Source organism: Lissotriton vulgaris, chromosome 2_1 (genome assembly GCF_964263255.1).
Source record: "Lissotriton vulgaris chromosome 2_1, aLisVul1.2, whole genome shotgun sequence".
Lineage (NCBI taxonomy): Eukaryota > Metazoa > Chordata > Amphibia > Caudata > Salamandridae > Lissotriton > Lissotriton vulgaris.
Genome location: NC_141687.1, coordinates 1,615,553,115 through 1,615,697,293, shown reverse-complemented (window position 1 = coordinate 1,615,697,293; position 144,179 = coordinate 1,615,553,115).

The window sequence follows — 144,179 nt, the reverse complement described above, 5'->3', positions numbered from 1 at the left end:
TATCGAGCAGCACTAAAAAGGCTGCTCTTCCATGGTCGGCTCGCGTCCTAAGGTCGTCTAGTACAGTCACCAGCGCTGATTCCGTCCCATGTGCCGGTCTAAACCCGAATTGGACTTCATCCAAACAGGACCCAGTCTCCAGGTATTTAGACAGATGTTTTGTGACCCACTTTTCCAGAATCGTTATTGGAAACGGGAGCAGGGAGATGGGTCGATAGTTTGCAGGACTAGCCGGGTCCAAGGTGGGCTTTTTAAGAAGAGGGGATACCACGGCAAGTTTCCAGCGGTCTGGTACCCGTGCTGAGACCAGGGACTTATCACAAATGGCAAACAGTGGGGGGAAGAGTTCTTCCCGGAAGAGCTTCCAATGTTTATGCGGTAGTGGGTCCAAAGGTGATCCCGACGACACACTGTTGGCCAGAGAGCAGACTTCCTCGAAATTTGGAGAAGGGAAACAGTCCATCCTGGCAGTGCTGGAGGTGAAGTCTATGGTGGACCCGGAGTGCGTTTCCGTACCACTCTGAGGATTGCCGCCACATGTTACGCCAAGATTATTCAGAATGGCTGCGATTTTATCCTCAAAAGCCTGTGCCAGTGAATCGCACAGAGACTGAGATGCGGTGATGGTATTAATCGCACTGGCAGGGCATGACAGATCCTTCACGATCTTAAATAAGGTCTGTGATTTGTTTACTGCCACCCGCAAAGACTCTTCCAAAAACCTGGCCTTCGCACATTTAATCTGTGCTTTATAGATGGACAGGGCCTGTTAGTAAAGGTCCCGATCTGAGTCCAGGTATTTCTTTCTCCATGTGCGCTCGGCCCGCTTGCATTGGAGTTTAAGTTGAAACAACTCCTCGGAAAACCATGGCATAGCCGGAGTGGGCCTGTTTCTTATTTTCCGTAAAGGGGCCAAAGAGTCAAGAGAGGATACAATCCGTTGGCTAAGCCTTTCGTAGCTCAGGTCTACGTTTTCCTCTAAAGTGAAGCCCTCAGAGAGTAATGAGGGTAGAGGGGACTGGCTCAAGAGTTTAGACCATTGTCTGGTACTTTTGACCCCACCTGAGTTCCTATTTCTCCCCTGCCCCGCCTTGGGCGTGAGAGAGAAAAGGACCAACGCATGGTCCGTCCAGCACTGGGGCAGGATATTTCGAACAGTTACATGCTCTGGGTCTGCAAAAACAAGGTCCAGTATATGGCCCTTTTGGTGGGTCTGAGTAAGGACCCACTGCTGCAGCTGAATACTCCGACAGGTCTGGGTCAGATCTGTCAGTTCAGTATCTCCAGAACCACCCAGCCAGAGATTAAAATCACCTAATACCATTAGCCTTGAATGCGAGGCGGATAGATCAAGGATTAACTCAATCAGCCCAGTCACAGGCGATAAAGGGCTAGATGGAGGTCTGTAACAAAGTAGACCGGTAAATAAAGCGCCCCCCTGTCCATTTAGAGAGAAGGCAAGTAATTCATGGCCAGGAATGGTCTTGATGTCGATCAGGGAAAGATCAATAGACTCTCTAAATATTAGTCCTATTCCACCCCCTCTAGCACCGATTCGGGGGATGTGCCTGATTTTGTATCCCGAGGAGCAGGCCAAGCCCAGCTCTACTGCACAGTCCGTGCTAGTCCATGTCTCCGTCATGAGTAAGATATCTAACTCATGGTGTTCAATCATGAAGGCAATCTCTCCATGATGTGAGCACAGCGACCTAACGTTCAGAAGGCCACAACTAAAGGAATCTGTCTGTTTTCCAAGAGATGCAGCTGGTCCCCTAGACGGGGGGCTGGTGTTAAAGCATAAAAGTTCATCACGAGTGTAGATAATAGTGTCTCGGGAAAGAGATCCAGAAGTACCGGCCCCCGGCGCTTCCGTTGCGCGAACGGGTGCAAACGGGCTTACCTCTGGCGCACCTCCAGCGCCCCTACGGCGCACCCGCTGCGCACCTGTCTAGCAGCCATCCTAAATGGCCGGCAAGGATATCACGTGGGTCCTGGCAGGGCGAGTGGCTCTCCCTCACCCAAGATGGCGCTCCGTGAGGAAAACCTTCTCCCCACTCCAAAATGGCGCTCTAAACCGGCGCGATGCTTATGTAGTGCCCCCGAGTCCCTTCTACCCCACAAAGTGTGGGTGTGCAACAGTTAAATGTGGGTAAGAGCTCCCTAAAATTCCCTCTAAGCGGCGCAGGCAAAGTAAAGTAAAAAACGCGATCGCTCGGCGCAAAGCAAGAGTTAACTATTTTTTAAAAGGTTAAAATGCAGGAGGAGCGTTTTACACGCAGCGCAAATACAAGATATTCAAAGTCAGTCTAAGCGAGGTAGGAGGTCCTACTTTTATTACCTCCTCCTCCAATGCGTGGGTCCTGGCAGGGCGAGTGGCTCTCCCTCACCCAAGATGGCGCTCCATGAGGAAAAGAAACACCCAAAAGAGCAGACCAGGTCTTTGGAATGGTGTGTCGCTAAGTCAAGAAACTGTGAAACAATGAGATGTGTGTGTGAGCGAATGCTGTCAAAGACATAGGCTTGAACAAATCCCATCAGCCCACCTTGATGGCGGAGTTAACGTCATGTGGGAGTTGCTGATCATTCAGTGCCACAACCGGCAATGTATTACCGGTGCGGGAGTGAATGTCAGTGATCTTTTAGCCATCTTGTCTGTGCCAAAAATGGAGTTTAATGGAAGTGCAGTGCTCTGGTAAAGGTGAAAATAAAATTGACTACATAGACTTGAAGAAACGTCCAAAAGAAAGTCAGTGTGTCAAAGGTTAAAAACACGCTAAGTAGTTGGACTACATTATGGCGCTATGTAGAGTGGTCGACATGTTTCAGCTATCGGGGCATTGCCCCAGCTTTCTTCAGGACCTTAGATGTAGACAAAGCTACTGCAAAATGAAATTAATGTGTAAAGTGACACATTACAATAAATGTACTGAAAAAAGTTACATATCTACCAGGAGTGTATCGCGGTTGGACGCCCACTGGAAAGAAAGAAGAGTATCTTCTTCCTAGAAAACAAGAATGTTTCACAATAACACTAAGTAATACACACAACCGTGAAGGTACACAGAGACTATATTAACAAACACACCTGCATGAATAGTTTGCATTCAGCATTATACAAAAAGCATATTAGCTTAATCAACTGGAGGCATTTCCTCACAGTGATACTCACCCAGCTTTGTGTGGGTGAAGACCTCACCTCACCCGGCAACCGCTCGGGGGTATGAGGCCACGCTCTGTCGTGTGGAAAAAGGACACTGTAAGTACACAGCTCAGCAGTGCTCACTCAAATTAATCCACACATTACCCCAACAGACGTGTGTTAGAGACCCACTGTCACACCATATACTAGCCCACATACAAACCACCATTGAACACTTTTGAAAGCACACTGGCTACGATCTTGATATTTGTCCAGGGAACCAGCAATGATACTAATATGTGCCAGTAGGCAACTCTTATCTGGTTCCTGGAAAACTATTTCAAAACATAATATATTAACATAAGTAGGGGGTCCTGCTAAGTGCCATCAGGATGGCTAACTTGGGCACCTTTAAACTAAATCTGACAGGATAGTGGCGCTGCCAGGGATCCCTCTCATCCTGTCTGTTCAGACAAAGATTGTACCGATCCATTATAAAGCAGGAAGTACCTAATTCGGGGAAGAGAAATCGACCTACAGGTTACTGACCTGTCCGTCGGTGCCTCCGGTATTCGACCAAACGGAAGTGGAGGTGTGTGACAAACCGAGCTTCACCCTTAAATAACTACTTACAATTGGATAATGAGGTATGCTGGGCGTATACCCCGAGCAATCAGGATGCACAGATTCCGGATGGAGGCGCGTCCTGAGACGCCGCTCCTTCGCGCATGCGCGGTACTTGGGAGCCGTCATGCCAATGTGTATTATAGCAGCGCAAGTCGCCATTTCTTTACAATCAAAGGGGAGACAGAGAAGTAGTGAAACATTCCATATCACTCGTGTAACACGGTGTAGTGCGGGCTGCATTTCTCCATGAGGAAAATCTTCTCCCCACTCCAAAATGGCGCTCTAAACCGGCACGATGCTTATGCAGTGCCCCCGAGTCCCTACTACCCCACAAAGTGTGGGTGTGCAACAGTTAAATGTGGGTAAGAGCTCCCTAAAATTCCCTCTAAGCGGCGCAGGCAAAGTAAAGTAAAAAACGCGATCGCTCGGCGCAAAGCAAGAGTTAACTATTTTTTAAAAGGTTAAAATGCAGGAGGAGCGTTTTACATGCAGCGCAAATACAAGATATTCAAAGGATGTAATTTGCCATCTATTGCATCTCGTTGAGAGAGAACACCTCCTAAAGCTACTTGTTAAGCATCCGCTTCGACAAAAAATGGCAAGTCAGGATCAGGATGTTTCAGAATTGGGGCTGAAGTGAACTTTTGTTTCAGGAGTTGAAAGGCGTGAGCCGCCTCATCAGACCAAAGAAATCGTTGCCCTTTCCGCAACAAGGTGGTTATTGGGACCGCAATGTCTGCAAAATTTGAAATAAACCTCCTATAAAAATTGGCGAAACCCAGAAATTTCTGAACATCCTTCACAGATGATGGTTTTGGCCCATCAGTTATAGCACTAATTTTCTTTTCACTCATAATTATTCCTTGAGGTCACAGGCAGTATCATAAAAAGTCCACTTTCCTGACAATAAAAGTAATTATTTCTAATTTAGCAAAGAGATGGTTTTCTTTTAACTTTGATAATACTGCACAAACATGTTGGGTATGTTGTTCCGGGTTCTTAGAGTAAATGAGGATGTCGTCTATGTATACTATGACACAAACGTCCAGTGATTCGTATAGGACCTCATTTATAAAGAATTGAAAGGCCGCAGGGGAATTACACAACCCAAAGGGCATTACTGTGTACTCAAATAGACCAAACTTTGTCTTGAAAGCTGTCTTCCACTCATCCCCCTCTTTTCTTCGGACCAGGTGGTAAGCTCCCCGCAGATCTAGTTTAGTGTATACAGTAGAATGTCTTAATTGATCCAACAACACAGGTATTAGAGGAAGATGATATTTATTTTTTATTGTAGCCTTATTTAGTCCTCTATAGTCGATACACGCGCGCAGAGATTTATCCGGCTTCGGGATAAAAAAAAGTGGAGATGACACCAGAGATTTGGAATGTCGGATGAACCCAGACTGTAGTAGATCATCTAGGTAGGTTCTTAAATATTTGGTCTCTTCGTCAGTCAAAGTATATACTCTATTATTAGGTAAAGGGGCCCCTGCGATGAGATCTATACGGCAGTCATATGACCGATGTGGGGGTAACACACTAGCATTTACTGGATCAAAAACGTCTTTAAAGTCAGAATATTCAGGAGGGAGACTTGGTTCGTCTTGTGTAACACTAGCACAGTGTATTACTGAGCTCTGTCCTGTACCTGCTTCTTGATAGCAATTGGTTCTACAGAATGAGGAATCCAAAGTAACTATTCTGTTCACCCAATCAATTTTTGGGTTCTGAGGTGTTAACCAGGGTATCCCGAGAATCAAGCCAAAATTAGGGGTATCTATCAGATCAAAGCTAATCATCTCTGTGTGCCCGTTTTGACAGACCATGACAAGGGGACTTTGTTTTGTGATTAATCCAGAGGTCAATTCTGACCCATCCACTGCACATACTGCTTCTGGACAAGGCTTTAGGCAAATAGGAAGACCTAATGTGTTAGCTAACTTATTATCCACAACATTTCCTGTTGCTCCTGAGTCCATTAGGACAGGGAGAGAATGTCTAACTTGGGTAGTAACAATTAAAAAGATCTGAATTATGAAATGTCTAGGTATGTGCGGTACCATGAAGGCTGCAGAATTAGAGGTTTGATTAAGATGTTTTCTCGAACAAGTAACCTCCCCCCTTGTCGAGCTTAATCGTTTCCCGACTCAGTTGAGGAGATAGAGGAAACAGTACCCTTTCGTGAAGTTTTAGGTTTTACTGGACATTCTCTGGCAAAATGTCCTGCCTTGCCACAATATAAACATAATTGAAGTTTTCTCCTTCTTTCTTTTTCCTCTGACGTGAGTGGACCTCTGAGTGTCCCTATTTGCATAGGCTCAGGGAGTTTATTATCTGTGTCTTTCTTCTCATGTCTAATAAAAGTTAACCGCAATTCCAGTTTGGATTTATCTCCCTTTCTTTCTCCTAGTCTGTGTTCCAATTTCGCGACTAAATCTACAAAGTCAGAATAGTCTTCTGGCAAATCAACGATATGAGCCAGCGCTTCTTTTAACTTGTCTCTCAAACCTTTATAAAAAAGGGAGACACGCTTTTCTTCTGGCCAACGTGTCTCGGTGAGTAAACGATTAAAACTAGTGAGATAGGTCAATAAATCCTTGTTACCTTGTTTAAGATTTAAAAGCTCATTATCACTTCCCTGCATAAAAGTGTGTTTTGTAAAAAGGCTGGTCATAGTACTTTTAAATTGATTCCAATTATGGAGGATGGGATCATCTCTATCCACGAAAGCAATTGACCAATTGGCTGCTGTACCGCCCAAATAAGACAAGACGAATGCCACTTTCGTAGCATCAGTAGGGAACTGTTGTGGTTTACAAACGAAGTGTAATTGACATAGATTGATAAAAACATGGAATTTGTTACTATCTCCATGAAAACGTTCAGGTGCTGCTAAAGGCACAGCATTAGGACCATTAACAGTAACCTCAACTGGGGGGGTGGGGGGGGGGAGTTGCATGTTTTGCTCACGTCCCTGTCTCTGAGGAGGTTTTTAACAAAGGCGTAAAAGCTGTGTTCCACTGAGATTCCCTGGGTTTATACCTGATTAAATCCTGTTTTAAAAAGGTATTTTCCAACTTTAATTTCTCTATTTCCTCTTGTATATGTTGCAAGATGCCAGACACTGATTCATTATGGGCCAAGTCCTCGTTTAGGGCCTGCGCCATATCCGTGGCGTCAATGCCCTCTGTTTCTTCCCCGGCATTCATCGTCCAACAGAAATCAATATTTTAAAGGCTTTTGCTTCTGTCAAAGCCCATCTCACCTGAGTTTCTGTTCAGTTCTGATGGAGGTTGAAGACAGTCCAACCCCACCCTGAAACTGCTTGTTCCAGCACACTAGTTTAAAAAAGTGCACTAAGAACCAGAAGCTCAAGGGAAGGGGGAAGTGGATAAAATAAAAAAGAGAGACAACACCGTTCTTGCGTTTCCACTGTAGAAGAGCTGCTAAAATCTGCTGCCCTCTCTGACTTCGGTAGAAACTGGTGCCTAATGAAACATAAACAAAGAACAGATACGTGCAACCTATCCCTAAATGTGTTCCTGACTAAACCTTTATCTCATTAGAAATTCTATACTAAAAGTACCTCTTGGATCCTGGTCTCAAGCTTCCAGGTTTGGAATGTGTTACTGTTCTTTCTATTACTGTAAAACTTCTGTAAAATCAAACGAATATCATTATCAGAATTACCAACGTCTAACATTCACCTTAATATAACTAAAGCCTAAATTCTTAATAGCAAACTCACTTTTCACACATTTCCAGACTTTTTATAAAACAAATACTGTACTTTTACATCAAAATACAGCAGGTATTTTGTGCAAGTCCTTGATTTACTGTTTGCCTTGCTGTCAATAGTTTCCTCTGTTCGATTCTTAAAAAAGTTCCATGTAAAACAATGTTTATTTCACAAAGTTCCACAAAGTATTCTTGTAACAAAGGGTTTGAACCACAAAGTTCGTGGGAGATATCTTGTTCCAAATTGTCTTTACATGACTCCAGAAATCGCCGATAAAGTTCTTTCAGGTAATAAAAGTTTCGCACTTACTTGTTGCTGAAAAGGAATACTGATCAGTCTAACCTTGACCTCTTTCTCTTTTGCAGGTCGATTGCAGTGGACAGAAAAAGGGCTGAGGCAAGAAGTAGCCAGAAACCAGATGAAGGAAGAGCCAGAAGCCGCGCCTGTTGAAGTCAATGAAGGTCTGGAGAGAGCAGGAGTGCCAGCGCCGAAGGATCTGTTCTCAGGTAAGTGGGAGGTAGACAAGCACAAGCACTGGGTGATGCTCAGGGGCTGCCTTTTATAGACAGGGCTGGGTGTGGTTCGAAGAGCTGGGTGTGGTTCGAAGAGCTGGGTGTGGTTCAAAGAACTGGGTGTGGTTCTCACAAGCAGGTGTGCAGAGCTTCAGTTAATATGCTAATGAGTTGAAGTAACACATGGCATAGGGAGGAGTGTTCTAAATAAGCCTTAGTAAAAGCAAGGTCCAATGTTTTCTAAATAAGCCTTGGTAAAAGCAAGGTCCAATGTGCAAACAAGACAGCAATGTCCAAACTTGTGAATACATTGAGCAACATACACAGAAGTCTTAGGGAGGAGGCAAAGGCTCAGGCCCTGGCAACCCTGCACCGCCTATATGACGTGGGTGATAAGTCTGGGCGTTTTTTGGCATGGCTCAGCAAGAAAGAGAGAGATGCACGATGGGTTGAGACAGTGAGAGATGGCCAAGGAGGGTGAGCCAGAACAGATGACCAGATAGCCAAAGCGTTTGCAGACTATTATGGGAACTTTTACGAGGCCAGGCCATTAGGATCAAAGGACGATGCCATGCAATATATGGCACATATCGACCTTCCGGTCTTAGGAAATGATGAGCAATGGAACATAGAGGCGGACATCTCCTTAGAAGAGGTTAGGGAGGCTATTACCAAACTCCGGGCGGGGAAGGCGTCAGGCCCTAATGGCTTCCCAGCTTTTTTTTTTTTTAAATTGCGGATCTTCTGACCCGCCATTTATTAGGCCTGTTTGTGGACGCTGAGACCGAGGGAACCTTCCCACTAGACCTCCTCCAGGCTACGATCATCCCGATCTTTAAAGAAGGGAAACCACCCAATGAGTGTTCCTAATACCGCCCCATTTCCCTCCTTAATGTAGAGGCAAAACTCTTTGCTACGATACTGGCCCTCCGCCTTCGGCGGGTGATCTCAGGACTGGTCCATCTGGATCAAACAGGGTTTCTCCCTGAAAGGGCGACTCTGTACAACGTGAGGAGAACACATAATTGGCTCATGGAGGTGAGCAAAAGAAAGAGTCCACACTGGTTCCTCTCCCTCGATGCCGAGAAGGCTTTTGACGCGGTACATTGGCCGTTCCTGGAAGGTGTGTTGGAACGCTTCGGATTTGGTCCCAAGTTCAGGAATAAGGTTAGCCTGCTGTACACCGACCCTAGGGCGAGAGTGCGAGTCAATGGTACATTGTCTGGAGTCTTTCCTACATGGATGGGCACCAGGCAGGCATGCCCCCTGTCTCCACTGCTGTTCGCCCTCTCTATAGAGATAATGGCATGCGCGATCCGGCAAAATGAGAATATCCGGGGGTTTGGAATAGGGACGTCGGACGCATCCACGGAAAAACTTTCCCTATACGCGGATGATGTCCTACTGTATATAACTGCACCGGAGACAACAGTATCGGCACTCTTCTCTGAACTTGAGTGCTATGGGGCGCATGCGGGCTACCAGATCAACTGGCAGAAATCGGTGCTATATGATCCCCAGAGCCAGAATGAGGGACCTATGCTCCCAGACAGGCTTCAAACGACCAGGGAGGGATTTCCGTACCTCGGGGTGCTCATAACGACAGATAAAGTACTCTCCTTTGAGAGGAATATTCGACGGGTGCTAAGCAACCTTATGGAAGACGCAGCGCGATGGAAGCTGCTGCCCCTGACGCTCCTGGGCCTGGCGGCAATGTTTAAAATGATTACGCTTCCACAATTCCTTTACGCCTTCCAAAATGAATACTTTCCGATGCGAGCTAAGGTGTTCACGGACATACACGCGGAACTCCGGACCTTCTTATGGTTGGGAAAGCGGCCCAGGGTGGCGTTATCGACGCTACAAAGACACCAATATAATGGGGGTATCTCCCTACCAGATCTGGAGGCCTACTTTTGGGCAGAACACCTAGTTGCTATAAATGAATGGCTGCACGCCGCAGCAGCCCACCCCACCTTCACACTAGAGAGGCATACCATCCCACACTATCTATACGGGGGTAAGGGGAGGGCCAGACTGCTGCCGGCTACGAGATTCACGCTAGGGATGTGGACGAAGGCCACGAAAGCAATAGGATGGGAACATAGACTAACAAAACAAACCCCACTATGGAAATGCGCCTGGCTAACGGAAATTAATAAATTAAAGGGATTCAAGAGTTGGGACGCCATTGGCATGTCGACCCTGGGGGATGTAATGAAGCGAGGGGTGCTGCAGTCATTTCCTTCACTGCGCAAGAAATATGGGCTACAACACACACAATATTTTAAATACATGCAATTACAACACGCCTGGAAGGCAGAGGGGGCTTTGGCAGAGGCGCTTTGAGAATATGCCCCTTAGAGGGACGCCTCCTACAAGAAAGGATTATTGGTAAGGCAGTATCCCTTACATATAAAACAATAATGAATAACAGGCCAGACCGACTGGGGAACTAAGGACAACATGGGAGCGAGAGGTGGGCAACATGGATGAAGTTGACTGGGGTGTGGTCCTGATGCACCCAAGAGAGGTGGCAGTCAAATACCGCCTCCGGTTGATACAATTTAATGTCCTCCATAGAACCTATTATGATAGAGCGCGCCTACACAGGATTGGAAAAATAACGGACCCGGGGTGCTTGAGATGTGTCACTGGCAAAGGGGACTTTTACCATACCATATGGTCCTGCCCAAATATCCAATTATTCTGGGGGGCGGTACTGGCGGAGCTGGGGGAAGTACTGGAGACCACCATACCGGTAGACCCCAAGATCGCACTACTGGGAATGACAATTGATGTAGATCTGGCTAGACCATTACTGATTTTCCTGGAGCTGGCCCTAGTGGTGGCCAAGAGAGAAGTGGCACGGAAATAGGGGGCGCCAGATACTCCTCAACTAGAAGAATAGAGAAGAGGGTATTGACCTCTACATGGCCGCAGAGAGGGTGACATATAAGGCAAGGGGGTTTCCCAATAAATTTGGCAGGGTTTGGGGCAAGTGGAGGCGCTATCATGGACTGGATGGAGGAGTCTGAGATATATGGGGGGTATGAACACGCACTCCCTGAGGAGCAGATCAGGGTGGAGGAGCTGAGGCTATCATGTGCAGAGATCTGGGGAGAAGGGCTACCTGCACTATTGAACATTGTGACATATGTTACTGATCCGGGGGAGGGAGATGTGGACGGGGGGGGGTGGGGAATTATGTGTGCTGCTCGACATTGACATGCTGGATATTTACTTGTATGATGATAAAACCTAATAAACATGTTATTAAAAAAAACACAATGGTTTAATCTTTGCCTATTCAATCTGTTAACGCTGTCAAAAGCAGAGTTCAGGTCCATAAAGACCAAATGAATAGACTTATGCATGGCACTAGTATATTTAACAACTGGTAGATATAAATTAGACATATGTGAAGGAAGTGGCCCATTTAAGGTCATTCACGACCACCTCTCAGCCTTCCATACCAAATGAAGAGTCGGTCAGACAGTTGAGAATACAAACCAATATCTGTTTATTCAAATACACTCAGGTGGATCCCCGTTTTCCCAGTCACTAGGAGTGCTGCAGAGGGACTGACATCAGCAAGCATAAAGAAACATTATGTACTTTTCAGAACCAACGAAGGCACGCCCAAAATTGATTTTTCCAAGCAGATGCTGCAAAACAGTGAAGTACAAAAAATTGAGTTTCGATTCTGAGGCCGGGCACACACTAGCTACTATCCAAGGTAGTTCTGCCTGTGCAAGCCCCTAGACAAGTGGGAGAAGGCCTTTATCTAGAGGGAAATGTATGCACTAATATGAACAGTGTATTCATTAGCAAAGCAAAACCTGGCCCTGGAGAAACATAACCTAACAGAGGCCTTTTCTCAGAAATAGCGTTATATAAGTTTCGTTTATAACACAAAATGGTGCCGGCATAGAAAATGGCGCCGCAAATGCTAACATACATAGAACAATGCGCAAACGTGAATTTTCTATTCTAACAGACCCTCCTTTTAGCATGAGCTACACATTTTCGAATAATAGCAAAGAGCACATAAATCAATAAGATCATTGGTGACCTTTTTAGGAACACTCCATACTTTCAGCATCAGCAAGAGAGACCCTAAGGAGGGAAGACGTTTCTAAGATGCCCTCTTCTATCTGCATGAGGTCATCAATTTCATTCTGGATCATAATTGCAGCATTGGTGTCATAAATCTATATTTTCCTCTTAGGAGTGAGAAGAGTGGTGCAATAAGAACAACAGAAGGGAAGGCATTGAACCAAAACACAACAAGAGACCAAAATCACGATGACATAAATCACCTTTTCATAGATCCAACCCCAGCTGCCAAAAATGGACCAACTCCAGTTCCCACTTTCCATTCCTTTAACATTTTCCAGGATGTCTGAAATGTGTTGGGTGATATTATTTTCCATATTTATGATCCAGACTACACACTGGTCCCTCACTACTGCGCACACATCACCACTCATAGCTAGGATGAAATCAACTGCATATCTAGTCTCCTCTGAATAGTTCGCATACTTTCCAATTGAGTGGTGATGTCATTCAAAGCTGCTACTGTGGAGTTGGACAATATTTGTAGCTTAAATCCAAAATATTCTCTAGCTCCCTCGCCCCTGGCCATAGCATTTCCACCAAATGTAATTATGGAGGAAAGAATATATCCAAAAGTAATACCATTGCTATAATTATTGACTTCGAGATCTGTCATTCCAGTCAATGTCCTTTTAACCCATCTTACTTTAGGGTTTGCGTGTTTGCAAGGCACACCCAAAGTCAGAACCATCCCAAGTGCCACATCCTGTGTACCATTATGGACATTCAAGTAAGTCCCATTAGACAAAAAGAAAAATCCAGGGTGTGCATAAATCGGTCTATCATAATCCACAGCAGAATACCTGGAATTCCTCCCAAAGGTACTAGGGTCCTTTGGATCTACCAAAGAGTACATTCCCTTACGCAATACTATCCCTGAACAATTGACATACAATATGAGGTTAGTAAAATTGAGAATTGGACAACAAGCAGGGTAATAACCAGCTTCTCAGGGAACTGTCAACTCTTTATACTGGTAACCCACCAGAGTTACATTCTATTTTTCCATATATAAGTTATCACAATAAGTGTTGTTATCACACCCTGGATAACCCATGCTGTGTGGCTTTCTGTGATATTGACAAAGACCTGAATAGCCAAACCCAAATACTCCTTGCACTTCTACGAAGTCAAGGGGTTGAGTATAGGTATAATTGACAAATGACAATAGATATGCTGTTCATAGACTTGTGACAGATTCAGTGGGGTAACACACAGTCCTTTCTCCAAAGAACCTCTTGTGTGTATCTAGAAATACATTGCTTGGGGCGGTCCTTTTCTTTCAGACTTGGGGAACAACCTTATCCTTACCATGTAAAGGTACACTTTGATCATTTTCCAGAACCCAATATACACCACACAGCATGATCAACAACAAAATTACAAGGTCAATACATGTTAACTTTTGTTAAGCAAGAGAAATATATGAGTTCCTAGTGTCCCTCAGAGCCTCACTGGTACAGGCTCCTACTGTCCATCAATAACATTGGCGCTTTTGAACCCCGGCGGTGGAGCTTGCTCTGCCCTAAGCTCGTATCCCAGGATAATATACCCCCAAGAGATACTTCGATTTATCCTGTACAATGTTCAATCAGTGCACAAAACTATTATCACCCTACACTAACTCCATTGGTACTATAGCAAAGTACACCCTGACTTACACAGTCCATCTCTGACTAATCTTTCTTTTCTTTTGGTGCACTGTCCCTCAGCTGAAGGCGCAAATTGTACCTAGTGACTCCAGGCACAAAGGGGTCAACAAATAGGGGCTCCTGGATAGCTTGTTTTTCCGGAGGAACAGCTGCATTCAGCACATAATCATTTTCCTTTTCTGTTTGCATCCAGGTTTTTTGGCATCACAGAAGAGGACAAACCGAGGCACTGTCTCACACTTCCATCCTTCATCCACTAGTCATTGTGCAAGGGCAAAGGAATCCTGCAACAATGAGTCGCATGAATCACGTTCTTGCGGCCAGGGGCTTTCACTGCAGTACGAGTTACTAGCAGGACCTGCTCCGGCCCCCTCCAATGTGGCTTCAAACTTTTCTTCCACTGAAAATTTCTATTTAAGATAAAGTCACCAGGCTGAATCTCATTGCGTGCGAGGCAGGGAATCCTGGACTTATTGGGGAATAGAACTTAAACTTTAGAACGTAAACTTTCGGTTAACTGGCCAAGATAGCCAATCAATAACGGGTACTCAAAAGAAAAATGCTGAGAACGCAGGACACCCCAGATATTTGCCAGGTATCCCAAACATGAACTCCTAGGGTAACAATCCTGTCCTAGAATTTTGGTTGATTAAAGAGCTAACGGTAGAGCATCTGGCCGATTTAACCCTGTCTCCTGAATGTTTGCCAGTTTGAGCTTAAGAGTACCATTGTACCAAACCTGCTGACTGTGGATGACTGGCAGCATGGAACATTTGCTTTATATGTGAACCATCACTAATCAATTGAGTCACTTTTGCATTAAAATGACTTCCATTATCACTCCAGATCAAACGGGGCAAGCTGAAACGAGGAAAGAACTCCTTCAGGAGTACCTTTGCAGTCGTAATGGCTGTATTGTCTTTAGTGGGATAAGCCTCAATCCATTTACTTGATGCACAGACAACCACCAAAACATACTTCAAATTATTGCATCTCTCTAACTCAATGTAGTCCATCTGAAGTACCTCAAAAGGAAAAGTGGGTGGTGCAAAATTACCAGGCAGTGTAGGGGTACCCTTTCCAGGATTGTGCATTATGCATACCATACAGTACTTAATTAAATGTGCAGCTGTCTTCGGAATATTGTCATTCTGCCATACAGGGTCTAATAACTTGCAAATACCCTTCGTGCTAATATGGGCTGGGCCATGGGCCATCATGACTACAGGAAGAACATATAGATCGGGCAACATCCATCTCTGCTTTCCTGACTTGTCAATCCAACATACCTCATTGTTCAATTGTGCTGTACTTTCCTGCCACACTGCTAACTTTTCTATTGTGGCTCTCTTTTTATCTCTTTTACATTCTCAAGTGTGTCTTCAAACATGACAATTTCAGGCACCCACCTAGCCGGGCCTGCTACAAACATTCTTTTCATCTTTGTCGGGCTGTTTCCTTAGCTGTCTGATCTGAAAAATCATTTCCCCTACTGACATTATCAGTGACCTTCGCTGGGCGCTACACTTCACTATGGCCAATTTCTTAGGGCGTGTCAAAGCAGACAAAAGCCGCAATATAGGTGCCATGGGAAGTAAGGAACCCTCTCTCAGCCCAGATGCCCAAACCTATGCGCGACCCCAATGGCATACTAGCTGTCAGTATAAATATTGACAACCAGTCCCTCACGTAATTCGCAAGCTCGATTAAGGGCAGCAAGCTCAGCAGCATAAGCCGACTGATAAGGGACTTGTGATGTCTCTACTACTGTGCGCAGGGTGGTAATAGCATAAGCAACAGTTGTCATGCCATCTGGTAATTTGAAACAAGAGCCATCGACATATAGTTACTCTTGTGGTTCGGATAAGGGAACTTCAGTCAAATCTACCGTCCTTTCATCTCTTCTTCCATCCAAAAGATACAGTCATGTTTGTCGATTTCATCACTCTCAGAAGGGAGGGGTAGTAACATGACTGGATTTAAAGTAGCAGATCTTTTGATCGTGATAGCGAACAATGTCAATTCATAGCCAGTAAGGCATGCAGTAGTGACGTGCTGTGTCTTTGTCTTATTCAGAAGGGTATCCATAGCATAGGGTACCATGACTGTGAGGTCAGTATCAAGTAGAAGTCCAGCCGATTGTCTGATCGAAGTGGCCACGGCCGTGACAGCCCTTAGACAACTCAGAAGGGCTCTCGTGACTTGATCAAGGACAGCAGAGGAATAAGCGCACAACCGTTGCTTATCTTCAAATTTTTGTGTTAGGACAGAAAGCGCGCAACCAGCCATCTCATGGATGTACAACACAAACGGTTTGTTATAATTAGGGGTGCCAACTACTGGAGCCGAACAAAGCACAGTTTTCAATTTCTCAAAAGACTGCTGACATTCAGGCGTTGAAAGGCAAAGGCTCATGCACATCTTTTGTTATTCGTGCAAGCAAGGATTTAATTAATAGGGAATAATTTGGTATCCACTGCTAACAGTAGGAAGTGATACCTATAAAAGCGTGCACATCTTTCTGAGTCTGTGGAACGGGCATGTAAACAATGGTACTGATGCGCTACGGGGTCAACCTCCTTCTCTTCTTCGACAGTAGGGACCTAAATAGGTGACCTCCTGTCGACAATACTGAAATTTAAAGAGAGAAACCTCATGTCCATGATGAGCCAAATGTAACAACAATTTAACAGTGCTATCTTTACAATTTTGCTCTGTATCAGAAGCAATAAGGAGATTGTCCACATACTGCACCAATACATTACCTGCGGAAAGCCAAAGGGAATCCAACTGACTCTTTAAAGCCTGACTGTAAATACTTGGACTCTCAGTATAGCCCTGAGGAGCACGACAGAATCTAAAGCTTCTGCCAGCTAGTGTACACCCAAACAAGTACCTGCTATCTGGATTAATAGGAATACAAAAAATGCATTTTCAAATTAATGACAGAAAAGAATTTAGCAGTGGAAGGAATCATCATCAAAAGTGTAGTAATATCTGGGACCATTGGAAACTGCCAAACCACTATTTTGTTAACTTTCCGCAAATCAATCACAAAACGATAAACATCTTCATGACCATCAAGGGATCCGGAGGGTGTCCGTTTAAGAATCGGAAGAATGGAACTATTATAAATATCGGTCAGCGCTGGGGCACCCCATTTCCGGGGCAGGTGTACGCTATATAAAACCGCATAACATAACGTCTCTTGAAGCATTCCTTTCTTAATCAAATACTGGATAATTTGCAATAGAGCTCGCTCTCCTGCCTGTGGGATTTTATATTGAGGGATACAAGGCAGAATAGCATTGTCTTTGACCTGTATCAAAACCGAGGGTATGTGCAACAGCCCTACGTCTGTGTCACGTGTCGCCCACAAAGTGGGTGGCAAATCAGCAAATTCAACAGGAAGAGGCACATCCTTAGACAAATACTGTTTAACACCTACTACATCTGGGCAAAAATGGTGAATCCACAGTGAAAGGACCAATAGTCAATGCAAGGGGTGTTGAAATGAGCACACAACAGGTACATCAGAAAAACCTACCGAAATATTATTATGGCCAGAAGAGGCACCCCAGTGACCAATGTTCCCTCTAATTTTTTCCCTCTGTGGGCGGCAGTGTAGGGTCTATGTGCGCTGCAAGGAAGACTATGTGCGCCAGGAACCAGACCGGACGTAGGGGAGCAGCGCCAAATATCACTCTAAACCTTTGCTTAAAAAAGGGAAAAAACTGCATTTCCGCACATACAGCGCCACGTTAAGGGTCTTAAGGCAGGTTTGCAAGTTGGATACATACACCATGACATGAATTGGTTACACAGGCAAGTACACTTCGGGTTTAGAAAAGCACAAGACTCCCAACAGTGGTACCATCATAAGATTTTACTGCTGTAGGTATAATGTTACTTGTTGTATTATATATCTCTATGCAGAAACAGAATAAAAGCTATACAAAAGGGGATGATGGGCGGAGCATTTGAGCAAATCAAACATGACCCCCAGTCAACTGATCTGGGTTTAATCCATCACCACTCTTTAGTTCACTCCGCTACCCCAGTTCAGACATGGCCATATGCAAATCAGTCTGACCCTGTGCCTCAAGGGAACAGTCCAGCCCGAACTGCCAAGCCATGTCTTTCCTGGACCAGAAACAAGCATCCTGGGACCGGTTTCGGGTTCATAACCCTTATCAGCCTGGCTATCTTGAATCCAGTGGCAAAGTGAGCAAGGGACCATCAAAATCCCCATCCCCAACCGAGAGAGGAACGAGAAATTCACACATCTCTGATGAAAAGCACTATTGCACAATCAATGGGGTGAAAAAATGCAACACCACAAGACCTCGGAGCTCATGTATTTCTTGTGTCAGGCAGAGAAGGCAACATTTCATAGCCCTGGTCCTCACGAACACATGTACTGTGTACTTGCTGGAGCGAGACTCCTGCACCGCAAATAAAGCACAGTCCGAGTGAGCCATCAAGGAAAAAGCAGGCGTCGCTGATAAGATGCAAGAAAACTAGCACAATGTATTTCAGTTATGCCAAGCAATAGGTAGAAATTACGGTGCATAACAGGGGTGACCTTCACAGTTAAGTCAGGTAGCAGATCCTGCCCCCCAAAAACAACATACAGTATGTGACAGGTTAGACACAAGTACAGTGATTCAGAGGTATGTAAGACAGCATTAAACTGTAACACTGGGAGCAGAGTCACAGTTGTATTAGGCATCTTTTACAGTGGCATTTGGTTGCATGAACGGTATGTGATAGGTCAACCACATGTACAGTGCATCACAGTGACTTTAGACTGGAGGACCTTAAACAGTAAGCGTGTGACACTGTTTTATCAGTCATAAGGTACAGTGGCTGTCCATTGTATAAGTCAGCTTGCATAGTGTACGGCACAGCTATGTAGATCTACATGCACAGTATCTGTTGTGATTATGTCAGACCACATACACGGTATGAGCTTACAATATACAAGTCAGAGGCAGTATGCATTAAAGGTATGCCTGGATTTTTACCAAAAACACCACGCATCTCATTTGTGTCCGGATCTAGAATTATAGCATGAGCAAAATAAGTAACCAAATATTCATAGTGATAGATGAGCTGAATATGCTACATCCACGTATACGAAAAAATAATACGTTGTACTATACCAATGTTTTTCTAACAGTTGGTGAGAACACAGTTGCTAGTCTGAAATATGCCAGACTACAGACTGTTCTGAGCAATAGTTACGTCAAGGCTACTGAAGAAAAGACCCTAACACATAATGTAATACATTATTACACTGGCAACTCAAAATGGTGTATTTGATAAAACCTCTCAAGATAATTATCATCCTCAAACCTTTATCCTCAGGTTCTACCACCTTCTAAACCCAATGCATTTTCACGTTTCACTCATGTCTCTCTCCCCGCAACCCTAACTTTCACCAGTCTCTACAATCTTTGTCCCCAGCCCCTGATCTAGTGTCTCTTGCCTGAGCTCTAACTCTCGCTTGGCATAACCCCACGTTCAGCTTTGTCACCATTCTCCGCTTCTTTCATGCTGCCCGGCATCCCTCTTTCCTTTCATGCCTAGTAACTCATCTGCCTTGCACACTTCTCGCCTCTGCCCCGCCCATGCACTCCGCATATATTTCTCTTTAGCTCTTACCATTACCATTACTTCTCCCAGACTCTCTTCTATTCCTGGTCATGCTCTCTTTCCTCTGCTCACTCCCACCTAAATGCTGCCTCTTACTTTTCTCTGCCACTTCAATTCCAAACCTTCTTCATCTCTCCAATCATCCAGCCATTCATTTTCACTTTTTAATGCTGTGGGGGTAGAGCATGTCCTCTTTCACTTTTCCTTGCTTTCACCCTAACAACCCTCGGAACTTTTTCACGCTTTCACCCTCGGCTTCGATACACCCGTTCCGGTTCTCTGTCCCCTGCTTGCTTTGTCTGACTTACACAAATGAAAGGCAGCAAGTCTACAAGCACGACGTCGTTGTAGACATGCTGCCTTTCATTTGTCAATAGGGCACAACACTGAACAGCAGGGCAGAATTTGTGCCTTTGTTAAACTAATCATGTTAATCGCAGCGCTTGACGGGCGCCGCGATTAACATGATTACTTTCAAAAGGGGACACAATTTTACCGTTTTCGCGCCGCACGCATTTTAAAAGCGGCGGCGCGAAGGTCCTGAGTTGCCAGTGCGCGCTTTGTAATTTACAATGCGCGCTCTAGGCGATAGATGTGCGCGCCCGCGCATCCGCGCAGCTTGGAGGGAACAGTGCCAGTGACCATGTTTTGAGAAACAGAACTTTTTGTTGCACCTGTGTCCACCAAAAATTCCTTAGTCGAACCTTGAAGTTCCATTGTTACATAAGGACCATGCTGGTCTACAGGTATCGGAACTGGGCCCCCACTCTGTCCCTGGTTGTCCTAGCTGTAAGACTTTCCCGTCACTTCTTCCATATCATAGTCATAATGGCAGTAGAGTCCATCACAAGGGTCATCAAAGTAATTATTATTAGAACAACCCTGTGAGGCTGCAGCGTTTTGAACCCTATCAGCCCCACCAGCTCCACGACCCAGTCCATGAGAACCTCGTCCTCTAGGGACGCCACCTTCAGCAAAAGCATGGGACACTTGCTCTGCGAGTGACCCTTCTCCTTACTTTATGCACACTGATTTGGCCCCAAAGGTGTAGTATTCGGCTACCTACTAGTATGTGGAAGCTGTTGGGCAGGACTACTACCTCCTCTATTGTTTCCTCGAGTCTAAACGCTTGCTGCAACAACACCGTCGTTTTTAAATCGTTATTCTTCTTTTCTTTTTTTTCTTTCTCTTTTTGATCACAATGGTCATAGTATTGAGCCATATTCAAAATAACGGGGGAAGAAGTGGTCCAGGTACTCTCAGATGCCTTCAAATGAGTCACAATTTTAGGAAGTAGGTTAGCAATATGGTCCTGTGTATGAACCTGTCTCCAAATATCAACCGGAATTAGAAGACCAAAGAACAGTTCAATATGAGCAAGAGTGTTTACAGTAGGATAGGCAGCTTCAGTCAGTTCTTTATAATAAGCAGTCTGATTTGTCCTAAGATCGGGCAAATGAACTTTAAGGGACAGAACCTCACTGCTTTTCCACGGAGTATAAACCCACTGTTCTTGGAAACGGGCCTCTACACCCAGTCAAGTAACATTACCTCACTGATCCGTTAAATCTGGTATTGCTGGGTGATATATAGGATGAACCTCTCATATCGGAAACTGGGATACTACGGTAGGACCGTTCTCATGCAACCTGCCCCTATAGGCAACCAACCTAGTAATATTCCCAAAAACTTGGACTGGGTCCAAACCACTGGCATACATGCGATCTCGAATATCGAATAACATTTGTGGCACATCATCCCCAAAATGCTGCTGCCAAAGGTCAATCAACATAGAGGACATATGTTTAAGAGCATGCTGCTGTACAAAAGGCTCATAATCTTTCATTACATCCCAAAAATCCTCTACACTGTAAATGGGATTAGGACCCCACTGCGCAGCCCGATTAGCTAATACCTTCTTCTCCTTATCCTCCACCGCTGACCGTACCAAAGGGCCCAGACTCTCACAAAATGTTGGCAAATCTCTATCTTTAAATCTACGTGTCAGCTTCTCAGCACCCAATAATGCTGAGAAATGAACCATTAAAGATGGAGAAACAGCAGATGTACCATGCAGAACCGTCGCATGCGGGTGCGTCGCAGGAGAAAGAGCTGGAGACAGGGATGCCGAGACAATAGGTGTGTAGGGGTGCTAGCATCACAGGTGCCACAGACGGCGAAGACACAGAAGGCGGAGGAGGTGTCAAAGCCATGGGCATCAAAACTACAGCAGTAAATACAGAAACAGTGAGAATAGCTGTAACAGGCGGCTGTGACTGCACAGGGACAGTGGGATACATCCTTTGCAGGGCATATGGGGGTGGGGGGCGGGTGTCTAACAATTCTTCCACAAAAGTATCAGTTTCCTTCTGAGCCAAATACGATTTATCAACATGCAATCAAAATCTCATATCTCACATTCAACTCCCTTTTCCTGTTTTTCTCTATCATATGCTACAGCTTTCTGAGTCAGAGTCTGCATTTTCCCTTTCCATGCCTCTTCCTCTGTCTTCAATCGTCTCTGCCTAGCTGCTTTCTGCCATGTTCTGAGAGAATCAAACATGGACTGTCTACTCCGTCTCTGAACAACTGTTCCTGTAAAGACCCAATCTTTTGTTCATCGAAAGTGCCAGTCAATGCCAACTGCAACTCAGCATTGTCCCTCGTATATTTGTGCCATAATGTACTAAACATAATAGGGCCAAGACCATGCTTTACATACATATTAAAATTTGGAGTGCCTTCCGGAGGCACCAACTGAGCTTCTTCCAATCGAGCATCTGCAGAACAGCGACAGCACAAAGAAAACAGTTTACTGATCCCAGGCATTCATAAAAGAAAACAAGTTCAAGGAATTGCAAAAGCTTTTCTCACAAAGACGATCCTCAAACCGGACCAAATGCAAACTGTGGCAAATGAAAGATGCAGAGTCCACTTGGTAAGTTAAGATCCTTTATTGCAGGTTCCTTCCAGGTTAGATAGACAGATCAAGATTGTAAGGAAAACCCCACCGGGAGCCAGCTGTTAGCAGCTCAGCCTGAGATGACCAACTGCCACAGTAAGTAAGAGACAGACACTGTGAGCTAGAGGGACACCCAGGCATTCTATGATGTCACAGATAACATAGTACAGTCTAGCCAGAGAAGAACAGTGGAGAGGACATTTACTACACATCCTTTTCCCTTATGGAGTAAAAGCAGAATAAAGGAATAATCGGCAATAATACCTTAAATGCAACAATCATCAGGGAAGTACACAATTGAGATGAACGAAAAGTAAAAATGTACAACATGAGATGACGTTAGCATGAGGTATCATTAGCAGAGAAAAGAACACAGAAAACATCATTATGTCACAATATGCCTCATCCCCTTCCCTGAACGAAACAGCAAGGTTTCGAAAAAAAACAAGTTAGCAGTTGACACTCAAAACCTCCCCACACATGGGTACACCACAGGGTAAACACCCTAGAAACAAAAATGAGTGTAAACTGGGAGAGACACAATAGGGGTAAGACTCACTTAAGATAACCCAAGAGAGCAAACCACTTTGACAAAAATTCACCAAAGAAAAAAAAAACCTACCCCTGATAAAGATGTGCTGACACTAAACTTATGATAGATTTACAGCTCAAAATCTTACCAAAATGAAGCCCTGGCCAGTAGCTGCAAGAAGGTAGACTTCAATAGGAAAATAGTGCACAAACAATCTCCACCAAAAACGGGACAGCGCAGAGTGTGGAGAATGGAATACTCGCAAACACTCAACCTCCCCAGTTAAGGGTACACCGCAGGACACTAATCCTGGGAATAAAAATGGGCATTGACTACCCAGAAAGACTCAATCTCCCCTGAAAAGGGTACACCGCAGGGTAAGGAAAACAACCCTGGGACGCAAGATGGGGGTGGACTACCCGCAAATAAACAACCTCCCCTGAAAAGGGTACACCGCAGGGTAAGGAAAATAACCCTGGGACGCAAGATGGGCGTGGACTACCCGCAAATAAACAACCTACCCAGAAAGGGTACAAAATGGGCATGGACTACCCACTAAGACACCACCTCCCCTGAAAAGGGTACACCACAGGACGCTAAACCTGGGAATAAAAATGGGCATGGACTACCTATAGGAGAGTAGGGTCTGCAATCCTATGATCACCCAGATTTTTTGCTTTTGTTTCACTGGTTTACGACTTTCTCTGGCTGTGGGCCTGCCAATCAGACCCACAGCCTAGCTGTTCTCTCACTAAATTGACATGTGTACCTTAGGTGCATTATCCAATTGGTACTGGGCCACCTTATCAGACCCTGTAACTCAGGGCATAGGTGTACCCAGGGCCTATCAGGGGCTGAAACATGTATTATGCCACCCCTGGCTGGCCATCTAAATCTGACACAACTGGCTGCACGACAGCTGGGGCAAGGTGGTGTAATCACCCCTTGCTTTAGATATAGTATACCTATATCTAACCCTAAAAATGGACACACAGATTCCTATCAGTCACTCCTATGGCAGGCCTTGACAATCCTGAAGGCAGAGTGCTTGGAATCGTGTGAGATGGTGCTCTGGCATGAGCTGAGCCCATTTGCAGCTTGCGGAACCAAGTCCTAATAGCTGTTCCATGGTAACGCGTACCATATACTCTTAAGTGCATTATAATCCTCGCGGTTAAATGCTATCTTTGGTATCGCTTTATCAAAACATGTCGAGTAAGGTGTCATACGAATTGGAATACTAACCCCTCGCCAATTCTGGCGACGGGGTTAGCATTCCACCCTTCTAGAGGGACACGACATGTATGTAACTGTGAACCCCGGTTAAAGTTAACTCAAGCCTCAGCATCACAAAATGGATGCTGCCACCACAGACACGAGTCTGACCCCCTGCAGCTGGGAGTCCTTCCAGCGAGGGGAGCTTGGACAAAGGGTTTCCTGTCAGGGGCGGTGCTAGCACCATCCCAGACAGGGTTTTGTGTATCCTGGGTAGGCAGGGCTTTACAGGAAGGTGACTGCAAGTGGCACCCCGGTGCTCACTACACATCTGCCGGCTAGAACCAGTTCCAGGGGCACACCAGCCCCTGGCCTGGGGAAAGTCCGGCATGGGAGAGGGGTGTAACCACCCCCCTTCCTGGTCCCACCCCTAGGGCAGGACCTAGTCGCGAACCCACCCCTTTCTTTAGGATAAAGGCAGGAGCGGGGACCCTTCCAAATTAGATCATCTTTGAATCAAGAAACTACTTTCCACGAAAGGCACTCTCGACTCTTCTCAAGATTTCTCCCTTGTGACTAAGGAGTAGTCACCCTGCATCCGCAGGCCCATCTAAGAACTCTGCGGTTTGCTGCACGTCCTTCCTCAGGAATCCGACCGACCAGCTCGACGAGACCCGGCTTCCCTGACACCTCTGACCACTACCTACCTCTACAGCTAAGCTGAGAACCGTAGGTGCGACGAGACCTCGAGGGACCGGCCATCATCAGAACTGCACGACCGCCGAGGGATCCTCTGGTGAGTGCTTTGGGGTCCGAGAAGCCCCGACCCTGAGCAGCTCCAGCACCGAAGTCCAGCCCCCCAGCATCTCCTTGATCTGCGTGGGGCCCTTCTGCTTTTTGCTGCTCACCGCGTTGTCTGGCTACTAGCCCACTGACTTGTGGCCTTCCCGACGATGACCGACGACATCACCACTGCTAGTCTGGTTGCTCCAGACTGGCCCTTGCTCCCTTCCAAAAGAGGAGCACCCCGGACCCTCCTGGTCCACTCCAGACGCCATTTTAGGTCCACCGCGTGGGCTTGAATTTGCCAAGACTTGTTGCCCCAATCCTGGGTCCAGCGACGTCGACAGCAGCAACCATCGTGGGACAGCTCGCACCTCCATCTTGGTCGCCGACAACGCCTCCTGGTCCGTGAGACTGCAGAGCCCAGCGTCGCCCACTCACCTGGTCGAGGTGACTACCATCCGGTGCCCTCCTGGTGCCATCTGATCACTGGCTAGTGGTCAAGAACTTGGTCCCCTCTGCTTTCAGGTGTCATCCATCTTCGATCCAGGCTTGGATCACTTCGAACAATCTTCACTGGTCGCCTGCCAGCAACTCTTTCTTCAGGCTCCTGGTTCGTCAACGAGGATTCCCAACGTCTTTTCAGACCTATGCAGCCGCAGCCCCTGGGCTAGGTAACTTCAGTATTTCGGTGCCCCAGCATAGCCTAACTATCCAAGGGTCCAGATCCACTGTCGTTTTCAACCTACCTTATCGGGTTCGCCCGAGAACACTAACTTTGCTTTTACTAGCCTCCATAGACTTTGTCCCGCATCCCGCGTGAGAGTGCACACTCTGCACCCGAGTCCCCTAGGCCTCCTACTAGTAATCTGAAGGTTCAGTAACGTAGTCCTAGCGATTCCAAAGCCTATTAGTCCAGTACTTACCTGCTAGTAATTTCGCATTCCACTTCCATAGTATATGGTTTTTCGTGCCCCTCGGGCATTTGTGTAAATTGTGCAACTTAAAGTATTTTCGTAAGAGTTTTGTTGTGTGCTTAGTACCCTGTCCTCATAAAGAGTACAGGGCTGTTGTGAGCGAAATAAATACACTGGTTATTTTCATAACACTTGTGTGGTGTCCTTTCACTTGGTGTTCAAGGGGTATATGTGATGGTATAACAGCTGGCTTAACACGCCCTCTAGAGTTTAGCCCGAAGACTGCTCGTATCCATGCTACTAGGATAGCTGGTCTATAAGGTTGACTTACAACCAATCATCAATAAGGGTTGTTTGGACTGATACAAAGTGCTCACTAGAATAGTGAACATTATATATCAGGCCAACTTCTCACATTGGTGGCAGCGGTGGGATTTGAGCTTGCTGTTGTTTTACCACACGTATCCTAAGAATATCTTGTGAAAGATCACATAAGTACTCCAGGTACATATAACTTAGCTTAGAATACTCTGAGTTCTACTGAACCAGCTGTTGTAGCTCCTCAAGGCTTAGCACACCTTGGCTACAACTCTTAGCAAGGGATCAGTAGGCAAACAAACAGTGTAGGTAGGTGCATCACTTACACCACACTAGAAACAGCATGTCTGACAAAGGAGGAAACTCGAAGTCTCCCCTTGTGTCAGTGGACCCTCCACAGGTCACTTCCAGATATGCTGCTCTTAGCTTCCAGGAGATGAGACAAGTGTGTACCTCCAGGAAGCTAAAACAGGGGTCTAACCCCACAATCCCATTCCCGATTGGTCTCTTAGAGACTTATGATGCCAGGAGGGCTGGTAACCCAGACCCTTCTAATCCAGATGGGACAATGCCTCCCCTAGAGGGAACCTCAGGTGACCCTGACCTTATCCATCTCTCTGCAGAAGGCGAAGAGAAGTAGTTAGCCAGCTAACTAAGGCCAACTTAAGCAGGCATGAGAATGGTACTAGGAGACCCCTGGGGCCCCTCTCAGGCCAGCTTAACATTGGGAATGGACGAGTTAGGTCTCTATCCAGAGGCTCTAACAGATCCATTCGAACCAATGGCTCTCAGACCTCTTCTCATAGAGGGATGTCTTCCCCTAAGAGAAGGGAGCACAAAGCTAAGATGAGGGAAGCCAATCTGAGGATTGAAAGGGAGGAACTTGCCCTGGCCAAAGAGAGGCTTGCCTTTGCTAGAGAGCAAATGTTAAGTGGACTAGATTCCACTGGTGGCAGCATTCCCCCAAGGGAAAACAGGAGTTTAGATACTAGGCACCTGAGTAAGATAGTGCCCCCCTTTAAACAAGGGGATGATATCCACAAATGGATAACTGCTTTGGAGAGGGCTTGCACTGTACAGTGTGTCCCCCAGAGTCAATGGGCAGCTATCTTGTGGCTCTCTTTTGAAGGTAAAGGTAGAGACAAGCTCCTCACTACTAGAGCTGAGGATGCTAATGATTACCAAGTCCTGAAAAATACACTGATAGATGGGCTTGGCCTAACCACTGAGCAGTACAGGTTGCTGTTCAGGGATACCCAGAAAACTCAGTCTCGGGATTGGCCTGACTTTGTAGATTGTGCCACTAAGGCTTTGAAGGGCTGGTTGCTGGGCAGTAAGGTTACTGATTACACAGGATTGTATAATCTGATCATGAGGGAACAGATTTTAAACAATTGTCAGAACCAGTTGTTGCATCAGCATCTTGTTGACTCAGATCTGACCTCTCCCCAAGAATTGGGAAAGAAGGCAGACAGATGGGTCAGAACAAGAGTTAAGCAGAACCAGGGCCAGAACCAGGGTGGTCAGAAGAAAGCAGACCAGAAGTGTAAAGATACTAAAGGTGAACAAAATGACCAGAAGTCTTCGACAGGTCCCCAACAATCCAAAGAGGGTGGGGGTCAGGCTTCCCAGAAGAAGAAGACTCAAGAAGGCCAGTCAAAAAGGTGGTGCCAGTACTGTAAAAGTAAAACTCACTGGTTTAGTGAGTGCACCAAGAAAGGAGGGCAGACTCCTGCTACTGCAGCCCCTAAGGCACCTGTGCCCCCTAGTACAGCCAGCAGTAGTAGTGCACCTCCCAAGGGACTAGTTGGGTTAACCTTGGGTTCTGAGGGGTATGACAACTTAGTTGGCACACTCACTCAGGCTGTCATTGTCTGTACAGGGGATGTGGATATATCCCCTGATGTCAGTCCCAATACTTTGGGCAAATACAGACAGACACATTTTATCAATGGCAAAATGGCTCAGGCCTATAGGAACACTTGTGCCAGTGTCACAATGGTGACACCTAACTTTGTGGACCCTGGACAGATCATGCCAGGTACAGATTTCCTGGTGACCAATGCAAGCAATGTCACTACCAGTCATAGTATGGCAATTGTTGCTTTCTCCTGGGGAGGGGTAATTGGCCAAAAGAAGGTTGTAGTTAGTTCAGACCTCCCAGTGGATTGTTTGTTGGGCAATGATTTGGAGTCGTCACAATGGTCAGAAGTGGAACATAGGACTCACATGGAAATGTTAGGCTTGCCAGCACATGTGCTTGCTGTGACTAGGTCACAGGCCAGAAGATGCCCCACTGAACAGGTGCTGGATCCTGGAACAATGGACCAGCCACCTTCCAAGAATAAGAGCAGTAGGGTTAAGGCATTGCCTTCCCCCATGCCCCAGGTTGAGGATCAAGTCTCAGAGGAGGCTGACCTACAGGAATTGAGGGAAACTGAGCCTAAAGAATTTGAACTTGATCAAGTTGAATTTCTGGGCTCAGGGGGACCCTCAAGAGAAGACCTGGGGAAGGAACAGTTAGACTGCCCTTCCCTTGAACCCCTCAGACAGCAGGCTGCTGCTGAGGCTGATGGGAACGCCACAGATACCCACAAGGTGTACTGGGATGATGGACTCCTGTACACTGAGGCAAGAGACCCCAAGCCTGGCATGGCCAGGAGGCTGGTTATCCCCTTGTCTCAGAGAGGTTTCCTTCTTACCTTGGCCCATGAGATTCCCTTAGCAGGACACTTAGGCCAGACAAAGACTTGGGACAGGCTTGTCTCACACTTTCACTGGCCTCACATGAATGACGATACCAAGGAGTTTTGTCGCTCCTGTGTCACTTGCCAAGCCAGTGATAAGTCAGGTGGCACTACAAAGGCCCCCCTTATACCAATGCCTGTGGTGGGGGTGCCCTTTGAAAGAGTGGGGATTGACATTGTTGGTCCAATGGAACCCCAAACAGCATCAGGGCACAAGTTTATACTGGTGGTGGTGGACCATGCCACCAGGTATCCTGAAGCTATTCCCCTTAGGACCATTACAGCACCTGTTGTGGCAAGAGCCCTAGTTGGAGTGTTCTCCAGAGTGGGCTTCCCTAAGGAGGTTGTCTCTGACAGAGGTGCAAACTTCATGTCAAGCTACTTAACTGCTATGTGGAAGGAATGTGGTGTCAACTACAAGTTCACTACACCCTATCATCCACAATGCAATGGGCTCGTTGAAAGATTCAACAGGACCCTAAAAGGGATGATTCATGGCCTACCTGAAAAGCTCAGGCATAGATGGGATGTCCTGATTCCCTGCCTTTTGTTTGCTTACAGAGAGGTCCCACAGAAGGGGGTTGGCTTCAGCCCTTTTGAACTTCTGTATGGGCATCCTGTGAGAGGACCCCTGTGTTTGGTTAAGGAAGGATGGGAGAGACTTCTCAAAAAGCCTGCAACCAGCATAGTGGACTATGTACTTGGTCTCCGCTCCAGGATGGCTGAGTATATGGAAAAGGCATCTGAAAACCTTAAGGCCAGCCAAGAACTCCAAAAAGCTTGGCATGACCAAAAGGCTGTCCTGACTGTCTATCAGCCTGGACAGAAGGTGTGGGTGCTGGAGCCAGTGGCCCCAGCAGCACTCAAAGACAAATGGTCTGGGCCCCACACAATTCTTGAGCAAAAGGGAGAGGTCACCTACCTGGTGGACCTTGGAACTCCCAGGAGCCCCCACAGGGTGCTCCATGTCAACAGGCTCAAAGCATATGTCGACAGGAAGGACATGAGCTTGCTCATGGCCATAGATGAGGGACAGGAGGAAGAGAGTGACCCTCTCCCAGACCTGCTCACTCAGAATCCTGATGATGGATCAGTAGATGGTGTTGTCTTTTGTGGCAGCCTCTCTGAACATCAACAGAAGGATTGCAAACAAGTTCTTCAATCCTTCAGGCATATGTTCTCTCTAACACCCAGTTAAACCAATTGGTGTACCCATGAGGTTGACACTGGTGACAGCTTGCCAGTTAAGAGTAAAATCTACAGGCAGCCTGATCATGTTAGAGACTGCATCAAAACAGAAGTGCAGAAAATGTTGGAGTTGAGAGTCATTGAACCCTCAGATAGCTCTTGGGCTAGTCCAGTAGTTCTAGTGCCAAAGCCTCACACCCAGGGTGGTAAGAAAGAGATGAGGTTTTGCGTAGACTACAGGGGTCTCAATGCAGTCACTAAGACTGATGCCCACCCAATACCAAGGGCAGATGAACTTATAGATAGATTGGCTTCTGCCAACTACTTAAGTACATTTGACCTGACAGCTGGGTACTGGCAAATCAGGTTAGCTGAGGATGCCAAGCCCAAGACAGCATTTTCAACCCCTGGTGGACATTATCAATTTGTGGTAATGCCCTTTGGTCTGAAAAATGCACCTGCCACCTTCCAAAGGCTGGTGAATCATGTTCTCACTGGGCTGGATGACTTCTGTGCAGCATATCTTGATGATATTGCTGTCTTTAGCTCCACCTGGGAGGATCACCTGGTCCACCTGAGGAAAGTGTTAGAGGCACTGCAAGCAGCAGGTCTCACTATCAAGGCCACCAAGTGCCAGATAGGGAAGACACAGGTTATATACTTGGGCCACCTTGTAGGTGGAGGCCAAGTTCAGCCACTGGAGAGCAAGATACAGTCAATCAGGGACTGGGCTCCTCCAACCACCCAGACTCAGGTTCGAGCTTTCTCGGGCCTGACTGGTTACTAGAGAAAGTTTGTCAGGAATTATGGATCAATTGTGACTCCACTTAATGAACTGACAAGTAAGAAAATGCCAAAAAAGGTTCAGTGGACAGCAGGCTGTCAAAAAGCATTCGATGACCTAAAGCAGGCCATGTGCACAGCACCTATCCTCAAGAGTCCAGACTACTCCAAACCATTCATTGTCCAAACAGATGCTTCTGAGTTGGGTGTGGGAGCTGTTCTATCTCAACTGAATTTTGATGGTCAGGACCAGCCCATTGCTTTTATAAGCAGAAGGCTGACCCCCAGAGAGAAAAATTGGTCAGCTATTGAGAGGGAGGCCTTTGCTGTGGTTTGGGCCCTGAAGAAACTGAGGCCATACTTGTTTGGCACTCATTTCAAGATTCAGACCGACCATAAGCCCCTCTTGTGGCTAAATCAGATGAAGGGTGAAAACCCCAAACTGCTTAGGTGGTCCATTTCCCTACAGGGGATGGATTTTACAGTGGAGCATAGACCTGGCACTGATCATGGCAATGCAGATGGGCTCTACAGGTATTTCCACTTAGAGCAAGAAGACTCACCTGGTCAAGGTTAGTTTATTGTCCCAAAGTTTGGGGGGGGGGGTCATGTAGGAGAGTAGGGTCTATAAGGTTGACTTACAACCAATCATCAATAAGGGTTGTTTGGACTGATACAAAGTGCTCACTAGAATAGTGAACATTATATATCAGGCCAACTTCTCACACTACCCACAAAGGGTACGCCGCAGGAAAGTAATCCTGGGAATAAACATGGGGCATGGACGACCCACAACTACCCAACCTCCCCTAAAAAGGGTACTCCGCAAGGTAAGGACAAAAACCCTGGGAAGAAAATAAAAGGACTAGTGGGGATACACACCCTGTGAACTGGTATGGGAATTGACTACCCACAAAGACACCACACCCACACTGATAAACAAAACTACACCAAGCCCTACATAGGATACACCACGAGGTTCATCATAACCCTAGAACACTGATTTTGACAAAGCCTGACTCAGAACTCACCCAAAGAAAGGCACACGGTAGAGTTAAAAGATGTCGACCTGATCCCACAAACAGACGATAGGGCAAACACAGCAGAGACCACTGTAGTAATTTGAATAGACAAACAGGTTAAAGCAACAAAACAAAAGATTATCCTAAAACAGTATGCAATTAAGCATGGGTGAATTTTGAGGATCTCGCGTTCGCGGATTTTGCGGATTTGCGAACTCGCAATCCGCAAAATCCGCTAATTCTCGCGAATTTGCGGATTTTTTTTTTTATGTTCACACGGGTTTCTGCAAGTTCGCGAGGGTTTTGTACAATTTCGCAAATTGCGAAATTGTACAAAACGCGTGCGAACTTGCAGCAACCCGTGCGAACACAATAATATGAAGAGAAAGAAGCTCCTGGTCACAGGAACAGCACGGGGATTGCGCTCATGAAAGTCAAGGATGCAAAGGCCTCTACCCAGCATCACAGCTGACTTTCCACGGTATATTTGGGAAGAGGCACACCTGTCCAGCCTCGAAGACGCTCATGATTGTTTTTGGGCTAATGAATGAGTCACTGATTTTGAGCATCAACTAGTTTGAGCGACCATGCAAAGGCCGCCCTCTACCCAGCATCACAGCTGATTTTCCACTGTAGATTTGGGAAGAGGCACATCTGTCCAGCCTCGAAGACGCTCATGATTGTTTTTGGGCTAATGAATGAGTCACTGAATTTGAGCATCAACTAGTTCGAGCGCCCATGTGTGTGTTACTATGCAATCGCCCCGAAGGACGCAGGGGTCCCTTGAATGAGCTGTCCATCATAGTGGGTGAATGGCGGGAAGACGGTGCAAACCGCAAGTGTGTGCGCGGGGCCAAATGTGCGGGGCTTCCATGCGAGTTCACATGCCTCTTGTGTGCATAAAAGGTCAGAGAAAGATCAGTTCAGCCTGGCCTGTTGTAACTATTTTAGGATGGCGCCCGCAAGCTGCCAGCGCCATCCTAAAATAGTTACGAAGTTAGCTTCAACAGGAAGCTCTAATAGATAAAATCGAGCACCTGCTTTATTTTATCTATTAGAGCTTCCTGTTGAAGCTAACTTAGTAACTATTTTAGGATGGCGCTGGCAGCTTGCCGGCGCCATCCTAAAATAGTTACAACAGGCCAGGCTGCAAGTTTTGAACTTTTGCCCCCGGAAAAATACGCCGCTCGCGGATTTTCGGTAAATTCGCGGGAGTTCGCGGATTGCAAATTTACCAAAAATCCGCAAAATCCGCGAGCGGAACGGATTTTCCGCCCATGCTTATATGCAATCCTCACAAACACTGAGAAAGTAAGCACTTCAAAACAAAATAATAAGTAATGCCAGCTCCGGTGAGCGATCTCTCACCCGGGGTCTGTGTACACTGCTCCCTGCAGACGCCGCTGAGCTCCTTGCAGCATGTGAAGAATGTGATGAAGACCAAAAGAAAAGTCCCTTCCACTCGGTTGCTCTAGTCCCGCAATTGACCGTGAAACGAAAATGTCCCAAGTGCTGATCAAAGAATGAGAATGCTCGTGTCTCATCAAAGGTCAGCTCGACGGCATGAAGGCATAAAGAAATGGTCATTATCACCGTTTGCGGCACCCTGCCAACACAAATCATAACCTTGACGCCGGGAAATTGAAGACAACAGAGTGCGTGTTAAGTTGAAACCACACTGAGAACCCCACATAGAAACTACGAGCTTCACCTTCAATACGCTGATCTTGAGGAAGATGGCGGCACGCTGTCACGCCACCGCCGGATGGTACACGGCCAAGGCGTGCTGAACAAAGACCACAGGAAAACTGCAGCATGAGAGAAGGCGTGACGTCACAGAAGAGCTTCGCTAACTCCTAGAAGCTTTCTAAGCACGTCATCAGAAGGACGGCAGACGGGAAGGAGGGAAGATCGCTGCTGGCAAACCGTCAACCAACGGACATTGGCATCCAGGACGGTGAGTAAAGGAGCTAGGAAAGGCACAGGAAGCTGAGGCGGTCCAGACTTTACACACTGCCAAAATAGTGCAGCGGCCCCTAGAATCCGCTAGTCGAGAACAACACCGGTCCCTGAATGCGCTGACACCGATCTGCGCTGCCAATAAATACAGATCGGCTAGTCAAGAATAGCGCCGGTCCCTGAATGCGCTAACACAGATCTGCGCTGCCAATGAATACAGAACAATATCGCTGATGCTTTCCTGCAATGTTTAATAATTGCACCGGTCCGTGAATGGGCTCCCCTGGACTAGTGCTGCGAAGCCAGAGAAGTAGATGTCTTTCCTCAGATTGTAGGGCACAAAAGTGATGCCCAAACGCCCGCTTCTCCAGACAAATAATTTCCAGATGACAGCAGAGACAGCCAAAACAACAAACACCAGGTTGTAGGCTAACCATACACGAACAGATACCAAATAAACACGCCCAGGGTGCAGGCTGTCCAGGTGTGATAGGAAACTGGTGGGGTCAGCTGGGCGTTACCTTCAGTCTTATGAATACTTTCACAATGTCTTTAGTTCCTTTCTTAAGTTCCTTTTCTTGAAGTAGCTTCCTTAGTGCACAGGTAGGTTCATCCTCTTCAAAACGTCGCCAAACTGTGGTAAATGAAAGATGCAGAGTCCACTTGGTAAGTTAAGATCCTTTATTGCAGGTTCCTTCCAGGTTAGACAGATCAAGATTGTAAGGAAAACCCCACCAGGAGCCAGCTGTTAGCAGCTCAGCCTGAGATGACCAACTGCCACAGTAAGTAAGAGAGAGACACTGTGAGCTAGAGGGACACCCAGGCATTCATTGATGTCACAGATAACATAGTACAGTCTAGCCAGAGAAGAACAGTGGAGAGGACATTTACTACACAAACCAAAATGGTACCATATCCACAAAGAACCAAAACAAATTCACCTGATATATGCATATCAAGCGAACTAATTCTCCACTGCCAACTCTTCAGATCAACTGGTCAGATCCAAGGGTTTCGCCGTTTAGGACCCCAGTTGGGTTGATCGCTGGGCGAGGCACGTTCGGCAGGATGGAAGGGGCAGCTGCGAGCAATCAGTGTTCCTCATAAAGGGATCCTTGAACCATGAGTCTGACCCGGCAATGGCTCGACCTTCCCCCTGTCCGCAGAAGGGGATGGTCACTCACCCGAAGGAGTCCCTGTTCGGGCACCAACTGAAGGAAGTGGCCCATTTAGGGTCAATTGGGTCACTCACGACCACCTCTCAGCCTTCCATACCAAATGAAGAGTCGGTCAGACAGCAGAGAATAAAAAAACAATATCTGTTTATTCATTTACACTCAGAGTGTAGCCCAGTCTGCCCAGTCACTAGAAGTGCTGCAGAGGGACTGACATCACCAAGCATAAAGATACATTATGTACCTTTCAGAACCAATAAAGGAACGCCCACAATGGAATTTTAAAAGCAGATGCAGCAAAACAGTGAAGTACAAAACATTAAGTTTCGATTCTGAGGCCGGGTACGCAACATCTACTATAAAAGGTCGTTCTGCCAGTGCCCGCCACTAGACAAGTGGGAGAAGGCCTCGATCTAGAAGGAACGGTGTTCACTAATAAGACCAGTGTATTCATTAGCGAAGCAAAAGCTGTCCATGGAGAAACATAACCTAAAAGAGGCTAATGCGCAAACATACATTTTAAAAATTCTAACATATGTACTTGGCCAGGGTGAAGAATTTACTGCAAACTGCGTAATATATTATTATCATGAACCCATTGGGAAACTTCTCCACCAATGCTCTTCCTGCTCCTTTCAGAATAGAGTTAATCTGTGAGATTAGTCTAGGACGTGCTGGATCTCACCTACCACTTTTTTGTGCCTTGCACTATAATAGCCTGGTACTTGGATTTAGGACGCTTAGAACATGTGCAGCATTTATTATATCAGTAAAACAGGGACCCATAACTCTGTGTTATACTTTTATAAATTCAGAGGCGTCCATACGGACCCAGCACCTTACCACTAGGGCTATTAACAGTATTATCTACCACATCTTCATAAGCGAACAAAAGTGGATTGGCGGTAAATGATGGAAGGTTGTACCGGAAGGAGTGGACAAATCAAAAACACTCTTTGGTACCTAATTAACTTCACTAAAATGGGTAACCCAATCCTGTGAAAGAAGATAGGATTCAAGCATGGTCTTGTTCTTACACCCCCTAGAAAAGGTGAACTGATAACTCTCCAAAAGGTTCCATTGTTATTTAACACCTTGGCTGCTAGAGCAATTCCCGCTGGGTGCTGAAATATTCAGAAGCCCATGCTCCATGACGAGCTCAGCTCGTCATAAGCACACAACCAGTGTACTGCATGACGAGCTGAGCTCGTCATGAGCATCGAAGGGGTTAAAGAACACGCAGCTTCAAGTTTATCTCACACTTCCTTTCTAAACTTTTCTTTACAGTTCTTGATAACCTTTATAGGGCTGCCAACAAGCTGACTTGTGTATTTCTTTATTGTAGCCTAGAAGTGCAACCAGTGGGGTCTCTGGGATTGGCAACTCGAGCATCTGTGTTAGAGCCATGAACACCTCCCTACAGTACACATTTATCCTGGGGTACTCCCACGCCAGGTGGGGTAAATTCAGGTTACCAGCCCTACACCTCAGGCAGCTTTCGTCCTCCTCAAGCCATATTTGTACAGCTGAGTTGGAGTGTAGTATACTCTGTGAAGGTATTTATAATGTATCAACCTATGTCGTCCATTCTGTGAGATGGTATTAGTGTTGGCAAAGCAACCCGCCCATTGTGCCTCAATGATTTCTATACCCAGCTCTTGTGGTTCCGCCAAGTCCTCCCCTAGTATTGATACCATGTTCTCACTACGCCGTCTAGGAAGAAACCCCCTATCCGTTCTAATTACAACATGAAAAGCATTTGTATAACTGCCTTATCGTCACACATTGGGAACCAGTCACACCATACGATCGACAGTTTGGGAGAGTATATGAGCGTAAGCTGCTGGGACACTGCTGTGTTCTACATTTGAGTTCCAACCAGGTCTATGATGCGAGGTCTCTCCTGGGACCCACTTATTAGTGTTTTCGGTAATTGAGTAGGGCTGACCTCGTTTCATTCATTTGTAATTGTGGTAAGTCATGGAGTCCATGTATCTAATTGTATGCATGCAACAAATGTGCGGCCCTATAGTATTTTTCCAAGTCTGGGGCATTTAAACCATCCTCTGTGTATGTTTTTATTAATGTATAGCCATTCCACCTGGCCAGTCCTCGTACCATTCTCTGGAACTGGGAGTCCCTCAGGGCTCTGCTCTCAGCCCCACATTATTCAACTTGTATGTGAAACCGCTGGCTGATGTCGTTAGGCAATATGGCCTTACGATGACATCGTATGCCGACGACACGCAGCTGGCGGTGACACTTAGTGGGGACCCTGAGGTGACTGCGCCCAGATTCCGGGCAGGACTGATAGCTGTGGCTAGCTGGATGCGTAACAACTGCTTACAGCTTAATGCAAAAAAGACCGAGGTTCTGATTGTAGGGAAGCAGGCGGAACTCTGGGGAGACCAGTGGTGGCCTCTTGAACTGGGGGCGATGCCTATTCCAGTGGACGAAGTTAAAAATCTGGGGGTATGGCTGGATTCTAACCTTTCTTTTGCCAGCCATACAAAGAAGACAGCAGCCACCTGTTATGGCATTCTGCGAGGACTTAGACCTGTTCTCAAATTTTTCGACCCTCCCACACGTCAACTGGTGGTTCAGGCCTCTATCCTCTCTCGGATAGACTACGGGAGTGCCTTGCTCCTTGGAGTCAATCAGGCTGAGGCGACGAGGCTTCAGAGGGTGCAGAATGCTGCTGCACGGGCCATTGTAGGTCTCCCGAGACGATGTTCTGTCTCTCCTGTTTTGGCCTCTCTGCACTGGCTTCCGGTCAGACAGAGAATCAAATTTAAGGTTCTCTGTCTGGCATTTAAGATCTTAAAGCTGTCTTCACCTCCGGCCCTGACAGGCCTTATTTCTTCTTATGTCCCTTCGCGATCCCTTAGATCCGAAGCCCAGTACCGGGCGAACAAGCCCAGGTTCAGGCTTAGCAGGATGGGAGGACGTTCCTTCCGCGTGCTGGCGGCAGACTTATGGAATTCCCTTCCTGTTCACATTCGGGCCCTCAACAGCTTGACCCTTTTTAGAAGGGCCATCAAAACCCACTTGTTCATCTCTGTAGGCTAATATCCCCCTCTGTCAGCTATGATCTGTTGTGTTGTTGCATATGATCAGGCGCCAGGACGCCCCTTTGCTGGGGCAGCTGTTGCGCCTAATAAATGTTATTAACATAACATAACATAACATAACATTTAATCTGAGGCTGCTGCCTGGCCCAGGCAAGCTGCATCATGAGGGTGAAACATGATTTAGGCAGTAGGATGGGATATTCATGATTAAGAAAAGGAAACGAGGAAGTACAAATATTTTCATTAAAGCAATGCGGCCTATTAGAGACACTGGCAGTCTTATCCATTTATCAATTGAATCTTCTAATTTCTGCATTGCTTGCCCGTAGTTTTCCAGCAGTACCACTTCCGGGTCAGAATGTACCTGAATTCCCAGGTAGCGCACTGGGTCTGTGGTCTGTTCCATAGGATAATCAGTCTGAGTAGGGGCAGTCACGTTTATAAGTGGAAATATCTTGATTTATGCCATTTATTGTTTAGTCTCGAATGTTAGCGGAATTGCTCAACCTCTTGGAGCAAAGGCTTTAAATTGAGTTTGGGGTGTATATATATATATATATATATATATATATTACCTACTGGCGGTAGCCAGTAGGTATATATAGTTAGGATTTTTTCTCTATGGAACTTTTGAAAATTCTATGTCTAATAACTTTGGCGTTTGTGGACGGAATCAGCTGAAATTTTCAGGAAAATGGCACATTTTGTTTCTGAGCAGCCCCTGAAAATTTGGGGGGGGGGTCGTCAAGGGGGGGGCCGAGAAAAAAGGGGGGTCCCAAAACGCGTTTTTCGCATTCATTTTTCCATAGGGCGGTTGGCCTCACTTTTAGCTCGAACGGCTGAATGGATTTGCACGAAACTTGGCAAAATTGTAGGGACTGTTAGCCCGATGTGCCTTTGCTAGGTCTCAATATATGTGCTTCAGTGGATTTTGAGAAATTAACGTTTAAAACAAGATATATATCTGTAACAGCGCTCCGGGCAGCGCTCCGGTTCGCGTACTTTTCGCGTAACGGAACTTTGCGATGCGAAGCTGATTGGCTCTCTGGTGTCTGTCAACATTCTAAACAGTCCGGAGCGGCCGCCATCTTGTCTCTCGGTAGGATCGAGAGACAAGAGGAGGCCAAAACAAAGGGGGAAATGAAGGAAAGGGGGCAAGGTAGACCCCTTCTGACCCCCTAGGATTGATGAGGGGGATATTATAGAGCCACACGGGCCCAAAAAAAATTTTAAAAAATCAGATTTTTTTGCCGTAGAGACGCGTTTTGGTACGCGAAACGGGCAGCTAACCGGGCAGCTAACCGGGAAGCTAACCGGCAGTGTAACGGGAGTCTGAGGAGTAGCTGATTGGCTGATTGGCTGTCAACATTGTAAACAGTCTGGAGCGGCCGCCATCTTGTCTCTCGGTAGGATCGAGAGACAAGAGGAGGCCAAAACAAAGGGGGAAATGAAGGAAAGAGGGCAAGGTAGACCCCTTCTGACCCCCTAGGATTGATGAGGGGGATATTATAAAGCCACACAGGGCCAACATTTTTTTTAAAAAAAAATCCGATTTTTTCGCCGTAGAGACGCGTCTTGGTACGCGAACCGGGCAGCTAACCGGGAAGCTAACCGGGAAGCTAACCGGCAGTGTAACGGGAGTCTGAGGAGTAGCTGATTGGCTGTCAACATTGTAAACAGTCCGGAGCGGCCGCCATCTTGTCTCTCGGTAGGATCGAGAGACAAGAGGAGGCCAAAACAAAGTGGGAAATGAAGGAAAGAGGGCAAGGTAGACCCCTTCTGACCCCCTAGGATTGATGAGGGGGTATTATAAAGCCACGCGGGGCCAAAAAAAAAAAAAAAAAAAAATCCGATTTTTTCGCCGTAAAGACGCGTCTTGGTACGCGAACCGGGCAGCTAACCGGCAGCATAACGGTTAGCTCCCCGGAAGCTTGTTTCCTTCCCAGTGCATATATATATATATCTTTAAGCGTGTTCTGGCGCGCTTACGTTTTGGGTTTGGTTTGCGCTGCAGAGACGATACGTCACGGTTATGCGATGCATCATGAGGCGTCTCACGGGCTACGTGATACGTCACTTAATAAAGAATATATTTTAAGGCTATAGATATTAGCTTTTAAAAAACCAATGAAATTCACAGAAAAAACCATAGGTTATAGACCATATATAGTTAGGAATTTGCATTTACAAAACCTTGAAAATTCACAGAAAAAACCATAGGTTATAGACCATATATAGTTAGGGATTAGCATTTACAAAACCTTATTTTATTTGCACAAAACCATTGAAATTCCATATATAGTTAGTTGCACTAACTATATATCGCGGACACGCAATCCACTGCTAATGATGTCACATATTACATCATTCATGACATGGTCAGTGACATCACTGATGACATCACTGATGACATCTCAAATGACATCACTGATGACATCACTGATGACATCTCAAATGACATCACTGATGACATCACTGACATCTCATTTGACATTACTGATTACATCACTGATGATATCATTTATGTGATAATACATCTTCAGACTCTAATATAACCTTAGATACACTCAGTGTAAACAGGCACTCACAGACTGTCACACATCCATGGAGTTACTCACACACCTAGTCAGTCATGCAAAGAATCAATCACATCTCCATTTCCTCAACTATACAGTTATACACACCTTACTTATTCAAACATATACTAACACATATTTACTCTCTTATACAATCCTTGATACAAGTTCACAATGATTCATACAGCCACTCTCACATTCACTGGCTCTTATGTTCAGTTATTTATATATGTCAACTCTCACGTGGAGTGTGTTTTACATATGTACTTACTTTGACATGTAGCACTGAGATATCCATTCACTCACCAATATACTCATGCACACAGTCAACTGTCCATACAGCTGTTTCTACATGCACTTTTGAACCCATACACCTAGGGAATCAACTGCTCACACATCTATGCACAGAGTTATACACCTCCCAGCCACCGACACACATACTCAGTCTCCCATACAAATACTTGGGCAACCATTCAATAACCCATATAGTTACTGATATAGCTACTGATTTAAACATGCAGCAGTTTACAGAACAACATAAATAGTGATTGCCAAATTAAGACACTTTAATCACTAACCCATGCACTCAGTGAGACACATTTAATCATTCTCTCATACAGTCAGTCATGCACCCACTAAATCCTTTATCCAGACACTTATACATCCACTCATTCTTCAATATGTAAGACATATTTTAACTTTACAGAAACATACAGTCACTGGGTGTTGTCATCAGTGATGTTATCAGTGATGTCATCAGTGATGTCATTTGAGATGTCATCAGTGATGTCATCAGTGATGTCACTGACCATGTCATGAATGATGTAATATGTGACATCATTAGCAGTGGATTGCGTGTCCGCGATATATAGTTAGTGCAACTAACTATATATGGAATTTCAATGGTTTTGTGCAAATAAAATAAGGTTTTGTAAATGCTAATCCCTAACTATATATGGTCTATAACCTATGGTTTTTTCAGTGAATTTTCAAGGTTTTGTAAATGCAAATTCCTAACTATATATGGTCTATAACCTATGGTTTTTTCTGTGAATATATATATATATATATATATATATATATATATATATATATGTATCAGCATGTCATCTGCATATGCTGCTATGACAAGGTTATAATGTAGGGAATGCATGCTGCTGTGAGCGTGATATTCGCGTATTGCTCAGGCAAGAGGTTCTGCCACCAGGGCGTACAATAGCGGGGAAAGGGTGTATCCCTGCCTAGTACCTCTCGTGATTGTTATCAGCTATGAGAATAATCCATTGACTCTTTTTTTAAATTATTATTATTATTAAATGAAATTTGTAGAGCGCGCTGACACCATGGGTTTCCTGGCGCTATAGAACAGAGGCGATACACAGGCTGGGGGTTTGCAGGGTTAGCAGGGTGGGGGAAAGAGGAGGGTTTTGAGCTGCTTCCTAAAATGGAGGAGGGAGCTGCTTGATTTGATGGTCAGGGGAGAAAGTTCCAAAACTTCGGGGCCAAGAGGGCAAACCTTCGTCCACCGAATTTGTTAGTTCTAGTTTTGGGTACAACAAGCGAGTGAAGATGAGCAGAGCGTAGATTGCGATTTGGGCGGTAGGGATTGATGAGTGAGGTCAGGAAGGCGGGGCTGGTGCAGGGGAGAGCTTTGAACGTGAGGCAGCCCAGCTTGAAGGCCACCCTCTGTTCTATAGGCAGCCAGTGCAATTTGTGCAGCAGGGGTTTGGCCGATTGCCATTTGGGAGATTTGAAAATGAGGCGGGCTGCCTGGTTCTGGACTACCTGAAGGCGATGTAGAAGAGATTTAGGAAGTCCGTGATAGATAGAGTTGGAAAAGTCCAAGCGGGAGAGCACAAGAGAAATGATTACTTGGATCAGAGCAGGTGGGGGAAGCAAGTGGCTGACCTTACAAATCTTTCGGAGTTGGAAGGAGCAGGATGAAATCACAGAGCCGACTTGGGGCCGGAGGGAGAGTTCGGCGTCGATGGTCATGCCGAGGCTCTTTACAGAATTCGCGGGGGTCGGTGGAAGGCCCAGTTCGGTGGGCCAGAACTGGGTTCCCCAAAAAGAGGGGCTGGAAACCGGGAGAAGTAGCTCTGTTTTCCCACGGTTCAATTTCAGTTGGTTGGAGTTCATCTAGTCCTGGATATGAAGCATAACGGAATGGAAATTGTCTACCGCATTGGGGGAGTTAAGTGGAAAGATGATCTGCAGATCATCAGCATAGTATAAACTGTGATGTCCCAGTTACGGAGTGAGTTGAGTAGGGGCTGGAGGTAAAGATTGAACAGTAAAGGTGACAGGGAGGAGCCCTGGGGGACTCCACATGACGTGGGCGTTTTGGGTGCTGTGTAGGGGCCCAGCCGGACTGCTTGAGTTCTACCAGACAAGAAAGACCGAATCTAGCTGAGGGCGGAGTCCTGGATGCCAGCCTGTTCGACACGGTGAAGCAAGATGTTATGGTCAACCGTGTCGAACGCGGCCGATAGGTCCAGGAGTACGAGGGCCTGAGGGGTCCCTGAGTCGGCGTTCCTCCTCAGCGCGTCGAGAACAGCTAGGATGACAGCCTCAGTGGAAAAGGAGGGCCTGAAGCCAGCCTGATTAGGCTCCAGGTAGCAAGAGGTCTCAATAAAATTGGAGAGGCATCTAGTGGCACATGCTTGGAGTAGTTTGGAAAGATAAGGCAGAAGCAATATGGGGCGGTAGTTGGACAGTTCAGCTGGGTCCGCGCCAGGTTTCTTCAGTAGCGGGACTAGGATGGCCTCTTTGAAGGAGTGTAATCCTGGTTTCCTCGGGATCGGGTAACCCAGACACCACCCTAGAACACCCCTGTTTGAACCTCAAGAAGACGTAACAGACATGTCTTGATGATAAAACCAGCTCTTTATTTCTGCTTGCTCCTACCAGATGAAACCGTATAATATGCGATACAGTGTAGGGCTACGGTAGATGTTCCAACCGTCCTCTGCACGAATGCCCATCCTAGCATCCACCAACAGAGGACGCCATGCTAATTAATGGCCGACAATGCCATTCGATTAGTGAATAAGCTGGTTAGCGCAATAAAGTCGTCCTCCGCAATCGTGTCAGTCCTGACACGCTCCAACGGAGGGCAAACACAAACAACAACAAACTGAAGTTCCGTCTCTTTCCTCACGCTCGATAACCCTCGAGCGGGGACTGGGTGAGTTCAAGAAGGGTACAAAGTCCAACGCGCTCGATAACCCTCGAGCGGGGACTGTCAAATGTCTGTAAAGGACCGGAGTCCGAAGCGCTCGATAACCCTCGAGCGGGGACTGGCAAATGTCTATAAAGGACCGGAGTCCGAAGCGCTTGATAACCCTCGAGCGGGGACTGGCCAATGTCTAGGAAGGGACGGAGTCCCAAACGCTCGATAACCCTCGAGCGGGGACAGGCAAAGGTAGTGGACGGGTCACAAACGCCCGAGAAATGCAGGGTCCGGTTTGTGTCTTGACGCCTCTCAGCTAAAGTGTCCTGCGCATCCACCACTCTCACACGCAACACGGAGCTCACCTTCCTTGAAGCTTCGGCAGAACGGACTCGCGTCTAATATTCAAAATATCCGACGCCGACTGTTGGCTTCCTGGTGGTTTATATGGTGACGCCCTCCTCGTGCATTTGCCGCGCTATGCCTTCTGGGTCTTGTGGTTCCTTGATCGTTTGTCTCCTCTGCGGGGCTCCGATGTGTGTCTTAACAGTACAACCCCCTCCCGTCAGGGGCCCCCAGCCGGACCGGGCTTAGTCGGGTATTTCCTGTGGAACGCGGACACCAGCCTCGGCGCACAGATTCCTGCGACAGGCTCCCAAGACTCCTCTTCCGGCCCGTATCCTTTCCACGCCACAAGGTACCACAACCTACCCCTGCACCAGCGCGAATCTCTGATGCTCTTGTCCTCGTATTCTCGCTCCCCGTCCACCCACACCGGTGGAGGTGCAGGGAGTTTGGGCGCCAATGAGGGTTTGAGCAGGGAGACATGGAACACGGGGTGAATGTGCAAGCTGTCCGGCAACTCCAACCGCACGTTCACCGGACTGAGGCATTCCTTGATGCGGTAAGGCCCTATGAATCGAGGATGGAAAACGCTGTGTTTACGGAATCTCAGGTTTCTCGGTGACACCCATACATAATCCCCTGCCTGGTATAGAGGGCCCAGCCTTCGTCGTTTATCCGCAGACGTTTTGTATCTCCTCTTGGCCTCTTCCAAACACTTCCTAGTGCTCACAGTTGTGTCCCGGATGTGAGCCACTCTTCTGGTGGTTTCAGGAACGCCCATCGTCGTTGAGGGATGCGACAACAGGAGGAACCTGGTATGATGCCCGTAGTTGCAGTAGAACGGCGACACCTTGGTGGAGGTGTGTGTGGCGTTGTTGTACGCGATTTCTGCAAGCCACAACTTATCCACCCACTCTTCTTTACCCTGATCAATGAAACAGCGGAGATTTTGCTTCAACGTTTGGTTGAGGCGTTCCGTCTGACCGTCGGTCTGCGGATGGTAGCTGGTGGACAACGCGGAGGTGACATGTAGTGCCGAACACCAGGTTTTCCAGAACCTTGCAGTGAACTGCGATCCCCGGTCCGAAACGATTACGCTGGGGAGGCCGTGAGCCCTCACCACCTTCTTCAGAAGCGTGACCGCCAACTGACCGGCCGTGGGCACTCCCTTACATGCTATAAAGTGACCCATCTTGGTCAAGTAGTCGATGACCACAAGAATGGCGGTATATCCTTTGTCCATTGGCAACCCCACTACGAAATCCAGGGAGATGCAGTCCCATGGCCTGGCGGGAGTCGGTAGCAGTTGCAGCAGGCCCTGTGGGCGACTGTGATCTGATTTCATGGCGGAGCAGGTTGCGCACGCGGCAATCCAACTCCGAACATCCGCCCTCACTGACGGCCACCAAAACTGTTGCAATACGTAGTCGACCGTCTTCTCCAATCTGAAGTGTCCCGCACTGGGCGACTCGTGACACCACACGAAGGCCTGTTTCTGTAGGCGTGCGGTAGGAACCAACACACAACGGCCCCTCACTGGAATGCCGTCTCGGACCTGCCACTCCACGTGTCTCCGAAGCCATGTCTTCCAACGGAATGTGTTGACTCCTTTCTGAATGCCTAGTAGGAAAGCCCCCGGCTGGATTGCCCCCACCACCGCACCCGGGCGTATGATGGACTCGAATGTTGGCAGAGGACGCTCCGCCTCGGTGGTTTGCCTCGACAGAGCGTCGGCTTTCCTGTTTTCGGTTCTCGGCCTATAGGTGATAGTGAAGTGGAATCCAGAGAAGAACAGCATCCATCTTAGTTGGCGAGGAGACAGCTGCCTGGCAGCCGTCATGAACTGGAGGTTCCGATGGTCAGTGTATACCAACACCACGTGTTTGGCACCCATCAGCAGATGTCTCCACTCGGCAAAGGCGTCCTTGATGGCCAGGAGCTCCTTTTCGGCGACATGGTAGTTCCGTTCCGCCACGTTCAGTTTTCTGGACATGAACGCAACGGGATGCAGTAACCCCGTCACAGGGTTCTTCTGTGACAGTATAGCCCCTACCGCCAGATCCGAGACGTCCGCCTCCACCAGGTACTGCTGTTCCGGGTCAGGGTGGGCAAGGATTCGAGCTGACACAAAGGCTTGCTTCAATGCACGGAACGCACCCTCCGCCTCGGCCGACCACAGAAACGTCACCGACTTCCTCAAGAGATGTGTGATAGGAGTCACTAGCCCAGAGAACCCCTCTAGGAACCGGCGGTAGAAATTGGCAAAGCCAAGAAAGCTCTGCACTTCTTTTATGTTCTTAGGTGCCGGCCAGTCTGTCACTGCTTTCACCTTTCGCTCCGCCATTGTTTGTCCTTCGGGGCTTAACATGACCCCGCGGAATTCCACCGTTGTCACGTGGAAATCGCATTTACTGAGCTTGCAGTAAAGCGAGTTGTCTCGTAGGATCTGTAATACCGAAGCCACGTGTCCCTCGTGGTCTTCTGTGTTGTCCGAGTAAATCAAAATGTCATCTATGTATACGACGACGTATACATCCAGGATGTCTATTAGTACATCGTTCAAGAAGAACTGAAAAGCTGAAGGGGCGTTACACAGCCCGAACGGCATCACTCTGTACTCAAAGAGGCCGAACCTCGTCTTGAAAGCCGTCTTCCACTCGTCTCCGCAATGCATGCGGACTAGATGGTAAGCCCCTTTCAGATCGAGCTTGGTGTACACACGGGCCTTCTTCACTTGTTCAAGGAGCACGTTGATGAGTGGCAGGGGGTATCGACTCTTTACTGTGATGGCGTTGAGCGCCCTAAAGTCCACACAGGCGCGGAGTTCCCCGTTTGCTTTAGAGATGAAGAACAGCGGTGATGCCGCAGGTGATCTTGAAGGCCAAATGAACCCAAGTTTTAGCATCTTATCCAGGTAAGCACGGAGGTGGTTGTTTTCAGGCTCGGACAATGCGTACAGCCGGCCGCCAGGTATCGTAGCCCCAGGGACTAGGTCGATTTGGCAGTCATAGACCCTATGCGGGGGGAGCGTTTCCGCTTGGTTGTCATCGAACACGTCTCTGTATTCCAGGTAGGCCTCAGGGAGAATCACCTCTTTTTCCGCTGCGGTGGCCACCACCCACCCTGTGGTCTCAGAGTTCTTGTGTGACCCCTTTGTCCATCTGCAGGACCGAGAACAGAAAGGGGAGTCCATTTGCAGCTCCTGGGTTTCCCAGTTGATCGAGGGGTTGTGTTTTTTCAGTCACCATAAGCCCAAAATGATCCCATACTGGGGAGCACAGATGATGTTGAAGTCCATCACCTCCTTGTGTTGTGTCCCGTATACCACCTCAACGTCACCGGTGTGGTGGCTGATGGGCCCAGAAACCAGCCTGCGCCCATCCACAGCAAAGACCTCCTCTGGGACCACGCACATCTGCAGTGCCAAACCAATACGTTGTGATTCCCTCTCATCCATAAACAGCCCTGTGGCCCCTGAGTCGACCATAGCGGAGACCGAAACCCATTTGTTCCGTACCAGCAACTGTAGAGGGATGAACAAGTGTCTGTTGCTCTCTGATGTTTGCAGCTGTGCTGAAGGGATAAAACCATGACTCCGGGAATCCCCTTCGTTGTTCCGGGAGCTCGTTAGTTTTCCGCCGTCTTGTCCACAGTCGCCGTTGACAAGCGACTGGGGCGAGGACGTCCTGTCTTGGGTTTAACAGGACATTCGCGGACGTAATGTCACTTCTTGCCGCAGTATAAACAAAGACCTTGTTTTCTACGTGACTCTTTCTCGGTTGCCGTAAGGCTGGCTCTGACGGCCCCGATTTCCATGGAGTCGGTACGTGGTGCGGGTGTCGCCTCTGAGATAGCCGTATGACCCGTTGCGAGTGGGGCCTTGCCCTTCTTGTGAACACCCCCACGCCTTTCGCTAAGGCGATGGTCGAGGCGAAGGGCCAGGCTGATAAGGTCTTCGCAGTGCACTGGTTGTGGGTCTATCTGTGCGATCACGTCCTTCAATTCCTTGCTCAGACCCTGGTGAAAAAGTGCTGTTTGTTTGGCAGGGGGCCATTTGGATTCCGCAACCAAGCGCCTAAATGCGTTCAGGTACTGGACCAGCCCGGTTGTGCCTTGTTTCAGTTCCAATAATTCCCTGTCTGCTGTGTATGAATCCGCTCTCCGATCGAACACCTTTACGAACTCCTCCTGGAACTGTTCCCAATCATATAAAAGCGGATCGTCCCTGCTCACCAACGGTACGGCCCATTGAGCGGCGTTCCCCGCCAAATAGGAGATCATGAAGGCGACTCTCACCTGATTGGTTGGAAACGACTTCGGCTTACAGGAGAAATGCAGCGCCACTTGCGTTATGAAAACCTGGACCGTGGTGGGATCCCCGCTGTACCTTTCTGGTGTGGCAAGAGGTATTGCTACTGGCATCTCCACTACTACTGCAGCAGGCGTTCCCGTGTTAGGCGCCCCCGCGTTGAACGGATTCCTCTGCTGGTTGTCCACTCTAGCTCTTAAGTCTGCCATCTCCTGGCGCGCCGCAGCTAGTTCATTTTGTTCGTCTAATAATGCCGCCAATATGTCCTCCATTGTGGCCATGGTCGGTTACCCAACCAGGTGGTTGATTGGTGTTGTTCGAGGTCGGATATTATGTAATCCTGGTTTCCTCGGGATCGGGTAACCCAGACACTACCCTAGAACACCCCTGTTTGAACCTCAAGAAGACGTAACAGACGTGTCTTGATGATAAAACCAGCTCTTTATGTCTGCTTGCTCCTACCAGATGAAACCGTATAATATGCTATACAGTGTAGGGCTATGGTAGATGTTCCAACCGTCCTCTGCACGAATGCCCGTCCTAGCATCCACCAACAGAGGACACCGTGCTAATTAAAGGCCGACAATGCCATTCGATTAGTGAATAAGCTGGTTAGCGCGATAAAGTCGTCCTCCGCAACAGTGTCAGTCCTGACACGCTCCAATGGAGGGCAAACACAAACAACAACGAACTGAAGTTCCGTCTATTTCCTCACGCTCGATAACCCTCGAGCGGGGACTGGGTGAGTTCAAGAAGGGTACAAAGTCCAACGCGCTCGATAACCCTCGAGCGGGGACTGTCAAATGTCCGTAAAGGACCGGAGTCCGAAGCGCTCGATAACCCTCGAGCGGGGACTGGCAAATATCTATAAAGGACCGGAGTCCGAAGCGCTCAATAACCCTCGAGCGGGGACTGGCCAATGTCTAGGAAGGGACGGAGTCCCAAACGCTCGATAACCCTCGAGCGGGGACAGGCAAAGGTAGTGGACGGGTCACAAACGCCTCCACCACTCTCACACGCAACACGGAGCTCACCTTCCTTGAAGCTTCGGCAGAACGGACTCGCGTCTAATATTCAAAATATCCGACGCCGACTGTTGGCTTCCTGGTGGTTTATATGGGGACGCCCTCCTCGTGCGTTCGCCGCGCTATGCCTTCTGGGTCTTGTGGTTCCTTGATCGTTTGTCTCCTCTGCGGGGCTCCGATGTGTGTCTTAACAAGGAGCTGGGGACAGTACCTGAGCTGAGCGAGCCGTTCAGTAGAGGTAAGATGCATTCGGGTAGAGAGTGACAGACGCTTCCTAGGACTGGGGGAGGGCAGCCATCATTCGGGGGACCCGATTTTATCCGGGACGCAAGCTGTGCTAGGGAGGCAGGGTTGAGGGAGGGGAATTCGGTGAAGGAGGATGGGTTATTGAGGGGAGTATCAGGTGTGGTGGTCTGAGGGACGGTGGTGATCGATGCTTCGATTTTATTAATTTTTTCAATGAAGAAAAGGTTGAGAGCGTCACAAGTTTCTTGGGTGGGGGTTTGACCTGAAAGGGTTCTGTCATCAGATGTAAGTTCATTCATAATTTTAAAAATTTCTTTAGATTTGTTATCCGAGTATGAGATTCGGTTAGAGAAGTGGGCTGATTTAGCTGAAGCGATTGCGATTTTGTAGTCTCTGCGGGCTGAGGTGTATTGCGATCTATCTGATTCGTAGTAGTTGCGTCTCCATGTCCTTTCCAGCTGACGTACCTTCAGTTTGAGTTTTTTGAGGTCGTCCGTGAACCATCTGTGGGAGTTATGGTGTCTGGTCGGGGGTAATTTGATTAAGGGGGCAAATTGGTCGCTGGCTGACTTCAGCCAGGTGCCTATGTCACTTTCTATTTTATCGATGTTGGTTCGCAGATCGAGGGCAGGCCGGGTATCTGAGAGGGTCATAAGAAATACTTTGGAGTCGTAAGAACTCCATTTGCGAGAGAGGCCGCCAGCCATCAGTGGGGTGGAAATTCTTACGTGTGCTGACGGCTTAGTGTACAGCACTTCAACTTGTTTCAAGAATACCTCTCCCACTCCTAACCTCCTAAGGACAGCAAACAATAATCGCCATTTGATTGAGTCGAATGCCTTCTCAATATCTCCAAAAAGGGTGGCAGCTCTAATATTTGTGTTGATTCATGTGATGGTGCTGAAAAGGGTTCTCAAATTACACAGGAGGGAACTGCCCGGCACAAACACAGTCTGCTCTTGCCCAACCAGCTTCGGCAAAAGGGGGGCCAACCTGTTCACAAGAATCTTGGCATACAGCTTAGTGTCCATATTGAGTAGTGATAGATGTGATACTAATGATACTAATCTAGTAGTAGTGATAGATGTGATACTAGTGATACTAATCTAAAGGTTTAGAGAAAAGGGGTAAAGGACTCTACTTTAAAGTTCTCTAAGGGCAAGTCCATGGGCATTCGTAAAAAGAAAATATGAAGTAAAAATCAATTTGTTTGGCAAAGAAGGATTCCAGGTCAACTGCATGAATGCAGCAGCATAAAAAAGGCAGTTCAAGATATGGAAAAATTATGGCGTTGCGATTAAAGAATAACATCAAAAGCGAGATGAGTTGTGTCCCATAGACAGAAAAATAGCATTGCCTTGTCAAAGAAGACAAGTGTTGGCATAACCAATAGGTCTTGCTTTTGGGACCTTATAAGTATTTAGTTATGCAGCACAATATAGCTCAGGCGAGACCTAAAAATTAATTTCAAAAGTATGTTAACATTTGCTAGAACCTACAAAATTCATATTAATAATTGATCTTTTTCTATATATACAAAGTTTACCTTTACGTTGTCAATCTATAGCTAATGAAGCCATTCCTTCTAGTATTTCATTTTCTTCTTGCAGTAGTTTCCAAGGAGTTAATTTAGGCAATGCATCAATCAGTATTTGAGGTTAAATTATCTTGTTTACTTTCTAATAAGATTATAAAATTCTTCACAGCTCTTACTAATTTACATGCTAGGCTATTTTTAAGTGCATAAGCCATGTCCAAAGTTTGAGTCGTTCTAAATATATAGCCCATAGTTTTAGTGTTAGAAGCCTCATAATGTGGATTCAAGCATTTTAACACGAGAAGCTTAGAAAAGATCAAAACTTGATTTGAGTAACAATACTGTAATTGACCCGTACCATAGAATAAGCTAGTTAATACACTGCATGAAACGCCATACAAGAGAGATAAGCTATGATAGGTTACGCCTTCAGCCACTGATGATGGTATTTGCATACATACATAGCAATTACGAGCATGTATGTTATCAACATATTCACTTAATAATCTATTATTTACATTTGCAGACAAATCAGTATTGTAACATCATTGTTTAAAGCTTTAGTATTCAAAATAATAGAATTAATGTCCTTAATCTTTTCAGTTTCAGAAGAAATTGTAAGATAATGATTCTACTATATACATTTTTGAATCAAAGAGAGATTCCATTGTTGGACCCCATGACTTCTTAAAATTCAGATTGTTTAACTAGAATGTTTTTTAAAAAAAGGCTACAGTGGTTTGAGCAAATTAGCATGTTTGGCACAAAATGTTAAGGCTCAGTTCAGCACCCTCTTTCAAAGCAGAAAGATTCTCATAACCTGTTCATTGATTAGTATATTCAAGAAAAATTGTGTCAGTCCGTCAGTTGGTATACCAAGGTTGAAGTTCAGATCTAAAACAAAGTTTGATTCAAGGAGGTTCAGGTGAATTCGTGTTGTTAATACAATGCGTTATAAACTCCCGTTCCAATTCATTTGCTTTAAGATAAGTCCATTCAGAGATGAGTACTTCTGACTGAGTGCTTTTGCGATCTCCTCTCAGCCATGTGCTCATCTTTGGAATCACATTGATCTGGTTGCTCAGAACGTTCGGGAACAGTTGGTGGTACTCATCCTGTTGTCAGGCAACTTCTCATAATCTTACCTCTTCTGGGCCAACAGTCAGCCTCCGGGTACTACTCGCTTACTTCCTGCACTAAGGCCTTCGCTAGGGTCTGTAGGGCAGATGTATCATTCGTTTTTTTGTCGCAAACGCTGTGATTCGCAAAAAAGCAGCGTTTGCGACAAAAAAATCGGCAAATGAGATGTATGAAGAAAATTGCATTGCAAAATTAAGGAACCGCAAAATTTGCATTTCCTTAATTTTGTGCAAGCATTTAAAGAATCGCAAAAAGCGATTCCTTAAATGCTATGTAAGAAACAATAATGTTTTGCGATTTCAAACTAAGAAATTGCAAATTACCATCAACTGTAGTTGGTGGTAATTTGCAAATTCTTTTATGAATGCACTTTTTGGCATTTGTAAAGGTGCCATGTGGCACTCATACACATGTATGTGCGCCATATGCGCACACAGGTAAATTTCAGGGGTGCAGCAGGGTGTCCTTAAGACACCCTTGCACCCTTGAAATTATTCTCAATTTGCGAATCGCAAATTGAGAATAACTTCCCATTTCTTCCTATGGGCCTCCTGGCCCATAGAAATGAGTGGGAAATTATTCCTTAATTGCGATTAGCAATTTGCTAACCGCAATTAAGGAATTTTAAGAAATCGCTAAAAAATAGCGATTTTCTACATACATCCCAAATTGCAAATGATGGTGATGATATATCTGCCCCTGTATCTCTCGCAGTCAACTTTATTTGCTTAGACCCCCTCAAGCTAAACAAGTGCTGTCCCAGAAGCCTGCTGGTCCCCAACAGCTTGACTAACCTGATCCCTCTGTCTCACTGTGACCACCAGTATATCTGGAACAGGTGCTGTTGTATTATCAAGGGGACATCGGACTCTGCAAGTGTGGCTTGCATGTACCCAGTTTGTGAGACCTCCACACTTCACATCTGTGCTGGTGACTCATATCACCTGGAAAGGCCATCTCCAGTGAGGTTCCAGACAAGTTTTACACACGTGTTTCTGCACCATTACCCAGTCACCATGACTGAGGTTTTGGCACTGCTCCTGTTGAACTACAAAAGCAACTTTGCCTACTTGGTGAGGCACAGAACATACCACATCTACCAGTCCCTTGCAGGAGTCCAAAATAGGATTTTTTGTTTACTAATGCATTAGCAGAAACGGCTGCCAGTTTCATCACTGGGCCCATAATCACTTCTTGTGCCGACAATCCTGTCCTCTTGTCTGGTGTACATCTCAAACTCATCAACACAAGAGGCAATGCATAAGGCCACTTTAAATACGTCGAAGCACACACTTTCGCCAATCTGGATTTCAATGTGTTGCTCCAGCAAGCCAGAATAACTGCAATGGAGCTTCTGCTCAACCTGTAGTGCTGCACATAGCATTTTCAGGATCTCATTTTCAAAATGAGAACCTCGATCTGACTGAAGAGATGTTGGAAAAAAAGATGTGGAATCAACTCTGTTAACAATAATTTTGCCACAGTCAATCGATCATTTCTGCATGTTGGATAGGCTTCAACCCATTTTTGAAAAATGCATATAATTACCAAAACATACCTCAAACCGTTGCAATGGGGCATTTTAATAAAGTCCATTTGCATTCGGTTGAGGGACCTGCAGATTTTCCAATGTGACTCATGAAAACCTGTGTTTTTCTTCTGGGGTTCGGTTGTTGGCACACTACATACCTGTGACACAGTGTCTTTGCAGTAACTCTGCATCTTGAATTAAAGAACACCTGCTTAGAAAGGCACATAATTGCATTTCTTCACACACGTGCAGGTCCATGGTAATGTCTCGCCATATGTGGTAATAGACTGTCAGGCAATACAGGTCTGCTATCAGTGTAAACCCACACATCATCCTCTCTTTTGTTACATCCTCCTCACACCCAACCTTGCTGTTCAGTTTCTGTCACTTCCTCACCTCGTCCCAAGTATATACTGCTGACAACAACTGATTGCAAACTGCAATGTATGATGTTTCTTTCAAGATTTCCTCATTAAATGTATGTGCACTTACAGCACAATACTTTGCCATTTTAGAAGTATATCAATTCCCAACTGTGACATAGTCAGTGCCCTGCCTATGAGCAACACACTTCACGAATGGAATTTGGGCCGGCAATTGTAGGGACCGCAAAAGGATGTACACTCACTCTCCATTTCGTATTGGCTGGCAAACCAGAAGATGTCATAAACCCACGCTGTGACCACAATTTCCCAAAGTCATGCATGACTCTAAAGCCATACTGACTATCAGTGTAAATTGTAAACTTGAATTGCTCTGAAATGCTGCACGCCTGTGTCCAGGAGACAAGTTCCGTGACTTGGGTAGCATACACTCCTTGGAACCACAATGATTGCCCAACACCTCCAACTTTACATGCATTGTAAGCAGCTTTCAGATTTCCTTCATTGTCTCTCAAACAGGATCTAAGTCAGAATCCCCCCTAAACCTTAATGATAACGCAGTGCCATGGAGCCTCGGTTGGCCTATGATAGCCGGCCTCTCTCGGGGGGCCGGTGTGTAGAGCCGCTCGCTTGGGGACCGGAGCGTGGACGGAAGGGGGCCGCCTCCATCGCCCTTACTGCACCGCATGTTAGTGGGGCAACCGGTGCTAAATCATTCGTAGACAACCTGATTCTTGAACAAACAACATATGATCATATTCGGGTAATGGTTCGTCCAAAATGTCAGGATGTGGTTTGGCACATAATTCAGTCACAATCAAGCCATCATGTTCAACTTTATCAATCAAGTTTTCATTGCTAAGCAATGGCATTAAAGTAGTTGGGTTTAAAATTGTGCATCTTTGGACTATCACATTCTCTGGACCAAGTAAAACATGTTCATACTTGGTCAGACGACTGTTAGTTAGATACTGTATAAGTGTTAACAATATCTCCACTAAATGAGGTACAAATACAGTCAGCAGTTGTCCCATGACTATACTTTCACACTGTTCAAGACTCACCCATGCAGATGCATTCGCTTTCAAGCATCCAGGCAGTGCAGCTGCAACAGGGTCAAGAGTTGCTGAAAAACAGGCATTCGGTCTGCGATTGCTTCCATGCATCTGTGTCAACACTGAAAGAGCGCAGCCTTCTCTTTCACTGCAAAACAACACAAAGCTGTAATCAGGCATTCCCAATGCCGGTTCCCTACATAGGCATTCTCGCGGCATGGTGAAAGCTGTCATACAACTGCCATCCCAATCTACCGGATCAGACACATTTTGTGTGTCAATCTTTGTAGAGGTTTGACTGTCAATAAAAAATTCAGAATCCACTGCCGAGAGTAGCCCACCGTTCCTAAGAACATGCAGACTTACTTTTGGGTACTTGGTGGATTCATGTTAAGAATAGAAGCAATCCCTTCTTATAACAGTTTTTTCGCTTGTGTCTCAATGTAATGTCCTAAGTACAAGACTTCTGTTTTAAAAAACTGTTACTTGGTCAGGGATACTTTATGTCCATTTTCTGCCAAGTGGTTTAAAAGTGCAATAGTATCAATTCTGCAAACTTCTTCTGTATTTGATGTCACCAGTAGTTCGTTAATGTACTGGACTAACACTGAATGGTTTGGTATTACCAGAGTCTACCTTTGTGGGACTCGGCAACATGCTAAAACACGACTGTCAAAACGGAAAGCAAAATGATACTATCTTCATGCAATGGAATTGGGAGAAATGCCTGACATAAGCCAATAACAAAACCATTCAGCTTCACATTGAACCTGGAACAATATCACAGCTGAATTCGGTACCACAGGACAACATGGAACAATAATCAAATTAACCCTACGCTGTTCCTGCACAATACAATACTTGCCATTTGGCTTCTGTAAGCCCATTATAGAAGATTGTGGTACTTTTAGGAGACTGGGCAGGAGGTAAAGGCGAGGAGGCTTATCTTGTTTCGCAATGTTGTCTTTTTTCAGATAGGTTTGCAATTTTTGTAGGCATGGATGTCAAAGAAAACAGAATATCTGCAAATTATGTTTTTCTTCTTTTCTGCTTCTTCTTTCTAGGTCGTCGGGTGTGGCCAAATTTCCCTGGGAGGCTCTTGGTGTGAAGCGAAGTGAGCAGTAAGTAAGGGGTTCAGAAGCAATAATCGAGAGTATCCATCACCAACACCTTTGGGGTTTCTGGGGGAAAAGAAAGAGTAACCCCCATAAAAAAATACCCTCAGGGTTACAGGTTTAACCCCACTCTAATAAAAAGAAAATATACGTGCCCCTCCTCTTTTGGTTTATCTTGATTTCCTCCTGCCAGTGCAAAAGAGAATGGCATAAGAAAAGAAAATTTAAATATATGTATTTGTGGTAGAATCAAGGTGGTTTATTTACAGTATTTCCTCTCTGAGACTGGTTTTACCACAATTAGGGATTCCAATCTCCCTTCTTGTTAATTAAGCAGTCTGCAGCATTATGGGACTTGGAGTCCTTCTCAACCTTATGGCTGGGTCAGAAGACTTTCTCTTTTACCCTCCAACACTGCCCTTGTCCTGTATCCTTCCTGCACCCTCTTCCCTCTGCCCTCTCTCCGGTATCCCAATCCAGCCCTGGGTACTCACATGCCCTACCACAACTCTCATGAGCTGCGGAGGCTACTCAGCAACCTCCGGGGTCATCCACCACTTGTCCCCTCCTGACTTGGTGCCCTCCGCCTCCCGGCAGGGTCTTTTCGGCTTCTCCAAGCTGGCGGCTTCTGCAGCGGTTTCCCTTCTGGGTGGACATGTCTTCCTCTCGAGGGGAGAATTCCAGGCAATCCTCCTTCCTGCTCCAATTCCATTCATTCATCTCAGGAATTTGCCATCTTTTCTTCCTTCTTCTTGAGGTGGTCTGAGCTTCCTTTTTCTCCTTGTAGGTGTCTTCCCATTGGTCGACTTTGCTGGCCTGGTTAAAGAGACAGTCGCTTCTTATTAAGTTGTGTGTTCTTTCAACCTTGTTTTCTTTTTGTTTCCAGGCCCGGCTGCATCGCGGGACACCATCAAGAGGATGACCAGGAGGAGCACTGACAGACGAGGATCCCCAGGTAAGTAAATGCTCACAAAGAGTTACATGGACTTCCCATTATCTCCTTTAAGATCCAATGCTTAATTATTGAGTCGATCACATTAATAATCCTGCCAATAGCAGCTGTAGTCAAATTGTATTGTGGTATTCTTGGAAATTCTGCATTTAGTTTAACCATGATTCAAATTGGTTCAATACCTTTAATTAGTCTGATATCTTTACCTGTAAAGTCCAGACTTCAGGTAACACAGTGTCTCTCAATTCAATGTACAAATCCTCACTCACCAGGAGAGAATACATACCTACATCAGTTTTCTATTAAGCAAGTTTAAAAAAAAATCTTCATCATTTTATGAAACTGAATACCTCTTGGTGTGCAGTAAATGGAACAATTTAACTTACACAGTAATTCAGGTCCAAGTAAATTCACTGGAGATGTATCACGCACCACAAATCGATGTTGATCTTCACAAGACCCTATTTTAACTGAAACAGGTTTGAAATTGGGGTGGACATCTTTTTGTTTTTAACTCCTATAACTTGGATACTTTCTCCAGAGAGGGGTAGGCTAGGAACATCTTCTGTTCTCACAGTAGAGCAGGTAGCACCAGTATCGACAAGGAGTGAGACATGATTCCCATCCACTTCCCCATCCACATAGGGCCCACTTTGGTCTACCTCTAATCCTGTGCCAAATACGCAGCCCCCCCCCCCAACTCCTAGGCACCGTCAGGTTGACAGGTCTTGATCAAAATCCTCTAACTGAATCAAATACTGTTGTGATACATTGTGGTTCTGGAAAGAATTTCTGTTCAACTGCTGATTCGGATTTGCATTATACCTTTGCACCTGTATATTCTGTTGAGGCATAGGAGCTTGAGGCATGTGAATTGACTGCGATATATTAGGATTTTGCATTCTCTGACCTTGTGCCTGTTGCATTTGTGTTATGTTACACCTTTGCATATTCCATATTTTGCATCTGATTCCTTACGTTGTTCACAATTGACTTACACTTGCGTTTCCAGTGTCAAAATGTTCCAGAAGCATGATATGGATTCAATGTCTTCAAAAGCGACACATCAATACCAGTTCTTAGATCAACTGGATTACCATGACCTCTAACTTGTGGATTCAAATTCTGTTGCTGTGAATCAGTAACACCCTGCATCATAGGAACTTGATTATAATCCCCCTTGAGAGATGTCATAAAAACCCATCTGATTCTGACCTTTATGCATTGCTCCTATCTGAGCAACCATCAACTTCTTGTGTTTCATCTCAATCTCATCCTCACAATATTTTGTATTAAACAAAATCTCGTTTAATGGTCTACTTTGCCAACAAAGCAAATGCTGTTGAATCATGCTAGAAATTTCAGGTCTCAAACCATGCACAAATCTGTAAACAAAATGCCCCATATCTTTTTCAGCATCATTATTTAATGGGCCAGATATAGGTAAATTCAATTTAGCGAGTCCATAATAGAGATTTTTACTGAATCGCTATTAAGGACTCGCTAAATTGAATGTAGGTTGAAATCGCCAACATATTTGCGATTCCTTAATATTCCTTAATTGCAAATCACAAATTTGGATTCGCAATCAAGGAATACCATCCCATTCATTCCTATGGGCCATAGGAATGATTAGGATTTGCGCCCGCACTTGGCGAGTAAACAAGAGGCTCTTGCAAATTGCAGGCTCAATTTCAAGGGCGCAAGCGTTCCAAAAGGACACCCTGTTGCACCCCTGAAATGTGCATGTGTGCACATGTGGCGCACATGTATGCCCTAAGGGCATGAATGTGTGCCACATGGCACTTTTAAAAAAGCAAAAAAGTCCTTTTTTAAAGGAAATCGCAAATTATCACCAACTTGAAGTTCGCACTTTGCGATTCCTTAAGTGCAGTCGCAAAATAGGGAATCACAATTTTTGAGATTCCTTATTTTGCGAGAAGGTTTAATCTTACCTACATTGCTCAAGGCCAAATTGTGATCACAAAGGCTGAAATTCAGCGAATTTCGCCTTTTGTGATCGCTATTTAGCTTCCTACATCTGGCCCTATATTGTTTAAAAGCCAGTATCGATCTCTCATAATAGGCATGCGCTGTCTCTTTTAGTTCTTGAGTTATTCTGTCAGTTGGTTACCAATCGATCTCTTTAGGTAAAATCTTTGTCTTCAAGTGATTTATCACCTGCTATTATTTCTTCAATACCACTGGAGATGGTGCGCGTGTTCTAGAATCCCTCTCTGGTTCTGTCAATCCACAGTAACTTCCTTCGACCCAGAAATCTCCTGGTACTACAATGTCAAACAGAATATTTAAATCAGTCAACAAAACTTTCAAAATGTTCACAAATCTTTCAATCTGCCTGTACCATTCCACTCAAAATCATTTGTAATTGACAAAATATAGGGTCTTGTCCATGGTACATGAACATAATCTCCACCAGGTACATCTCTCATTAGGAGCTCCCATATTTCTTCTTCATTTCCATCTACCGCACCAGGTAATGACTGCACTCTAACTCTTTTTAGTTATTTCTTTTTCGACCATCTGCCTTCCCATTTTATCTCTCACTCCATTTCTTAATGAATGTCAACAGTTCTTTAATCGATTCAGAAAAGGGGGTGGTGATGAACAGAGTGTCTGAATTAAGCAGACCACTCTTACCCAGTCCAAAGATCAGGGCTTGATCCATCACCGTTTTTTATCTCACTGCACCATCCCAGCTCAGAACCTGCCTACATGCAAATTAGTCTGTTCCTGTCCCAGTGCATGATGGGAACAGGGCAAACCAAACTACCAAGCCAATTCTTATACTGGGAAGGAAACAAGCTTCCGGGGACCGGTTTCTGGCATTTCAGCCGTCGTCGGCCCGGCTTGCTTGAATCCTGATGGTGCAGTGAGCAAGGGACTCATGTCTGAGTATACCCTGCCACACCTATAGTGGCCAAAAACGATTCAGAAAAGGGGGTGGTGATGAACAGAGTGTCTGAATTAAGCAGACCACTCTTACCCAGTCCAAAGATCAGGGCTTGATCCATCACCGTTTTTTAGCTCACTGCACCATCCCAGCTCAGAACCTGGCTACATGCAAATTAGTCTGTTCCTGTCCCAGTGCATGATGGGAACAGGGCAAACCAAACTACCAAGCCAATTCTTATACTGGGAAGGAAACAAGCTTCCGGGGACCGGTTTCTGGCATTTCAGCCGTCGTCGGCCCGGCTTGCTTGAATCCTGATGGTGCAGTGAGCAAGGGACTCATGTCTGAGTATACCCTGCCACACCTATAGTGGCCAAAAACGATTCAGAAAAGGGGGTGGTGATGAACAGAGTGTCTGAATTAAGCAGACCACTCTTACCCAGTCCAAAGATCAGGGCTTGATCCATCACCGTTTTTTAGCTCACTGCACCATCCCAGCTCAGAACCTGGCTACATGCAAATTAGTCTGTTCCTGTCCCAGTGCATGATGGGAACAGGGCAAACCAAACTACCAAGCCAATTCTTATACTGGGAAGGAAACAAGCTTCCGGGGACCGGTTTCTGGCATTTCAGTCGTCGTCGGCCCGGCTTGCTTGAATCCTGATGGTGCAGTGAGCAAGGGACTCAGTTCTTTAATCTGCAACTAAATTCCAAGAGCTCTCAAATTCATAATGTCTTTTTCACTAAAGTCTAACCTATATGATCTCTGTAAAACCTTTGACTTTTGAATATCTATATCATATTTTTGAGCTAATTTGGTCAATTTCTTATGTGTTCATCTCGCTTGTCGAGTAATGTCTTTACAGAGAAACAATAGTTCTTCCTCCTAGTATGTATGGAATCGCGAAGGACTAATCACTCTCAAAATCATTTCTCCCAATTCCACTTTTAGTCTACTCACGGCCATTGCCTTTCTTTTTTCTTGAACTGGATTTTGAATCAAACTTGAACTTGGAACTGATATTGAAGCTGGAGCTGAAAAACAAACTGGAGACTGTACTGGAACTGGATCTAAACTCGAGACTGGAGATAAAACTGAAGCATTTTCAACATTTTAATTTTTAATCAGAGTACTATAATCTTTAAGGGGCATAAGTATCATCCGTTTTTTTTTGTCGCAAACGCTGCGATTCGCAAAAAGCAGCATTTGTGACAAAAAAACGGAAAATGTGATGTATGGTTGAAATCGCATCGCAAAATTAAGGAATAGCAAAATTTGCGATTCCTTAATTTTGCGTAAGCATTTAAGGAATCGCAAATTGCGATTCCTTAAATGCTATGTATGAAGCACCCAAGTTGTGAGATTTCTAATTAAGAAATCGCAAATTACTACCTTGCCCTTAGGGCATGTATGTGCGCCATATGCGCACACATGTAAATTTCAGGGGTGCATCAGGGTGTCCTTATGACACCCTTGAAATTATTCTCAATTTGCGATTCTCAAATTGCGCATCACATATTGAGAATAACTTCCCATTCATTCCTATGGGCCTCCTGGCCCTTAGAAATGAATGGGAAAGTATTCCTTAATTGCGATTTCACAATTTGCGAATCGCAATTAAGGAAAACTAAGAAATCGCTAAAAAATTGCGATTTTTTACATACATCCCATTTTGCAATTCTCAAATAGCGATTCTCAAAAAAACGCTATTTGAGAATCGCAAACACAGATGTTGATACATCTGCCTCTAAGCCACTTCTCCAATTCTTGATCAAATTCTTGAGGCCTAAATCCTGATTGCTCTTTTGGAGTACATAAGTTAAATCCTTCAGTGCTTAATTTTGCACTTGTTCCAGGGTGCAAGTTTAATGCAGATGTATCTATAACTGTACTTCCCATTGTCATGGTCATACCAGAAGCATACGTCATCTCAGGCAGTCTACTCGCTCTTGAGCAATAAAAAGGCACCTCAGAAACATTCTGGTCATCTGTTCACATTGAATCTGATATGCAATGTTACCTACATTTCTAGCTTCTGTAGCAGTATTGCGTCAAATTGGAACCATAGGTGTCTGAGCAATGAGCTTGCCATTAATTCTAGTGGATTCGTTTGTGCTGTATTTACTCCAGTAGGTGTAACTGATGTACATCAGGGCTGACTCCCATTGCAGTAAAAAGCCCCCTCCCTGTCCCAGGCACATTTGAATCCAGACAGACAGGAAATTAGTTAGTCAAGGAGATGTACTTCCCGAGAAGGCTAGTCACAACTCCAGGGCGAGCAGCCTGGTCTGTACACTGAAATTAGATTCCTACCATCTTTAGAAGGGGCAGAATATAGGGTTCTGGGTAGAAAAGGTGACCCACACCCCTAGATGTCGTCACCTCGGGGGAGGACTAGCTGTAGGAACTAACGGCTCATTGGCTAACATGCTCCCACACCTCTAACTCCCCTAAATATAGAATTTAAGGGACACCCGACACCAGAACCTCAGTTCTGGGCAACCTGCATCAAAGAGGACAGAAGAAGAGACCTGTGTCAGCGACAACAAGACTTGCACAAAGCAAAAGAGGGATACCCTGCACCTGTGGAAACGCTCTTGGAATTGTCTGATTGAGACTCATCCTAGGCTATCTCTTGGTTCCCCCAGACAGAGGGACCACTGTGGAAGCCTGCATCACCCTCAGACTCCCCTGGACTAGTGGCACTGGCTCCCTGTAAACCACAGGTATAACAATAGTCTGGATCCGAAGAATCTCGGGCCATCGGGCCATCTGAGGGATCACCCAAATCCAGATGATCTAGTGCATTGTGGAAACTGTAGTCCTTCCTTCAACAAATTTACAGGCAGCTACTGCGTTTCCATGGAGCACCGGGGGATGGAGTTACTTTCTGCTCTACTTACCACTGCCCAGACTTGTTGGTCGGCAGTCCGGCAACCGGCCCCTTTACTCGATGCTGCATCAAGAGGGAACTCCATCCGACCTTCGACCAATGTCAGCAACCACTCCATTGTTGCCTTTTTCCATAGTTTTCCCCCACAGTACCATTTCTTAATCAATGTCATCAGATCTTTAATATGCAACCTAATTCCAAGAGCTCTCAAGTTCATAATGTGTTTGTCACTAAAGTCTAACCTATATGATCTCTGTAAAACCTTTGACTAAGGAATATCTATATCATATTTTTGAGCCAATTTGGTCAATTTCTTATGTGTTCATCTCGCTTGTCGAGTAATGTCTTTACAAAGAAACAATAGTTCCTCCTTCTGGTATGTATCGAATCGTGAAGGACTAATCGCTCTCAAAATAATTTCTCCCAATTCCACTTTTAGTCTACACACGTCCATTGCCTTTTTTTCTTGAACTGGATTTTGAATCAAATTTGAACTTGGACCTGATATTGAAGCTGGAGCTGAAAAACAAACTGGAGATTATACTGGAACTGGATCTAAACTCGTGACTGGAGCTGAAACTGAAGCATTTTCAACATTTTGATTTTTAATCACAGTACTATAGTCTTTAAGCCGCTTCTCCAATTCTTGATCAAATTCTTGAGGCGTAAATCCTGACTGCTCTTTTGGAGTTCATAAGTTAAATTCTCCAGTGCTCAAATTTGCACTTGTTCCAGGTTGCATGTTTAATCCAGATGTATCTGAAACTATACTTCCCATTGTCATGGTCATTGCAGAAGTCATCTCGGGAAGTCTACTCGGTCTTGGGCAATAAAAGGGTACCTCTGAAAAATTCTGCTCATCTGGTCACATTGAATCTGCTATGGAATGTAACCTACATTTCTAGCTTCTGTAGCAGTATTGCGTCAAATTGGAACCACAGGTGTCTGAAGCAATGAGCTTGTTATTAATTCTAGTGGATTAGTTTGTGCTGTATTTACTCCAGTAGGTGTAACTGATGTACATCAGGGCTGACTCCCATTGGAGTAAACAGCCCCCTCCCTGCCCCAGGCACATTTGCATCCAGAGAGACAGGAAATTAATTAGTCAAGGAGGTGTACTTCCCCAGGAGGCTAGTCACATCTCCAGAGCAAGCAGCCTGGTCTGTACACTGAAATTAGATTCCTACCATCTTTATGAGGGGCAGAATAGAGGGTTCTGGGTAGAAAAGGTGACCCACACCTCTGGATGTGGTCACCTTGGACTAGGACTAGCCGTAGGAACTAACAGCTCATTGGCTAAAATGCTCCCACACCTCTAACTCCCCTAAATATAGAATCTAAGGGACACCCCTGACACCAGTGCCTCTGTTCTGAGCAACCTGCATCGAAGAGGACAGAAGAAGAGACCTGTGTCAGCGACAACAAAACTTGCACAAAGCAAAAGAGGGATACCCTGCACCTGTGGCAACGCTCTTGGAATTGTCTGATTGAGACTCATCCTAGGCTATCTCTTCGTTCCCCCAGACAGAGGGACCACGGTGGAAGCCTGCAGCACCCTCAGAAACCCCTGGACTAGTGGCACTCGCCCCCTGTAAATCACAGGTATAACAACGCTCTGGATCCGAAGAATCTCTGACCATCGGGCCTTGTGAGGGATCACCCAAATCCAGATCTAGTGCATTGTGGAAACTATAGCCAAATTTACAGGCAGCTACTGCGTTCCCCTTGAGCACCTTGAGCTGAAGTTACATTCTGCTCTACTTACCACTGCCCAGACTTGTTGGTCGCCAGTCCGGCAACCGGCCCCTTTACTCGATGCTGCATCAAGAGGGAACTCCATCCGACCTTCGACCAACGTCAGCAACCACTCCAGTGGTAAAAGTAGCTCTCCGGAGGCTCTTGTTTAGTACCAGTGACAGCCAGGACAACTCTGCACGGGGTTCCACAGGCTAGGTAAAATTGAACTGACTTTCGTGGCTTCGTCCCGGGACCCGCATAACCTTTACCCTGCAAGGGTAACAAACAACTCGACCTTCAAGTGACTGATTGTCACTAGTGGTTTTTCCTATTGACCGCTGTGATAAAGTTTTACAGTATTATTCTGCACTGATTGTATCAAAACTCTACAACTCTGGTTATATGTATGCTATTCTGTTTGTTGTGGTGTCTAAGTTAAGAAAAAAATATCCTCTATTTTCATATTATGGTGTCAGATTTCTCTCGAGCTGTGTCAATTATTTATCGTCATAGTGGTACTCTGAAATGCTTAACACATGTTCCTCTAGTAAAGCCTGACTGCTCTTTTCCATACTACCATGACTAAGTTAAGGATTTATTAGTGTGAATCCAATGACCATCTTTGGGGTATCATGATAGTATTATATGGTGAGGTCTAACCCCCCACACCACGTAATACTCTACTTTCCTGCAACCCAGTTATGAAGCATGCTGTTTTATATTTGGAGGAATGCAGTCTAATGTTTTGAGTGGTGTCTATTGCTTAAGAAGATGCAGTCTCATGCTTGGATCAATGCAGATTCATGTTTTGAGGGTGTATCGTCTCATTCTAGAATGAATGCAGCCGCATGTTTAGAGGGTTGCAATTTCCTGTTTGAAGGCATACTATCTCTGGTTGTGAGAATGCTGTACCATGTTCTGAGGGATACTGTGTTATATTTGGAGGGATGCAGTCTCATATTTGGAGCTGTGTTAAGTATTGCTTGGGACAATGCAGTCTCATGCTTAGATGGATGCAGTCTCATATTTTGAAGGATGAGGCAATCTCATGTTTGGAGGGTGAACAGTCCCATGTTTGAAGACATGCATTTCATGTTTGTAGACATGCACTTTCATGTGTGATGGCATGCTGCCTCTTGGTTGGGTGAATATTGACTCATTTTTGGTGGGCTGCCACCTCTTGCTTGGGGTGGAGGGGGTCAGTCTCTAGCTTTGAGGGACGAAGGGACACATTTTTGCAGTTGAAGTCTTGCAGTCTCATGCTCTGAGACATACTGTTGTGTTTGGAGAGGTGCATTATCTTGCTTGTGTTGAAGCATCATGATTGGATTGAAGCAGTTTCATGCTTGGATGGATGCAGTCTCATGCTTAGATGGATGCACTCTCGTGTTTGGATGGATGGAGCCTCGTGCTTGGATGGATGCAGTCTCATGCTTGGATGGAAGTAGTCTCATGCTTTGGTTTATGCAGTCTCATGCTTGGATGGATACAGTCTCATGCTTGGATGGAAGCAGTCTCTTCTTTGGATGGATGCAGTCTCATACTTGGATGTATGCAGCCATATGCTTGGATTATGCAGTCGTATGCAGTCTTGTGCTTTGATTTATGCAGCCTCAAGCTTGGATGGATGCAGTCTCACCTTGATGGATGCAGTCTCATGCAAGTCACTTTTAACGACTTTCCTTTAGCGATAGCGGATTCGCCTTATTCACAATGCAAAGTCAAGCCACTTAACATAACAACGATTCAGAAAAGGGGGTGGTGATGGACAAAGTATCTGAATTAAACAGAACACTCCTACCCAGTCAACAGATCAGGGCTTGATCCATCACCGTTTTTTAGCTCACTGCACCATCCCAGCTCAGAACCTGGCTACATGCAAATTAGTCTGTCCCTGGCCCAGTGCATCATGGGAACAGGGCAGACCAAACTGCCAAGCCAATTCTTATACTGGAAAAGAAACAAGCTTCCGGGGACCGGTTTCTGGCATTACAGCCGTCTTCGGCCCAGCTTGCTTGAATCCTGATGGTGCAGTGAGCAAGGGACTCACATCTGAGTATACCCTTCCACGCTTATGGTGGACAAAACGATTCAGAAAAGGGGGTGGTGATGGACAAAGTATCTGAATTAAACAGAACACTCCTACCCAGTCAACAGATCAGGGCTTGATCCATCACCGTTTTTTAGCTCACTGCACCATCCCAGCTCAGAACCTGGCTACATGCAAATCAGTCTGTCCCTGGCCCAGTGCATCATGGGAACAGGGCAGACCAAATTACCAAGCCAATTCTTATACTGGAAAGGGAACAAGCTTCCGGGGACCAGTTTCGGGCATTACAGCCGTCGTCGGCCCGGCTTGCTTGAATCCTGATGGTGCAGTGAGCAAGGGACTCACATCGGAGTATACCCTTCCACGCTTATGGTGGACAAAACGATTCAGAAAAGGGGGTGGTGAGGGACAGAGTATCTAAATTAAACAGAACACTCCTACCCAGTCAACAGATCAGGGCTTGATCCATCACCATTTTTTATCTCACTGCACCATCCCAGCTCAGAACCTGGCTACATGCAAATTAGTCTGTCCCTGGCCCAGTGCATCATGGGAACAGGGCAGACCAAACTACCAAGCCAATTCTTATACTGGAAAGGAAACAAGCTTCCGGGGACTGGTTTCTGGCATTACAGCCGTCTTCGGCACTGGGCCAGGGCTTGGTAGTTTGCTCACTGCACCATCAGGATTCAAGCAAGCCGGGCCGAAGACGGCTGTAATGCCAGAAACCGGTCCCCGGAAGCTTGTCTCCTTTCCAGTTAAAGAATTGGCTTGGTAGTTTGGTCTGCCCTGTTCCCATGATGCACTGGGCCAGGGACAGACTAATTTGCATGTAGCCAGGTTCTGAGCTGGGATGGTGCAGTGAGCTAAAAAACGGTGATGGATCAAGCCCTGATCTGTTGACTGTTTACGAGTGTTCTGCTTAATTCAGATACTCTGTCCATCACCACCCCCTTTTCTGAATCGTTTTGTCCACCACAAGCGTGGAAGGGTATGCTCAGACATGAGTCCCTTGCTCACTGCACCATCAGGATTCAAGCAAGCCGGGCCGAAAACGGCTGTAATGCCAGAAACCGGTCCCCCGGAAATTTGTCTCCTTTCCAGTTAAAGAATTGGCTTGGTAGTTTGGTCTGCCCTGTTCCCATGATGCACTGGGCCAGGGACAGACTAATTTGCATGTAGCCGGGTTCTGAGCTGGGATGGTGCAGTGAGCTAAAAAACGGTGATGGATCAAGCCCTGATCTGTTGACTGGGTACGAGTGTTCTGCTTAATTCAGATACTCTGTCCATCACCACCCCCTTTACTTAACATAAATACACCACAGATGACAGCCTCCTACTCCAGTAAGAACAACAGTGGATCTATCGCTTATCCACACACATATCAGGGCTCAACGATAACATCCCTTGGAACGTCCTCAGCAACACTGAAGGAAAGCAGCATACTCTTACCATACGTGCAAACCGCTCACCCATGACATGAGACAGGGTACCTAAGAAAATGCACACACCTGAATTCGATGATGATGTCACTAAACCCTTACTTAGACAGGACAACTGAGAATATCTTAAAAGGCATACACAGCACTATGGCGACTCATCTTTATCCCAAAGTGAGTGTCGCCAACATCACTGCCTGAGTGATAGGCACCATTTTGGGTTACCACCTAGACATGAGTGCCACTTCACATATGGGTAATCATGCACCTCCATTCAAGGTACTTATTTGGGGCCACTACGTCCCTTGCAAACACGGAGGCAATTAGGAGCGTACTAGCTCCTCTCATAACCATACACCCCTACACTCTTAAATGTCTGACCTGAATATCAACACACACTTTGGACGCATACTTCGGGTCAAAAGTAGCGCTAGGCCCCGTGGATACTCCAAATACATTCAAGCAGACAGAGTAGCACACAGGACAGGCTTGTCATATTCACCATAAAGGCCTGCCACTGGGTCTTTAGGCGGTGGTGCATTAATTAATTTCCTACTAATTTTTAATGACCCGGATCTCATGAGCTTCTGGCAAATGCAATTTAAGTCTATGGACACATAATTTCACTGAATACAAACTTTATTTACACAATGCCCTCCAGACACACCCTGAAGATCTCACGGTATTTCTTCAGTTTTTATCACACAAGGATGCTAGTCATGATGACGTGCATATGAGGATGTCAGTCACCATGACACGCACACCTGCAATAATTTGCGGCACCTGACTGAAAAAGAAAGTTCTACGGAATTCCATCAGCACACCACAATAGTTATGAGGAGCGGGACAGTGAACTTAACAAAGTAAGTAGGGCGTTTGGGGTCTCGTTTCCAGCTTTTGAACAGAGTTCCCAATGCTGACCGGGAACTCCACCTTAAACGATTTTCATTTCTCTTTCTCGCTGCACATATAGTGTGCGACTACAGGTCGCCCCCCCCCCCCCCCCCCCCCGGGATTCCTATTGCTCACTCTGAAAATCTCATTGTACCTTTTTCTTTTTTCATGTTATTAAAACCACGAACATACCGCTAACTCAACTCTATTGGTCAGGGCACAGTAGTGCATAATAATCGGCATTCAATACCAGCCACTTTCTCACAAGCGTCACTATTGGTTTCACTACCGCTAATTTGCCGCATAGTGTACGGACACAGCGCTCATCTATATGATGGTATATCGCCCCCGGCCTGGCGGGCGCATGGACTATTAATTTCCCCGATCTCATCACTCCTTTCCTGTTCAGCTCAGCCAATTTTACTATTTTAGGAGATCTCAATCTTCAGCTAGAGGACCCCACCTGTATTATCAGTAATACTTTTATCTCTGATCTGGCTGCTATGAACATCCTACTTCACAACAGCGGACTCACTCACAAAGCAGGCCATCTCCTCAACTCCATTTTCTTGAGCCTACCTTCCCTACACTGGCCAGCGGCAACCCCAGTGTGCTGGACCGACCACTTCCTGGTAGGCTTCAACATCGAGGCACCTTGTCAACCCTACATCATGCATGATGGTGTTGCTAAACCGTCTACAAAATGGAAAAATCTTGACATTGTTAATTTCAATCGGTTTCTCTCCACTGATGCCCCAATTTTGAAAAATAATTTCGTTCTTGACCTACAGTCAATAAGCTAAACAATCATCGCCCCCCGGGACCCTGGTTCTCCGAAGAACTAAAAAAGAAGACCAAATGTAAAAATTTGGAACGGCGGTGGCGAAGGATTTATGAGTCCGAAGCTAAAACAGTTTATCTCACTGCCAGAAGTGCCTACCACTCCCACTGTAAGTCTGCTCGAGCCAATTTTGTCTCATCAACCATCACCCAGGCTAAAAACTGTCCTAAAACCTTATTCAAGATGGTTAAAGAATTATCAGGCTCAGAAACCAACCAGGCACCCCCAGCTTAAACACCACCAAATGTGAGGAACTGGCACAATTCTTTCTAAACAAAGTGGAAACAATATACTCTGCATTGGCTAGTTCCACCCTTCTTTCCACACCTGCGCCTATTATAATCCCCGTCCTATCCGATCCAATACCTGAATGTTGCACTACCCTTGCTCCTGACCACACACGTAGAATACACTTGATGCCTGGCCACTTCTGGACATGGTGACACTTACACAACTCCTTAATAAAATCAAATCGGGATCTCCTTGCGATTTATTTCCCATCACGGTACTACAGCAAATTGAACAACCATCACTGTGTCACATCCTTGACCTTCTTAATGCCTTAGGGAGTCCTTTGTACCCCCAGACTGGAAACACACAATGGTTGTCCCATTATTAAAAAAAACTAATTCGGACCCTGTGCTTCCCTCAAATTACCGTCCAATTTCACTACTCCCTGGTCTCTCAAAAAATTTGGAGAGACACATAAATGGACATCTTTCCAGGTCCATCGAAACCAATGAGCTTCTTCATCCTTCCCAAACCGGCTTTAGGACCGGTTACTCTACGGAGGTCACACTTTTAGGTGTGACTGAAATGCTCCGACAAAACCTGGATGCAGGTGGAACTATGGCCCTGGTATTACTGGATCTCAGCGCGGCCTTTGATACGGTCTCCCACACCGTACTTATTAAGGCCCTCCACTCTTCTGGGATCACTGGGACGGCCCTGAACTGGCTTTCGTCTTCCCTTTCCAATCGTACCTTCCAGGTCTTTTCATCTACTGCTAAATCTAAGCCCTACTCTTCACCTTACGGGGTTCCACAGGGCTCAATTCTCAGCCCCCTGCTTTTTAACATTTATGTTAGACCCTGGCAGTGTTGGTAAAGATTCAGGGCTGTCGCTATTCTCATACGCCGATGACACCCAGATCATCTCCTCCCTTTCAGCAGGTAAAACCACTGAGCCGCCTATCATCAAAACTGGCCTAAGCAAAGTTATGACCTGGATGAACGCCAACTTCCTAAAACTTAATGGCGAAAAAACAGAAGTCCTGGTCCTGGGCAAAGATAAAAATCCCTGGGGGCACCCAACATTGGCCCCCGGAAATGGGTGTTCTCCGGCAACCCTCAACCGAGGCACGCAATTGTGGTTTCATCATCAACGATTCACTAGCCATGCGTCAGCTAGTTACCAAGGTTGCCGCTACCTGTTTTACCATCGTAAAATGGTTGAGGAAGATTGTGTGGATGCTACCTGCTCATACCCAGCGCACCGTAGTCCAGGCCCTTGTTACATCAAGGCTGGACTATGGGAACATCCTTTATCTGGGCGTCAATAAAGCTGTAACGCGTAAGTTGCAGCGAGTCAAAAACTCTGCTGCTAGATTACTCTGCTGAGTTTCCAAAACCGCTTTGGCCTCCAGGCTGCTAGGGAGCCTACACTGGATTTCGGTGGAGAAACGGGTTGTGTTCAAGGCCCTTACTTACATGTTCCGCATTAAGCATACTACATTTCCTCACTACTTACAACGCCTAGCTCATCTTTATGTCCCTTCGCACACTCTCCGGTCTTCCACACTAGCAAAATTCCAAGTCCCTAAGACCAGACTTTCCCGTATGGGAGGGCGCTCCTTCTCATACTTGGGTCCTGTCCTATGGAATGCTCTGCCTCTGTCTCTCCGTACACAATCCAACCTTCTCTTGTTCTGCAAATTTCTGAAGACCTGGCTCTTTGGCCAGTAGTTCTCTCCCGTCTCTTAGCTGTTCCCTCACGGCGCCGGGAAACCCTTTTTGGGTAGCTGTTGCGCTGACACATACATTTATTTTAATAATAATAATACTCTAGTCACATTACTAGAATGTGAATATGAGAAGCTACAATTACTTAATGTTTATGTTGTTTGTTCTGTTTGTTTTCCCAACAGGTTTTGAGCAAATAGAGGAACATTTCCTCCCTCAGTTAAACGCACCTTAGAGGCGCGACACATATCTGGTCTAACAAACCACACCTGACCACCACTAACTCACAGTACACATAGGTCATGACGAAAGCCAGCATAAAATGCAGTCTGGCTGAAGCATGTAGACCTCATTCTTATGTTTACAGGATATTGGAGACATAATTGCACCTCCTCACATATCGGCCTTGTTGTTTTTAATACTGCCAATGGCCCCTTTAGTGAAACGGGACCCATTGGACAGCTTTTAACTCCCATTCATTCACTTTACTGCACTCTCACTACACAAAACCAGTTCTGCTGTAGTCAGGCGTCGAAGCACACCCAAGGTGCACTCAGTGACTTGGGTGGGACCCGATGATGAATCATGCCACCAACTAGGTTGGTGGGTGAGGGTCTTCATAAAAAACAAAAGGTTTTTCCTCCTGTTATGGACATCTAGCTTCCACTAATAAGCTAGTTCTCATTGATATTTACCAAAATACATATTGATAAGTGGAGAAAATTCAAGCTTTAGGTGATTTTCTTCATTTTCTACCGACCAGGACATTAAAATACTGGTACTGCCTTTTAAAAAAACATCCTCTGGCGAACGTAGCAACATCAGGAGTTCTGGCCTTTGGGCCACTTTAATTGACTTCGCCCCCCCAGTCAAAGTACAGTGCTTTTCGTTTTCACCAATGTTTCTGGCTCTCTGAACTTTAAAATACATGATTTATCACACGTTTCTCTAAAAATAAGCCAAGTGGGACTAGCCAAATGCTGAATCCTAAACATGCGAGTACGTGGAACACTTTTTTGTGGATGCCTGAGCTGAACTGTGTCTCACAGATACACCCAAACACAAAGCCATACAGTTAAGCACATACACACACACGAATGACTAACACGCACAGGTGTCACAAAGAAAGTAGACCCAAACACTCAGGCATACAAACAAGCACATACACACATGCGCATGACAAACACACACACACAGCCAGACATACCCAAGCACACAGGCATAGAAATAAGTACATACATGTATGTGAATGACAAACACACACATAAAGACAGACGCAAGCAAACATACAGGCATGCCAACAAGCACATACACACGCAAATGAACCCATACAAGCAAAGGCACACACAAAGACAGACACCCAAACTCACAGGCATACACACAAGCATATACAAACACGAATGACAAATGCACACAAAGACGGAAACACGCAGACGTACATGCAAGCACATACACACGCGAATGACAAACTGTAAAGGTTTGTATTACACATGACTTACCTGTTCTCCCTTGTAATGTTATTGATTGCATGGAGTCTTTCCTTGCTCTTCATTGCTGTAAGACATCCTTACAGAGTTCCATGTTCCTGGCATGCGCTCCTTCAAACATGCTTATGTTTGAAAGTGCATCGCTCGTGAGGTCTATCTTCAACGAAGCATGTCAGTTGTTAAACAGACATTGACAGCCCAGGCTTCGTTGAGGATGGACGCACTCCTATGGTCAAGCTGTATATCTCACTAAACTTGCTTCTGGAAATTCAACTTCACTCTGGTTTGTTCATGCTTTCAAACCACAATGCAGCACTTCACATTGGTGCCGAGTTACCTGCAGATTTTCCACCAATTTTGTGCACTTGGCCGAATCGCCTGACCTTGAACCTTCCTCCGACGATCTTCAATTCTTCAAGCTTTCCTCCTCAGATGCTCCCAATTTGAGTCCCGTACTCCAGCTTCTACTCTGCACCGCCTCCGGAGCACTTTTTCAGCATTTTTGAGGATTTCTTCTGCTTTCAGGGAGATGTCAGCTCATATGTCTGTCTCTACGTCTTCAACAAAATGTGATGATGTCTTCATGCAACATTTGGCAGCCATCTTAGGGTGTATTCTGGTTCTCTTACACATCCGCCTAGCTCTTCTGCTACCTCATCACGTTTATGACGCAATGGCAGCCATATTGGATTTTTTCTTTTCCTCATTTACAAGCTCTCCTCACAAGCTTCACCTATCTTCTCCCTGGATTGTCAATATTTAACTGTTTCTTCACGGTTCACGTTTGCAAAAGGTAATTTATTATTTCTTGGATTTACCTACTACGGACTTCAACCTTTAAAAAGTTTTTAACTACTTCTGCACATTTGTTGACTATTTTTAGTTATAAAAACTATTTATAAAGAGACTTCTTGGCATTATTAAAACATAATTTTTAAAGAAACGTTTTCTTCACTTCTTCACATCTTTTGTTTTCCACCATTAAGATTATTAACATTTTATTGCCATGTCATCCAACCAACATTTTGTGCATTTAAATAATTTTCTGCCTGCACCTGGCAAGCCTAAAGAGTCTTGGAAAATTTTATTTCGCAGCTTTGAAAGGTATCTTATTACCATTGATGCTGATGAGTATTCTCCAAAGCGCAAATTGGCAATTCTCCACAGTCGTTTGGGCATGCCAGATGTCAAATCTTTGATAACCTACCTCCATCCATTCCACTGGCTGGTGATGGCTGGAATCTCTTCTCTGATGCCATCCAAATAATTAATAAGACATTTTTAGAGCAATCCCATATCATTCTAGAAAGGTTTAATTTCATGAAGAGATAGAAAGAAAGATTCCAACAAAACAGTGTAGGAGTTCATTTCTGTTTGAAGGAACTTGGCAGCCGATTGCAACTTTGGTGCTTCTCTTGACATGCATATTAGAGACCAATTTATTTATAGTTGTTTCCACAAAAAGATACAAGAACGTATTTTAAGTTGCAGAGATCCAGCTTTAAAAGAAGTAATTGATATGGCCAAGAGCATTGAAAGAGCTATTATTTCCTATAAGTGTACGTCTAATGACATTGTTTCTCCCCTTCACCTGGTTTAAAAGGATTCTTCTGTTAATGCTGCTACTTTTCAAAGCAAATTTTCTAAACCATTTTGTCCCAGGAGAGGTTGCTCAGCTGGTAACTGCCCTTCAGATACTACCGAACTCGGAGTGAACACAAAGATTGGATCCTTAATAAGTGATTTTAAAGAGGGTTTTATTGGGATATATGTCTTCCTCTGCATAACAAACAGAGTGTTCAAAAGGGGGGGGTTTTAGTCTCTTTGCAAGGGAACAATAACAAAGTTCTGGTAACGGGGAATTCAGAGTACTTTCGTTAGTCTAATCCGTGGTTCCCGCTGACTCGGAGGAAGGTTTCCGGTCTTGGCAATCCGCCGGTATCTGGTCTTCCTCGTCGGGACCGCAATACCCAGAAAGCAAAATGGAGAAGATAACGGTTACTGGGACGTCCAGTATAATCAGTGGAGGGGTAGGGGAAGTGAAGGAAACCAAGTGACAGTGAACTTTACTAACGCCAAGTAGTGCTCTCAGTGCTCGTGAAGGGAGGGGCACATGGGACACTATTGATACTCGCAGCGGCTTTCACTCGGTAGGGAGACTACTCCGTCCCACCCACCTCCCTCGGGACCGGGGCGATGCACCGAAACGTTGGCCTCCAGGCTTGATGGTATCAGCTGGGCTCGTCTGCGCTCCGTCGTCCTCCTCCGGATACACACTCGCGTTGCTCCTTCTCCTCTCCGCACCGTCTACCTCCAGGGAAACGCCGTTCATCAATGAAGAGACACTTCCGCCTTTTGACGTCGCTCCGTAGAAAGGGGGCGGGGCTGCGCCATCCTCGTCGTTCCACTTAAAGGAACCAGGTCCCGTTTCAGGTGATATCCAGCAGCCGTCCTGTTTCTCTCTCCACTCGTTCTCTGGCAGCTGTGGGGGCAATGGGCAAGGTGAGAGAGGAGCGGCGGACCACCACTCCGGGTTGTTTCGGGGCTCTCCTAGCACCCCGTCACACATTTCAAAGGAGAACAAATACCATATGTTACAGATGTTGTTCAAAATCACATCTTGGTAATAGCCCTACCTGTTCTGCTCTTATTAAAAGTGTGTTAATTGTCATGACATTGGACTTTTTCAGTCAGTTTGCAGAAGCAAACAGGTGGTTCAAATTAGCTCAGTTCTCGCAAGATCATTCTGATTTTAACATCTGTTCTCTTGACACACCCTTACAAAGTCTTTGACATTAATGCTGTTGATTTAACTTCTCATACTTTAGCACAAAAAGTAATTCTCTCAATTGTTACCAATGTTCAACCTTCCTTATCCGAGCAGGCCAAAGACCCCACTTGTCTTGGTGATCTCAATTTTGACATGATGGCAGACTCAGGTGCTCCTGTGACTATTATTTCAGATATGCTTTTCAAAAATCATTGGTCTTCTTCTGTTTCTTTGCAATGCACAGATATAGTTCCAAAGGCATATTGTCATAAGGATATGGATATGCTTGGTTTCTTTTATGAAAATTTAACCTGTCTAGGTAGACGTGTATATACAAACATTTATGTTGCAATTAAAGTTAAAAGCATTGTGGTTTGGCAGGACCTTGCCAAGGTGGGTCTGAAATGGTTCCCGGTTCAGATAATCCTGTACAAATCAATGAGGTTTTGGTTTCCATGGTTTCAGAGAATTTTGATGCTAATGTTCAAGATATCATTTCAGAATTCCCTGAAGTTTTTAGTACATCCATAGGGAAAATTACAAACTTTGAACATCTCAATAAACTCAAACCCAGTGCAATCCCTGTTGCACAAAAACTAAGATCTATTCCTGTAAGTGTTAGGGAGGATCTTAGAAAATTACTCTATACCATGGTCTCCGAAGGAATTATTGTACCCACTGACTCCTCTGAATGGGTCAGTCCGACTGTGATCATCAGGAAGAAGGATAGCAGTATCCGTTTATGTGCTGACCCTTGCTCCCTCAACAAAAACATTATTGTTGACTGCCATCCCCTCCCGAAGATACAAGATCTACTGACTGGCATCAGTGGTTCTGCATTTTTCACCTTACTAGACCTTCGTTCAGCATACCATCAGATTCCCCTCTCTTCCTACTCTACTGATTTAACTACATTCATAACTCTTTTTGGAGCATTTAAGAATCTTAGATTGCCATTTGGTTTAGCCTCTGTGGACATCGTATTAAAAAAATTCATGGACTATATGTTAAAATATATTACCTCTGTACAAGCCTATCGAGATGATGTACTTATTTATTCAAAAAAGAAGGATGGACACATTGTATCCTTAAAAAAGTCCTCTCCAAATTTAAGGAAGCAGGTATTACCCTAGGTAGGGATCAATGCTAATTTTTCTTTAGTGAAATAGACTATTTGGGTCATTCAATTTCTTCACTTGGTATAAAAATCCAAATGTTCTCTAACGCAAGCCATCTGCAAAGTTGCTATCTCCAAGGACAAAAATTCCTTAAAGTCTTTTTTAGGCATGACCGAATACTGCTCGAGATTCATTGCAGGATATGCACAAATTGTTCAACCTTTACGTTTCCTTTTAAAGAAGAACTCTAACTTTATTTGGACTCAAGAGATCAATCATGCTTTTGACCTTGTCAAAAAGGTGACCACAGAAGCTCCTGCTTTGTCCTCTTTCACACCAGGTCAACAAAATGTCTATTTCAGTTTATGCTGGTCAGCGTGGCTAAGGTGCTGTGCTTTGTCAAAGGATTAGTGTGAAGGGACACACAATAGGCTCTGCTTCTAGAGCACTTTCTCTTTCTGAATCTAATGACAGTACAATAGAAGGAGAAGCCCTCGCATTCTCTTGGGCAGTTACAAAAGTCAAGACTTTTATCTGGGGCACACAGTTTGATGTTTACAGTGATCATAAACCTCTATTGCACTTTTTAAATGGAAATGGCACTGGCAAGGCCTCTGCCAGGCTTGTTCGTATTCTTTTAAGGTTACATGAGTATAATGTTGTTATGAAATATATTCCTGGTGGAAGCAATGTTAGGGCTGACTGTGTCTGAAAATTACAATTGGAAGATAAGTCACTCTGACTCTAAATTTGATGACATTGAGTGCGTAGTTGCGTCCATTGAAGACACGTTCATTTCTTCCTCCACCTTCACCTTCACAGATTGAATTCAGGCATTTAAGCATGATTCCGTTCTTCAAGCTATTAAGAATATGATTGTTTCTGGCTGGCCCAAAGAGCGTCCCTTACCTGCCTCACTCAAATTTTTGTTCAAGTTTCTGATGATCTTTCCATTGTTAATGATGTTCACATGCGAGGAGACCAATGTGTTCCCCCCTTTCCTCTTCACTAAGGAATTTTTAGAAGCCACATCAAGAAAATTAAAAGAACATTTCTAGTGGCCAGCTTTAGATAAAGATGTTTCTCAATGGATTGACCACTGCCAAACGTGTTTACTTTCTGATAAACACTGTAAAACTCCCAAAATTGTGTCCCTGTCCCTGAAGAAGCATGGTATAGGCTTGCTCTTGATTTTTCTGTCCCTTTTGATTGACTTCCTCACGACAAACGTTACATTATTGTACTAATTGACTAATATTCCAAATGGGTTGAGTTTGCATTTTGTGACACACCTAATACCTTGTCAGTAATTCTTTTATTAAGCAGAGTTTTTCAGTCTGAAGTTTCTCCCAGAGAAATTGTTACCGGCAATGCTACACATTTCACTACCTCTTTAATGCGAGATTTTTTTATTGCACATGACATGAAGCATCTTAAAGTTGCATTGTATTCCCCTTCCTCTAATGGACTTGTCGAAAGGATGAACAGGTTCATTAAGGAAGGAATACAATCTGCTTTAGTTTGTAATCTCTCTGTTGAACCTTTTCTTGTGGTCATATATCATCACCCCTTATACCACCACAGGCATTTCGCCATTCAGACTTCTTAAAAAAAGAGATCCCAATGGAAATTTTTGTCCTGGTTGGATCAAGGTTTAAAAAAAAATGACGAGTCATGCTTGGCTTGTCAAGAAAAGCATAACATGCAAAGAAGATGTGTTAGCTCAACAAAAAACTTCAAAAGAAACACTTTGACTATACACGCTCAAATGTTTTACATGACTTTCAAATTGGAGAATGGGTTTTGATCAATAAATCCAAATAGAGTTAAGAAAGGTGCCTTTAAGTTTTCATTTCCTGTACAGGTTCTCAAAACTTCCAAGGGTTCACTCGTTTTGGACACAAAAGGGTGGTCGAACAAGAGGGTCCCAGTCAAATTGTCTCCTGAACAGGCTTCTAAAATTCTTACCTCTAAGTGTACCCTCGCCGAGGAAAATATTGATTGTTCTCATTTGTCTTTGGGTACCTCATCTGATTATTCTTCCAATACTTCATCTAATTCTCAAGGTGGTCATTTTACATGTTTCCATGACACACCTTCCACTTCAGGTGCCTCCAGAACACATCGTAACTGTTCTGTACCCTTCAGGTTTAAGGACTTTTACATGACTTGAATTACATGTGTTTTTTCTCCTTCAGGTCTTTTTGTTCATTTTCTTATGGGAGGGAGATGATGTAAAGGTTTGTATTACACATGACTTATCTGTTCTTTCTTGTAATGTTATTAATTGCTTGTAGTCTTTCCTTGCTCTTCATTAATGACATCCTCACAGAGTTTCATGTTCCTGGCATGCGCTCCTTCAAACATGCTTATGTTTGAAAGTGCATCGCTCGTGGTGTCTATCTTCAACCAAGCATGTCTGTTGTTAAACAGGCATTGACAGCCCATACTTTGTTAAGGATGGATGCATTCCTGTGGTCAAGCTGTATATCTCAATAAACTTGCTTCTGGAAAATCAACTTCTCTCTGATTTATTCATGCTTTCAAACTACAACGCAGCACTTCACACAAACACACAAGCGTGCCAGGTCACAAAAGAACCAGATGCACTGCCTTCCCACAGTCTGTGGAAGAACGTGAGCATCTCCCATATACGTGCTCAGCAAGCACTTCAGTTACAACACAATTCTGGGTTGCATGCACTAGTCACCATTGGCCTAAACACCCCCTGTTAGAAATAGGATTTTTGGTCGGCTAGGGCATGTGCCAAAGTCGGGCAGAAACCACCACTCTAGTCAGGATAAAGGAGTTACACTCCTAAAATAACTCCTGCTTACCCCCTTGGTAGCTTGGCACGAGCAGTCAGGCGTATCTTAGAGGAAGCGTGCAAAGCATTTGCACATAACCAACAGTAATACAGTGTAAGCACTTGTAACCAGGAAGGGTGGCCCCCGCCCCATGTGCCCCGGAGTGAACCCGTAACCTGTGACCCCTCCCTCTTGTCTCCACAGACGTCAACAGCCCCTGCATGGAACTGGCATGAGGAGCGGTACAGTTGTGATGACGAGGAAATGGGCCTCGGGCCCTTTAAGTGGACTGGTGGGAGTATCACCGAGGAGGAGTCCGGACACGCCTTAAAAGAAGACCGCCAGCAAACCCAGGTGTGTCTTTACACCGGGGAGCGGTCAGTGAGTGGAGAGGAGCAGCGTGGAGCAAGAGCGTGGATGAGGAGGCGAGAGTGGCATCGGAGGAGAAGGAGAGAGAGATATCGGAGGAGGAGGCGAGAGCGGCATCGGAGGAGGAGGCGAGAGCAGTCACGAAGGACGGGACAGAAGGAGCCCAGGTAGCGGCGGAGAATCCAGAGCATCGGGAGGCCGGAATCGGAAGGAGAACAGCGGGGACTACGGAGCCAGGAGGCCAACGATATCGCTCATCGCCCAGCCGCTCCCCTGGAGGGGCGTGGCTAACCGAGGTGCGTGACCGGATAGCGGGTTGGGTTGGTGGAAAGGATAGAGGTCCCCCGTAAGCCATAGCTAACTTCCCGGTACATGCCCTTCACGCCCATACACTCCCCGAGCACCAAGGTGATCCTCACCCCCTTTCCCCAAGACTGTTTATTGAGCAAGCGTGTACCTGATACTTCCTCTCTTGTGTCTTCCCCTTCGACGGAGCCTGGGTCATCACGGAGCCCGAGGAAGGAAGAAGGAGGAGGAGCCCGATTCGACGATGGGAAGAAGGTGTGCTCAGAAAGTGATGGCGCGAGAGGAGCCGATCACCGAGAAGAGTCGTGGCCAGGAAGTCCTGTGCAGACCGTTTGTTCCACCAAATAAAACCTGGTTTAAGCATCACTAAGACTTGTCTCCTTCCTTTCCCTACCCCGCCGGTTACAGTGGTGGAGAATGCGGGCACCCCCTCCATCTGCATAACGAAGATGGAAGTAGTATTAGAGTGCTTGGCGAAAGGACAGGTCCGTCTTGAATGGGTGATGGAGCAACAGATCCTGGCGGCCGAGGCCGACAGGGAGATCATGAAGGCCGCCATGATGGCTCGCGCCCTTGACCCCGTCATTGCGACTGGGCCCACTTCCGTAGGGGGAACACCTCACAGCATCAGCGGGGTCTCCCTCCAAAGTATCAAACGGGGGAGGACCCCGATTCCTTTCTGTTGAATTTCGAGAGAGCCGCCAGGGCCTGTGGGTGGCCCGTAGCCAAGTGGCCCTTCTTTCTAGCCCCTTTGTTGATAGGGGAAGCCCAAGCCGCCTACCAGGTGGCTAATCCGATGGGCGACACTGCATAGGCGGACATCAAAAGAATAATCCTAGATCATCTAGGACTGGATCAGGAAGCGTACCGCCTCAGGTTCAGGAAAGAGAGGGGTGTCCCCGGGGAGACCCCCAAGACATTGTTCATCCGTCTGAAGATGGCGGCCGACAAGTGGCTAACCCCAAACGTTTGCTCCAAAGAGGAAATCATGGACCGGGTGTACTTTGAACAGTTTCTGGAGGCCCTGCCGTACGCTACCCAGAGGTGGTTGCGTCAACATCACAACCTCACCACCACCCAGGCAGTAGACATGGCTACTACCTTCTCTTGGGTCCAACCCAGACCTCAGCCTATGTGGGAACTAGAGAGACCAAAAACCACCTGTAAAATGGAGAAGAAACCAGTGAAGGCCACAGAGACGATTAAACCAAAACCATGGAAACCCGAACCTCCAACGCACAGCGGCCCGCAATGTTTTGAGTGCGGTACATGGGGACACATAGCCCGGATGTGTCGAAGAAGGAAACCAGCCGAGGAACCAATGGAGGTCGGCTACTTACCCCGAACTGTGTTGTATTCGGCCAAAATGGGACACGCTTTCAGAGTGAGTGTAAGGGTGAACGGGTCCCCCATCCAAGCCCTGTTAGACTCCGGCTGTCGCCAGTCGGTGGTTCAGACCCAACATGTGAGGCCTTCCCAAGTTATCCCAAAGGACCAAGTGTACATAAGATGCGTTCATGGGGACGTGAGGCCATATCCGGTGGCTATCCTTCCAATAGCCCCCTATCAAGGTAGGCCCCAGAGCATTAGGGTTGGTGTGCTGTCCACTCTCCCTGAAGACCTCATTATAGGGACCGATAACCCGGCATTCCTAGAAATGTTTACCCAGAGTCTGACGCCTGGCAAACGGGGACCTGCGGACACCCAACCGAAGTCAGCCCTTGTGACTCCTGAGCCGTGGGTGTTGGACCGCAGCTTCCAGTTCTCACAAGCTAATGATGCCACCCTATTCAACGCCTGGGACAGTGCCCAGAGGACTCGGGGACAAATGCCCCCCATCTATCCCTGTTTCTTTACGAAAAACAAACTTCTTTATCGTCAGGGATCGAAGAATGAGCGGGAACAATTACTGGTACCGGTGGCATTCAGGGAACAAGTGCTCTTCTATTCTCACGCACATCTGGTCGCAGGCCATACCAACACCGAGAAAACCACACAAAACATCCTGCGTCATTTCTATTGGCCGGGTATTTACAAAGACACGATGGCCTACTGTCAGGAATGTGAGGTATGCCAGAAGCGGAACATGACTCGACCCCCTGCCGTTCCTCTGCAGCCGTTACCCATCATCGGGGTGCCTTTCGAGAGGGTGGGTATGGATCTAATAGGGCCTCTACCCAAGACAAGGAAGGGACACCAATATGTCCTAGTGCTGGTGGACTATGCAACAAGATTTCCCGAGGCCTTTCCTTTAACCACAACGACGACCAAACAAGTGGCTGACAAAATGTCGGAGCTTTTTTCCCGGGTAGGTTTCCCCAAGGAGATCTTCACGGACCAGTGGACACCATTTGTATCCCGACTGATGAAAGAAGTCTGTCAACTCCTGACCATACACCAGATACGTACCGCGGTATACCACCCACAGACCGACGGTCTCATCGAGTGGTATAACAGAACCCTAAAGACCACCTTACGGAAAATGTTGGAGACTAACGGCACGGATTGGGACCAGGTATTGCCTCTGGCCCTGTACGTGATACGAGGACAGAAACAGAGCAGCCTGGGGTTTTCGTCGTTCGAACTGCTGTATGGAAGACAACCACGCTCGCTCTTAGACATGACAAAGGAGGCCTGGGAGAAGGAGACCCCAGAGGAGACGCTGAAAATGTTGGAATATGCACGTAACCTCAGATCCAAAATTGGGAAGATGACAGACTTGGCATATACCAATCTGGAGCGAAGCCAACAAAAACAAAAAACCGTATACGACAAGGGGAGGAGGTGGAGAAGACTTCAGAAGGACGACTGGGCTTTGGTTTTGCTGCCCTCCCTCTACCCAGAAATTCAAGGCAGAATGGGGAGGACCATATCGTGTGATCTCAACCATTGGTAACACCAGCTATAAACTGCAGATCAACCCCCGGAAGGCCCAAGTTTATCATATAAACATGCTAAAAAAATAGTTGGGTCCCCCACCTTCCGGGGTGCATATGACGGTGGTGAAAACCCCCGAGACCATGTCTACCATAGACAGACTTGTGATTAATGACGACTTGCGGGATGATGAGAGACAAGAACTGATGGCAACCCTGCAACAACACAACATCGTGTTTTCAGACCAGCCAGGAAGAACTACCCTAACAGAACACCAGATTCAGACCCAACCGGGTAAAGTAGTCAAGATACGGCCTTACCGCATCCCCGAAGCACGACGACGTGTTATCAAGCAGGAAGTAAACGACATGTTGAAACTTGGTGTGATTCGTCCCTCAAGAAGCAACTGGTCCAGTCCGATCGTGATGATCCTGAAGCCCGATGGAACACGTCGATTCTGCATGGACTTCCGAGCGCTCAATGAGATATCTCCATTCGACGCGTGTCCGATACCACGGATAGATGAACTAATCGAAAAGCTCGGAGAGGCCCGTTACATCAGTACCATCGACCTGACTAAGACCGCCTTTTCCACGGAAGACGGACACTACGAATTCAATGTATTACCGTTCGGACTACACGGCGCCCAGGCCACGTTCCAAAGACTGATCAACCACGTGTTGAAGGACCTTACGAAGTTCACTTCGGCATATTTGGACGACATCGTCGTGTTCAGTCCTGACTGGCAGACCCATTTAACACATCTACACCAGGTTCTAGAGACTCTAGAAAAAGCAGGTCTGACCATCAACGCGAAGAAATCCCGCATGGCGTTCCCGTACTCGGCCACGACCTCATCGAACCCCAAATAGAGAAGGTCAGAGCTATAGCCGAAACCCCATTCCCCAGTACGAAGAAGGAGATGCGTGCGTTTCTAGGGCTAATTGGCTACTACAGACGCTTCATCCCTCAATTCGCTCAATTAGCTGCCCCCCTCACGGACACGCTACAAACCAAGGCCAGACAATCAGACCTCTTGTTCCCCACGTCCGAGATGCAGGAAGCCTTCCTCGCCTTGAAACGTCTGATCACTTCCACCCCGATTCTGACGTCTCCCGATTTCTCACGCCCCTTCTCCCTTAACACGGATGCTTCCGAATATGGGATAGGGGCGGTGTTATCCCAAACAGGGGAGGACGGGGTTGACCATCCTATTCTCTACATCAGTAGAAAGCTATTCCCAAGAGAACTCAAATACCCCACGGTGGAGAAGGAGTGCTTAGCCATCCGGTGGGCCGTGGAAAAACTGGCCCATTATCTGGAGGGGCGGCCGTTTACCCTGTACACAGACCATGCCCCCCTCCAATGGATGGCCCGTAACCGGTCCAACAACGCCAGGGTGATGAGGTGGTTCTTGGCCCTGCAACCTTACGCATTCACGGTCTGTCACAAAAAGGGCATTGACAATACCGGGGCTGACTACCTGTCCAGACATCCACTTCCCGAACGGAAGTGTCCTGGGGGGATGGTGTGTAACCAGGAAGGGTGGCTCCCGCCCCCTGTGCCCCGGAGTGAACCCGTGACCTGTGACCCCTCCCTCTTGTCTCCACAGACGTCAACAGCCCCTGCATGGAACTGGCATGAGGAGTGGTACAGTTGTGATGACGAGGAAATGGGCCTCGGGCCCTTTAAGTGGACTGGTGGGAGTATCACCGAGGAGAAGTCCGGACACTCCTTAAAAGAAGACCGCCAGCAAACCCAGGTGTGTCTTTACACCGGAGGAGCGGTCAGTGAGTGGAGAGGAGCGGGGTGGAGCAAGAGCGTGGACGAGGAGGCGAGAGCGGCATCGGAGGAGGAGGAGGCGAGAGCAGTCACGAAGGACGGGACGGAAGGAGCCCAGGTAGCGGCGGAGAATCCAGAGCATCGGGAGGCCGGGATCGGAAGTAGAACAGCGGGGACTACGGAGCTAGGAGGCCAACGATATCGCTCATCGCCCAGCCGCTCCCCTGGAGGGGCGTGGCTACCCGAGGTGCGTGACCGGATAGCGGGTTGGGTTGGTAGAAAGGGTAGAGGTCCCCCGTAAGCCATTGCTAACTTCCCGGTACACGTCCTTCACGCCCATACACTCCCCGAGCACCAAGGTGATCCTCACCCCCTTTCCCCAAGACTGTTTATTGAGCAAGCGTGTACCTGATACTTCCTCTCTTGTGTCTTCCCCTTCGGCGGATCCTGGGTCATCACGGAGCCCGAGGAAGGAAGAAGGAGGAGGAGCCCGACTCGACGACGGGAAGAAGGTGTGCTCAGAAAGTGTCAGCGTGAGAGGAGCCGATCACCGAGAAGAGTTGCGGCCAGGAAGTCCTGTACAGACCGTTTGTTCCACCAAATAAAACCTGGTTTAAGCATCACTAAGACTCGTCTCCTGCCTTTCCCTACCCCGCCAGTTACAGCACTAGAAAAGGACACCACACCAGTTTAGAAAATTATCCAATATTTTTGTATATTTAAGACAAGACCAAAAATGATAAAAATCCACAATACAGTACTTAAAAATCTTCAGTTATCAAAATATGCTTGAAAAACAGTGGGCCAACTGCGGTGTCGAGAAGACCCGCAAACAGTACCTTTTTGAAATGCAGGGCGTCGGCGACCTCTCGTTGAGCTTCCGAAAGCACGGCGTCTGCAGGCGTCAGTTCCGGAGGTCGTGCAGGAGTCGTCGGGCCCTTGATGTCACATACTTTGCAGATCGAACTCCTCTCTAATGAAGTCAGGTGCGCTGGCGTCAGCAGGCGTCAAGTGCTGCAGTGCGAAGTGCAGCGGTGCGGAGTGCGGTGTTCTCAGGTCGCAGTGCGAGCAGTGGCTCAGTGGTGGTGTCCGATGGCGTCATCGGGGAGACCAGGGTCGCGGTTCTAAGTTAATGCAATGCTCGTCTCGGTGCTGGCAGGTCGCTGTGCAAGCAGCAGTGTGGTCGTTGCTGAAGCGCTGTCGTTGGCTGACGAACTGGAGTCGATGGCGCCGGTGTTGGTAGGTCAAAACTGCGTTGCAGGATGAGGGCGGTACGTCATGTAACTTTACAAGCGGTGCCCTCAAACCACGGTGCAAACAGCGGCGTAGATTTCGGCGTGGAGCGGCGGTGTCAGGGATTCCAAGGCATCGTCGTGAAGCGAGGCGGTGTGGAGTGCGGAGCCCACAGGTCGCAGGGCGAGCAGCGGCTTGGTGGTGACATCAGCAGTCATCGTCAGTGAGATCAGGGTCGTGGTGCGGCATTGCGGCGGTTCCCTTTGCGGTGTCTTCAGGACACAGAGTCAGTAGCAGCGTCGTAGACGGCGTCAGGTTGCTTTTTCCTCTGTTGCAGCACAGAACACACAGTCGCCAGTGTTAAGGGCAGAAGGCTTTGCTGTTCCTCAGACTTCTTGAACAGGGGGCAAGCTCTACCTCAAGCCCTTGGAGAAACTCACAAAAGTAGATTGCATGAAGGTCAGTCCAGTCCTTTCACTGCCCAAGACAGAAGTAGCCACTGCAGGCCAACACAGCAAAGCACACAGCAAAATGGTAGTTCCTCCTCACAGCTCTTCTTCTTGGCAGTCTTCTTGATCCAAAAGAGTTCTAAAGTTCAGGGGTCTGGGCCCCAATAGTTATATCCCAAAATCCTTTGATCTCTTAGGCAGAGAGTGTCTGTGCCCAGCCAGAACCAGTTCTGCCTTCTCTGGTGTGACTTCCTGGCAGGACGTGGAGACGGCATTGTCAGAGGCAGACCAGGCACTGTGAGGTGCGAGGTAATCTCCTCCCCCTTCCCGAATTGCAGCCCAGGTCTATTCAGCCCTTTGCTGACCCACCTAGACCATCTGGAGCCATTCCTGCTCCCCAGCCTTCTGTCATCCAAAACCCAGACAGCTATTCCACATTCCAGCAGAGGCACACAGGATGACTGAACAAGAAAATACCTACTTTCTAAAAGTGTTATTTTTAAAAACAGAATGTAAAAATCACCTTCACTAAAAGATGCATCTTTAGATTCTGAGTTCAGGCATACTAAACTTTATTTTCCTACCTAGATCCAAGGGCCAGTTATGTTTATAAGATGTTATAAACAAACTTCCCATTCTGTCCTATGGGGAACAGGTAGCCTTGCAATAGTAAAAAATGAAATTGGCAGTAATTCACTATCAGGACATGACACACACACACCAGGGCATGTCGTATCTTTCACATACTTTGCACCCTGCCCATAGGAGTACCTTGGGCCTACCTTAGGGGTAGCTGACATGTAAGAAAAGGGAAGGTTAGGGCCTGGAAAGTGGGTGCACTAGCCAAGTCAACATGGCCGTACCTGACTGCACACAGGCTCTGCAATGAAATGGCAGGCCAGAGTCACATTTACGGGCTGTTTGGGTGGGTGGCTGCAGCCCACTAACAGCATTTGATCTACTGGCCCTGGCACATGCAGTGCACTTTACTAGAGACTGACACATAAATCAAATAAGCCAATCATGGAAACACCAATCCATAACACATTGTACCACAGGAGCACTTGCACTTTACCACTGATCAGAAGTGGGAAAAGTGCGCAGAAACACTAAGCCAGCACAAACAGAGTCAAAACCAGGAGGTCAGAAAGCAAAAACTCAGGGGAAACACGCCAAAAGATGCCAAGTCTAACACTCCCTAATATGACCTATGCTAAAACACCAAGGTCTTGCCCCTCAATGTGCACTTCATAACTTCAAACCCGTTTTAATCACCCCTAACTTTGTAATACCAGGCAATAAGGATAGCATCAAATATGACCATTGTTCACTTACTTACATCTCTAAGCCTACTGCACTATCTCTAGGTGAAAAACACAAACTTTATGGAGAAGGTTTTATGCCCTGTGGAAGTGACAAGTTATGAAGTCGCAGAACACTTGTTGGCAAAAGCAAAGTTTCATTTTGAAAAAATAAATGTGACTATGGATGGTCTCAGGCGACTAATGTGGAATTATAGATAACTTAAATTTGAGATTAAAGATATGAAGTAAACCATTTTGATATTCAAAGCAGCCTCATCATGTTGTATAATGCCAAAACACTAGTTTATTTGCTTGTAGGCACATACTACCTGCAGGTACAAGTGAAATTGTTCTGGGCATAATGTCGCGTATCTGTACATTACTGTGGGCATGCACGTTTCTGGTAGCGGTCTTGGGTGTACCGAAGGGTGTCAGTGGAAGGCACAGGTGAAGTGTCCAGGGTGTAAATAGGTTGAGTGCAGTATGAGAGACAGCACCAGCAGGCATTTCATTGGTTGTATACTTGAAGGGCAGGGACAAAATGTTTGGAGAGCATGTTGAATCTATCAGATCCTTAAGAGGCAATGAACAAAGCAGACATGGTGAAGGGGATATAACTGGGTGGGTGTGATTCCTCTTAGAGTGTCTTAACCTGGGAGGGGCTTCCAGAAGTTCGGAATGGGGCAGGCAAAACTCAGTTACTTTGTTCGGAGGGGTGATGGCCCTCCATACCTTGAATAATGCTTAACACCAGGCAACAGGCCATACATTGGGAGAAGAGTCATGAGTCATTTTCGGTGGGCCCCTGAGGAACCTAGGAGGGTCACCCCTCAAGTCAGCTCACTCCGCTCTGTCTTTGTCTCATTACTTTTCGTCTGCATGCTGCAGTAATGGAGAGAACCCTTAAGTCCCACTAGGGTAGGTGAAAGACAACCTAAGTAACACTGCCAAGTTTTCCAGGTCCATCAGTGATGTGATGATGCAGTCTGGGAGCTCGATTGACAAAAATAATCTGAGACAAAATCGTAACTGTATGACTTTTGCTATTCACAAAATGCATTTAGGAGTAGTAAAGTTAGGATTACTAACTTTACTACTCTTAAATGCCGTTTGTAAATACCGAAAGTCCTAAAGTTAGGATTTTGTCTCAGTTTAGGAGTAGTAAAGTTAGGAATCCTAACTTTACTACTCCTAAAGGCCTTTGTGTATACTGAAAGTCATAAAGTTACGATTTTGTCTCAGATTACTTTTGTGAATCGAGCCCTATGTTTTTCTTTGAATTCTGGCACTTGTAATCTTGTGTATCCCATTATTAAAGAGGACTAAACGTCCAGGAATTCAAATGAGAAACACCTGGACTGGAACAGCACATCCCTCATGGACCTGGGAAACTTGGCAACTATGCCTAAAACTCACAGTAAAAGCATTAGCATCCCAGAGCGACACACAGTAAAGATTGTTCCAGAAACTCGCTGTAGTGAGATAGAGAACTAGGGGGCATATTATCAAGCCTGTGCGCTAAAATTATCGCCGCTTTATCGCCCGAAAACGGCCGATAAAGCGGCGATAATGGGCTTGATAATATGCTCTATGGAATTCCAATCGAAGCACATGTTAGATGTGAAGACATCTAACATGGGCTTCGATTGGAATTCCACAGAGCATATTATCAAGCCCATTATCGCCGCTTTATCGGCCGTTTTCGGGCGATAAAGCGGCGATAATTTTAGCGCACAGGCTTGATAATATGCCCCTAGATCTGTTATGAGTCTGGTTATAGACGATAGATCCTCCTGTGAATGATTTATCTCCCCCGAGACCTAACTATTAACAGAGACGCAGTCATTGCTCCTGTATGTGATTGGTTTGAAATATCTCACAGTGACTGACGAGTCCCTCGCTGGGCTCTGTTAAGTGTAAATGCAAACGGGCATGACACCACTCTGTGAGTGTGTGCGCGACTTTGTGTGTGCCTGATTCTATGTCCCCTGTGCAAATAAGTTGTTACAGTGCGCCTTTTGATGAAAATATAATGTATTTGGCACGAAGAATGAGAAAACCCCTTATTTTAAATTCATGTAAAATGTCTGCGCCTTCCCAGCAGCACCATTAGTAGAATCCTGTGAATGGAACGCCTATGACATGCAAGGCTCTCTAATGTGATGTCACGAGGTCCTGTCTACCTGCAGAGGGGAGGCCTCCGCTGCAGCAGAGAGACAAGGAGAGACCATTGATGGGGAAAAACGTCGGATAGGGTGGGATCGTCTTTTAGGATCATCGAGAGGTCATTGTTGGGATTAAACTGTTGTATTTCCTCAAGAAATTGGATTAAACCCGTGCCTTTCCAGCTCCCCCTGTTAAACTGAAATACATGGTCTGGTCTCACCCATAAATGGGTAATGTATGATTACACCTTGAAATCCATTGTGACGTGTCCTTGGTATAAAAAGCTGGTAACCAGGCAGCTGCAGCATTGCACTTCGGGACACCGGACGGGAGGACAATAGTGGGCGGTTGGAGCTGAAGCCATCAAGAGGCTGAAGCTGCAGCCTGTGCCTATCAGGCTCCAAAAGAAAGGGAAAGCGTGGGTCCAAGGTCACAAGGTGCGTAAATAAACCAAACGAAAAGTGAACTGAAAACCGAACGTGAAACCAAACTGAAAACTAACTTGAAACTAACTTGGAGTTCCATTTCCCTTCCTATTTATCACTTTACATCCCTTCCGATCAACTTGCCTACCAATTACCTTTCTGTCTCTACTCCCCCAATCCCCTAGGAACCACCTTCATCTCCCATTACGTTTCCGAGTTCTTACACGCTTTAGTTACTTCTTTCCTAAGGGAATGGAGAGGGGAAGTGAAGGGAGAGGGGAAGTGAAGGGAAAGGTTAATGCGAAGGGAAAGGAGAAGGGAAGGGCCGGGGAAAGGGTCATGGGGAAGGGGCATGGGAAGGTGGAGGGAGACGGGATGGGACAGGGGAAGGAAGGGAAAGGGGGAGGAAGAGGGAGAGAAGGTGAGGGGATTGGAAACGGAATGGGTGATAAGTAGATGGGGAAGGGAAGAGAAGGGATAGGGCAGGGAAGACAAGGGATGGGGCAGGGAAGAGAAGGGATAGGGAGGGAGAGAAAGGGAGGGTGAGGGGGAGAAGGAGGGTGATGGGATGGGGAAAGTAAAAGTGAAGGAAGAAGGGAAGGGTGAATGGTGGGAAAGGTAACCAAAGGAAAGGGAGGCGAAATTACTAAGGACGCCAAGGTAACCAGAGGAGAGGGAACTGAAGAGAAGTAGAGGATGAGGGAGAGAAGGCGAGGGCGAAGAGATGGGGAAGAGAAGGGAAATGTAGAGGGAGAGGGAAAGGAGAAGGGAAGGATGAGGGGAAGGGCCATGGGAAGGTGGAGGGTGAATGGAAGAGCAGGGAATGGAAAGTGGGAGGAAGGACAGGTGAGGGGATGGTAAAGAGGATAGGGTGAGGTGGGGAAGAGAAGTGGAGGGGGAAGGGAAAGGAGGAGAACAGGAGGGAGAGAAGGGGATGGTGAGGGAATGGAGAAAGGAAGGGGTAAGGGGAAAGGGTGGAGAGGGAAGGGGAGAGAGGGAAAAGGGAAAGAGAGAAGGTACAGGGGAAGCAAAGGGAAGGGGGAGGGATGGGGACGGAAATAGAAACAAAGGAAAGGGAATCGAAGAGGAGGTGGTTGAGTGGGGGGAGGGATGGGAAACAGTGAAAGGTAAAGGGGAAAGAGCGGTTGAGGGGATAGGTAAGAGGGGCGGAGGAAGGGAGGGAAATGAAAGGAAAGAAAGGGAATGTAATGGAAGGAAAGGGTGAGAGAATGGATGGGGAAGAGAAGGGAAGGGAATGGAAGGTGGGGAGTGAAGTAAGTGGGGAGTGGATTGCAGATAGGGATAGGAGAAAGGGATGGAGAGGGACAGAAATGGAAGAGAAGGTTGAAGGGAAGGGTCAGGGAAGGGAAAGGAAAGGAAGGGGGAGGGAGAGGGAGATGGTAAGAAGGGAAAGGGACGAAGAGGATGGGGGAGGGTGAAGGATTGGGAGGGAAAGAAACAGGGGCAGAGAAGGAGTGGAGAAGAGAAGTGGAAGGGAAATGTATGGAAGGGAAGGGAGGATGAGTGAGGGGATGGGGAAGGGGCGGAGAAGAGAAGTGGAAGGGAAGGGCATGGAAGTGAAGGGAAGGAAGAGGATGATGAGTGGGAAGGAAGGAAGGAAGGGGGAAGTGGAGGGGGAGGGGATGGTGAAGGGAACGGGATATGGAATGCAGGAGACGGGTAAGGGGATGGAAGGGATGGAATGGGGATGAGAGAATAGAAGGAAAGGATAGGAATGGGAAGGAGAGGGGGATGGAAGGGAGAGGGGAAGAGAACTGAATGGAAGGGAAAAGGAAAGGCACTGATCAGGGGAGAAAGAGGGAACAGAAGGGAAAAGGATAGAAGAGGTAGGGAAGAAATTAATGGAAAGAAAAGGGAAATGGAAAGAAAAGGGGAGAGGAGAGAAGAACATAAAAGAAGGAAAACCGGAAAGGAATAGAAAGCAAGAGGGAAGGGAAGTTGATCTGAATGAAAGGGACGGAAATTGGAGTTTCAAGCCAGTTTTCAGTTTGGTTTAGTTGATTTACTCCCCATCCTATCTGACGTTCTTCCCCATCAGGGGCCTCGCCTTTTCTCTCAGCTGCAGCGGATCTCCCCTCCCCCCGTGGAGATTTCTCATTCTTCGTTTACAATAAATAACATTTTCAACATTGGTCGCTAGATCGTTGGGCTGATAGGCCCACCTCGTCGAAGTATTCATCTTTCTACTCCTGATAACATTGCTGTTTTGCACCCCCTGGTCTGGTCGGACCATTGTCAAATTAGTTTTAGGGTGCCTAGCTCTTGGAAAACGGCCAGGGTCTCCCTAATTGGTTGGAAAATAAGTAAAAAGCCTTTCACAGAGTTTTACCATCAGCTCTAGGGGAACACCCTCAAATCCTCTGTCCCTCTTTTATCAGGGAACCCAGATGGGGACGTGCTACAACCTGAAGCTTGGTTGAGGCAGGACACCCAGGAATTGGCCCTACTGACGATACGCACTACCAAGAAGGCTAGGCCCTCAGCCCCCTTGTTCAATGATATTTTGAGTACTAGCAAAAGTGCATGTAAATGCTTGGAAAGGAAATGGCATAAAAAATATAATTTGGAGGATAAATTGGAGTATAAGTCGACATTGTAATCCTACTATACTAAAGTCAATGATATTAAGAAGAGCCATCTGGAGGATAAAATTAAACCTTCCGACAATAAGGGAAAGGAGAGTTTAAATATCGTGAACGTTTTCGCTATTCCAAAGGCTGTCATCAGGGATCTCCTGCATTCTGCAGAATGGACTAACCATTTAGCAACTTTCTTCCATGAGAAAATCGTGACTATTCAGAACTCTTTCTCAAGGGGGCCTCCTGTTGACCACTCGCACTTGCTAGTCCCTGCTGGGAGCTGCCCATCTGAGAAATCCCCGCTCTATTACAGATTCCTTTGCTGCAGCCTAAAGTATCCCTGGATTTCATCAAGGGTCTTAAGTCAGGCTCTCCTGCTGACCCTTGTCCAGCAAAATTGTTGGCCTCTGTGGCCAAGGCCATACACCTAGTGGTAAATAAGGTTCTTAATTCCTCTCTGTCAGCAGGCTATATGCATTCCATCTGAAAAACATGTGAATATTCTACTGTTACTAAAGAGACCTTTAGGTGATCCAAATGGGCTAGCTAATTTCAGGTTCATATCTCTTTTACCATCCTACTCTAAGGTGTTGGCGAACTATGTGAATATAGTTATTTCAGACCATGTAGAAACATTTTTTTTTGCACTTTATTCAGATTTCAGGGCTAACTATAGCACAGAATCGGCACTGCTGGAGGTCACTGAATATATCAAAGAGAAGCTTGTCCGGGGGGGTAGAGCCGCTCTAATTTTATTGGGCCTGTTGGCGGCCTTTGACACGGTCCCTCATGACAGGCTCCTGTACAGGATTTAGGAATTTTGAATAGGTGGATCAGCGTTAGAATGGTTGACCTCCTTTCTTGAGGACAGAAGTCAGGAAGTATGGACCCCTCCCTTTGCATCCTCCATTCCTAGTTTGAAAGAGGGGGTTCGGCAGGGATCTGTATTGAGCTCCTCTCTTTTCCATCTATATATGTCCCCCATTGCACCACGGGCGGAAGCATGTGGGCAAAAATAATTTCATACGCTGATGATACCTAGCTGACTTTCACCTCTAATAAGGTAGCTGACTTTGAGGGTGATAAGATTAGATTGTGCCTCACTAAGGTGTTCAATTGGCTCATGAGAAACCAATTGAAATGTAATTCAGAGAAGTCGGAGACTATCTTTTTTAGCACCCTGCGCTCTGAAGAGTTGAGACGTTAGTGGCCTGAGGATATGTCACCTCCAATCTTGGCGCAAACCACTGTAAAAAATCTGGGCATCTCTATTGAAAGTGCTCTCTCGATGATATCACAAGGCCAGTCGGTAGTAATCACCTGCTTTGGGCTATTGCGAAAGCTGATGACATTTCTTCCCCTACTTTCATTGGATACTAGGAAAACCGTGGTCCAGGCTTTGGTTACTTCCAGACTGGACTATGATATTGTCCTGTACCTAGGCCTCCCAGAGTGTCTTCTCAACCCTTTGCAGGTGGTTCTAAATGGTGGCTCAATATGCTGCTGCCAGACTGGTACTTATGCTTAAGCCCAGGACCCATATGTCCCTGCACATGAAGGCAGTACACTGGCTTCCTATGAGAAAGATCAGATTTAAGGCTCTGGTTCTGTTTTTCAAAGCTCTTTATGGCAGGGGTGCAAGCTATCTCAGAAAGAGAGTAACCCAGTACATGCCGGCCAGAACTATGAGGTCATCATCCATGGACCTGGCTTCCATTCCTAGAATACGCAGAGCCCGTTCTGAAGGAAGTTCCTTCCGTTTCCTGGAAGCCCAAGCTTGGAACCTTCTCCCAGTAACCCCCAGATCTATTACTGACCTGGCTTTCTTTAAGAAACTACTCAAAACCTGGTTATTCCGCAGCTAGGGGTGCTTTTGGTTAGTTAGATGGAGACTATTAGCGCCGGGATAGTCTTGCCGAGTAGCCGTGCGCTCTATAAATGCTCATCATTTATTGCTTATGAACGCTTGGTGAGGGATCTAGAGTGAAGGATTACGGAAGGTTGGGCCAGAAAAAAAGGTGAGGAAAATTATACCACTGCCAATAAAAATGGCAGCTCTGCCAAGAATTGTCTACAGAGGGCAATTGGTTTGAGTTAGGGCTTTAGGCGATGGAGGTAAGACAGTTTTGGGTAGTATGTTCACCCTGAATCGTCATTGATAAAACGCTGTTTCTGTTTTTTAGGCTGCGCTGTTGACCCGACGCATCACAATATTGTGATTTGTATTTGCTGCCATTCTTTTGTTACGCAGACAGCCCTTCAAGTGGATCAAATGACTTTTGGCCTTTGAGAATGCTACAGTCGAAACCCAAAGGTGAGTTTTTGTTCAGAAAGTTTTTAATGCGTGCCTGCAAGTCTCTTGCCCATTTCTCACATCGTGCATCAGTCCTGAGATCTTAATGAGCCCGCCTTTGTTGTGTCCTAACCATGCTGTAGCCACAATGGAACAGTCCCCTTCTACACTTTGGTGCATGTTCCAGTGACTTCAGTGCTGGTGAGAAGTTATTTAATTGCCTCAAATTGTAAAGCGCTCTGATATTCTTCGGTATCAAGTTCGCGCTATATAAAACTTTATAAATAAATAAAATAAATAAATCAAGTTCGCGCTATATAAAACTTTATGAAAAAAAAAAAAAAGTGGGAGGTGGGTTTATAGGGGAATAGGGTGAGAATTAATTTAATTGCCTCAAATTGTAAAGCGCTCTGATATCCTTCGGGATCAAGTTCGCGCTATAGAAAACTTTATAAATAAAATACATAAAAAAAAGGTTAGAGGGGAATGTCAAAGATAGTCGCAGATAGAGAAGTGTAATGGATAGGCCCCGTAATGAGCCAATTCACTCTGGGGAGATCAAAAGGAAACATTGAAGCCAGGAGATGGCACAGAGAAGATATGAAGCTAGCTGAAAAACGTAAGCAAAGACAGAAATGTGAAAAAAAGAGACACTAGAAGAGAGGGAGCTATCAGAGGGACAACCCGGAGAGAATAGGAAGTGGTGGATACAGTGAATGTAGCACAAAGATAGGTGAAACATGCAGAACAGCATGGGTGCCAAGAGACAGGTGTACCCAGAGGGAGCGCGGTAGAGTGAGTTCAGTCATACAGGCATAGTGAGGGAGAGAAGCAATGCGGAGGGACGCAGTCAAAAGTGTACTGAGGGATATGTGGACGAATGGGCACAGACAGGGAAGTAGATAAAGCGAACAAGTAGAAACATGTCATGCGGAGAACATATCAGAGACAGAATGTAATCTAGAAAGTTGGACACTGACGAACATACATAATTGGAGCGACGTGCAGCAAAAGGCGTGATAAAGGGAAAAATTGAAGCAAAGCGGGAAAAAAACTCGATGAACATAAAGATGGTGGCTGGGAGAGACAGACAGCCAGATGAAGAAACAAATGTGGGTGATGTGCATAGAGGGGTGAGACAGAAGACACAGAGAATAGGTGAGTGGACATGATGAGAATCTGATAAATGGAGATAACCTGTGGAATTCAGCAGATGGATAGAGCCAGACTCAGCAGAGTCGGAAATGGGTGGACGCTGATGAGTCAGATAAAGGGAGACTTTGGTGGAGAGTCGGAAAAGGGTAGAGGTTGGGGAGTCAGATGAAGGGAGACCTCAAAGAGAGTCAAGGGGATAGGTCGAGGCTGGATAGTCAGGAAAAGGAAGACCTCAGCAGAGAGTCGGGGATGGGTGGAGGTTGGGGAGTCAGATGAAGTGAGACCTCTGTGGAGATATCTGGGTAGGGGTGGAGGGTGGGGAGTCAGATAAAAGGAGACCTCGGCAGAGAGTTGGGAAAGGGTGGAGGCTGGGGAGTCAGATGAAGCGAGGACTCAGTGGAGATCTGGGAAGGGGTGGAGGCTGGGGAGTCAGATAAAAGGAGACCTCAGCAGAAAGTCGGGAATGGGTGGAGGCTGGGGGGTCAGATGAAGCAAGACTTCGATGGAGAGTCGGAATGTATGGAGGCTGGGGAGTCAGATAAGGGGAGACCTCGTGGAGCGTCTGGAATTGGTAGAGGCTGGGGAGTCAGATTAAAGAAGTCCTCGGTATGAGAGTCTGGGATGGGTAGAGGCTGGGGAGTCAGATGAAGGTAGACCTCGGCAGACAGCCGGGAGTGGGTGCAGGCTGGGGAGTCAGATGAAGGGAGACCTCGGTAGAGAGTCCGTAATAGTTGGAGGCTTGGGACTCAGATGAAGCAAGACCTCGAGGCATAGTAGGGAATGGGTAGAGGCTGTGGAGTCCCGTAAGGGAGACCTAGGCGGAGAGTCTGGAATGGGTGGATGCTGTGGAGTCCCGTAAGGGAGACCTAGGCGGAGAGTCTGGAATTGGTGGAGGCTGTGGAGTCCCGTAAGGGAGACCTAGGCGGAGAGTCGGGAATGGGTGGAGGCTGGGGAGTTAGATAAAGGGAGACCTCGACAGAGAGTAGGGAATAGTTAGAGGGTGCGGAGTCAAATGAAGCGAGACCTCGGTAGAGAGTCGAGAAGCGGTGGAGGCTGGGGAGTCAGATGAAGCAAGACCTCGGTGGAGAGCCAGGTACTGGTAGAGGCTGGGAGTCAGATAAAAGGAGTCCTAGGCATAAGAGTAGGGAATGAGTGGAGGCTGGGGAGTCGGATGAAGCGAGACCTCAATAGAGAGTCAGGAATGGGTGGAGGCTGTGGAGTCAGATGAAGGAAGACTTTGGTGGAGAGTCGGGGATTGGTAGAGGCTGGAGAGTCAGATAAAGGGAGACCTCGTGGAGAGTAGGGACTGGGTAGACATTGTGGATCAGATGAAGTGAGACCTTGGTGGAAAGTCAGGCATAGGCGGAGGCTGAGAGAGTCAGATAAAGGGAGACCTGGGTGGAGAGTCTGGAATTGGTAGATGCTGGGGAGTCAGATAAAAAGAGACCGCGATATGAGAGTCTGGGATGGGTAGTCAGCTGTGGACAGACATCCGCTGAGAGTCAAGGGGTTGGGGAGGTAGGGGCTGGGTAGTCAGATGACGGTAGACCTCAGCGGAATGTCGGGAATGGGAGGAAGCTGGGGAGTCAGATGAAGAGAGACCTCGGTGGGGAGTCAGGAATGGGTGGATGATGGGGAGTCAGATGAAGCAAGACCACAGTGGAGAGTCGAGAAGGGGTAGAGGCTGGGGAGTCAGATGAAGAGAGACCTCGGTGGGGAGTCAGGAATGGGTGGACGATGGGGAGTCAGATGAAGCAAGACCACAGTGGAGAGTCAAGAAGGGGGTAGAGGCTGGGGAGTCAGATAGAGGGAGACCTTTTCAAAGAGTGTAGAAGCTGGGGTGTGAGAGGTAGCCAGACCTCGGCAGAGAGTCAGGGGGATGGACAGGGGCTGGGGAGTAAGATGAAGTGAGAGCCTTGGTGGAGAGTCAAGGGGATGGGTGGAAGCCAGGGAGTAAGATGAAGCAAGACCTTGGTGGAGAATCAAGGGAATGGGTGGATGCTGGGGAGTCAGATGTGGCCAGACCTTGGCAGAGAGTCCGATGTAGCTAGACCTCGGCAGAGAGACAAGGGGATAGGTAGAGGCTGGGGTGTCAGATGTAGCCAGACCTTGGCAGCGAGTCAAGGGGATGGATAGAGGCTGCAGAGTCGGATAAAGGGAGACCTCGGCGGAAAGTCAGGAATGGGTGGATGCTGGGGAGTCAGATGAAGGGAGCCCTCAGTGGAGAGTAGGGAATTGGTGGAGGCTGGGAATTCAGATGAAAGGAGACATCCGTGGGGAGTAGGGAATGGGTGGAAGCAGGGGAGTCAGGTTGAAGGAAGAGGCCCGATTAGGGTCACCCAGGTCACTCACGGCCACCTCTCAGCCTTTCATACCAAATGAAGAGTCGGTCAGACAGTAGGGAATACAAACCAATATTTGTTTGTTCAGGTACACTCAGAGTGGAGCCCAGTCTGCCCAGTCGCTTAGGAGTGCTGCAGAGGGACTAACTTCAGCAAGCATAAAGATACATTATGTACATTTCAGAACCAATTGGAATTTTCCAAGCAGATGCTGCAAAACTGTGAAATACAGTAAAATACGTTTTGATTTTGAGGCGGGGCACACACTATCTACTACTCAAGGTTGCCTCTGCCCGTGCCCGCCACTAGACAAGTTGGAGAAGGCTTCTATCTAGAGGGAAAGGTATACACTAATAAGAACAGTGTTTTCATTAGTGAAGAAAAAACTTAGCCTTGGAGAAACACAACTCAACAGAGGCTTTTTCTCGGAAATAGCGCAGACATAGAAAATGACGCCGCAAATGCTAAAATACATAGAAAAATGCGCAAACATGAATTTTTCTATTCCAGCAGACCCTCCTTTTAGCATGAGCTAAACATTTTCTAGTAATAGCAAAAGACCATATAAATCAATAAAACAGAAAGTCATAGGCAAACTTCTTAGGAGCACTCCATGTTGTCAACATCAGGAACAGAGATCGTGAGGAGGGAAGAAGTCTCGAAAATGCCCTCATATATCTGCATGAGGTCCTCGATCCCCTTTTGAACCATAATTGCAGCATTGGTGTCATGAATCGATATTTTCCTCTTAGGAGTGAGATGAGTGGTGCAATAAGAACAACAGAAGGGAAGGCCTTGAACAAGGACACAGCAAGAGACCAAGACCACAATGAAAGAAATCACCTTTTCAAGGACGCAACCCCAGCTGCCTAAAAGAGACCAACTCCAGTTCCCACTTTCCATTCCTTTAACATTTTCTAGGATGCCTAAAATGTGTTGGGTAATATTATTTTTCATATTTGTGATCCCGACTACACACTGGTCTCCTACTACCACACACACACCACCACTCTTAGGATGAAATCGAATGCATATCTCGTCTGCTCAGAATATATTTGCATGCTTTCCAAATGGGTGGTGATGTTACGCAAAGTTGCTACTGTGGAGTTAAACAATATTTGCAGCTTACATCTGAAATTTCTCACCCCTTGCCTTAGCAGTACCACCAAATGTTATTATGGAGGAAAGAATGTATCCAAACCATTACTATAATTATTGACTTTGAGATCGGTCACTCATTCAGAGAATTCTTTGGTCAATGTCCTTCTAACCCATCTTACTTTAGGCATTGCATGTTTGCAAGGTACATCCAAAGGCAGTACCATCCCAAGTGCCACATCATCCGTACCATTATGGACATTTGAATAAGTCCCATTAGACAAAAAGAAAAACCCTGGGCGTGCATACACCGGTCTATCATAATCTACTGCAGAATACCTGGAATTCCCCCCAAAGGTACTGGGGTCCTTTGGATTTGCAAAGTGTACGTGCCCTTACGCAATACTATCCCTGAACAATTGACATACAATATAGTGTCAGTAAAATAGATAATTGGACAACAAGAAGGGTAATAACCAGCTTCTCGGGGAACTGTCAATTCCTTATACTGGTAACCCACCATAGTTATATTGTTTTTCCATATAGAAGTTGTTGCAATAAGTGTTGTTGTCACACCCCGGATAACCCTTGCCTTGTGGCTTTCTATGAAATAGACAAGGACCTGGATAGCGAAACCCAAATACGAAGTCAAGGGGCTGAGTATAGGTATAATTAACAATTGATAATAGATATGTTGTCCATGGACTAGAGACAGATTCAGTGGAGTAACAAGAAGTCCCTTCTCAGAAGAACCTCTTGTGTGTATCTAGAAACACATTGCTTGGGGCCATCCTTTTCTTTCGGACTTGAGGAACAACCTTATCTATACTTTGTAAAGGTTCACTTTGATCACTTTCCAAAACCCATGATACCCCACATAACATTATTAACAGCAAAATCACAAGGGTAATACATGTTAGCCTTTGTTCACGGGTCCACACTGCATTGTGCTGGGCAACAGTAATCACTGGCTGCTCTTCCTCAGCAACCATTCTACCGAAAGGGATACATAACGGATGATAAAATGGGGGCACAATACAAGGAAATATGCAAGTTTACAGTGTCCGGCAGAGCATTACTGATACAGGCTCCTATTGTCCATCAATACGTTGGTTGGTATTCTTGAGCACCGGCGGTGGAGCTTGCTCTGTCATAACTCGTATCCCACATTAACCAGGATAAAATACCCCCAAGGGATGCTCCAGTCTATCCAGTCTATCATGTCCAATGTTCAAACAGTGCACAAGACTCTCATCACCCTAAAATAGCAAAGTATGTCCTAACTTACACAGTCCATCCCTAACTAATCTTTCTTCTCTTTTGGTGCACCATCCCCCAGCCGAGGATGCAAATTGGTCAATGAACCGGGGCTCCTATATAGCTCGTTCTAACGGAGAAACTGCTGCATTCAACACATCATCAATTTCCTTGTCTGTTTGTGTCCAGGTAAGTTTGGCATCACTGAAGGGGACACACTGAGGCATCGTCTCGCACTCAGGGTCCCCTACTCCACCCTTCACTCACTGATCGTAGGACAGGGGCAAAGGAATCCTGCGATAATGAGCCGTGTAAATCCAGTTCTTAAGGCCAGCGATTTTTACTGAGGTCCACATTGCTAACAGGACCTGTTCTGGCCCTCCCTAACGCGGCTCAAAACTTTTCTTCCTCTGGAAGTTTTTCAGCAAAACAAAATCGCCAGGCTGAATGTCGTGCCCGGGCCCCTCTGGCGCAGCTGGCAGGGTATCCCGGACCTGCTGGTGAATAAAACGCACACTTTCTGTTAACTGGCCAAGATAATCAAACAACAATGGGTACTCAATATCAGAAAACCATAGAGGTCGTGGGACACCCCAAACATTTGCCGGGCGCCGAATACGACCTCATACGGTGACAATCCTGTTCTAGAATGTGCTGTCTTTCTTGTTGACAAAAGAGCTAACGGTAAAGCATCTTGCCACTTTAACCCTGTGGTCTTCTGAATTTTTGCAAGTTTGAGCTTGAGAGTACCATTGTACTTCTCAACCAAACCTGCTGACTGTGGATGAATGGCGCCATGGACCTTTTGCTTTATGTGTAAGCCAGCACAAATCAATTGGATCACTTTTGCATTAAAATGACTTCTGTTAGCACTCCAAATCAATCAGGGCAAGCCAAAATGAGGAAAGAACTCCTTCAGGAGTACCTTTGCAGTCATAATGGCTTTATTGTCTTTAGTGGGATAAGCCCCAACCCATTTACTAAATGCACAGACAACCACCAAAGCATCCTTCAAATTATTGCATCTCTCTAGTTCAATATGGTCCATGTGAAGGACTTCAAAATTAAAATTGGGCGCTGCAAAAATACCAGGCTGTGTAGGGGTACCCTTTCAAGGATTATGCATCATGCACAGCATATAGTACTCCACTAAATGTGCAGCTATCTTAGGGATATTGTCATTCAGCCATACATGGTCCAACAACTTGCAAATACCCTTAGCCTTAATATGGGCTGGACCATGGGCCATCGTAACCACAGGGAGACTATATAAATCGGGCAACATCCATCTCTGCTTCCCTAACTTATGAATCCAACATCCCTCATCGTTTAATTGTGCTGTACTTTCCTGCCACACTACTAACTCTTTTACTGTGGCTTCACAATGTATCTCTTTAACAATCGCAAAGGTGTCCTCGAACATGACAACCTCAGGCACCCACCTAGCCGGGCCTGCTACAAACATTATTTTCATCTTTGTTTGAGCCGTTTCTTTAGCTGTCTGATCTGCAAAAGCATTTCCCCTACCTACATCATCGGTGACCTTCCGGTGGGCGCAGCACTTCACTATTGCCAATTTCTTGGGGAGTGTTAAAGCGGACAAAAGCCTCAATATAAGGTGCCCATGCTGGATTCTGGTGCCATGGGAAAAAAGGAACGCTTTCTCAGCCCAGAGTTGGCCAAAATTATGCGCTATCCCAAAGGCATAAAAGCTGTCAGTATAGATATTGACAACCAGCCCATCACTGAATTTGCAGGCTCAAATAAGGGCAGCAAGCTCAGTAGCTTGAGACGACTGATAAGGGCTTGTGATGTCTCTACTACTGTAGACAGTGTAGTAATAGCATAAGCCGCAGTTGTAGTGCCATCTGGTAATTTGAAAGAAGAGCCGTCCACATATAGTACCCTTTGTGGTTCAGATAAGGCAGTGGTTCCCAAACTTTTTTGACCCGTGGCTCCCTTGACAGGGTTGGCGGTTGGTTGTGGCTCCCCACCATTTTTTTGCCTGTGGGTCAGGCAGCGCACTGCGCCGCGGCACCCCTGGCTTCTCATCACGGCGCACCGGGGTGCCGCGGCGCACACTTTGGGAAACACTGTAGTCCACGTCAGCTATTGGCTCATTTCACTGTGAGTGACAGCATTCTTTTCTTTCACAAGGAACACACCCGCACACAAAGTAGTCTTCCAGTGTCAGGGTGTCAATGTCTCCTATTTGAGGCCAGAAACTCTTTCTCTGCTGGCTGCTGAGATAGTGATAACAAACTAATCAATCCACTGATAATCTGAAATGTCATTACAAATGTTACCTTGCAGAAACCAAAACTAAATGGTGGGAATACTTACTGTTATCCTAAATTGGCCAGAGCATGAAAAGGAATTGTATTGTAATTGCATTTGTATAGCGCTTACTACCTCTCACAAGGCGCTATTCCGAGACTCATAGAGGATTAGTGATGAATAAGTATAGTGAAACATGCAAGTAAATGTGAAGTGGTGGAATAGTGTGCTTATGAAATAATGGCAGTCTTTATTAGTTGCCATGCCTTCAGCAAACAAACGTGATTTTTTCAGATAAGACATTCCGTGACTTTTTTTTTCCTTCAGGCCTCCAAGATTCACCTAGTCATAAAAAATAAATGCCCAGGGGGAGCAAACTCAAAAGCTGAGAGGGAGGAAGGAGTACAGTGAACGGCAAAATTGCGAGTTCCAAGAAACCTTCTTAATTGTTTTTCATTTTATTTTGGTAAATTGTTGGATTGTCTGAATCGGAAGTGCTCGCTAGGCACCCCTGGCTGGCTTGCTCACATGCCATCCAGGCCCCAGGAACGCTGTGCGCCCTTCACTGGGATTGTGTTCTTCCATTTCCCAGGGCCAGTGATGATCACCCCCACCCCCCACACATGTGGAGGGCTGCAAAGGAAATCTCAGGCCAGGATTACGGCTGTTGAGAGACACTTCGAGTTCCTGCATTGAGTACTCCTTAACGTAAATGCATTTTGCCCCTCCCTCCCGCCGGCCACCCTGACAGGATCGACGTTCAATTTCCAGGGTAATTTACAGACAGGTTTTGTCATAACTGCTTCTCCGGACCCGGAAGCCCCTTTCCCCACTACCGCAGAATATATTTCGGTGCATTTCTTTCAAGTCCCCCACATCCTGCTCGGCACCGCGGCACCCCCCTGGCTTCTCATCACGACCCACCGGGGCGCCGCGGGGCACACTTTGGGAACCACTGAGATAAGGGAACGTCAGTCAAGTCTACCCGTCCTTTCGTCTCTTCTTCCGGCCGGAAGATACAGTCATGTTTGTCGACTTCATCACTCTCGGAAGGGAGGGGTAGTAACGTGGCTAGATTCAGAGTAGCACAGCTTTTGATCGTAATATGTTTAGCAAACAATGTCAATTCATAGCCAGTAAGACATGCACTGGTGAGGCACTGTGTCTTTGTCTTATTCAGAAGTGTATCCACAGCATAGGGTACCATGACTGTGAGGCCAGTATCCAGTACAAGTCCAGCCGATTGTCTGATCGAAGTGACCACGGCCGTGACCCCTCTTAGACAACTTGGGAGGGCTCTCGCGACTGGATCAAGTACAGCAGAAAAATAAGCACACAGCTGTTGCTTATCTCCAGATTTTTGTGATCGGACAAAAAGCACACAACCAGCCATCTCATGCATGTACAACACAAACGGTTTGCCGTAATTAGAAGTGCCATGTACTGGAGCCGAACAAAGCGCAGTTTACAATTGCTCAAAATACTGCTGACATTCAGGCATCCAAGGCAAAGGCTCATGCACTTCTTTCGTTGTTAAGGCGAGGAAGGGTTTGATTAGTAGGGAGTAGTTAGGTATCCACTGCAGACAGTAGGAAGTGATACCTATAAAATCATGCACATTTTTCTGAGTCTGTGGAATAGGCATTTTAACAATGGTACTGATGCGCTCAGGGGTCAACCTCCTGCCCTCCATCGACAGTAGCTGAACTAAGTAGGTGACCTCCTGTCGACAATACTGAAATTTAGAAAGAGAAACTTTATTGTCATGTTAAGCCAAATGCAACTATAATTTAACTGTACTATCTTTACAACCCTGCTCTGTACAGAAGCAATAAGGAGGTCATCAACATACTGCACCAATAGATTACCTGCAGGAAGCAAAAGGGAATCCAACTGACTCTTTAAAGCCTGACTGTAAATACTTGGACTCTCAGTATAGCCCGAAGGAGCTTGACAAAATCTAAAACTTCTGCCAGCTAGTGTAAACCCAAACAAGCACTGGGTATCTGAATGGATAGGAATATTAAAAAATGCATTTTTCAAATCTATCACAGAAAAGAATTTGGCAGTGGAAAGAATCATTGTCAAAAGTGTGCTAATACCTGGAGCCACAGGAAACTGGGGAATCACTATTTTATTAACTTCACGCAAGTCAATCACAAAACGCTAAACATCTTCTTGATCATCAGGGTGCACATTTAAGAATCGGAAGAATGGGACTATTACAAATATTGGCAGACGTCTCTTTCAACCACTCCTTTCTTGATCAAATCCTGAATAATTAGCAATAAGGCTCGCTCTCCTGCTTCTGGTATTTTATACTGATGAATACGAGGCAAAATAGCATTGCCTTTGACCTGTATCAGAACCGGTGGTATATGGAACAGCCCTACGTTTGTATCACCTGTCGCCGACAAAGTGGGTGGCACATCTGCAAATTCAACAGGAAGAAGCGCATCCTTGGACAAACACTGTTTGGCACCTTATACATCTGGGCCCATTGTCATACAGACACCTGCCGGGGAACAATAAATAGTGGCATTCAATTTCTTCAACAAATCCAAACCCATCAAATCCTCACCACAATTAGATGTCAGCAAAAATGGAGAATCCACAGTGAAAGGAACAATAGTCAATGCAAGGGGTCTTGAAATGGGTCTCACAACCAGTACGTCTGAAAAACCTACCGAAACATTATTATGGCCAAACAGAGCCACCCCAGGGCCCATATTTTGAGAAACAGAACTTTTTGGCGCACCTATGTCCACCAAAAATTCCTTAGTCAATCCTGGCAGTTCTGCTGTTACATACGGACCAGGCTGGTCTACAGGTATCGGAACTGGTCCTCCACTCTGTCCCTGGCTGTCCTAGGTGTAAGACATTCCTGTCGCTTCTTCCATATCATAGTCATCATGGTAGTACTGCCCATCGCGGGGGTCATCAAAGTAATTATTATCAGCACGACCCTGTGAGGCTGCAGCATGCTGATCCCTATCAACCTCATGAGAACCTTGTCCTCTAGGGACCCCCACCTTCTGCAAAAGCACGGGACACTCACTACGCCAGTGACCCTCCTCCTTACAATATGCATACTGATTCGGCCCCAAAGGTGTAGTATTTGGCTGCCTACTAGTGCGTGGAAGCTGTCAGGCAGGACCACCACGTCCTCTACCATTCCCTCTAAATGCCTGTTGCAACATTACCTTCGTCTTCTAATCATTATGCTTTTTTCCATCCTCTCTTTCACCTCCTGATCCCGATGTTCATAATATTGATCCATATTCAAAATACCAGAAGGGGAAGAGCTGGACCAGGTACTGTCAAAAGACTGTAAACGAGTCACAATTTTGGGAAGTAAATTAGAAAAAAACCTGTCGACAAACAACCAAACACCTCCTTCAATAGACCTATCCTGCCCAATGTAATCCAAAATGTTTCCTCAAACCGGGTGAAGCAATCAGATACACTCTCATCTTTCTTTTGTCGGCACGCCGCCAACTTGTCCCAACTTATTTTCTTCAGCGGAATAAGAGAATGCATATATGTAATAATACTGCCTGGCAAAGCAAGTATCTCTGCTCAGGGCTTATCACCTGGCTTTCTTTCCTGATATCATGCTTTAATTTTATCCCATTTAACCCAGCTCCGCAACATGATCTTGAGTATGAACCTGCCTCCAGATATCCACCGGAACAAGAATAGCAGAAAACATTTCAATATAAGCAAGAGTCATTACTGTCGAAGAGGCAGCTTCAGTCAGTTCTTTATAATAAGCAGTAGGATTTTTACTAGGATCGGGCAAACGAGTCCTAAGGGATAAAACCTCACTTCTTTTCACGGAGTATAAACACATTGCAGGGGGGCGGAGCTTGCCTGCAACGATGGCGGACGCTTGAAGTGAGAGCTCCGTGCCGTCGCTCCTAAATATCCTGCATTTATCCTGAAATGCCCACTGGCCCCCGAAAGGTGCCCGACTGTAGAGGAGAAAGAGTGAGGAGAATCCGAGCCTCCACGGCCGAAAACGATCCGGGACCGGCGCCGCGGCGACCTAGGCCGCTAAGCCGGGCACTGGCCTAGACACCACACCGCAGTACGTCACTCGACGTGCGGCCACTGCTGAGCCCTGAGTCGGGTGGGCCCGCCCCACTCGTACGGACCAGGAACGCACAACGAGACACGGCACGGCTGCACTCCTTCCCTTCTCCCCCCCCCCATCGGAGAGTGTGACGGGGGCGATTGCCGGCCCTGGCCTCATTGCATAGTCGACAGGGGAGAGACAACCGTTAACAGAGGAGCGCCGCTACGCTTGGAGAAACACTTGTACTGGACGCATAGCCTTCCAGGACGGAGACATAGTACCCCCACGCAGTCCGGCTGTGCGGTGTGTGGCCATCGTGGCACGACAGAGTGTGGGCCCGCCTGGACCCTGTGTGAGGCCCGGTGAGAGCAAGGAACGCGTGGACAGGCCCGACACGTGGCAGTAGACTTGACTCTGGGTTGCGACCAGAAATTTCTCCGGACAGTCCGAGGGCGAACCCGCGAAGTCAGGTAACCCTTCCGAGCTGCAACGAGCGACTGGACAGCCCACGGTGGAGACCCGCTCGACGACTACTAGCGGGGGAAACATGGGCAAGGGGGACCAAAAGCAGTCCAAACTGGCATTCGAGCAACGCAGAACGCGGCCCCCGGACACGCAGGAATCATCGCCCGCTCAACAGAGTAAAGGCCCAGAGAGCACGTTTTACATGGACATCAAGGGCCTTCTCGTCACAATGGAGAAGAGCCTTCAGGACAGCATGACTGCTATAAGTTCAAAACTCGATGCCCTCTCCTATCGGATGGACCGGATGTCGGAGCTTGTAGACAAACACGCGGAAAGACTGGATATGTCCGAAAGGCGCCTAACTGAGGTGGAAGAGGCCCAAATGGACCTGGACAAAGATCGCAAGCAGATGGGGAAACTATTGCAGGTCATACAGGATAAGTCGGAGGATTTGTAGGCCCGCTCCCGGCGATCGAACATCCGAATCACGGGTGTGGCGGAAATGACCCAGGTGGGGAAAATGGAATTGTTCGTCGAGCGGCTGCTCACCACTCTGTTGGGAACTGATGTATTTTCGTCCATGTTCATAGTTGAAAGAGCGCACCGATCGCTAGGCCCGAGGCCGCAACCAGGCGCCCCGCCGAGGCCAATTATTGCAAAACTACTGAACTACAGGGACAGAGACACTGCTCTACGAATAGCCAGAGAAAAGGGAAAGTTGCAGTTCGAGGGATCATCAATCTCCTTATACCCGGACTTCACGGCGAGGGTGCAGGAGGAACGTCGCCGCTTCGCCCCTTACAAGCAGCAGATCCGCGACCTTGGGTTAGACTACGCCATGTTGTACCCAGCAAAACTTCACATAAACAGACAAGGGCATTCCCATTTTTTCACGGACCCTAAAGTACTGCACAAAGCGCTAAAGACCTGGCCCAAAGACAGACGTCATAACCCGGAAGACCAGAACGACGATCAGGAACACGCCAGCGGCCTGGAGGATCAGGAATAGGCAACTGGGGGACCTCCAATTCTCCCTCATCGCCCCCTGCTTTCTTGCGGGGGTGGCCTAGCAGCTGCAAGGACTTCGAGGACCCCCGGTGAGATCATTGCAATTTATACTGGGATTGGCTCCTCTGTACTTTCACCTTGGGCTGCTTGAGCTTGGGACCACCTTCGATCTTTGGGCTATGGACGGCCACACTGAGGTTATTCAGAGAGGGGGGGGGACCTGCATAGCTGCAGTTGGGGACCCGATGGGGGAGGGGGGGTGCGCGCGATGTGGGGCGTGGGAGCTGCAACGCTCTCGTGGTCGAGACGTGCTGACTGCATGCACCCTGCACTGATCTCGGCGACCTTTGCCCTAGGCCTGAGCGCACAACTGGACCCTACTTGGGACTCTTGGTGACATGGGGAAGGGAGGAGAGGGGACTGTTTTATCATGCTAGGCTGAGTTGGGGTTGGTCTGCTGTGGGAGGAGGGAGGGGGCGATATGAGACGGGGGGGAAAGTTATGATTGTTATGTTTTGTTCCGATGTGCCTTGCCTCGAAGTACACACAGTGCTTGCTGCAACCGATTGCTTGCCCGCCAGTTAGCCTGCCCTACAAATCTGACTACGTTATTAGAACACATGCAGCGTCCTCATGCCTGAGGTGAATGGTGAGCGGGCTGCCGAGAGGCCCGTATTGGTACACGGCCTCACATGGAATGTCAGGAGGCTGAATGATCATCGGAAACTTAGGAAGGTGCTGTGCTATCTCAGGCGCCAAAATATTGATATTGCTCTCTTACAAGAAACGCACCTCCCGCTCACAAGCAATATGCTGCACACTAGAAGCTTGGTAGGACACGTAGCGGCAGCTGGGTTCACCACACACGCTCGGGGGGTGATCACCTGGGTTAACCCAAAATCAGGCATTCAGATCCAAACCTTGGGAGTCGACACGGAGGGACGGTATGTCATAGCATCCTGTAAGGGGCGAGGGATGGACCTGTTGGTAGTCAACACATATGGCCCTAATTACGATTCCCCTGATTTCTTTGATACCCTAGCCAGTGAGATAGCCAGGCACGACAACCCAAATGTACTGTGGGGGGGGGGGGGGGGGACTTTAATTTGACTTTAAACCCAGACGTTGACAGGTCATCGGGACCCCTTCGTCGGCCTTCCGCGGCTGCACAGTCGCTTACGGCGAAGTTAGTGATGCTAGATATGATTGACGTGTGGAGGAGCAGAAACGATGGGCGGAGCGGTTTCACACACTACTCCGCATTTCACGACATACACACAAGAATAGATTACTGGTTTGTCACTGCGGGAATAAGCCGATCAGTAAGGCAATGCAAGGTGCTCCCGCGCACTCTCTCAGATCACTCCCCCATTTTGTAAACCCTGGCTACCCCAGTGAAGGGATACGCACCGTTCACATGGTGCTTCCCGCCATACTCCCTGTTGGACCCGATCTTCCGCGGTGAGTTGGCGCAGGCGATCGATGTGTTCTTCGAGAAGAATGTGGGGTCGGTGGAGGACTTCCAAACGATTTGGGAGGCGTTCAAAGTCTATATCAGAGGCATGGCGAAGTCCAAGCACTCCAGTGTCCTGAAGGCTACCAGGGCCACCTTAGCGGACCTTGAGCTCCGATTGCAGGCGCTCGAGGCAAGGAGTCGCTCTAACCCGGATGACACCGTAGAGGTTGACATTAAGCGACTACTGGTGGAATACCACAAGGCCGCAGACCGAGAGGTACAACACTTAGGCAAGTATGCCACAGCCCGCACATACGGTGAGGGAGAGCGCCCAAGCTCAGTCGTGGCTAACGTCATCAAAGGCCGAAGAGGAAAGGCGCTAATCTCGGAATTAAAGAACCCGGGCGGAGATAGACTGACGGATGAGGGGGAAATAGCCGCGGTCTTCCGAGACTATTACTCGGTGCTATATTCTTCCAAGGGTGGTGACATGTCGGCTGAAATCCTGGACTATCTGGAGTACATACAACTCCCGTTTCTCCCGAATTCCGACAGAGAGTTCCTGATGTGCCCCATACAGATGGACGAAATCAGAGATGCACTAGCCTCCATGAGATCGGGCAGTGCGCCGGGCATTGAGGGACTCTCAGTCGACTTCTATAAAGCATTTCAGGAACAGCTACTGCCACACATCCACGCCCTCCTGGATGACATAAGCGTGCAAGGCACCATGCCCAGTTCCATGAGAGAGGCGATGATAGTTACCATTTTGAAACCAGGTAAACCGCCCTACGACTGTAGGTCGTACCGCCCAATATCTCTGCTGAACGTCGACACCAAACTGTACGCCAAGGTGCTAGCGAATAGACTCGCACTTCAGGCCCCTGACTTAGTGGCCCCAGAACAGGCGGGATTCATCCCATCCAGAAACCTTACATATAATATAAGAACAGTATTGGGCACCATCCAACATGTGAGGCAGGATGTACCAGCGGTGGTACTCTTCTTGGATATGGAGAAGGCGTTCGACTCCGTTGAGTGGCCATTCCTTCTCCAGGTGTTATGCCATATGGGTCTTGGCGAACCCTTTATCTAAATGATAGGCGCACTATATGACGGCCCCTCGGCTAGAGTTCGTGTGGGCAATGCGATCTCCCACCCTCTATTCATAGGCAGGGGCACTCGCCAGGGATGCCCTCAATCCCCTTTATTGTACGCGCTTGCTGCAGAGCCTCTCGCCTGTGCCCTAAGAGAGTACCATAGCCACGAGGGAGTGCGGTTCCCCACGTACAAAATAGTTGTATCTATGTATGCGGACGATACGTTGCTGTACGCCCATGACCCCGCTTCCACGCTTCCCCCACTCCTGAGAGAGGTGGTTAGGTTCGGTGCGCTATCAGGGCTCAAAGTGAACTGGGCAAAATCGGTGGTGCTGCCCCTCACTCCGGTGACCACCCGAGTGGAGACGGAGTACCCTGTCCAGTGGACGGAAGACCCAATTAGATACTTGGGGATCCAGATCCACACGGACCCGGAACTGCTTGTCAGCCAAAACTACGGGAGAGCGGTCAGTAAACTGGAGGACGATATCGAGATCTGGTGCAAACTACCCCTCACGCTGTTAGGCCGCATAGCCATAATGAAGATGGTAGTGCTACCAAGATTCTTGTTCCTTTTCAATGCCCTTCCAATTGTGCTCTCTAAGGCCTTCTTCCATCGCATAACTAGCCTGATGATTAAACTGGCGTGGGCAGGGAAACAGCAGCGAGTCAAATGGACAACGCTCACCCTCCCGTACAGCCTAGGAGGCTTGGCGGCACCTGATCTTCAATTATACTACAGAGTGGCCCAAGCGTCACACCTACATACTTGGGTGCATGGCGACAAGCTGATCCCACATGTCAGGATGGAACGCTTATTCGCCCATCCACTGCCGCTCCCAGCAACGATCTGCCAACCGCAGGATTGTCGGACGGGAATATTTATTTATTTGAGCGATTTTTAGAGCGCGCAAATACCCAAGGGTGTCTCGGCGCTATAGTTGCAGAACTCTCTTATGGGAAGGGGAGATTAGGCTGAGAACAACCAGGTTTTGAGTTTTTTCCTGAAATTGAGTAGAATCGGAGCAGTTTTGATGTGGAGGGGCAGCATATTCCACAGTTTGGCTGTGGCAACGGAGAAGCGTTTGTCGCCCCGATTAGCTCTTCTTGTGCGAGGGACTCTTAGCAAGTGGGCTGAGGATGAGCGTAATGTTCTTGGGTGTTCGAGCGGGCAGAAGGCTTGTTTTAGAAATAGTGGGCCTCGGTTGTGGATAGCTTTATATGCTATGCATAAAGCCTTGAATTTGATCCGACTCCTTACTGGCAGCCAGTGTAGCTGTCGGATGTAAGGGGAGATAGATGAGAATTTAGGGATAGATAACAGGGTCCTGGCTGCTGCATTTTGCACTGTCTGCAATTTGTTGAGGACCTTTTGTTGTGCGTTTAGTAGCAAGGCATTACAGTAGTCTGTTTTGGAGAAGACTAAAGTGCTGACTAAGGTTTTGCCTGCAGATGGAGGTAGGTAAGGGGTTAGCATTTTGATCCTTTTTAAAATGTGGAAGGAAGAGGAAACCACTGAATTAGCATGCTGTTGGAAGGAATACTTGATTCCATCTCCTCTACTAATCACGCCTGGCACTCACTTCTGTTTCGCCAGGGAGGGGCGCTGATTTATACGTCGGAGATGACGATAGAGTGGATGCGTTGGCTCCCGCCCATGGTAGACAAAGCGGTCACGCAGGAGCTACAGAAATTGGGGCTGAGCAAGGCAGGTGACCTGTTCCAAGACGGCACCGCCAAAACCTGGGACCAAGTGCGGGGAGATGGAGATGAACCACCGTTACTCCGAAGATTCCACTTCCATAGAACTCTGAGCGCCCTCTTTGAACTTTTGGGTCTGGATATGGCGGAGCCTCCAGAAGTCCCAGAACTATCATACGTTATGGACCACAAAGAACCCAAGAAGCTCTTGACAAACCTCTACAGTATAGCGAGATCACAGGGGGAACACCAGCTAATGAAAGCCCGGCTGGAGTGGCAGAGAGATCTAGGAGTCACGCTGGACGACACAACATGGCGCTACTGCTGTGAAAACACGAAACGTATTTCCCTAAATGGGAAACACCGGCTCAGACATTTCAAATTCCTCCAAAGGGTGTATTACACTCCAGCACGGCTTCACAGATTTGGGCTGCGACCGGAGGCTCACTGCGAGCGTTGCCGGGCGTGGGACGCCGATTTCCTGCACCAGTCATGGGGGTGCCCGGGTGTACAGACATTCTGGTGCGAAATCTTTGCCGAGATGAGCAAAATACTGGAAGTCGACTTGGACATCGATCCGGGAATAGCACTCATAGGCAACTCGAGGGGACTCCCAAGGGCAATACGCAGACTCACAGACATGGGAATGCTAATGGCCAGGAGAGTGGTGGCCCAGTGTTGGATGCGGGGCCCTCTACCGACTAAGGCCAGATGGGCTCGAGACATGCTGTATTGTAGCACGCAGACGGAGACGTACAGTGAGCTGTTACCCCCAAAAAGCCACCCGAAAAATTTCTGGGCTCTATACCAGACTTATCTACAGGGACAGCAGTCCGAAGATGTGGGTCCCACAGATAGCGTTTCGCAAGGGTTGGTGGCAGCACCCATGCACGACATCTAAAGAACACTAGCGCTAACATGGTGAGACAAGAGCAGGTCTAGATACACAGTCGGGCACGGGAGCTCTGAGGGTAGTGGGGGGAGGATTGAGTGAGAGGTACACCAGCGGGGGTTCTCTGGGGGGGACACGCACCACACGAGGGCTCCTCCAGCCACCGCACTACCATCTAGACAGATAGACTGGACGCCTTCAGGGCCCTTTTACCAACGGCCATACAGATACTATCGGATACGAGGTCGGGCTGTTATAGAAGTGGGTGATGAGGAACATAGCAGCGTACTTTTATGAGGCTAAGGGAAGGGTAAGGAGAGGGTAGTTTAATAGGGGAGTTACAGGGAAGTTTCAGAGGGAGAAAAGTCAAAATGCACATGAACATCTGATGCTGCCTGCACTTCGGATCGATACTAGACAACGTGAATACTACATCCACTTCACGCCGCCGGACCCCCGAGTTGTTGGCCATCAGGCTGTGTAACGTATGATGCCGATTTGATTATACTACTTGTGATGCGGCCGGCCCGGAGGGGTTGTAGGCCAGAAGCTGTGTCTACTGTAATCTCCTTTTCTGTGCAATAAAAAAAACAACAAAAAAAACACACATTGCTCCTGAAAATGGGACGTTACACCTGCTCGAGTAACATTATCTCGCATATTCGTTAACTCTGGTATCTCTTTGTGATATATGGGATGAACTTTCGAAACGGAAACTGAGATACCGTGGTAAGCCTCTTCTCATGCAAACCACTGGCATACAAGGGATCTCTAATATAGAATACATTTTGTGGTGCATCGTCCCAAAAAATGTTGCTGCCAAAGGCTAATCAATGTAGAGGACATATCTTTAAAGGCCTGCTGCTGTATAAAAGGCTCATAATGTTTCATCACACCCCAAACATCCTCCACACTGTAAATGGGATTACGACCCCACTGCGCAGCCTGATTAGCTACTACTGTCTTCTCCTCATCCCCCACTGCAGACCATACAAAAGGGCCCATACGCTCATTAAATTTTGTCAAATCTCTATCCTCAAATCCACGTTTTGGCATCTCAGCACCAAATAATGCTGGGAAATGAACCATCAAAGTTGGAGAAGCAACAGAAGCACCGGATAGGATCGTCCAGGCGGGTGCTCTGCAGGAGAAAGAGCTGGAGACAGGGATGCAGAGACAATAGGTGTGATAGGGGTGCCAACAGTCACTGTTGCCAAAGATGGCAATGGCAAAGTGGGAGGAGGAGGAGGAGCAGAAGCCACAGCCGTCGAAACAGCAGTAGATACAGGGACAGTGGGAACAGCTCTAACCGGTGCCTGTGATAGCATAGGGGCAGTGGGATATATCCTTTGCGGGACATATTTGGGCGGAGGTCGGGTATCTAACAATTCTTCCACAAAAGTATCAGTTTCCTCCTGGGCCATATACGATTTATCAACATGCAATCGAAATCTCCTATCTTTACATTCAACTCCCTTCTCCTGTTTTTCTCTATCATATACTACAGCTTTCTTAGTCAGCGTGTGCATCTTCCCTTTCCGTGCCTCTTTCTCTGTCTTCAATCGTCTCTGCCTAGATGCTTTCAGCCACATTCTCAGGGAATCAAACGTAGACTGTCTACTTCGTCTCTTGAGCAACTGTTCCTGTAAATACCCAATATATTGTTCATCAAAAGTGCCCGTCAAATGCCACTGCAACTCAGCATTGTCCCTCGTATATTTGTGCCATAATGTACTAAACATAATAGGCTCTAGATCATCCTTCTCAAACATATCAAAATTAGGAGTGCCTTCTGAGGGCGCAGGCTGAGCTCCTTCCAATCGAGCATCTGCAGAACAACAGCGACAGCACAAAGAAAAGAGTTTACTGATACCAGGCATTCTCAAACGAAAACAAGTTCACTATTTTTGCCTTGCAAAGCAATTGCAAATGCTTTTATCCCAAAGATGGACCTCAGACCGTACCAAATTTAAACCAAAATGGTACCATATCCACAAAGAACCAAAAGGAACTCACCTGAAAAATGCAGCTCAAGCAAACAAATTCTCCACTGCCGACTCCTCAGACCAAACGGTCAGATCCAAGGGTTTCGCCGTTTAGGACTCCTGTCGGGATGACCGCTGGGCGAGGCACGTTCGGCAGGACAGAAGGGGCAGCTGCGAGCAATCAGTGTTCCTCATAAAGGGATCCTTGAAGCATCAGTCCAACCCGGTGATGGCTTGACCTCCCCCCTGTCCCCAGAATGGGATGGGTCACTCACCAGATGGAGTACCTGTTCGGGCGCCAACTGAAGGGAGTGGCCCGATTAGGGTCACCTGGGTCACTCACGTCCACCTCTCAGCCTTCCATACCAAATGAAGAGTCGGTCAGACAGTAGAGAATACAAACCAATATCTGTTTATTCAGGTAAACTCAGATATGGAGCCCAGTCTGCCCAGTTGCTTAGGAGTGATGCAGAACGACTAACTTCAGCAAGCATAAATATACATTATGTACATTTCAGAACCAATGAAGGCAAGCTCACTGTGGAATTTTCCAAACAGATGCAGCAAAACAGCAAATAAGTTTCAATTCTGAGGCCGGGCACACAATATCTACTACTCAAGGTTGCTCTGCCCGTGCCTGTCAATAGACAAGTGGGAGAAGAGGGAAAGGTATGAGCTAATAAGAACAGTCCATTCATTAGTGAAGCAAAACTTTGCCTTGGGGAAACACAACTCAACAGAGACCTTTTCTCAGAAATAGCAAAGAATAAGTTTAGATTATAACTCAAAATGGCGCTGACATAGAAAATGGCACTGCAAATGCTAACATGCTTAGAACAATGCGCAAACATGATTTTTTCTATTATAACAATAGAAGCTGGGGAGTCAGATGAAGCTAGACCTTGGCAGAGAGTCAAGGGGATGGGTAGAGGCTGTGGAGTCAGATGAAGGAAGATCTAGGGGGAGAGTCAAAGGGATGGGTGGAGGCTGGGTAGTCAGATGAAGGTAGTCCTCGGTGGAGAGTCAAGGGGATGGGTAGAGGCTGTGGAGTCAGATGAAGGTAGACCTCAGCGGAGCGTCAAGGTGATGCGTGTATGCTGGGGAGTCAGATGAATCGAGACCTCAGCGGAAAGTCAAGGGGATGGGCAGAGGCTGGGTAGTCAGATCTATTCAGACTTTGGCAGAAAGTCAAAGGGGTGGGTAAAGCCTGGTAGTCGGATCAAGGGAGCACTCAGCGGAGAGTCAAGGGGATGGGTAAAGGCTGGGGAGTTAGATAAAGGGAGACCTCATCAGAGTGTCAAAATGAGTGGAGACTGGGGAGTCAGATGAAGGAGTTGTACATTTTGGTAGGGAGAGAGTCCCGGGAAAAATTGTTAGTGAGAGAGAGAGCTCAAGGCATATTGAGACTCATGGAACAACCAGAGTCTGTAATGTCAAGCAAAGGATGAGATGCTGCAGTGAAAATGTGGTCATGGGGAGAAGCTTGGATGGAGGGTTAGCTTTGGGGAAGATGTGAGAGGCAGTAAAGTCAAACGATGTCATAGGTTTGGTGAGTGTGAAGGAAATTGGGGGTGTGGTGCAGGAGGAGAACTGGCTGCATTTGCCCCAGTGCTGGCTGACATATTTGGGTCTGTGGTACATGAAAGAGGAGCACAATGGAGGAACCAGGTTCGAGCCCCCCACATGGAAGTACTAACACATACAGTAGGGGTACTCACTAATGCAAGAGCTTTCCCACTGTGTGTGTTGCATGGCAGACGTCTGATTTTCTCAACCCTTTTCCTGACAATCTCTGTCTGCCCACCACATGTCCATCTCCCCTTCTACGAATGCCCCAGCTTCTCGGTATGGGGTGCATTCCTCTGCCTGCATAGCCCTGGTAATGTCTATGTGTCAGGAAACAAACTGGTGAGTGGCTAGGTAGGTAGCTAGTCAGAGACTGTGCTTTTGTACAATGTTTGCTTTTTTATGTGCACCTGCCTGTGTGTTACTGTGTACCTGTTTGCTCAATTAAATTGCCTATGCCCCTGTATGCTTCTTTCACACAAACTTCAACAATGTGTCAATTAATTGTGGTACATTGTGGTACATATGTGCATTATTGTGGCATTGTGGAAACTGAGTAAATTAGTCAATTACTGTTGGATTGTGGAAAATGGGCAAATATGTGCAATGCTGAGTTAGTACTGAATGCTAAGGGTCATTAGATTGAGCAGTAAGGCGTTAGTGTTTATTATATTTTCTAAAGTATTGTTATGTTGTAATATTATCTGTCTTGTATAAGATTGTACCATTAGTATAGCATTGTAATGCTTCCATATTATGTGTGCCCTTTCGTACATTGAGAGATTTCCATCAGTTGTTTATGGTTGTTTGGCTTGTGTTTGGTAGTGAGGCCGGGTCTGTTGGCATAGTGGTCTAATGAGTCAAATGTAGGGGCCTGTATTTGATCTCATGGTAACAGGTTCATACCCTGGAAGGTCCACTCAGTCGTTCATCTTCTAAGGTGATAAAATTAGTACTGTTGGGTAGCAATTAACATCTGTTACTCAGCACCAAGATACCATTCTGGGTAAACATGCACTTTACAAATACACTTTGTTTTGTTACATTATGGTTATTAGTGATTTCTTAAAGGTCTTGCATAGTAGAGTTTATTGTTAGTTAAAGTGAAACTAAAATCATATGATTCTACTAAAGTACATTCTATTGTTCAGTGTCTGTGGTGTACTGAAGGACTTCGGTGTTTTTCATTGAGCTGCGTGTTCAGTTGTTCATTGGCCTGGCCTAAGGAGATTGTTTTCTAGGCAGTGTCACTGGTCTGGTAAGAGTTATGATGCAATGATGTGTGTGTGAAGGGGTGGTAAATTTAGGTTCAGATTATCTGAATGACTCTGAGACGTATGATGGTGTGTTGCTTGGGTAGAGCTGGCAGCACTTTGTTAACTAGATGGATTTGGTGTTCTGGTGTATAGGCTATCTGTTGTGTTTGAGAAAAGCAGATAATTAGTCTAATTGGTAAGATGTTGTGTGGCGAATATTGTTGGAAAAAGGGACATTTGTGTGTGATGGGAGGTAGGATCAGAGAAGCAAAGCAGGGGAGAGGGTTGAAAGAAAGAAATTCAGTATGGTCATGTGTTTATATGTGTAATCACACTCCATCTCTGTGGGGACCTGGCAATTGCTCTAATCACAGAACTTTAATCATATACTATCTCTGCATTATACATACCTATAATAGCACACTGTCACTACAGGGACCATGGCATCATGAAAGTCATTCCCTATCTTAGAAGGGGCTATCATCACACACTAGCTCTGTGAGGATGTAAACATAAATATCATCATCACATACTATCTTTATGCGATCTGGAACATGACTCTAATCAAACGTGGTCTCTTTAGGAATCTGAGCATCACTACAGTCACATACTATCTCATTGGGACTTGAACTTGACTATAATGACACAATGTCTGCACAGATCTACGTATCACTACAATCATTTGCTATCTCTGTGGGACTTGAACATGACTCATCACACTGTATCACTGTGGACACTTAAACACAGCTATAATCACACATCACTGTAATCACACACTATCTCTACAAGGACTTGAACATGACTACACCAGAAACTTCCTCTGTGGGGGCTTGAACATAACTAATTGAACCCTATTTCTGTGGAGACCTGAGCATAATCTCATCCTATCTCTGTGGGGACTTAACATGACTCATCACACACTATCTCTGTGTTCTTGAGCATTAAGATAACCAAACATCATCTTCAAGGAGACTCACACTACACAGTCATATGAAGCAGACGCCTAGTAGTGAAGTTATACAAAGTGAAACTAGGAAATCTAGCCCTGGCTTTCCCATTTTAACTTCATTGCACGTTCTATGGCTAGTCAATTAATTTGCCTATGTATACTTTCCCTGTCTCTTTACATTTGTGAGAATTTGCTAATTGGCTCTGTGTCTGTGAGTCCCTTTACATGGATTTTATTGCCTACGCTTTTCTGCAGAGAACCACATTTTCATCATAATCCAAATTGTTTTTATATATGAATAAACTATCATGCAATCTAGGTACAGGACTGGAAAATAATAATTTAACCATTCCCTTTTTAATGTATTCAATCATAAATGTCAGTTTTTGAGTAATTCCTCACAAGGTTAGTAACACATGTTCAGGTCCTCATAAGGATAGTTCTGGGCACGTAAAAAAATGAATCTATATTTGCGCATTTGAAGCAGGATCCTGTATCCTGATTTTTTGCCTAAGATTTACCTGCAGTTTTTATATTTTAAAAACTTTGGAAAAAGTTAGTCCCCATAAGGCAGGTGTCCACACGTAGTCCGCATAAGGATGGTAACATGTGCGTGTGTGTGTTTGAGTGTGAGTGAGTTCATTTGCAGATCTCTTTCATTTCCAACATAGTTTTTATTGACATTTTCAAATAACTAAATACATTATCACATTGATAGTGTGGCGGTAGTACATATGCAGGTTTGCTATCAACAGAAATGACAAATTATCACTGTTAGAATTGGGGGTCTCTAGTTGGCAGAGGTAGGTACCACTGTCCAAATAGGGACCCTTGCTTCTAGTCAGGGTAAGGCGGAAACCCTCTGAGATAACCCCTGCTCACCCTCTAGGTAGCTTGGCACGAGCAGTCAAGGCTAATCAGAAGGCAATGTGTAAAGTATTTGTACCAACACTCACAGTGAAAACACCACAAATTGACTCCACAACAGTTTAGAAAAATAAAGGTATTTAATCTTAACTACACAAGACCAAAACGACAAGAATCCAACATACACAGTTCAAGAATATGGTTTCAAAAGAGTTCTTAAGGTTGCAATAAAAGTTCTTTAGGTTGCGATAAAATAATCTACAGTTGCGTGAAAAGTTCACAGTTGCGTCACGTTTCAGACACAGTACCTTTAGTTGCGACAAAGTTCCAAAAGCAGAAGGTGGTGCGGTGGAAAACAAGCGATGCGTTGCTCCTGAGACCCTGGGGAGGCGATGCGACAGCCCCGCTGCGGCAGCGGGCGTGTTGCGACGAATCCGGTCTGTATGGGGAGGAAAGCCACTTGTATGGATTCCGGTGTGTAGGTTCCGTAAGAAGTTTGTTCTCGCAAAGGTACGATGTGTCGGTCTCGTAGGGGCTGCGACAATCTCCGGGGCGACGATGCGCGATCCAGCGGCGGTCTCTCTCTCGCAGCTCCTCGATGCGATGGCTTCGGCGATGACTCTCGCAGCGACGTGATGCGGTCCGCAAGCAGGCGGTGTGGCGATCTCACCCAGCGACGACAGGCTCTGCGACGACACTCGCAGCGATGTTAGGATTCCCGCACCGATCGGGTGCGTCCCGCAAACGAAGGATGTGACGGCTCTGGCAGCGGCAACAGGCGCTGCGACGATCTCGACCTTAGAAGCGGCGGGAATTTCCTCACAATGTCAGGGATGCGCTCCGCAGCGAGCGATGCGATAACTTTTCTGTAGCAAAGTCTCTCAAAGCTTAGTTTCCAGCTTCCCAGCACAGGTAAAACTTCCAGAGACACCACACATGGGCCAAGCACGCCAGGAAGGACAGAACTCTCTCAGTAGAGCTCAGGGGAAGCTGGGGGTGAAGTCCTTTTGTTCCTGGGACTTCAGAACAGGGAGCCAGCTCTTCTCGGGCCCTTGGAGATTCCTTCAATCAAGGTGACACAGCACAGCAAAGTCCTTCCCCTCTCCTTGGCAGCAAAGCAACAGCAGGGCAATCCAGCAGAGCAACAGCTGGACAATCTTCCTTCTTCAGTTTCAGCTTTCTCCTTGGCAGAGGTTCCTCCTTGATTCCAGGATGATCTAATTTTCTGTTGTCAGGGGTCCTGCACTTATACCCCTAAAAGTCTTTGTTCTCTTTGTGCAAGTGGGCCCTGAGCCCGGTCTGAACCAGTTCTGGGTGTTTCTTGAGCACTTTGTTTTCCTTGCTTCTCCTTTCCTTTCAGAGTGAGGGGCAGGGTCGTCAGCCGCCCAGCAGGAGGTGGAGCCAGCATTGTGGAAGGCAGGCACAGACCTATTCAGGCCCAGGTGCTATCTCCTCCTACCACTCAAGTTGCAAAAGCAGTCATTCAGCCTAGGGCTGACACAGCCAGCCTCCTGGGGAATCCCCAGCCCCTGTCACTCTCAAACCAGACAGTCAATACACAAACAGGCCAAGGCACACAGAAGGGTCAGACAAGAGAACAGCAACTTTCTAAAAGTGCTCTTCTCAAACACAGGATTTAAAAACAACCTTTCTTAAAAGAAGTGTTATTAAATTCTGAGTTCAGGGATACTAGACTCTTATGTCCTATCTTGTTCCTATGGGAAGAAATGCTGATAGCCACTGTAGCCAGCATCCCCCATGTTAACCTATGTAGCAAGATAGCTTTACAATAGTGAAAAACGAAAAATGGCTGTTATTCACTACCAGAGCATGTCACCTGCACCAGTACGTGCTCTACCTTTCACATACACTGCCCCCTGCCCAGGGGGGTACCTTGGGCCTTCCATAGGAGTGACCAATGTGCACAAAAAGGGAAGGGTTAGGCCTGGTCAGTGGGGACACTGACCAGGAGGACATGGCAGTTCACACACTGCACACAGGCACTGCCGTGGCAGGCCTGAGACACCATTTTAGGGCTACACATGGGGTGGCACAATCAGTGCTGCAGGCCCACTAGTAGCATTTGTCATCACCAGCCCTGGCACACCCAGTGCACATTACTAGGGACTTCGTGGTGATACAAATATGCCAATCATGTATATCCAATCACAAGAACAGTTTAAACAGAGATCATATGCACTTTATCACTGATCAGCAGTGGTAAAGTGTGCAGACTCCTATTGCCAACAGCCACGGGTCAGGAAAAATAAGGGAGGAAGAAGCAAAAAGTTTGGGGATGACCCTGCAAGAAGGGCCATTTCCAACAATCACTAGTTATATTGTCAGTGATCTAGGATGTAACATCAAACAATACAATTTAAATTACCCAACCCTTCCTGTGGTCCATCCAGTGCTTAGCGTCCTACTGTCTACTGATTGTTATAGGTCATGGTTCTCTGTTTATACCGGAGGTGTCTACTGTTCTAATATAGTTAGGAGTAAAGGGGGGACCATTAAAGTAGGGACCTGTTGCGTGGGTGATAAAGGGGCATGGAGACCAACTCGAGGGAGGTAAGGCTTTATTTCAGTGAATGCCCTTTTTTTTCTCAGAGTCTGCCTTTCCCTGGATAATGCAGCTGCGTCCAGTGTATCCTGTCCTACGCGGGATCTTCGGGGGCTGCTGGGTCTTTGTCCGGGCTCTCCACTGACCGTTTCTCTTCCTCTGGTTGCGTCCCAACGCCACATGCGGAGGAAAGACAAGTATATCAGTAGGCTGTTCGGCTATGCAATAACCCTTAGAGTTCCGGGGAGTGAGGGCATCAGTGACGGTGTATAATACAGTCAGTTGTATTCAGTGAAGGATAGTGGAGGGACGTCGTGAGGGTAGGGAGGTGGGTAGGGTAAGGCAAGATGGAGGGAGAAGGGGGTATTTACCAAGTTACACCGCGCCGTCTCACCTACCCAGCCAGCCCGACATACACTGACGTACTTGGCTGAGCCACACTCCTCCTCTTTGAGTGTGGCTGGGCGCTTCGCAGAACCGTTGGCCTCCAGGAACAGCTTCCTCCTTTCTCGACTCGTCTGGATCCGGTCTTCTCCTCCTCGCTCCGTTTTCCTCGCCCTCGGCTCGCTGTTTCTTCTCCTCTCCGTCCTCCTCGGTATTGAAACACCCCGGTTCTTCCTCTTCCGCACTTTTAGCAAATCCACAATGTAGGGCGTCATAGGTGGGCGTGTCCTCGTCCTCGTTGTAAGCCCAGTTAAAGGAGCCGTCCTCCTTTTCTCTCAGTTGTTGTTTCCACCAGGCTTCGGACTCAGTCTCCCAGTGTCCTGGTTCGGTGGAAGAGAGGGGATGAACTCGGGTCAGTGATCCACCAGTCCGTATTTGTATACGTTTCCATATCCTGCCCAGCCCCTCGGCTACAGGACCGTAGCAGCTAGCAACTCCAGTGCTTTGAGACCCTCACACGTGATTTGCAGCGCTCTACAAATCCTTGATTGATTGAATGTCTGCCTAAAACTATTATTATCAACAAGTTAATCCTAAGGGTATACCTTGATATTTATATAGTCTATACCAGGTAACTCTAGTAGGGCAGCTATACCTCATCAGGAGGAGGAACTGCTCACAGAGGTGGAATCTATTCCTCTCACATCCTTCAGATGATTTTCCCATGCCCTCACTGTTGCCATGGAGCCTCTCCACCTCTTCGCTTCAATAAAGAGTGTGCTGTTCTAATATTCAGCAGACCTAATAAGTTCCTTTATCCATTTACCTATCCGTGGCCCTCTAGTGGCTTTCCACTTAATCATCATCTGGAGTTTTTCTAGGATCAAAGACAGGTCACTGAACCTGGAAGTGACCTTACTTTTGACAGGACAAGGAGGGTACAGGCCCAGTAATCATGGCGTGGGTGAATGCAGCATGTTATGGCGAGTGGCTTTGTTAATAAAGTCGAGAACCTCTAACCAGTATTCGGAGAGGTGTCCACAATCCCACACCATTAGTAGCATTTCCACTTCAAGTGCTCCGCATCTGGGGCTGGCTGATTTGGAATTTGGGTCAATTTTATTAATTCTGCCCGGTGTAAGATCTACCCTGTGGATAAAATAAGAATAGATCAGCTTAAATCAAGCATTTCTACAAACTTTTGGTACCTGATCCAATATTTTCAAACAATCTGCATAATTTATTGGTATTCCAATATCTGCTGCCCATTTCTACTGTAAAGTTGTCAAAGGGGTGTTGATATCTGTTTGGTTCCTTGTATAAACTTGATATAGCCTTATGTGTGCCTCTGGTGGTGCATATAATATTGCAGCCCTGATGTTGGGTGGGCTTATTCTGCCCACCTCCCCAGTGTTATTTAACCACTCCCGTTACTGCCCCATAGAGCAAGAACTACCCTGCGAATTGGTTGAAGTTGGTCCTTAAATCCTCAACGGTTACTAGGTCCCCTTCTCAAAATAGGTTTCCCATGTGTTCAGTAACCAGGTTCTTCTAATCTGCTAATCCCCTCCAGTTACCTTTGTGCTGTAGCACAAACACCTATTGTATATGCATATCTGGTGAATAGGGGAACTGTGCCCTTGTTTTAGTTGGCAATAAAGCCAAAGGTTTCGACAATCACCGGTGGGCCACTGCTTTCAGTCTTAGGGCCTGATTTTTATCTTGGGGGATGAGTTACTCCAGCACAACAGTGACGGTTAGCTTGACTGCTGAAATATAAATCCCGTAGGCTATAATAGGAATTATATTTCAGCACGAAGTAACCCATCCACCAAATCTAAATCAGACCCTAGATCTTTTTAGGTGCCAGTAACAACTGGATTAGTTCCTTATATGTCGGGATTGATATATCTCCCATCGCCTCATTATTTTTCCTGGTGTGCATCCACCGGGTGAACCACTGCATCTGGGCTGCAAAATCATAGGACTCGAAGTCTGGGCCAGCCAGGTCCCCTTCCATGACAGGGTGTTGCCATTTGGATAATGCTATTCAGTGCCTGCCCCCACACCATATCACATTAATAAGCAGAGTATCAATTCACAGAATGTACCTCTGGGGATAATTACAGACAGTGTAACAAAATAATATATCAGTCTGCGTAGAGCCACCATCTTTGCAATCGTAATGCAACCAGCCATCAATATTGGCTGGGTTTTCCAAAACACTATTCCGGCATGCAGTGCTACCACTCCTGTACAGATGTTTCCCTCCACTAAGTCTCAGTAAATTTTTCAGAGAGGTGGATTCCCACACCAACCGTGCTGGGATTGGGGGTATCTCCTGCAGTGCACAAATCCAAAACAAGCTAGTCTTTTAAAGTGTAGTCCTGATAGGTCTCCACAACTATTGAGCAGCTGACTAGTCCTAACTTGCTTTGTCCATGCATCTTTTAAAAAGAGCAACATATCATCTGCATACAAAGCAACATGGTGCCTTGTGCCTCGGACCGTTGATATTGTTATTGTTATATCCATTCAGTATAGTGCAGCAAATCACTCCCGGAGGTGTATCTCGGTGCTCTGCCTCCCACAGTTAAACGCACCTAATAATTTAGACCAGGCAGGTTTTACATTTTTTAAATTGAACGAAATCTGAACAGCTGCAAACGTGGCTTGGAAGCTGTTTCCACGTTGTTGGAGCAGTGTAGGAAAAGGCTATGCCCCCATATCTGGAGTTTTGGACATAGGGAATAGACAGCAACAACTTATCACTGGTTCTTAGAATGTGAGAGTGACAGTAGTAACCTAGTTCGTCTTTAAGATACAGAGGGGGCTTTCTGAATAAGGTTTAATGGGAAAGACAGCAGATCTTGTAGACAATACGCTTCCTGACTGGAAGCGCGTGAAGTGAACGGAGCATGGGGGCAGAAGGAGAGCCTGCCGGGAGATTGAAGTCTAAACGGCTGATGATCAAAGCCTAGATCAACGATTTTCTGGCCGTAGAAGGAAGCTCCTTCTTGGACAGGATGTCGGTTCCAATTCAGAAGGCCACCAGTTTGAGGACCAGACATGTTGAGCTTTGCCAAACAGCAGAACGTCCATCTTCTTACTGTTCAGCTGAAGGCAGTTTTTGGACAATGTTTCTCATGCAGGTTTGAAAACGACACCTGGCATTGTCAATGTCATGTCCCAGTGAAATGATGGTTGTATGTTGTTACTACGCATGCGTTACAACGGAATTCGTTTTCCACGCGTCACCTTTACCACAAATTGTCGTTTACCACGCATAGCCTTATTCTTATTCCTGGACCCTGACACCGAGCCCTGAAAATGAGACAATGAATCAATAACTTTCTATTTCGTCCTTATTCACTTTCATTCCTGTGTCTGTCTTTCTTTGTTGTGCACAGTTAATATAATTCAAACTTTAATCACCTAATCAGAAAAACAAGCCCATGAGCAGAAGTGTCTTCACTTGTTTGCTTATTGATTTGAAGGTGCCGCAGTCTGCATTCCTCAGGTTCACAAGAACATGCTCCTCTATCCTCCTCCTCCAGACTCCTATTTCCCTCAAAGCAGAGGGCTGGATTACGCCCAATGAAGAAAGACTCAGCACTTGTGGGGGTGTTCTACTTCTTTGCGGGTGAGTTGACGGCTCTGGGGCCATTGCTGGGAAGCTCTAATACCGGATAAAAGTGGTTTGGACCAAATCGGAGGCGGAATTTTTTTTGTGTTTTTGCTGACTTGCTTGCCTTTGAGGTGCTCTTTGGGGGGTTCCGGGTGTTTGTGGGTGAGTTTTGGGGTCTGGGAGCACTGCTGGGACAGTCTAATCTTGATTGCATTTGCTTTTCAGGAAATCCGTGGTGGAAAACGGGAGTTATGGCCTAGCTGCACAGCGCGTTTGGACCGAAGGCCGAGAAATATTGTAGGTATGAGATTTTCCTTTTTGGCTGTTTGGGGGTGTTGTGCTTTTTGGCGGGTGGGTTGGCGGGTCTTGGGGCATTCCTGGGAAGGTCTAATACCGGATAGAAGTGGTTGGGACAAAATCCATGCCGTTTTTTTGTTGTTGCTATTTCTGACATTTTGCTCAATGTAGCGTTTTTGGGGGCCTGTTTGGGGGACTTCCTGGTGTTTGTGGGTGGGTCTCGGGGTCTGGGAGCACTGCTGGCTATGGATACTTTAGTTTTCAAGAGGTTTGAAGCAAATCCATGGTGGCAGAGGGGAGTTAGGGCCTAGCTGCAGAGCGCGCGCGGAGTGATTTGGGAAATTGGCAAGAAAATGACTAAGTCCCCATTTTTGTACTTTTGCTTTTTGGCTGTTTGGGGGTCTTCTACTACTTTTCTCCTGGGTTGACGGCTCTGGGGCCATTGCTGGGAAGCTCTAATACCGGATAAAAGTGGTTTGGACCAAATCGGAGGCGGAAATATTTTTGTGTTTTTGCTGACTTGCTTGCCTTTGAGGTGCTCTTTGGAGGGGTTCCGGGTGTTTGTGGGTGAGTTTGGGGGTCTGCGAGCACTGCTGGGACAGTCTAATCTTGATTGCATTTGCTTTTCAGGAAATCCGTGGTGGAAAACGGGAGTTATGGCCTAGTTGCACAGCGCTTTTGGACCGAAGGCCGAGAAATATTGTAAGTATGAGATTTTCCTTTTTGGCTGTTTGGGGGTGTTGTGCTTTTTGGCCGGTGGGTTGGCGGGTCTGGGGGCATTCCTGGGAAGGTCTAATACCGGATAGAAGTGGTTGGGACAAAATCCATAAGGAAAAGCCTTTTGGCACTTTTTGTAACTTAGGGTTCGTTAGGGTTAGCCCTAGCAGCAGGATTGTATGTGTTTCGGGGTGTTCTAGATTTTTTGCAACTGAGTTCTGGGGTCTTAGAGCACTCGTGAGAATGTGTAATTTTGGTTGCAAGTCATTTGAAGAAAATCCATGGTGGGAAAGGGGGGATTTGGCATAGTTAAAGAAAGCCTTTGCCACTATTCTTAACTTAGGGCTCGTTAGGGTTAGGGTTAGCAGTATTTCTATTGCATGTGTTTGGGTGGGGGGGTTTTCGAGTCTTGGAGCGATGTGGATTATTTTGCTTGCTTGCAAGTGGTTTGAATAAAATCCACGGTGGGTAAGGGGGTATTTGGGCCTACTTTTACTTTCAAAGTACGTTTTGTCACCAGTTTTCTGCTAGGCCTCGTTTTTTTAGATCTGATTGGGGGTCTTCTACATTTTTGCGACTGGCTTTAGTAAGGGTCTGGGTGGGAGCACTGCTGGGAAGGTCTAATTTTGTTCTAAAACACAGTTTACAGTACACCTAGCTTGAGGGGAAAGATCCGCTAAATTAATTTGCCCATACTTATTTATCCTTCAAAAGGTGACTCAGAGTAGGCACTTTCAAAAATATTGTACTGTCTATTAGGAAAATCAAAGTGTGACTTTTTGCACTACACAGCGTACAAACCTTATATTTATTTATCAGTGGTGTTTTAATATATCACTTCCTGTTTTTCGTTCAATAATTACAGGCCGGGTTTCAGTCTGTGCAAAGGGGAAAAAAGGATGGAGTCAGGCTTCACATTAGCGAGCCGCAATTCAGCATCCGCCAGGCAGGCAGTGGACAGGGTGTCTTCTGGTCACCAACATTGATGGACGAAGCGTCAGCTGGAATGGAGGAGTGCCGCTAAAATGAGGAATTGTTTGCTGCATGCAACTTACCAAATTCAACAGGACAACTAGAACAACATACAGATACAGTGTCCATTGTTTTCTTCTATGAGTGTGACTGCATTTCTTGGATCTCTCTCTGCTTCTAAATTGATACCTACAGCCATTCTATAGGTTTTACTTTGGCTATTTTTTAAACCTAATTTAATGTAAGAAGTGTTTCTCTGAGTGCAGAGATAGGCAAGTGAAACCGCTGCAGCCCTGTACTATCGCATTCTAGTACTACTTACTTTTCAGTAACAATGCATGCAGTAGTGCATGCACTTCCTTTATGTCACTTAAAAGATTTATGGTTAGCTTTGTACCCAAAGATTTCTTTATCTTCAATTATTGTTTGTCCATGCTGTGCTTTTTTTTCTTCTCTCAACAATACCTACCCAAAAAGAAACCCCCATTCCCATCCATTTTCCAAACCCTAACCCTCTTCCCCCGGGCTGTGTGGTTTTGCTTGATGTGTGACTAAATGACATCAATAATTCCACACTCTTGCTGGGGAGGATAAGGTCAGAGCAACAAGCTGGTGAAGGAATCCGAGGATATATTCTAGACTTACTCAGCTTCAGTACTATTTCTTGTTGTAGTAGCCAATGTCAAAGAAATCCAACACAAGTACAATTTATACTTTACCATTTGTTAGGCTACATTGTGGCACTGTTCTAGTGTACTGTCACCTGCTATATTCTCTATTGTATCGTTGTAATGCTACAGTAAGGACAAACCAGGTTTCATTTTCTTTTTTTCCATAGGCATGCAACTGCCACTGTGTCACACCACTAGTACCACCGCAATGAGGAGGACATGTCATCCGCCCAGGATTGCCAACCTTAATCGCCATTTCCCGTGGAGCCAGCCCTGGGCCTAGCCCTACTTTCAAACACAAATTACAGGTAAGATAAGCATTTGGTTGGAGGTAGTATAATGGAGTATTAGGAGAGACGAGAGATTGACGGTAGTACTACTAAAGTCCTAGGACTATTCAGGAAAAAAAACTTACTGTTAAACCCCCACCCACCAGACTCAAAAGCAGTAAAAAACCGGTATGGCCAGATAAAGTTTCAAAAAGTATATTTTTATAGCCCTAACAAAATAATCTCCCGCAAGACCCTCCCTAACCCCAACGATTGTCCTTCAAAAGTCCCAAAAAAACCCAACTCCCAATTCCCACCCCCCAAAAGTCTCTAAAAAAGGGGCAAGGGACACTACGGCAGGGTGCTGTTGACTTTAGCGGCCAGGGCATCATGCTCCTTGCGGAGGGTGGCATGGTCGAAGCGGAGGCCCTCCACCAAGTTCTTATAGCTTAGGACCTCCTGCTCCAGGTAGGACACTCTGAGGCATAAGTGGCGCTGGCGTGCCTTGCAACTCCTGTGGGGGGCAGCTGCTGTCTTTGCTGCTCGACGGTGGCGGTTGGCTTTGGTAGCCCGGCTCCGTACCGCTGGAGCACTGCGCTGGCTGGCAGCCCGTGGGGGCACGGAGGAGGATGCAGCTGTCCCAGTGGATGTTGTTGTTGTACCGGTAGACTGCGTCTCCTCCTCCTCCAGGGCCACCAGCCGCCGATATTAGGCGACAGTGGCATCCAGCCTCCATTGCCGGGCCATTCGAGCCAGCTCCTTCCTCCTTGAAGGTCTTTTTGATTTGGAAGGAGCAACTATATGAAGAAAGAAAGACATAGTCTGTAACCAATGCTCCTTGAGATTAACGCAAAATGATTGAGCGGAAAGTTGTGTCACAGTACAAGTAGCAAATTGAAAGCACAGTACATAACTATTGTGGACAGTATCTATGTAACCTCCGACTTCTTCATCCTTGCTCTAACATTAGTGGGAGTTTAAGGAACAAATTCTACGAGCACTATGGACTTCCATTACAGTCGACTATGACAGTACACCAGTCTTATTCTTCTTCTTCTCTCTTGTTTAGGAAAATTGGTACGTTATCTTATGCAAGCCGGCATAATGCCAGCGCAGTGAACTTGCACCCGAGAAAACAGACGCACACCATGATGAGTGAGACAGACTTGCGTTACTGTACCGGTCCAGTACATGCAGGTGGTGAAGCTCTTACTTTTCTATTACGGGTGGCACTGAAAATACTCTGTTAAAAGGGCTACTGCTTAATTAATTTAGCTTTCACCTTATAGTGCAAATGAGTATTAGAAAAGGAAAATGAAGAAGCTAAATAATCTGATTATCTATCACTTCACATGGGATGTATTTGATGACATATGGGATGACTTTAGGTGCTTTGCTTATTATTGAGTGAACAGTGATACACCCACACATGAATGACGTACTACTACTAAACTAAAGTCATTAAGAGAGGTAGGGTGTGTCCACCGTAATAACCGGATATATGCTGTGCTTGCAGTTGCAATACAAACTACTGCTAATATTCATGGTAGTATTTGGACAAAATTACAACTTCTTTTCCTTGCCTTTCCTACACTGGAACGGACGTGCGGGTGCGGTGTTACATGCTCTTCAAAGTAACACTTAGTTCATCCAGTGACCGTCTACTCTCTCTAGATACACATATGCTATCTAAGAGTCAGATAGTACCATGATCCAGGCATCCATCCATTCAAAGTATATGCCCACATACAGTTTCTGTTTCACCCACCCAGGCTGTTCTCCTTCCACCCATCCTTGCTTCATCATTCACCCAGCCATGCCCATACCATATTCTTTCCTTCCCAGTCACCTCGGGGACCAAGCAAACACATATCATTCTTCTTTGCCAGTCATCATTACATTTCTCGTCCTTCCACACTTACTAACACCCTTTTTTCGCTTTTCGTTCATCCCATCCATCAAGTTCATCTCAGATCTGATTGGGATTCTTCTCGCCAAAAACTTCACAGCTAAGTCGAAGTACATTTAGAGGAGGCTACTACCTGGTTGATTTATAATACACCCGTGCAGAAAGCACACTCTGCAATCTTCAATCTCAATAAGTAAGGAATATATAGCTTACCTCTGCCCGCCACCACTGTGTTATCCCTCACAGGCATGTCCGGCACTTGCACCGCCTCCTCCCAAGAGTTGTTCCCCTCGCCCGATGCCACCACCTCCGCGCTGGCCCCGCCTCCAGATGTTCCACCTACAAAGTACATTTAATAATGTTAGAATACACCACTCACTACTATATAATATTTGGTCTAGGAGGAAGAAAGAAATGTGAAAAAAACAGAATACAAAGTAATAATTTGTGACTGTCTACTCTAAAGTAAAAATGTCCCTTTTTCCAGGGAAGGCTGTTGTCTTGCTGCACTTTTTGGCACAACTGATGAATGCTTGCTTTTTATTTTTAACACGCACCACTTTTTCTCCTAACAGACAGTAGCTTGACTTCTAAGAACACAAGCAGGATCAAGTTCAAACCAGGTGAGAGCTCGGCTCGACCACAAGAAATGTACCCAATTAATCGTCAGCACTAAGCACTTTTCCATTTTCAGTTAAACGTTTACTTTTATGACAAACTTGATTTTAATAAATGTGTTTACTTTTAATAAAGCTTTTAAACTTAAATAGACTCTGTGGTTTTTGGTCCTCCAGACTAGAGTGGATGAGCTAAAGGTTTTGGAATTTTTACAAGCATGAGTCCGTGCCTCTGACATCATTGGGGATCAATCATCGGTGACTTTGGGAGCTAAATGACTCTGCCACACTATCTAGTCAGTAAGGAGATTGGGGGTTCAACTACAAAGTCTGTTATCACTGAGGTATGTGGAAAGTCTAACAGCACCTATTATAATTGATAAGCTAAGCAATGCATTATTTAGTGTCCATAGTTCTGTTTGTGCAGATTTGTCCCTGCAACAGTAGTAGAATGGATTGTCCTACTATCCAAACCAAAAGTAAAGTAGTATCTTATTCTTTCTTGGTGGTCATTCACCTTTTTATTGTTGGCAATTGTCAAAGCATAAACATTTAGAAGACTTGAAAAGACATTATGGACAATCCCAGAGGACTGCACTGAGTGCATAGAGCTATTGCTGACTAGAATGGGAGTCCAATGGAATTGCCAAATGTGCAATCTTAGTTAGCTACACAGACAGACTAATAAGAATAATCTAGTAATACCTAAGGGAGTCATAGTCAAGGCAGGATAAGAATTTAGATCCAGTCTACAAGAAGATCAAAGACGATTTAGAAAAAATCGAATGAGGAACGCTAGGAAAAAATAAGTACTCTATATTAAAATTAAAACTTACTGGGGCCAGCAAAGGAGCCCTCGCCTGCCCGATCCGGGCCTGCATCCTGAACAGCACCCTCCTCCTCCTCCTGTGTCCTCTTGCCCCTGGGGGAAGGTGATGTAAAATATGAAAGAAAGAAAGACCAGAAAACATGGATGATATTTGTCAACCAAATCAAACATTTCAAAAGAACAATAACAAAATATTTTGGCGAAATAGCAAATAGACCACTATTCCACGGGATATATTATTGACCGATCTCATGTGGTCTACTACGTTATTAGTATTGCTGGATTTGCGGACCGTCGAATTAGAAACTTCTTATGTAACTAACTAAACAAAGTACTAAAAAGGTTTGCCTAGGATTGGCAGGCAGCAGTCCGCAGCATGCGAAGTGACAGACAAAGTCCATCGTGATTGCAGATCAGCGACAACACTAAAGTTTCCTACTACATTAACCAGTCATTAAAATACTCAAACTATCAATCCACCACCACTATTTCTTCTTATCGCCATGTGTACAAAGGAAGGACTGGACTTGAGTCTGTAGGGGCTGATTTAGAAGCCCCTTGCGGCTCTTTTGCTCCATTGTTGCGTGACTTTTGTGACGCATCGGCAGAACAAAAGAGGCGCAATGGTGAGGCGTATATTAACAACGTGACGCATATGGGAGATGCTTCACGTTGTAAAGCCCTGCGCCATCAGGGGGCGTTCCGGCGCAAGGGAGGGCGTTCCTGCGCAGGAACGCATCCTAAAAGTGGCTGAGGGAAATCTACAAGATTTCAATCACTCACTTTAACGACAATGATGCGGGACTCAAACCCTGCGCCTGCTTGAAGCAGACGTACGGCTTGACGCAGCATTGGGGAGATAGGGCACCCAAGAGCATTGATGGAGCTGCGCCATCGTTGCGACGCAACTCCAGCAATGCGCCGCCTTTACGGCACAGATGCGTAACGCTTTGGTGATGTTTTGGGTCCATGGTGCGCCGCATTGTAAATACGGCGCACCATGGGTGATGGTGGCGTGGCGCACAATTACTGACGCATCCCTGCTACTTTGCAGGGATGCGCCGGTAATTAAAAATCTGAACCTTAGTGTCTAGCATTACGCAGTTCTTTAAACTACACTCATACATAATTTCACAGGCCAATGAAAGGAACACAAAATCAAAAACAAATAAGCATAGTAGCAACACTACTGAGAAGGAGAGCAGTGCACCTGAAATGCACAGAAGATTTTGAAATATAATTTACCTACAATGTAATGAGCAGCATTATTGCTCTTGGTAAAAAACAAAAATTTGCAATATAATAACACACAGAGCAGGAGAAAACAGAGTAGTAAAGAAATAGCTACTACTACTCACCAAGCCCGGGTATCTCAAGGCCAAGCAGGTCGAGCCAATCTCGTTCACGGTCCAGGACATCTGTCCAGCCATGGGTGGCCTGGCTGTAGGTGCGCCGGACCCGAGAGTGGTGGTAGATGGCCCGGCACACCTTCTCCCACCGCTTCCGGCGCTCCCGGATCCCGTACTCGACACCGATCCTGCCGCCTGCCATGATGGTCCTGGGGAGGCGGCGCTGAACATAAAAAAATAGTGCGGCCACCTCCTCCGGGCTAAAGATCTCCCGGGGTACGACCTGCTCCCCCCTCAAATGCCCGCACGGGAGCCGGGCACGGGGTGCGGGACCCTTCCCCTTCTCGGGATGCTTCCCGGCTCCCTTCACCATGGTCTGGGCAGAAAGGAAGCTAAATAATAAAGAAAATAGAATAGGGAAGAGAAGAAAAGTAAAGAGTTGAAAAAAGTAGTTTAAAATTAACCAAAAGTAGCAGAAAACACAAAAATATAGAGCAAGAAAAAAAGAGAGATAGATAAGTAAAATAGATTAAAAAAAACTTCAACCAAGCACAGGATGGCAGAGATACAGAGAGGATACCAAAAGCATGCCCAGAACCATAGCAATGAATGAGAAACAAGATGGCCGCGCCCGTTCACGACCGCGCGGGTAAGTTCGCGCGAGATTTTCCTTGCGAACACCCGCGAAATTGTACTGGCGAGCCGCACATTTTGCGAGATTACACTTCGCGCCCGGAAACGGAAATACGTCATGCAAACAAGATGGCCGTGCCCTTGAACGACCGCGAGGGTAACTTTGCGCCTTGCGCTACAAGCGGCTCGCTAAAACGCACAAAACCTTGCGAACTAACACGCCGCAAAAAAACAAATCGCATATTCGCACGAATTCGCAGCTTCCGAATCCGATCTCGCGCAAGTTCGCGCCCCGCGAATCCCGCCAAACTGCAGAAAAACGAGTTTTGCAAAACTGAAAGCACTCAGCAGGTGCAAGAGTTCAAACTCATCATTAGTAACCATTCCCTGTAGTGCTTCCTGACTGGGGCCCCTCCAGAGTTCAGTTGCTAGTTGCAACAATTGTATGACCCTGCTCTGACCCTCACAGTAGGCTCATAGAATAGCTACAAGTAGGCCACAAAGGTCCTGAAAAAAAAAATTGCACTGCAACAAAAGCAAATTGCTGATAAGGAAGCAGGTGCCAGACCTGGAATTTTAAAACAGTGACACATTAATAAACTAACCCCAAATTAATTCATGTCAGTTGAAGCAGGGCAGGTGTGCTTGCTTTCCCCCCCCATAATCTACAGTGATGATGAACCAGAGGGTGGCATTGATGTAACAGAGGGTGGCATGGGTGAAACAGAGGGTGGCAGTGGTGAAACAGAGGGTGGCAGTGGTGAAACAGAGGGTGGCAGTGGTGAAACAGAGGGTGGCAGTGGTGAAACAGAGGGTGGCAGTGGTGAAACAGAGGGTGCTGGGAACCTGTGATGATGAACCAGACGTAGAAACAACATAGTCGCGACCGTTGCGAGCTGACAAGTAAGTTCGCAATTGCGAACTGGTACCAAACCCTCGCGATGTGGCAGAAACTCTTGCGAACACAAAAAAATCCGCAAATTCGCGGATTGCGAGTTCGCAAAATTCGCGAACGCCAGATTTGCAAAATTCGCCCATGCTTAGTGATGTCACGCAAAGCTGCTACTGTAAAGTTAGACAATATCTGCATCTTACATCCAAAATATTCACTGGCTCTTTCACCACTGGCCATTGCAGTACCACCAAAGGTAATAATGGAAGAAAGAATATACCCAAAGGTGATACCCATTACTGTAATTATTGACTACCAGATCTGTCAAAACTCTGCTGTCAATGTTCTTTTCAGCATCTTATACCAGGCTTACTGTACTTACAGGGAACGCCTAGGGGAAGCACCAGTCCTAAAGCAACGTCATCTGTACCATTATGAACATTTAAGTACGTACCAATGGACAAGAAGTAAAGTCCTGGATGCGCATATAGTGGGCCTTGATAATCTACAGGGGCATATTTAGTATTCATTCCGGATGTATTCAGATCCTCTTTTTCGCTAAAGACATTGTATTCTAAAATAGTATTACTCCAGAACAGTTGACATACAAAAATGCGTCAGTAATATTAATTATTGGGTAACATGCAGGGTAATATCCATCTTTTCGAGTAACCGTTAAATCTTGGTAGTGCCGGGGGCGGAGCTTGCCAGCGCCGATGGTGGACGCTTGAGAGCAGAGCTCCACGCAATCACCCACATAATCCTGCTAAAATCCTTAACAGACGGAGCCAAAATTCCTTTGGTGGAGGGGCACGACCTCCGGAGCCTGCCGGCGACTGCGAGGGAGATTGCCGAGACACCCTGACTGCCCGGGAAGGAGCGACGGGCAGACAAACATCCCGGCACACAGGGCCTTGAAGCCTCTGGCTTGCCCAGCAGGCGGCCCAGCGTGCGTCACCTGGCGTGCGGCTGGAGCCGCGGCGCTCAATCCGGAGGCGCCGGAATTCCTCAAAAGCCCCGAGTCCCCCTGCTGACGGCCCTAAAGTGATCGCGGCGGAGGAGAATAACTGCTGCACACTGCCCACATCAGCGGAGGTAGGAGCAGCAACGTCTGGACGCCCTGAGACGTAGGGGCGAGATAATAATTCCATCGGCGTGATAGGCCGCAAAGCCACGATCTTGCCTACCACGCTGCCTGAGGTGTGCAGCATGACATGCGGCTGGTGCCGCGATATCGGACCCGGGGGCACCGGCGCACTTTTAAGGCCCTGAGTGAGAAAATAAGTCGGGGTGCAGACAGCAATCCTTGTGGCCGGTGGAGGACTCCAGGTCTCGCCTGAACCCACACTTCTCCCACCTGACACATCAACATGGCCGGGAGAGGCCCTCTGCTTGCGGGCAACAGAAGATCCTGACATCTGCCGGGGGGGGCACACGCCTGTAGCCAGCAAGATCGGCGTGGACAACTACTCGAGGGAGCTGGGTGAGACCTGGTGGTGCCGGTCCTCCCCCCCCCCCCTTCCTGACCCCACTACCTCGTAGCTGCTGGTTTGCCCCCACTGTGCTCTGAACAACTGAGGTGAGCACTGAGGATGCCCTGGTCCTTGAGCGCTTTGTGAGTGCGCCGGCGAGCGGTGCGGGGCACCCTGTGGAGGGAGGGAGCCTGATACCCCGGGACATTTGAAGTGGCCCCCCTAATTGATACTCGGACAACTTGCTGGACAGCCGGTTCTGACCACCTTTATCGCGCCCATAGTTGGGTCCTGTGACCCCGCTTTAAGACGGAGGGGAGATCTTGCTAGAGCCGGTGGAGAAAATAGGCGGAGGGCTAGTGGCGGGAATACTGTGCCGTGACTAGCTCCTGGAAGCAAAGTAAGTGGAACTGTACCCTTGCAGCTGTTCTGGGCAACATGGGCAAGGGAGACAAGACGCAAACTAAGCTCCCCTTTGAACAGCGCCAGGCGAAGGCCCCAGACCCACAGCAGCCCGAGCCTGCGCAGCAGACCAGGGGCCCGGAGGGCTCGATCTACTCGGACATCAAGGAGCTGCTAGTAACTATGGAGAAGGGTCTACAGGACAGCATGGCGTGGATAGGCACAAAGATCGATGCCCTAACTTATCGCATGGACTGGATGTCAGAAAGAGTGGATAAGCACGCGGAGCGATTGGACATGTCGGAGAGACGCCTGTCTGAAGTGGAGGAGGCGCAAATGGAACTTGATAAAGACCGTAAACAAATTGGCAAGCTCCTTCAGGTAATACAAGACAGGTCAGAAGATTTGGAAGCCCACTCTAGGCGATCTAATATACGCATCACAGGTGTTTCGGAGACGACGCAAACCGGGAAAATGGAGCTGTTTGTTGAGAAAATGCTGACTACGCTACTGGGAGATGATGTCTTCTTGCCCTTGTTCATAGTTGAGAGGGCGCACCGCACACTGGGCCCTCGCCCGCAAGCTCCCCCGAGGCCAATTATCGCTAAACTCCTAAACTACAGAGACAGAGATAGTGCACTGAGGGTTGCCAGGGAGAAGGGAAAGCTACAGTTCGAGAGAGCAGCCATCTCCTTATATTCGGACTTTACAGCGAAGGTGCAGGAGGAACGCAGGCACTTCGCTCCATATAAACAGCAACTACGCGACCTTGGGTTGGACTATGCTATGCTGTACCCGGCGAAGCTAAGGATCAACAGACAGGGTCACTCTCACTTCTTCACAGACCCAAAAGACCTTCAAAAGGCCCTAAAACGTGGACTAAGGAGCAGAGAAGCAGCCCCAGAAGCCAGACTGGAGAGCAGGAAAACGCCAGCTGCTTGGACGAGCAGGAATAGGAACACTGCACCTTTTTTGTAGCCTCGCCAGTGGACGGGCTGAGGCAAGGCCTGTGCTTGGATGGGATGCTAGGCTCCGACTAGCTGAGCCTGCTGCTCGCTACATGGTCGGGAGTGGAACGCACTCAGGGCGCTCACGAGACCTGGTGAGATCTTTCCATGTTATCTTCTCCTATATACATGCCGGTTACTGAACGTAACAGATACTGAGTGGGCTGGGGTTTCCTTCTGTGTGTTGTTGGCATGGGCCGTGCTCGAACATGAGTTGGGGGGGGCTGGATGCATGGTTGTGGGGGGCTGCTGAAAGATGTTATGTTATGTTAAAATTATTTGTACCATGCTCGGTCACCGGACGGTTTCATGGCGCTCATAACAAATGCAGAGGGCAGGAACAGGGGTTACTCGAATGCTGATCGCAATGGCTCTTTGATCTTGGCTCACGTTGAATGACACAAATGGGGTGGTGGCGCTAGGATCGAAACGGAGATACACTTTTGCCAGCAATTGTTACTTGTTCTTGCGACCTCTGCCCTAGCGCTGTACGCACTAATGAGCCCCGCGAGGGACTATTTGAGTTACTTGGGAAGTTTCGGGGGGGGATGTATTTTCATGCTAGGCCGAGTTGGGGTTGGTCTGCTGTGGGAGGGGGGTGGGGGGGACTTATGGGGAGAGAGAAGCGTTATTGTATTAGGATGTATGCACCTTGCCTCTTGTCTCCACGTTCACGACTGGCTCACCGCAGAATGGTCCACGTCCACGTCACACTAGGCTCAATAGACCTCCACACTTGTCTGGTTCCCTTTTGGAAAACCTGCACCTCGCACTCTAAGCACGTCCCATCATAATGTCTAATACATCGGGAGTGCAGGAACATGCACAGTCACCCACTGTACGCGTCCTTACATGGAATGTCAGACGGTTGAATGACTTCAGAAAGTTGAGAAAGGTGTTGGGCTACTTAAAAAGACATAATATAGATATAGCGTTGCTACAGGAGACCCACTTGCCATTATCAAGTAGGATGCTACACAGCAGGGGACTGGAGGGGAATGTAGCTGCAGCCGGGTTCACTACCCACGCCAGGGGATTTAATCAAATGGGTTAACCCGGGTTCGAAACTCCTGTTACAGACACTGAGCACTGATCCAAAGGGCAGATACGTCATAGCGCCCTGTAGGGGCATGGGGCTGGACTTGCTGGTGGTCAATGCATACGGACCCAATTATGACGCCCCAGAATTCTACGAATCACTAGCTGCAAAGATTAGCACATATGACACGCCCCCCAAAATCTGGGGAGGGTATTTTAACTTGACACTGAACCCAGACATGGACAGGTCTACAGGCCCTCCCCGCAGGCCATCGGCTGCTGCACAGATGCTGGCAGCCAGACTTCTAGTGTTGGACATGGAAGATGTGTGGAGAAGCAGAAATGCGGGTCCGGGAGGGTACACACATTACTCGGCCTACCACGGAGTGCCTACTAGAATAGATTATTGGTTTGCCAACTTGGGGACGAACCGCAGCATTAGGCATTGCAAGGTGCTACCGCACACGCTGTCAGACCATTCCCCCATACTACTGTTACTGGAGGCCCCGGCGAGGAGAATTCCCCCTTTTACATGGCGCTTTCCACCATATTCGCTCCTAGACCCAGTTTTTAATGGAGAACTGGCAGGGTCGATAGAATTATTTTTCGAAAAGAATGTTGGATCGGTGGAAGATTTTCAGACTGTGTGGGAAGCTTTTAAAGTCTACATACAGGGCATTGCGATGTCTAAACACTCCAGCGTCCTGAAGGCAATAAGACGCCGGTTGACGGATCTAGAAAGACAGTTGCAAGCCCTTGAGGAACAGCAGCAAACCCGACTAGATGAAGTCACTGAGGAGGAAATCAAACACCTCCAAGTAGAGTACCATGACGAAGCAGACAGGGAGGTTAAACATTTGGGCAAATACGCCACTGCACGCACATACGGAGAGGGTGAAAGGCCTGGCTCAGTACTGGCTAATATCCTTAAAGGCAGGAGAGGGAAACCACTGGTCACGGAAATGAAGGATGCTGAGGGGCACTGCGCCACCGGAGGCGGACATAGCTACCATGTTTAGAGATTAGTACTCGGAATTGTACTCCTCGAAGAGCGGGGAAATGTCAGCGGAAATCCTAGATTACTTGTAGCACATAAAACTCCCGTTCCTCACGGACTCTCAAAGGGAATTCCTCATGTATCCTATACAACACGACAAAATTAGGGAAGCCCTAGCCTCAATGCGGTCGGGTAGCGCGCCCGGCATAGATGGCCTGACAGACTTTTATAAAACATTTCAGGAGCAGCTGCTGCCGCATATTTCCACTCTGATGAGTGACATCTGCATCCAGTTAAGCATGCCGTGCTCCATGAGAGAGGCAATGATTGTCACAATACTTAAACCGGATAAGGCACACGACGAGTGCGGATCATACCAGCCACTGTCGTTGCTGAATGTAGACACTAAGCTGTATGCCAAAGTTCTAGCGACTAGATTAGCGCTGCTGGCCCCCGAATTAGTGGCTCCAGAGCAAGCAGGGTTTATCCCTAGCAGGAACTTGACGTACAATATAAGAACGGTGCTAGGAACTATCCAACATGTCAAGCAGGACGTGACGGCCGCGCTATATTCCTTGACATGATAAAAGCGTTTGACTCGGTGGAATGGCCGTTTCTGCTCCAGGCATTGAGAGGGAAGGGAATTGGGGAGCCCTTCCTACAAATGGTTGGCGCTATTTACAAAGGACCCTCGGCTAGAGTGCGAGTTGGCAACGCGATATCGCAACCCCTCTACATAGGCAGGGGAACCCGCCAGGGGTGTCCCCTATCCCCATTGTTATATGCATTAACAGCGGAGCCATTGGCCTGTGCATTGAGAGAATACCACAGCCACAAGGGTGTGCGGTTTCCGACCTACAAAATTGTAGTGTCCATGTATGCGGATGACACGCTGCTGTACGTGAACGACCCCGCAACGAACCTTCCCCCGCTGCTGAGAGAGGTGGTTCACTTTGGTGTGCTCTCCGGCCTCAAAGTCAACTGGGCAAAATCCATTGTTTTCCCTTTTACGCCTGTAACTAGGCAGATGGAGATGGAATACCCCCTCCAGTGGTCTGAAGACCTGATTAGGTATCTTGGAATACAACTACACACAGACCCGGACCTGCTCATCAGTCAAAACTACGGTAGAACGATTAGCAAGCTGGAAGATGATATAGCGCTCTGGAGTAAATTGCCTCTCACTCTGATGGGCCGCATAGCCATCATGAAGATGGTGGTCTTGCCGCAGTTTCTGTTCCTCTTTAACGCTCTCCCAATAGTGCTATCTAAGGCCTTTTTTCAGCAGTTGACGAGTCTCATGATTAGCTTAGCGTGGGCGGGGAAGCAGGCCGGGGTCAAGTGGTCGACACTCACTCTGCCCAGTGGCATGGGTGGCCTGGCAGCCCCAGACCTTGAACTTTATTATAGAGTAGCTCAGGCGTTGCACCTGCACACTTGGGTTCATGGAGACAAGATGATCCCGCATGTTCGCATGGAGCAACTCTTTACGCACCTGCTGCCGCTCCCAGCCACGATTTGCACGCCCCTGGATCGTAGAACTGGAGTGCTAGACTCCATAACTGCTACCAACCATGCATGGCACTTGCTCCTACAACGGCAGGGAGGCGCACTACTATATTCACCAGATATGCCACTGGAGTGGATGCTCTGGCTTCCTCCTATGGGTGAGAAGGGTGTCACGAGAGAGTTGGCGAAACTAGGTCTTCACCGAGCAGGCGACCTTTTTCAGGACGGTGTAGTTAAAACCTGGGACCAAGTGCGCGGCGTTTGCAGAGAGATCCCTATGCTGCGACGCTTCCAATTCCACAGGGCGCAGAGTGCTCTTTCGGAGCTGCTTGGTCCGGACATGGCGGAG